General features: G+C 40.6%; 1 pseudogene; it reads left to right on the forward strand.

Moving 5' to 3' along the window:
- Positions 1-31013: 31013 nt before the first annotated feature.
- LOC107800170 (peroxidase 3-like) lies at positions 31014-96977 on the forward strand (annotated as a pseudogene).
- The last annotated feature ends 47202 nt before the right edge of the window (positions 96978-144179 follow it).

Below are 144179 nucleotides of genomic sequence, written 5' to 3' on the forward strand. Positions count from 1 at the left end.
AGGTGCTGCAATAGATGAAAAACCCTCCACGAACCGACGATAATAACTTGCTAAACCCAGAAAACTCCTGATCTCAGTTGCCGAAGTGGGACGATGCCAATTCTGAACTACCTCAATCTTTTTGAGATCAACTTTAATACCCTCTCCCGATACAATTTGCCCCAAAAATGCTACAGACTCTAGCCAGAACTCACATTTGGAGAACTTAGAATATAGCTTTTGTTCCTGCAATGTCTGAAGCACTACTCTCATATGCTGCTCATGCTCCTCATTACTGCGCGAGTAGATCAAAATGTCATCAATGAAGACAATGACAAATGAATCAATATATGACCTGAATACCCTGTTCATCAGATCCATAAACACTGCCCGGGGGGGAGGGGGGTTAGTTAAACCGAAGGACATCACCAAAAACTCATAATGACCATATCTAGTCCGGAAAATAGTCTTCGGAACATCCGAATCCCGAATCTTCAACTGATGGTACCCTGACCTCAAGTCGATCTTAGAGAACACCCTAGCACCCTGCAACTGGTCAAATAGATCATCAATACGCGGCAATGGGTACTTGTTCTTAATAGTGACTTTGTTCAATTGGCGATAATCAATACACATCCACATTGTTCCATCCTTCTTCTTCACAAATAATACCGGTGCACCCCAAGGCGATACACTCGGTCTGACGAACCCTTTGACTAGTAACTCCTCAAGCTGTTCTTTTAATTCTTTCAAATCTTTTGGAGCCGTGCGATACGGTGGGATAGATGTATGCTGGGTATCTAGAGCCAAGTCAATACAGAATCAATATCACGATCAGGTGGCATACCTGGAAGATATGGAGGAAATACATCGGAGAACTCCCGAATCAATAGCCGGAGTCTCTGCAGTAGTATCACGAACATAGGCCAGATAAGCTAAACAACCCTTCTCAACCATGTGTTAAGCCTTCATAAAAGAAATAACTCGATTAAATGAACTAACAGACGAACCCTTCCACTCCAGCCTAGGCAATGCTGGAATAGCCAAGGTAACAGTCTTGCATAATAATCTAGAATAGCATGATATGGAGATAACCAGTCCATGCACAGAATAATTTCAAAGTCAGTCATCTCAAGCATAGAATATCTGCTCTAGTTTCATAACCACAGAATGTAATAATACAGGACAGGTAGATCCGGTTCATAATAACAGAATCGCTTACAGGAGTGGACACATAAACAGGAGTACTCAAGGACTCACGAGAAACACCCATGAATGGAGCAAATAGAGATGACACATATGAATATATAGATTCTAGATCAAATAAAACTGAGGCATCTTTGTCTCAAACCGAAATAATTCCTGTAATAAGTGTATGTGCATCTAGTAGATTATACAAAACTCCAAATACTGTCTACCAATGTGTGTGCCAAGACCCGGTGTTATAAGTGTATGTGCATCTAGTAGATTATACAAAACTCCAAATACTGTCTGAAATAAAAATAGACAGAATGAAAATACAAGGAGAGGCACTGGTAGCTACAGAATGACTCAGCAAGGCAGCTCACCACTACACCTCTGGATAACATGGATGTACGATGATAGGTCCTCCACTAGTACCTACCTCAGATCTTGCACAAAAAGTGCAGCAAGTGTAGCATGAGTACGTAAACAACGTGTACCCAGTAAGTATCAAGCCTAATCTCGAAACGGTAGAGACGAGATGACCGACTTTGACACTCACTAAGAGTCAATAATAATAAATAAAATAAAAATAGCAATATCTAGATCAACATGATTTATAGAATTTACAATGATTGTCTTTAACCAGCAAAAATAATTAAATTCCTTCAAATGCAACAATTCTCAATATATTAATTAAATTCCTTTAATTCCAATAAATTTCCAATTTATCAATTAGCCTCATTTACAGGAATAACAATAATTTTCTCAATAAGCAGAGATAGTTAATTCTTTAAATTCCAAAGATTTCTAATTTATCAATTAGCTTCACAAGCTGCAATAAACTATTAAAGTATCGTGTAATTATTATTATTAGGCACGATTTTTGCCGAGGTCGTACGCCCCGATCCAGAGTATCGTGTACACTGCCGAGGGACGTGCGGCGCGATCCATAGATGCATCTATCCTGCCGAGGCATTCGGCCCGCTTCACGAGAAAGGAGGACATTTTCTTATGTACCTCCGGAAGAAGAGTATATTTATTATAAGAGGAATTAATAATTTCTTTTAACAATTAATTAATTTAAATAAAAAATTAAGCACGAGTCTACCCATACCAAAATTACTAAATTTCAAAAACAATTCGGCCTCAAATCCTCAAATCTATCCAATAGGGTTTTCAAACTTTTCCAACTTAATTCACCAATTAAATGATAAAAACAGTGATGGATTTGGGTAATTTAACCAATATTGAGTTAAGAACACTTACCCTATTGTTTTCTCTGAAAATCTCCCAAAATTCGCCTCAATCCGAGTTCCAAATTGATAAAAATGGAACTTAAACTCTCTGCCGAGTGGTTCACTGCCCAGAAAATAACCCTATGCGAGAGAAAACTATCACACGCGATCGCGAAGTTCTAACCTATAGGCCCACACGATCACAAACAAATTCACGCGATCACGAAGCACAAACACGTGTACTTCCCTGCTGCTCCACTTACTCTACGCGAACGCGACCTCCTCCACGCGGTCGCGAATACCAAATTCCCACACCTACGCGATCGCAGCCCTACTCATGCGACCACGAAGAATAAAAATATCACTACCTCAAACAAGCCTACGCGATCGCAGACTATCTCACGCGATCGCGTAGAACAAAGTCGCCTCTGTCCAATTTACACTACGCGATCGTAGACCAACTTACGCGATCGCGTATAAGGAAATCAGAAGAAAATTCCAGCAGCTATCAGCAATCTCCCAAAAGCCAAAAATGATCCGTTAGCCGTCCGAAACCCACCCAAACCCCTCGGGACCTCAACCAAATACACCAACAAGTCCCAAAACATCATACAAACTTAGTCGAACACTCAAATAACACCAAACAACGCTAAAACCACAAATCATCCTCCAATTCAAGCTTAATGAAACTTAAGATTTCCAACTTCTACATTGGGTTCCGAAACCTATCAAATCAAGTTCGATTGACCTCAATATTTGCACACAAGTCATAAATGACATAACAGAGCTATGAAATTTTTTGAAAATGGATTTTGACCCCGATATCAAAAAGTCAACTCCCTGGTCAAACTTCCAAACTTAAATTCTTATTTTAGCCATTTCAAGCCTAATTTAACTACGGACTTCCAAATAAAATTCTGAACACGCTCCTAAGTCCAAAATCACCATACGGAGCTATTGGAACCGTCAAATCACGATTCGGGGGTTATTTTCTCAAAATGTTGACCGAAGTCAAATTTAGCTCTTTAAGGCCAACTTAAGGAACCAAGTGTTCCGATTTCAACCCGAACACTTTCAAGTCCCGAACCAACTATCCCCGCAAGTCATAAATCATTAAAAGTACATACGGGGAGTTTTATTTTAGGGAACGGGGTTCTAAAAGTTAAAATGACCGGTTGGGTCATTACAACTGACTTCCAGAAGGTACCCCACCAGAACCGCCCGAACCTCTAGGCCTCTTGGACTCCCTCTCACCGCACTCCTGGCTACAGACCAAATCTATCTGCCAAGCAATGTCAACTACCTCATCAAAAGTGGCACCAGATACACTCTTTTTAGTCATAAAGAACCGCAGCTAATACGTGAGGCCATCAGTGAACCTCCTAATCCTCTCCCTATTAGTGGGGACCAACCAAATTGCGTGACAAGCCAACTCAGAAAACTTCATCTTTTACTGGGTCACAGATATGCCATCGTGCCGAAGCTACTCAAACTGTCTGCGCACTTCCTCCATGCGAGACTACGTCACAAACTTCTCCAAAAAGAGAACAGAGATTGCCTGCCATATAAGTGGTGCTGCACCGATTGACCTGCGCTTCTCATAAGCCTCCCACCATCTGAAGGCACCCCCAGAAAATTGGAATGTAGTTAACGAGACCCCAATGGTCCTCAGAATACCCGCTGCCCGAAACATCCACTGGAGCAGCTGTAGCCGGCTAGGCTGGTAGTGCCTCCCAAATCTCTCAATTTTCCTCTGCTCATCATCTGCCATAACGGGGACTACCGGGGCCTGAGCAGATGTAGCCGGCTAGGCTGGTAGTGCCCCCGGTATCTAAAGTCCCTGCACTACCTGCTCTAGAGTATGGCAACAGGGGTATGAGTACCTCCCCCGGCCTGAGAAGTGGCAGGTGCGGCCTGAGCCGAAACCACCTGAGTAAGGCCAGTGCAAACTGTCAATATCTGGGCCAAAGCCTTCTGAAGGCCTAGAATCACAATGGGCACAACTGGTGCCTAAGCTGGTCCTGTCAGCTCAGCTATCTCTGGAATCTGCTCCTGAGCTGGAGCAACTGGTGGTGCTTCTCCAACTACTGTATGAGTTACGCCTCTACCTCTACCTCGGCCCTGGCCTCTACTACACCCCCGGCCTCTCGCGGCCCTAATTGGTGGTTGACCGTCCGATCTGGTAGTACGTGTTCTCGCCATCTGTGATAGAATAAAATAGAAAAAGTTTAGTTTCCGAAATCAACAATTTCGTACGACAGAATACAAGAAAGTGAAATGTTTCCTAAGGGTTTGGTAACCTCTCGAAGATAAGTACACACGTCTCTGTACCGATTCGCAAGACTCTACTAAACCTGCTCATGACTCGTGAGACCTATGTAACCTAGGCTCTGATACCAACTTGTCACGATCCAAAATCTCACCTATCGTGATGGCGCCTATCTCAATACTAGGCAAGACAACAATCTCAATAAACCACCATATCTTCTAAATTTGAAAATATAAAATTTAAATTCAGCGGAAGAAATTTCACAAATACATATATAAACACTCCCAAAACCCGGTGTCACTGAGTACATGATCATCTAATATGAATACAAAGTCTGACTGATAAAATACTGTCTAAAAGTATAGAACAATACAATAACTGAAGGAAAGAGAGTCAAGGTTAGCGGACACCAGACAACTACCTTGATAGTCTCCAACTGATAACACTCTGAAATCAAACAGTCGCCGTGTCCGAAAGCACCTGGATCTGCACACGAGGTGCAGAGTGTAGTATGAGTACAACCAACTCAATAAGTGACAAGACTAACCTCTTGGCTGAAAGTAGTGACGAGCTCCGCAGGTACAATCCAGTATATATAAATAATGGTACAGAGATGTAGGCATGCTTTCAAGTTCAACAGTTAAACTCAGTACAAGCAAAATAGATCAATACTGTATGATATGAGGAATATGACATCTCAGTGGAAAGACCTCATATACTACTGGTCACTAATCATTCGGTCACTCGGTACTGTTTATAGCCAATCCAGCCCAGGGATATTCCATCCCGTATATATATATATATATATATATATATATATATATATATATATATATATATACACACACACATTGACTGACAGTCAGTCACTTAGTACCGTATAAGGCCAATCTAGCCCTGGGGTAATTTATCCCCATATGTAAATGATACAGACAAGATCCATGTCCAGGGAAATTCATCATAATATAAATAAGTAAGGCAAGTCCATGCCCTGGGAAGTCCATCCCGGATATATAGTCATCTACGCTCAATGGAGGTGTGTACAGACTCCGGAGGGGCTCCTTCAGCTCAAGCGTGACATAAAGCCGATATGGCCTACTGCAGGCGGGCAGTCCCGATCCGTATAATAATAAAGCCTATAAGGCCTGCTGCAGGCGGGTAACCCCGTTCCATATAGTAATAATATATATAAAACCAATATGGCCTGCTGCAGGCGGGCAACCCCGATCCTATAAATATACTCACAATGGATGAACATGACTGAGTATGAAATATATATTTTTAAAATAATTGAATTCAACAGCAACACGACCCTGTGGGTCCCAAAATATCGGCACGTAGCCCAATCATGATCTTTAATAAATGTCCTAGCTCAATTTTCCTAACACATGGAAAATGTTCGGATAATAACATGATTCTTTAATTTTACAACTTCACAGAATTTATTCAAGTCACAATTTCTATGGTGCACGTCCACACGCTCGTCAACTATCGTGTGCGTCATCTCCAAACAATTTATATAACACCAAATTCGGGGATTCATACCCCCAGAACTAAGTTTAGAAGTGTTACTTACCTCAAACCGTGTAATTCTTTACTCCCTATACCCTTGCCTCGCGAATCGGCCTCCAAACGCCTCGAATCTAGTCACATTTAATTCGATTCAATTATTGGAATTAATTCCATATGAAAATACTAATTTTCCAACAAAATCCGAATTTTAACTCAAAAATTGCCCGTGAGGCCCACGTCTCGGAACCCGACAAAAGTTACAAAATATGAACACCCATTCAACCACGAGTCCAACCATACAAATTTTACCAAATTCTGACGTCAACTCGGCCTTTAAATCTTCAATTTAAACCAAGAAGGTTTTCTAAATTTTCCAACTTAATTCACCAATTAAATGTTAAAAACAACCATGGATTCGGGTAATTTAACCAATAATGATTTAAGAACACTTACCCCGTTGTTTTCCTTGAAAATCTCTCGAAAATTGCCTCTTCCCGAGCTCCAATGTGTCAAAATGGAAAATAGGACGAAGTCCCATTTTCAGAACTTAAAGTTTCTGTCCAGGCGTTTCTTCTTCGCGAACGCGACAGCTCCCTCGCGTTCGCGAAGCACATTTTTGTGCTGCCCAAATTTCTTCTTCGCGAACACGAAGGCAGCCTCGTGAACACAATGTTTTAATTAGCTTGGCCATCGCGAACGTGAGCTACCCTTCGCAAATGAGAAGCTTTAATGTTCCACTGCCACCAAATCTTCTTCGCGAACGCGTCACCCTTCTCGAGTTCGCGATGCACATCCTGCCAACCCTTCGCGAATGCGTCTTCCTCTTCGCGAACGCGAAGAGAAATTATTTCCATACCCTCAGTTCCTCTTCACGAACGTGAGACTCCTCTCACGAACACGATGAAGGAAACCAGTTACAGGCATCAAAAAATTCCAGCAGCTGTTTAAGTCAAAATTTTGATCCGTTAACCATCTGAAACTCACCCGAGGCCCCCGGGACCTCAACCAAATACACCAAAAAGTCCTAAAATATCATACAAACTTAGTCAAAACCTTAAATAACATCAAACAACGCTAAAATCACAAATCACACCCTATTTCAAGCTTAACGAAAACTAACGAATTCCAACTTCTACATTTGATGCCGAAACCTATCAATTCAATTCCGATTGATCTCAAATTTTGCACAAAAGTCATAAATTACATAACGAAGCTATGAAAAGTTTTAGAACTGGATTGCGACTCCGATATCAAAAAGTCAACTCCCCGGTCAAACACCAAACTTAAATTTCTATTTTAGCTATTTCAAGTCTAATTTAGTTACGGGCTTCCAAATAATTTTCATGACTCGCTCCTAAGTCCAAAATCACCATATATAGCTATTGGAATCATCAAAACTATATTCCGGTATCATTTAAACATAAGTCGACATCCGGTCACTATTTTAACTTAAGATTTAAACCTTGGAACTAAGTGTTCCAATTCATTCCAAAATCTCACCGGACCAGAACTAATTTCCCCGGAAAGTCACATAACCACTTTAAAGCATAAATTTAGCGGTAAATAGGGGAACAAGGTTTTAATACTCAAAACGACTGGCCGGGTCGTTACAAGTATTTTGTTGATGAGATATATAAGCAATTGGGTACAAATTCAATTACAAGTGCAATGGAGATAAGATATACAGTGAAGGATGTCTATATAGCAATTCCAATAGACAATGATATGAGTGTGCGCTTGTATATGGAGATGAAAAAGAAAAACTTGGATATCACTGAATATCCATTATCCATAACGTTGAAAACTGTGTGTTCAAGTGCTGAATGCTCATATTCAAGTTCATACTTGGGTGGTAACTTACTCGCAACAACTTCATCTAGTTTAAAATGCCAGAACGTAGAAGAAGTACACATAACTAATATTGTTGAGATGATGGATAATCATGGAAAAGAAGACAAAATTGAGATAATGAAGGGAAATTGTATGATAGACAATCCACAACATGAAGAAATTGCAGAAGGTCAGTTGTATTGGGACAAAGATACACTCATTAGTGTAATAAAGTACTACGCAATACGAGAAAAATGTCAATTTATAGTGGATAGATCATCTACAACAAGGTATGATTTCTACGAATGAGATTTCACTTCTTTGTAATTTTGTGTATACTGCTTGTATAAAAAATGTATAATTATTGTATAATGAGATTGCATATGTATACTGCTTGTTTAGTTGAGACACCAGTGTAAAAATCTGAAGAAGTGCATGTGATGACCCAAAAGGTCATCTTATATTTTAGAACTCGATTCTGTGCTCTTAAGCCTTAAAAATCTCAATTTCACCCTCCTCGATTTGCATGTGCAGTCCGCGCGTGTTTTCGAAAAACATTTATGTTGAAAATTGATGAAAATAAGAATTTTTTCCTTAAAAGTTAATTTTAGTTGACTTCGGTCAATATTTTTGGTAAACGGGCCCGGATCCGTATTTTGACAGGCCCGAATCTGTATTTTAATGGTCCGGATGGGTCTGTATCGAATTATGGGACCTGGAGATATGCCCGAAATTGAATTCGGAGGTCCCTAGCTCGAGTTATGAATTTTTGATGAAAATTAAAAGTCTGAAAATTATTTGTTTTTAAGAATTGATTGATGTATGGCATTGTTAGTACCGGGTCCGTATTTTGGTTACGGAGCCCGGTACATGTTCATTATAATATTTAAGACTTGTATGTGAAATTTGGTGAGAAACAAAGTTGATTTGACTTGATTCGGACGTCCAGTTGAGAAGTTAGAAATTTTAAAGTGTTCTTGAGAATTTCATTTGATTTGGTGCTAAATTCGTAGTTCTAGGTGTTATTTTGGCGATTTGATCGTGCGAGCAAGTTCGTATGATATTTTTAGACTTGTGTGCATGTTTGGTTTGGAGCCCCGAGGGCTCGGGTGAGTTTCGGATAGGCCACGGGATGTTTTGGACTTGGGAAAAATCTGGTATTTTTGCTGTATCTGGTGTCTGCTATGTTGTGCTTCGCGATCGCGTAGTCACTCTCGCGATCGCGAAGGGAAAACTGGGTTGGGGGAGGATTTACTCTACACGAATGTGAGACTATGGTCGCGAACGCGGAGCATTGGGGGGAGTTGCTCTATGCGAACGCGACCTGTCGAACGCGAATGCGTAGCTTTAGCTAGGCTGGGCAGGGGACCTGGGAAAGCTCTATGCGAACGCAAGCCCTTTCACGCAAACGCGAAGGTAAGGGGGGCTAACCTTTGTGAATGCGTAGAGCCATCCGCAATCGCATAAGTCCTTAGGAGGCTGCTCTTCGCGAACGCGACAATGTTCACGTGATCGCGATGAACACTGTCACCCAACACTTACCAGAATCCAAACACGATATTTAGTCAAAAAAAATTATTTTCTCAAAAACCAAACAGTGAGAGGCGATTTTCAAGAGTCATTTTCTTCCCCAAAGTGTGGGTAAGTGATTCTAAACCATTTTCTTTCAATTACCAATTACATTTCATGAATTATCAACCTAAAATCTAGAGTTTTCATGGTAGAATTTGGGGTTTTGGTAGAAACTAGGGATTTCGGAAATTTGAGGATTTAGACCTCAATTTGAGGTCGGATTCCAAAACCAATTATATATCCGGGCTCGGGGGTGAATGGGTAAATAGATTTTGGTCTGAACCTCGGGTTTTGACCAAGCGGGCCCGGGGTCGAATTTTGACTTTTTGGAGGAAAATTTGGGAAATTTATTTTATGCAATGTAATTGATTCCTTTAGCAATATTTGATATTATTGAGTCATTTTTGAATAGATACGAGTGGTTTGGAGGTGAGTTCTAGAGGAAAAGCTGTGATTGAGAATTAAGTGGCCTTCGGAGCAAGGTAAGTGTTGTGTCTAACCCTGACTTGAGGGAATTAGGAATCTTAGACTATTTGCTATGTGAAATTCATGTGAGCGACGTATATGTGTGGTGACGAGTACTTATGCACCGCCAATTTACCTATTTTCCATGTTTCTTCCATTTTTCTTATATTGTCTCTTTCCTATGCCTAATTGCTACGTGTTTATACTAGTGTTGTTAAATTGATCGTTCTTATCATGTTTATGGATTTTCTAGTGATAATTGAGAATTTATTTTAAAGTTGAGATTGATGTTGTCGAACCAAATGTTGAAGTAAGGCTTGTACTTGTTATTCTATCTCCCTGTTGTTATTTATGCATTTTATTATGGTAAGGGAGAGTGTTAATGCACGAAGGGTGATGCCGTGCCATATTGTGAGTGTTAATGCATGACGGGTGATGCCGTGCCATATTGTGAGTGTTAATGCACGAAGGGTAATGCCATGCCATATTGTGAGTGTTAATGCACGAAGGGTGATGCCGTGCCATATTGTGAGTGTTAATGCACGAAGGGTGATGCCGTGCCGTTTCTATTGATTTTATGGTGAGATTGAGAGTAAAAGCACAAAGGGTGATGCCGTGCATTTTTTCTTTACTGTATTCGTGTTCCTGTTGATTCATAGTATGTTGGTTGTTCCAGTTATCATTCTGCTGTAGTTCTTTATCTCGTATTTCCCCCAGCATGTTTCCCCCTCCTGATATCTCCTGTCTAATTCTTCATTACTATTATTTGTATGTACCTTATTAAACTATACAGGTTGATTTGTAGGTGCCTTGCCTTAGCCTCGTCTCTACTTCGTCGAGGTTAGGCTCGACACTTACCAGTACATGGGGTCGGTTGTACTGATACTGCACTCTGCACTTCCTGTGCAGATTTTGGTACCGGCTCGGGTTCATAGAGATTTTACTATTGGACCGCTATCCGGAGACTCAAGGTAGATATGTCGGCGTTCACAGACCTTGAAGTCCCCGTCTATCTTTCTGTTCTACTGCTTCTTTCATTCAGACAGTTGTATTTCTTTCAGACTATTACTTGTAGTAAATTCTAGAATGCTCGTGAATTGTGACTCAAGATCCGGGTGGCAGTAATTGATACAGTCTTTATATTGTTCCGCACTTATTATATTTCATCTTGGCTAATTATTGTTATTTACCAAATAGAAATAAGGATTTGGTTTAATAATTCTCTAACGTTGGCTTGCCTAGCAAGTGAAATGTTAGGCGCCATCACGGTCCCGACGATGGAAATTTCGGGTCGTGACAAGTTGGTATCAGAGTACTAGGTTGCCTAGGTCTCACGATTCACGAGCAAGCTTAGTAGAGTCTGGAGGATCGGTACGGAGATGTCTGTGCTTATCTTCCAGAGGCTATAAAGTTTAGGAATAAATTTCACTTCTATTATCCTCTATCGTGCGATGTTGTTTTCTCAATACTTATTGTACTCTTCTACTCTTGTTCTCTCGCAGATAGCGAGAACATGTACCACTTCCTCAGCTGAGCAGTAGCCAGAGCCTCCAGTGGAAGCTCCTACGTGAGGTAAAGGTCAAACCCAAGGTAGGGGCAGGGCTCAGCCTAGAGCCCGAGCAGCAGCCCCAGCAGTGGAGCCTCAAATAGATCTCGGCGAGGAAGTTCCAGCCCAAACTGTTCCTATCGGACCAGCTCAGGTTCCGGAGGGGTTCATTGCCACCCCAGTACTTCAGGACGCTTTGGTCCGTTTGGTGGGCCTTATGGAGAGTGTGGACTAGACTGGCACATTTCCCATGGCACTAGCAGTCTCTCAGGCTGGAGGAGGAGCCCAGACTCCCACTACTCCCGCTCCGGAGCAGATAGTTCCCCAGTATTAGGCTCTAGCAGCTCAGCCAGTCGGAGTAGTTCAGCCGGTTGTTACGGCACAGGTCGGAGATGGGTCAGTTATGTCTTCTGAGGCTTTGTGGAGATTAGACAGGTTTACAAATGTCACGCCCCAAACTAGGGGAGGCACGACTGGAACTCGATACTGTATTCGATCGAGTTAGCCACTAAACATACTAGCTAACTAGACTAGGGGCCCAACAGATCGGGCAGCACAACATCTGAAATACTAAGCCTGGACCGTAAGGTTATGACATGAATAACAATAAGCCATATAAACATAGGTAGACAAGCCAAAATAATAAAATACTAGCTGGCCGACGAGGCCGCGACTGAAGACATACATGCCTACACACCTATATATACATGCCAAGCCTATGGGCTGGAGACTGAAAGCAGCAAAAAAAGAAACCCAGAATATTGTGTCCACAATAGCCTCTAAGAGTGTCATAAGCACTGTCGGGATAAGGCCCCAACTATACCCAAACTGTACAACAAAAGTAACCATCCTATGAAAGCTCCAGGAAGAGGTGGAGCTTACCAACTCACAGCTGAACCCTGAAATCCTAGCGGAGGGGTCGATCAGAGTCCCTACCTGGACCTGCACGCACGAAACAAAAATGCAGTGTCCCCAGGCAACGGGACATCAGTACGAATAAAAATGTACTGGTATGTAAGGCAGAAAGTAGAATCATACATAGCTGATGTAAAAAGGTAATAAAGATACCACCTGACACTGAAACTCTGATAGCCTCCATGGCCGACATCCGACCTCATAGTAATAAAATATGCATGGTATGCTCGTGTAATCGTATGTCGTGAATACATATATATTGATGTAAATGCATGACATACCCAACCAAATGCTAGCAATGGCGGTCTCTCCCGGTAGCTAACCGGTATCATATTGCCAACCTGTGGCCATCTGTACAATATATATAGTCTTTCGGGCAAATAGGCCCCTTACCTCCGATTATAGCTCGAAGTCCATGCATAATATGTCATGTATGATATGAACTTTGAATGCACATAATAGGCCATAACAAGAACTTAGCCAACCTTGGCTCATTGGTACTCTTATTCTCATAATCTCATAATCACCTTCGTATCGCATACAAATGTCTCGTGGAACCTCATATCTTTTTTAATAAGTTTGAAAACTTAACTCGACTTTTAGAAAGATAACTTAACTCTGAATATGTTCATAAAAAGCTTAAGGTGCTTCACTTAGTCCTTATACCTGATTTCTTGATAATTAGTAAAAGAAAGTATTTCAAAAAAAATCAAATGTTTTAGTAGTTTAAACATAAAAATTATATTTGAAAATTTTGAAATCAACGTGTCATTTAGAGATTTTAAAATACACTTTAACAAGGAAGAAGGACTGATCGCAAATACTAAATGCCTTTATTTTTAAGTCACACAACCCAAAGACGAATAAGAATTCATATATATGGACATATATTTAAGAAAGTTGACAAAATGACATATATAGATGTCGAATACCCTTTTTAACCGAACGAGTGGAATATCAACCTAATAGCATCATGAAAATACTTCAGCTACGATACCAATGCCTTTCACAGAAGGTCTTTCTAGCAACAGAATAGTAAAATATCACATTTGGCGTCTTAGGAATTTCCCTAAATTCGTGCTAAAAGGAAGGACGAAGCTTAGCCTTAACATACCTCTCCAACGAACATCCGAATGCTTGTAGTTCCTTCACGAAAGTTGTTCCTTACATCCTAAGCTTCGAAACCACTATATATATGCAGCTTATACGCACCTATAAACAGTTCATAAATGAGTTTAAATCGGCAGATTTGCCATATGACCCTAACTTGACGAAACGCCCGTAGAACTTTGTAAAAACGATCATAAAAGAGTCCCAAGATGATTACCTTGGCAAACCAAGTATAAATCCTGAAGAACCAGAAAGAACAACAATTTCCTATCTTCCAAAAATAGCTCCAAACACAGCTAATAGAAGGGGAAAACGATTGCAAAGCGTAGAGATTGCGCTTCTAGGCACGGGGGCAAACTTTAACGATAGAAATCGTTAAAAACGCACCTTAATCACTCAAGAACACCATGAAACCCTCTCTTAAGCTTTCTCACTGTTTTGGGATGAAGATGAAATGTTTTGGGGTCTTAAAAGTCGGATTTTCCGACTTATACCACTTGTTTGACCCGACCCGGTTTGCGACCCGATTTCAGCCCGGATAGTCCGCGGTAAAACAGTCATAACGTTTTTCCCCAATGTCGGTTTGATGTGAGATTTCTTTGGTTGCAAACTAGGCTCGTAGACCTTCGATTTGGTAGGTTGTGGGTCCCATAACTCTTTATATATTGGGAGAAATGATCTGATATATTTGACCCAAAGTTTAGAAAATTTATTAGAGAAATTTACGATAACTTTTGCCGACCTTTATTTCGCAACTTGCTTGACTCCAAAACTTAACATGTGACCAGTGTGATATTATAATACCTCATAATACATTATTCTTAGCATATTATACACTCTTAGTCTTATCCCACAGGTGCAAGTTAACTTAAACCTTCCCGAACGCGCGGGGTGCTACCCGAGCCATTTCTTTAACCATGAACCTTTGTTTAAGGGATTACTTTGACTTAAAGCTTTAGTTTAGTTCCTTGATATTACCACACATTTTCAGTCTTATTCTCCCAATGTGCTATACCCAATCATATATACCTAATATAACCACGCCACGTTACGTATATTACGTAAGAGAAGAGAGAAACACCTGGGGTCTCACAACCCCTACCTGGCATAACCAACGTCACCGTCTTGGGGATCCCCAGGAGTATCTTGATAGCTGTCACGAGGTTCTGCAGAACATGGGTATAGTGGAGACCAATGGGGTCAATTTTGCTACATTCCAGATAACTGGTTCCACCAAAAAATGGTGGAGAGATTATTTGTTGGCCAGACCAGCTGGGTCGCCTGCTCTTACTTGGGACCAGTTCTCTCAGCTCTTCATAGAGAAGTTTTTGCCTATCAAATTAAGAGAGGAGCGTCGCCGTCAGTTTGAGCGTCTCCAGTAGGGCAGTATGACTGTTACTGAGTATGAGACTCATTTTGTGGATTTGGCCCGTCATGCTATTCTTCTGCTTCCCACTGAGAGAGAGAGAGAGAGAGAGGGTGAGGAGGTTTATTTATGGACTTGCTCAACCTATTAGATTGCAGATGGATAAGGAGATAAGGAGTGAGATTTCTTTTCAGGTGGCTGCTAATGTCGCGAAACGAGTCGAGGTGGTTCTTGCTTAGGGAGGTTAGGGGTCTGACAAGAGACCTCGTTATTTCGGTGAGTTCAGCGGTGCCTCATCTAGAGGCAAGGGTACTTTTGGTAGAGGCCATCCTCTCAGGCCGTTTCATTCAGCACTCCAGGCATCCCACGGTGCCTCAGGTGGTCGTGGCCCTCAGATACATTATTCCGACCAGCTAGCCTACAGTGCACCACCAGCTCCTATTAGTGCACCTCCACTCCAGAGTTATTAAGGTGGTTATTCAGGTCGACATGGTCAGTTTTAGGGTCAGCAGTCAAAACAACCGAGGTTATGTTATACTTGTGGTGATCCGAGGCACATTGCTAGATTTTGCCCTCGGGCAACCAGCAACTCACAACATCAGAGTTCTCGTGCCATGGATCTGGCACCAGTTGCTGCACCACCTGCTCAGCCAGCCAGAGGAAGGGGTCAGGTAGCCAGAGGTAGAGGCCAGACTGTTAGAGGTAGAGGTCAGGCCGTTAGAGGTGGAGACCAGCCAGCTAGAGGCCGTCCAAGGGACGTAGTTCAGGGTGGTGGGGCCTAGCCCCGATGTTATGCTTTCCCAACCAGGCCTGAGGCTGAGTCATCTGACGCTGTTATCACAGGTACTGTGTCAGTTTGTAGTAGAGATGCTTCAGTTCTATTTGATCCGGGATCTACTTACTCCTATGTGTCATCCTATTTTACTTCATATTTGGTTGTGCCCCGTGATTCTTTGAGTGCTCCTGTGTATGTGTCTACACTAGTGGGAGATGCTATTATTGTAGATCGTGTTTATCGTTCATGTGTGGTCACCATTGGGAGTCTTGAGACTCGTGTTGGTCTTCTACTGATCTATATGGTTGATTTTGATGTCATACTAGGTATGGATTGGCTGTCACCTTATCATGCTATATTAGATTGTCACGCCAAGACGGTGACCTTAGCCTTGTAGGGGTTTCCTCGATTAGAGTGGAGAGGGACTCTTGGTCATTCTACCAGCAGGGTTATCTCTTATGTGAAGGCTCGGCATATGATCGAGAAGGGGTGTCTAGCTTATTTGGCTTATGTCCGTGATTGTAGTGCAGAGGTTCCTTCTATGTATTCAGTGCCAGTTGTTCGTGAGTTTTCAGAGGTGTTTCTTGCAGACCTGCCGGGGATGCCACCGGACAGGGACATTGATTTCTGCATTGATTTGGCTCCGGGCACTCAGCCCATTTCCATTCTGCCATACCGCATGACCCCGCCAGAGTTGAAAGAATTAAAGGAACAGTTGCAAGATTTGCTTGATAAGGGCTTCATTAGACCTAGTGTCTCGCCCTGGGGTGCACCTGTGTTGTTTGTGAAGAAGAAAGATAGATCGATGAGGATGTGTATATATTATCGGCAGTTGAACAAAGTCACCATCAAGAACAAGTATCCATTGCCGAGGATTGATGATTTATTTGATCAGCTTTAGGGTGCCAAGGTGTTTTCAAAGATTGATTTGAGATCTGGCTACCATTAGTTGAGGATTAAGGCATCTGATGTCCCTAAGACAACTTTTCGGACTTGGTATGGGCATTACGAGTTTCTAGTTATGTCATTTGGGCTGACAAATGCCCCAACAACATTCATGGATTTGATGAACCGAGTGTTCAAGACCTACTTGGATTCCTTTGTGATTGTGTTTATTGATGATATCTTGGTCTACTCTCATAGCCGAGAGGAGCATGAGAAGCACCTTCGGATCGTTCTTCAGACTCTAAGAGACAGCCATTTATATGCTAAGTTCTCAAAATGCGAGTTTTGGTTAAGTTCAGTTGTTTTCTTGGGTCACGTTGTATCAACAGAGGGTATTGAGGTGGATCCTAGGAAGATTGAGGCAATTCAGAACTGGCCTAGACCCACATCAGCTACAGAGATCTGTAGTTTCTTGGGTTTGGCAGGCTACTACCGTCGATTTATAGAGGGGTTTTCATCCATATCAACCCTGTTGACCAGGTTGAACCAGAAGGGTGTCCCGTTCAGGTGGTCGGACGAGTGTGAGGTGAGCTTCCAGAAGCTCAAGACAGCTTTGAGTTTGGCACCGGTATTGGTGTTACCCACAGGTTCAGGATCTTATATAGTATATTGTGATGCATCTCGTATTGGTCTGGGTGTGGTATTGATGTAGGGTGGCAAGGTTATTGCATATGCTTCGCGGCAGCTGAAGGTTCACGAGAAGAATTACCCTGTTCATGATCTAGAGCTGGCAACCATTGTTCACGCATTGAAGATTTGGAGGCACTATCTTTAAGGCGTGCCATGTGAGGTATTCACGGATCATCGGAGATTGCAGTATTTGTTCAAGCAGAAGAAACTCAATTTGAGGCAGAGGAGGTGGTTGGAGCTATTGAAAGACTATGATATCACCATATTGTATCATCCCGGGAAGGCCAATGTGGTGGACGATGCTTTGAGTAGAAAGTCAGCTAGTATGTGTAGCCTTGCTTATATTCCAGTTGGTGAGAGACCGCTTGCATTGTATGTTCAGTCCCTTGCCAATCAGTTTGTGAGGTTGGATGTTTCTGAGCCCAGCCGTGTTCTAGCTTGTACAGTTGCTCGGTCTTCTTTGTTTGAGCGTATCAGAGATCGACATTATGACGATCCTCATTTTCTTGTCCTTAGAGACACAGTGCGGCACGGTGGTGCCAAGCAGGTTACTGTTGGAGATGACAGAGTTTTGAGGATGCATGGTCGTATTTGTGTGCTTAATGTGGATGGACTTCGTGAGTTATTCTTGAGGAGGCCCACAGTTCCCAGTATTCTATTCATCCGGGCGCTGCCAAGATGTATCAGGACTTGCGGCAACATTATTGGTCGAGGAGGATGAAGAAAGACATAGTTGCATATGTAGCTCGGTGTCTAAATTGTCAGCAAGTAAAGTACAAGCATCAGAGACCTGGTGGTTTGCTTCAGAAGATAGAGATTCCTGAGTGGAAGTGGGAGCGTATCACTATGGATTTTGTTGTTGGACTCCCACGTACTCAGAGGAAGTTCGATGCAGTTTGGGTTATTGTGGACATGCTGACTAAGCCAGCGCACTTCATTCCTGTGGCAGTTACCTATTCTTCGGAACAGTTGGCAGAGATTTACATTCGTGAGATCGTCCCTCTTCATGGTGTGCCAGTGTCTGTCATTTCTAATCGAGGTACGCGGTTCACCTCGCACTTCTGGAGGGCAGTACAACGTGAGTTGGGTACGCTGGTTGAGTTGAGCACAACATTTCATCCTCAGTCGGATGGGCAGTCCGAGCACACTATTCAGATCTTGGAGGATATGCTCTGCGCATGTGTTATAGACTTCGGAGGATCGTGGGATCAGTTCTTGCCCCTTGCAGAGTTCGCTTACAATAACAGCTACCAGTCGAGCATTCAGATGGCTCCCTATGAGGCATTATATGGTAGGCGGTGCCGATCGCCAGTTGGGTGGTTCGAGTTGAGGGAGGCTCGGTTGTTGGGTACAGACTTAATACAGGATGCCTTGGATAAGGTCAAGGTTATTCAGAATCGACTTCGCACAGCTCAGTCTAGCAGAAGAGTTATGCCGACCGCAGAGTTTGTGATGTTGCATTTATGGTCGGGGAGAGAGTGCTGCTTTGGGTATCACCATGAAGGGTGTGACAAGGTTTGGAAAGAAGGGCAAGTTGAGTCCTAGGTATATCCGACCTTTTGAGATTCTATAGAGGGTAGGAGAGGTGGCTTACAGGCTTTCGTTGCCACCCAGTTTAGCAGCTGTTCATCCGGTATTCCATGTGTCCATGCTTCGAAAGTATCACGGCGATCCATCCCATGTGTTAGATTTCAGCTCTCTCCAGTTGGACAAGGATTTGACTTACGAGGAGGAGCCGGTGGCTATTCTAGCCCGGCAAGTTCGCCAGTTGAGATCAAAGAGTTACCCTTCAGTTTGAGTGCAGGGGAGAGGTCAGCCTATTGAGGCAGCTACTTAGGAGTTCGAGTCCGATATGCGAAGTAGATATCCCCACCTTTTCACCAGCCTAGGTACTTTTCTATGTCCGTTTGAGGACGAACGATCATTTTAGAGGTGGAGAATGTGATGACCCAAAATGTCATCTTATGTTTTAGAACTCGATTCTGCGCTCTTAAGCCTTAAAATCTCATTTTTACCCTCCTCGATTTGCGTGCACAGTCCGGCGTATTTCCGAAAAACTATTATGTTAAAAATTGCTGAAAATAAGAATTTTTGCCTTAAAAGTTGATTTTAGTTGACTTCGGTCTATTTTTTGGTAAACGGGCCCGGATCCATGTTTTTGACGGTCTCGGTGGGTCCTTATCAAATTATGGGACCTGGGCGCATGCCCAGAATCGAATTCGGAGGTCCCTAGCGCGAGTTATGCATTTTTGATGAAAATTAAAAGTCTGAAAATTATTTGTTTTTAAGAATTGATTGATGTTTGGCATTGTTAGTACCGGGTCCGTATTTTGGTTCCGCTGCCCGATACAGGTTCATTATAATATTTAAGACTTTTCTGTGAAATTTGGTGAGAAACGGAGTTGTTTTGACGTGATTCGGACGTCCAGCTGAGAAGTTAGAAATTTTAAAGTGTTCTTGAGAATTTCATTTGATTTGGTGCTAAATTCGTAGTTCTAGGTGTTATTTTGGCGATTTGATCGTGCGAGCAAGTTCGTATGATGTTTTTAGACTTGTGTGCATGTTTGGTTTGGAGCCCCGAGGGCTCGGGTGAGTTTCGGATAGGCCACGGGATGTTTTGGACTTGGGAAAAATCTGGTATTTTTGCTGTATCTGGTGTCTGCTTTGTTGTGCTTCGCGATCGCGAAGGGGAAACTCGGTTGGGGGAGGATTTACTCTACTCGAACGCGAGACTATGGTCGCGAACGCGGAGCATTGGGGGGAGTTGCTCTATGTGAACATGACCTGTCAAATGCGAACGCGTAGCTTTAGCTAGGCTGGGCAGGGGACCTGGGAAAGCTCTATGCGAACGCGAGCCCTTTCACGCGAACGCGAAGGTAAGGCGTATATATGATTTGTTACCTTGTTATACCTTGTTATACCTTGTTAAACTGTTAAACTGTTAAACTGTATATACCTTGTTAAACTGTACATGTTGATTTGTAGGTGCCTTGCCTTATCCTCGTCTCTACTTCATTGAGGTTAGGCTCGACACTTACCAGTACATGGGGTCGGTTGTACTGATACTGCACTCTGCACTTCTTGTGCAGATTTTGGTACCGGCTCGGGTTGATCGAGATTTTGCTATTGGATCGCTATCCCGAGACTCAAGGTAGATCTGTCGGCGTTCACAGACCTTGAAGTCCCCGTCTATCTTTCTGTTCTACTGCTTCTTTCATGCAGACAGTTGTATTTCTTTCAGACTATTACTTGTAATAAATTCTAGAATACTTGTGAATTGTGACTCCAGATCCAGGTGGTAGTAATTGATACAGTCTTTATATTATTCCGCACTTATTATATTTCATCTTGGCTAATTATTATTATTTACCGAACGGAAATAAAAATTTGTTTTAATAATTCTCTAACGTTGGCTTGCCTAGCAAGTAAAATATTAGGCTCCATCATGGTCCCGACTGTGAAAATTTCAGGTCGTGACAGTGCATTATCATAACACTATATTTTAAATAGGTATTGTCTTAAATGCGTGGATGAAAGTTGCAAATGAAGTCTTGGATCTTCAAGTCTACACAAATCAAATGTCTTCAAGGTTAGAGGGTTCCATGATGTTCACACTTGCCCAGAGACGAGTAGACTGTTTTCACAATGTCATGCTACTTCGTCAGCCATTGCAAAAAATGATTTGCAACAAATATGTCAATCCAAAAATAATATATACTCCGGCAGACATCATGAGCGACATGAAACAACAATGTAAGATTAATATGATTTACGTAAAAGCTTATAGAGCAAAAGAATAGGCACTTGAACTGCTAAGAGGGATACCACGCGAATCTTATAGTAAACTGCCGGGTCACTTGTATATGATAAATATGACAAAATCCTAGTTTTGTCACAATGTTACATAAATCAGAGGATGGGCGCTTCATGTATGTTTTTGTCGCACTAAATGCATCAATCATAGGATGGAAATACTGCTACCCTATTATAGTGGTTGACGGGACATTCCTTAAATCATCACACAGGGGGACAATGTTAACAGCTAGCGCACAAGATGCGGCAGGTGAATATGTCACAGTCTCATATAATAATTATATATGGTATAGATAGTTGTTATCCGTGTATAACAAAAGTAACATGTGGATGCTTTCTTATTTGCTTAACCAGGTAAAATATTTCCACTAGCCTATGCTGTTGTCGATTCTGAAAATGATTCTTCCTGGGAATGTTTTTTTGAAATGTTTAGACAAGCTTTTGGGGAAAGGGAAAGGATGTGCATCGTATCCGATCGTCATGCAAGCATATTGAGGGATGCTTCGATTGTGTATCTAGAGGTATTTCACTATGTATGCATCTTCCATCTTTGGAATAACATAAAGAAGCAGTTCAAGAAGAACCATGACCGACCGAGGGAAGTGTTTTTTGCAATGGCCAGAGCATACAAAATTGAAGATTTTAATCGCCTCATGCAAGATATGGACAACATTGATAAGAGGGTAAGTGGTTACATGTTCCTAATTGGTTATGAAAAGTGGTCCCTAGCGCATTTCACTGTTAATAGATCTATGGCGAGGACTTCAAATATTGCCGAGTCACTCAATGCAAGAAACAGAGAGGCAAGAGAGCTACCGATCATGAGTTTGCTAGATTACATGATGAATTTGGTTATGGAATGGAATAATACAAATAGAATGACTGCAATGAGTACATTTACTGGCCTATGAAAAAAATATAACGAAGTACTGAAGGAAAATAGCAGTTTGTCGCAGAAGATGACGGTAAATATTCTTTTATCATGTCTTACTTCATACGCCTGAATTACATACTTTGACAAAAAAGCATTAATACTTGTCATATCCCTGTTTTACCAATGATATCTATTTAAATTTAGGTGAGTCCTTCAACCGATTATGTATATGTAGTAATGGATGCTGAACAAAGGCGAAACATAGTCTGCATGCAAAAAAGGGAATGCTCGTGCACACGATTTCAAGTGGATGAGATTCCTTGTCCACATGCTATGGCAGTATTGGACTGCACACACATAGAAGCACCCAAATATTGTTCTTCCTATTACACCAAGGAATACTTTAAGAAGACATATGAAGTGCCAGTTAATCCACTTCCAGATGCAAATACATGGGACCTTCCAACATAGGTGTTAGATAATTTGGTCCTACCACCGATAGTGAAGGAAAAATCAGGAAGACCGACGAAGTCGCGACGCAAGGGACTTTATGAATATCTGTATACTAAAATAGTTACCCGTGGACTGTGTGGAAAATAAGGACACAATAGAAGAACATACAGGAATGATCGAGTCAACTAGTAGATAATTGTTTTCCTTGTGAATGTTACAGTTAGAATATTGGAAAAATAATGAGATTTGCAATCAGATTCTCTATGATGTATGAAAAAAGATACTACTTTTTGTCGTAATGAAAGTATTGGTAGAAGTTTTATTCCAAATACTATTATGGATGTCACTATATAGATGTCAATATACAAAATAGATATAAATATATAAAATATATACAAAAAAGATTGTCAATATACAAAACATATACAAATAGACGGTCACTATACAATTTATATACAATAGACTGTCACTATACAAAAAACATACAAAATAAACCGTCGCTGTACAAAAAATATACAAAATAGATGTCACTATATAAAATATATACAAAAAACTATCACTATACAAAATAGAATTTGTATATTTATACAAAAAAAAGACCGTCACTATTGTATATATAATTTACATACAGACTGTGACTATACAAAAAAATATACAAAATAGATGTCACTATACAAAATATATACAAAAAAAATTATTACTATACAAAAATTATACAAAATAGATGTCACTATACAAAATATATACAAAAAGTGTTACTATACAAAAATTATACAAAATAGACTATCGCTATACAGTTTATATACAATTTAGCTGCCCCCAAAACTTCATTCACAAAACTTCCTATAACAACATAGAAACACGAGCTAAATTTGCAAAACCTATTGAAACAGATTAAAACTATATAAATTACAAAACGAAAACTGTAGAAAAGTCAAAACTACACAAAATCTGAAACTTTCAAAATTTCACTATTAACTGAAAACAAATAAGTCGCAATTAAAAGTAATATTCAACATTAGTATTTCAAACATATTGTTCAAAATTATCCCAAATAAAAAGCATAAAATGTGATATAGGTATGCAACTGTATCCAATCATAAGACAATATTATTACCAAACAACTTCATCTTAAAACTACATGTCAATTTTCCGCTAAACTATCCCAAACTACTTCATCTTGCCCTTCAACTTGCTCTTTTCTTGATATCCTTCAAAGTCTCGTCATCACCAACGACATGCGTCTTGCCCTTTTTCTTGTTATCCTCCAAAGCCTTGTCATCACCAACGACATGCGACTTGCCCTTTTTCTTGTTATCCTTTTTTTGTGAGATCCTTCAATCTACCAGTAGACTCGTCATCACTAACTGCATGTGCTCTTTGTTTCTTCACTCCATAATCCCACAGCAATATGCCATATCGGTTCCGTATCCCATCAATATCAATAACTTTAGGAATACTGCTGCCTTGAATGATGTACTTAGCAAATGCAGCAACATAAATACCATAGTCACTACATACAAAGGTCGCACATAAACGTTGAATACGCTAGTATAATATCAAAATAAGAATTTATGTACAAAAATGAATAAGAATCAGAAATATTCAATAATAATTTACCTGTTATCTTGCATTGGAAACCCATCAACGACATGAATCTCAAAAGGATCAATAGCAGGAATTCCCATATTATTCTCCTTTGTGTCCCAAAAACCAATACAATGAAGGAAATATGGGAGAAACACTGAATATGACTCAATTGATCTCTGAACTGCACTATTTTGCTGCGCGCCACTCATGGAATCATATACATAAATGCGCAGATCTTTGAGTGACAGTCTCGCCAATATCCAATGCCACTTATCAAACAGATTTATAGGGAAAAGGATTTCATCAACAGTACATCAAGGAACATTACATCTTAAAAAAATACCCAATTATATACTCAGCAATTGGATCTGTTTCAGTAATCAATTTCATGTCTCTATTTTTCTCCAAAAACTCCTTGTACAAATTCAAAATCAAGCAGTTAAACCAACAGTCGGTAGTTGTGAATCTTACTGGAAAAATAACACCGTACTTTCCTTTTTTCTCAAATAGTAAAAAATAACATCAATATGCTGAAATATGAAGAATAAATACACATAGTCAGAAAATTACATTATGAGAAAACTAAAATGTATATTTTGTGTATAAACCAATTATACATTTTACATAAGATACTGCAAATATACATAAAAGATACTCTTCCAAGTTGATACTATATTTTATATTGCCATTATTATTCTAATCCTTTCTTCTGCCTACTATACAAGGGTTACCGAGTCCCATTTCTCATTTTATTACATATAGAATCTATATATAATTACAACATGGATAAAAGAAAAGAAACGACATTTATGCTAACAAATTAACATCAATATGCTGAAAATATGAAGAACCATTATAGTGTTGACTTACTGAATCACATATGGGTAGGCTTAGATATGCAAATGTGAAGAACCATTTTTTCTCTCCAATATCATCAACTCCAAATTCAAAGATTTTATTTAGCTTATTGCTAATCTATGAATAAACACCGTCCCTGATGAATCACGATAAAAAGATATAGTTCATAATACGAAACACGAAAAATAAACAAGGAAAAGAAATAAGAAAAAGAAAAAACTGAAACATAAAACTTACGGTGCATTAGTCCTTAAGCCTCTATTGATGAAAGTGTTCCATTTACACAATATTCTGAAATCAATAGGATTGTCAACATTTTCTTGAAAAGGATACTTTATAGTGAAGATGGACTTATTTGGCTTATTTGTCAAGATGGGCTTCTTTGACTTAGTTGGCTTATTTTGAGCAACTTGGATGGTGCCACCAGAGTCAAATGTGTTCCTGAATGGTGACTTCATGACCCCTACTGGTTTCCTTTATTCAGGGATCATTTCAGGTGTGTCATGATCAACAACAACTATACGATCTTCCTGCATAGTAGCAATATTTTTCTCCACTTCTAAACAATCACCATGTACAATATTTTGATCGAAATACTTTTGGGTGATTGTAGTTATTTGAGCCTCAGTATCATTAGACCAGCCGTTGTCCTCGCCAACTTCTTCACAACTATTTTTACCAACAACTTGTACAGAATTCTCCACCAAACCCCCCATATTAGCAGTATTTTTTTTAACTTCTGCAATATTAACTACACTATCACCATCTACATCATTTTTGTTTTTGTCATAAAACTTCTGGGTGATTGCAGTGATTTCAGGCTCGACATCCTCAATCCAGGCTTCATCATCACCAACTCCTTCACTACTTTTACCAGCTTCTATAGAATCCTTCACCACACCCTCCATAACATCAACAGTTTGCTCTAGACTTACCTCAGTGCCAGCATTTTTATTTACAACTTCCTTACTACCAATATTTTTCTCCATAACTTCCTCACTACCAAACTTATTCTCTACAACTTCCTTATCGCCAAAATAATCATTATGAATATCACCAGTATCATGGTGTCCATTGATAAGTGGGGATTTTAACTATATATTAGCACCTTTTAGCTTTTGTTTTAGTCTAAAAGCGTTGAATTGTATTTCCAAAACTGATAAAATGTGCAAAATTACAGGAATGTTGGAGGTTGGACTCCCGAGATGAAGTCTGACTCAAAAAGGAGTAATATAAACACAAAGCAATAAAAGGCGCAGAAGCTCACAAAGTGCGGACCGCAGAATTCCATCTACGACCGCAAACAATGAAGAACACCCCAGCAGGCTTCCTAGCAAATTATGGACCGCACAGGAATTGTGTGGCCGCAAATGACGAGCTCGAGATCAACTTCAGAGGGTCGCAAAATTTGCAAAGTCCAAGTCCCTTAAAATTGCGGACCGCATAAGAATTGTGCGGCCGCAGAAGTAAAGATGCAGACTGCAGAAGACCAGATTGCATCCGCAGAAGTAAAGATGCAGACCGCAAAAGACCAAATTGCGGCCGCAGTGATAAATATGCGGACCGCAGAAACATTGCCTCGCGGCCGCAATTGAGAATTATGAGGCCGCAGATTCCCAGCTCCTGCAAGATGAAGTATTCTGCGGACCGCACATGGAATTGTGTGGCCGCAGAACCTCCCAAAGGGTATTTTTGTCCTAAATTTCTACCCTTGTATAAATAGACGAGTTTCACAAAATTAGTCTAACTTTTAACATCAACAAGTCCTTTAGCCGTTTTTCGTTTCTTCTTTTTGAAGTTTTCTATATTTTGGAGTATTTTACTATAAATTTTATCATTTTAACTTTACAATATGAGTTTAATTAGTTTTTCTTCTTTAATTTCTTCAATTTCAAGCATGAGTAGCTAGATTTTTACTAGGGTTGTGACCCAACCTTAGTGTGTAAACCTTATGAGTATCTAATTTAGTGCTTGTTTATGATTGAGTATTTATTATTTAGCCTTGTTCATGCTTTAGTTTGTGGAATTAATGGTTGTAAATATTAGTTTATGCCTAATTGACTTAGTCTCTACTTGAGAAAGAGAGACTTAGTCTAGGAAAACTTGGCTAACAAGAAATTAGGTCAATCGAGAGATTGGTTAACCCAATTAAACAGTTCAACCTAGAGATAGTAATAACCTGACTTGAGCTTTTATCAATTATTTTGTGTGATACCCATTTAGACTTGAGAAAGCCATATTGGGCAAAACTACCCCTTGACCGAGAGGTACTGAGTGGGTAATTGAGAGTTGATAGCTATAATACACCCCCGATCAACAAAACAAGCACTAAGGTTTATATCCCATTAGGCGAACACCTAGGCGATGGTCATAGCCCTAGGCTTTTTACAAACTTGAAAAACAACAAAAATAATTATCCTAGTCTTATTTCTTAATTTTGCAATCTTAGTTTTAAAATAGCAATAAAAACAAAACCAATTTGTGGAAGTGTAAATTAAGATAGTTCAAAGTCACGCATTAAAATATATACTCCTAACTCCCAAATAGCTCCATGTGAATTCGATCCCGAATCTTCGTTGGGTTACTATAATTGCAATCGACCGATTCATACCTTGTTTTGAGGTATGTATTGTGCGTAATAGGTCAGCCATGACTATCATGATGGTCGCCATCTTTCCTATCACCCTGTTCAGGAAAGATATATAAAAAGTTGTAAAAATTATAATAACAGGTAAAAATAACAAATAAGTATAGTCATAAGAATACCTTTGAAGCATCGCGTTCACCTAGAGCTTTAAAAACTTTTTCAAATGAGGAAATCATTAACTGCTCCAAAGATGAAACCGTGTTATTTACCTATAAAAGAAAAAGTGAAACCGAATATCAATTAAGATGTCAGAACTGCTCAAAGCCAAAATAGAACTGTACCTTGTTGATTTCACTTCTCAGAAGTTTCAGCTCATTCTCACTTGAACTCAAGTTACTAGGTTGTGGATCCGGATTCTCATTGTTTATAGGTTGTGATTCCAGCTTATTTTTGGGGTGCTTCTTAGCATTGTTTTTAGGTCGAGTGTTGAAATCATCAACATCATCTCTTGGATTAACTTCAGCCACGACTCCAGATTCGATATACATCTCAATTTTATCTTCATACACCGGGACAAAATCATGCAATTCAAGCCTTGTTTTTTCAACATTTGTTGGGGCAATGTTACCAAAAACCAACTACAAATCAAAAAAAAATTAGCAATCATGAAATTTTAAAATAACAAAAGACAACCAATATATTACTTGTAGAAACTACACATCATACAGTTAATTGATATTTTGTATATTAAAGGTATAAAATGTGTATAAGAAATGTATAATTTATGTATCAGAAATGCTTAATTTATGTATCAGAAGTAAATTCATGTGTATTGCTACAAAATATTGTAAATTAAACAAAAATATTTTTTACCTGCTCCCGACTTAAAAGAAAAAAATTCTTTCCTCAACCTCTTGAAGGTCACCTTCTTCTTTACGGTCCAGTTTAGTATGCGTGGCATAAGATCTCCAATCCTGTAAGCAAGGTTTTTGCGAGTATAGGGGCAACATTCATAAAACCAACACTGAAATGCCAAAGACAAACCACCATATCGGCACATCTCTCTTCTATTACGAACCTTATCTTTCATTGACTCCAACGTAGTATTGAAAACCACTTTTTCCCAAGGGAAAATCTCAAAATCACCAGATTCAACCAACATAAAATCATTCTTTGTTATGAAATCATCATTCGTAATAGAAAATAGAAAACTGTGAATGAAATATAATACTGCAATCTTTAATGCGTCCTCATCAGATTTTCACATCTTTTTAAGAAACAGTCAGTTAACAATTTCTTAGACACTTTCGACATGCTTGGAAAGTACAATTCCATCAACCGACTCGACTGGACAGATTTATAATCCCTATTGGGATCACCATTACACTTTAAACCCGTGATAATACAAAACTCTGCAAGTCGAAAGCGCAATTTGGTGTCATTCACTTTAATCCATAACTCATCATCTTTAGGTGACACCACTTCTGTAAGCAATAGTGAATGGATAAATTGGTTCTGTATAAAAAAATTCGGCCAACTCCACAAAATAACCAAAACATATTTTTCTAAACATCTCAATATGCTGATCATCCAAAGTATCTTTCAAATATTTCACTATACTGCAGTTTGTATGCACACTGATACGAGTATTATAATGATCACCCAAGGGAACATAGTAATCCCAAAACTGCAGATAATACAAAAATATAAATATATATAAGCTTAATAACAACCACAAATATGCACTTTAAACATTACGTATACACTATGTGGATAGATGATTGTCTCTTTACGTATACATAGCTTAATATACTATGATTGTCTCTTTTCGTCTTCTTAAGCCGAGGGTCTTTCAAAAATAGCCTCTCTACTCCCTCGGGGTAGGGGTAAGGTCTGCGTACACACTACCCTCCCCACACCCCACTAGTGAAATTTCACTAGGTCGTTGTTGTTATTTATGTGGATAGATGATACACTTTATATACAAATTGCACATTACTTATTGACTTGATACAAATAATATACAATATAAAAAAGAATGATACATTTTATATACAAATCTGGAACATAACTGCTATATTGGATAAATTTTCTACATACTAAAATAAACTAAGCGCACATAAGTCAGAGTTATATCATTAGAACATCATTCCTACTGAAACTAAGATTATATTTCACTAATTTACCAGCTAATTTCATAGAATTTGGAGAGCAAGAGTAAAAATGGAGAAGCTGTGTTTTTTAGAAGAAACCGGTGTTTCGAGAGGACCGAGTGCAATAGGAAAAAAAATGTGAGTTAAAAGACGTGGGTGGGTCAGTGTATTATGGATTATTTATGGGCTATTAGATGTAATATGTTTAGGCCGGAGGAACATTTCGGGTCCATGGAAGAAATCATGGACTATTAAAATTTTGAGGGGCTATAGAGGGTAGTTTTCTCTTATTTATTTGTTTCTTCCGTTAGATTCTGTAACTATTAGTGTCAATTGTAGTGAACTCTAAAATCTTATCAATAAAAACTTATCAACACTAGATATTTGTACCAATCTAATAAATACATAACGTATTTCTTCACAAAATAATTATCACTAAATCATGTACTAGTTAACTAATACAAAAGGTCACCTTAAATTATCACCTAATCATGGGAGATTAATATAATTTGATATATCACAAAGAAAGTACATTAATATGAGGTTGGTGGTTTCTGGTGAAGTTGTTAGCTTTAATACTGACGGGCTCCAACTTTTTGTACAAAAATCCAAACTTTTTCTATATTTTGACTTCGAACTAATATTACAAATTTTAATCCCCACATTGGGCTACTAATACCAAATACTATCTTATATTATCTCTTAGTACATAGAAAAAACAATTAGCAAGCCACTTTTCCCTCTATTAATTTAACGAGAGCCAGAGGCGAAGCTAGAATTTAAACGTTAAAGGTTCTAGATTTTAGAACAACGACTTCACGTGCTAATAACTGAGTTCTAAATTTAATATTTAATCATATTTAATGAATTTCTTAACACAAATACGTTGTTTCAGCAAAAGTTAATGGGTTCGGTCGAACCCTTATTCGGGTTTCTTGCTCCGCCCATGACAAGGATATGAATAGGTATCAACTTGTATAAATGTCAACTATTATAGCAGGTGTTACTACCTATTATCATAAGAACTTGGAACTCCCATGCACCATTATGAAGGTGGCTGTATCTTCAGGAGCAGGTACTAATAACCATGATTATTATCAGTGTTTTTGAAAAAGAAGATTAGTTTAAGTGTCTAATATATATGTGAGAGGTTGGTAAGTAAATTTGAATCTAACTAAATGAAAGAGACAGTCTATAACGAATCTATTTTTTATGTACTACTAAAAAAGATGGAAAATGACAAACTAACGCAAGTTAGCTAAAAAAATGTGCCTATAAATTCTGTCTGATCCAATTGGATTAGATGTGTGTGTAGCAAGTCGAACAAAGGAGGAGACCTCTTTCAGTTCAAAGTTGCAAAAAACTTGTAAGCAAAATGGCTAACTTTGGCTATTTGGGTAATTTTCTACTGTTCTGTATTCTACTAGGAATAGTGACTTCTAGCCATGCTCAGTTACAGCTCAACTTTTATGCAAAGAGCTGTCCAAAAGCAGAGAAGATAATTCAAGATTATGTCCAAAAGCACATCCCAAATGCTCCATCTCTTGCAGCTGCCTTGCTCATACTGCAGTTCCACGATTGTTTTGTCAGGGTAAGTTTTTCACATATATGCAAGCTCTATATTTACTCAATAGTTACTGCCATTCTTGACGGCAGCCCAGTGGACTAAGCTCCCATTATATGCGGGGTCCGGGTAAGGGTCGGACCACAAGGTTCTATTGTACGCAGCCTTACCCTATATTTCTGCAACACGGCTCGAACCCATGACCTCCTGATCACGTGACAACAACTTTACCAGTTGCGCCTAGGTTACCCTTCACTGCCATAAGTGTAATTATTTTTTTTTAATCTTCATTTGGGATTTTACAGGGTTGTGATGCATCTGTGCTTCTGAATTTCACTTCGAGCACGAAAAACCAAACTGAAAAGGTGGCTATTCCTAATCAAACACTGAGAGGCTTCTCATTCATTGATGACGTGAAGAAAGCAGTTGAAGCTGAATGCCTGGAGTAGTCTCTTGTGCAGATATTGTTGCCTTAGTTTCTAGAGACTCCGTCGTGGTCACGGTAAGTACAAAACTTGAACCTACTTTTTAATTGGTTCCAACTTGTCGGACCATATTTGCTTATGTCGCATCTTTCTCAGACCAATAAATAGAGCTGAAGTTATACTTCAATCCACTAATAAAAATCCGAAGTAACTAGTTCTAGTAAGTATGCAAGGGCTAAATTAGATGACATATGTTCTTAATCTCATCGCCTCCCTTTATATCTTTGCTTGACAGGGAGGTCGTTTCTGGAATGTTCCAACTGGTAGAAGAGATGGAAGAATATCAAACGCGTCCGAAGCTTTGGCAAACATCCCTCCTCCAACTAGTAACTTTTCCAGTCTAAAGACATCTTTTGCTAGCAAAGATCTTGACCTAAAAGATTTGGTCCTATTGTCTGGTAAGTTTAAATTAGGACATATTTCTACTTCTTCTATATTAAGTTTTTCCATATATTTAATAAGTCTTTCTTAACAAGAATCATTATTACTATGAACAATTTGTTATTAAGTGCACATATTATTGGAGTTTCTCATTGCTCGTCATTTTCAACACGTTTATACAATTTTACCGGCGTTTTGGGCACACAAGATCCATCTCTAGACAACGAATATGCAGCTAATCTTAAGGCGAATGTAACGACCCGACCGGTTGTTTTGAGGTCTAGCGTGTCGTTCGTCGGTTGGAGGCCATGAGCAGTTTCACTTCAGGTATTATGACTTGTGCGTATGGTCGGAATTGAATTCGGGAAGTTCGGAGTTGGATCGGAAAGATAATTCTCATTTCGAAAGCTTTAAGTTGGAAGAATTAACTAAGATTGGATTGTAGAGTAAACGGCCTCAGAATCGAGATTTGAAGGTTCCAGCAGGTTCGTATGATGATTTCGGACCAGGGCGTATGTTCGGATCAGGTTTTGGATGCCCCGGGAGCGTTTCCGCACCTATTGCGGAAGTTAGCATTTTGAAAGAATTTTATTAATTTGAGTTGAAGTGCATTTCAATGTTATCAATAGGGCTGCTTATCGGGCGGATTGGGCGGTTATATACTCTTAACGGTTTGGCTTATCGGTTATCGACTTTTAAATGTATTAATCCGCTAGCCACCCGATAAGATATTGGGCGGATTAGTATCGGTTTTGCACTTATCGGGCGGTTATCGGACGGTTTATCGGATTGTTTGTTGACCGCTATGACTCAAAATAAAATTCCTAAGAAGAGAGCTAAATAGAAAAAATAGAGAGATGTGTATTCCAACGTATTTTCCAGTAGAATCATCTCTGGGGATGAGCCTATTAACAACTTATAACTATCATAAGAAATAGAAGAGAACACTGGGTATAATACATGATAATCAAAATTATCTAATAGTAACTAAATGGAATAGTAAATTATAACTAAATGTCTAATAGTAAATTAGTAATAGAGAATAGAGATAGAGTACTGGAAGTGGAAGAATGGTTTTTGATTATTTAATATATATATATATATATATTCTTAACGGGTTAACGGATTATCCGTTAAGAAAATTGAATGGATAAAAATAAATAATTTTATATATATATATATACACACACACACACACACACACACACACTTAACGGGTTAACAGATTATCCGTTAAGAAAATTGAATAATCCGCCCCCAAACCGATAAGCCGTTAATAAAAAAATTTCAATCCGTTCCCCGTCCGTTAAACCGTTGAACCGATACCAATAAGCCATTAAGCTTCAATTTCGGTTCGATTTTCGATTTCGGTTCGATTTTGAACACCCCTAGTTATCAATGTCCGTTTGGGATTCCAAGTCTGGGGATAGCTCCGTATGGTGATTCTGGTATTGGGAGCGCGACCGGAAGTGAATTTGGAGGTCCGTAGGTCATTTTGGGGTCATTTGGCGAAAGTTGAAAATTTGGATAATTTTGAGAAGTTTGACCGGAAGTGGACTTTTTGATATCGGGGTCAAAATCTGATTTCGAAAGTTGAGTAGGTCCGTAATGTCAATTGTGACTTGTGTGCAAATTTTGAGGTCAATCAGACGTGATTTGATAGGTTTCAACATCGATTGTAGAAGTTGAAGTCTCAAAGTTTATTGAGTTTGAATTGGAGGGTGATTCGAAGTTTCGATGTTGTTGGACGTGAATTAAAGGCTCGACTAAGTTCGTAATGTATTTTGGGATGTGCTGGTATGATTGGTGGAGGTACCGAGGGCCTCGGGTGGAATTTGGATGGTTAACGGATTGAAATTTGACTTGAGGGATTTGCTGAAGTTGCTGTCATGATTGTTGCTGGTTTCCTTATACGCGTTCGCGAGTGGAAGTCCGCGATCGAGTAGAGTTGTTTGGGGGCGACTGTGAAATGTGCTATGCGGTCGCGATGATAGACCTGCCATCGCGGTGCGGTGAGTAGTTGTGCTACGCGAACGCGGCTGTGGTAATGCATTCGCGAAGAAGGAATGTGAAATGGCCTGATGCTATGCATTTGCTCATCGCGATCGCATGAGGAGGAGTGCGATCGCGAAGTGTTGGGTTACAGAACGTCGCATTCGCATGGGCTTGTGTGCGGTCGTGTAGAGGAAAATGCAGAGGCAATGTGCTTAGCCTTCGTGATCGCGATCGCGAAGGCACTCTCGCGATCGCGAAGAAGGGCGGACCTGGGCTGGGCAGAATGTATTAAAAGCGGGGTTTGAGTTCATTTCACCCATTTTTCACACAGCTTGGGCGATTTTTGGAGTTTTTGAAGAGGGGATTTCATCATCAAGCATGAGGTAAGTGATTTCTACTAGTTGTGAATTACATACAAGGTTTGATTTGGGCATGAAAATTTGTAGAAATTTGGGGTTTTGAAGAAAAACCTAAAATTTGTATTTTTGGATTTTTTTACCACGAAATTAGATACGGAATTTGGAATAAATGATATAATCAAGTTCGTGGGGTTATGGGTGAAGTTTATTTACGAAAACTTTCGGAATCCGGGCACATGGGCCAGAGAGTGGTTTTTATCGAACGAAGTTGGGAATTATTGTAAATAGGATTATAATGAGTATTTGAGTATATATTTAAGGAATTTCTCAATTTGTGACTAGTTTCGGAGCGTTGGGCGTCGGTTTGAGTTGTCGGAAGGCCTTGGGAGCCGGTTATGGAACTACAGAGCGAGATAAGTCTCCTTTCTAACCTTGTAAGAGGGAATTAACCCCATAGGTGAATTAAATTATTGTGTGCTTCTATTTGTGGGGGCTACTTACGCACGAGTTGACGAGAGTCCGTACGTGCTACTAGCTATGCCTACGTCCGTGTAGTTTTAGGCTCACATCATGCCTTGTTGATATTGTTATTGATTTATATTTATTGTTTGCCTTGAGAGGGAGCGAGATTTAGTCTGCTTATTAAATGTTTTGAAAGGAGTTGAAATTGAAAAACTTAAGATTTAAAAGGTTTCATTTGAACTTCGTAATTTCGAAAAGAATTGAGGAATAATATAATAGCTGAAGAAATCAATGTATAACCGCATCGCATGTATGTTTCGCGAGCGGGATAATTTCCTTAAAAAGCTACAAGCTGAATTTCCCTTATTTTGAAAAGAATCAAGAAAGATATATGATTTTAATGTTAAATTTATATTTGACCGCGTCGTAAGTATGATCCACGAGCGGGGTGATCCCTAAATTTATGTTTGACCGCGTCGCACGTATGATTCGCGAGCGGGGTATTTCCTACTACTCTCATGGGAGCGGGCCGTTCGCCTCGGCAGATTAAATAGATGCATCTATGGTTCGCGCCATTCGACCCTCTGGCAGTGCACAATTTAAATATTTGTTGGATCGGGTTGTACGACCTCGGCATGATTTGCACATGGTTGTATTGCTTGCCTTGAAATTTATAAATAATGATATTGCCTCCCTGGTGTGAGATAAATTGATAAATGATGAAATGTGAATTTGGAAACCTCTTATTAACAAAGGAATTGTTTACTTGATTCATGATTTCCTTGAGTTTACTGCCGTTTTTAATAAATCCATGACTAATTATATTATTGATGGCCACAGTAAGTGTTGAAGTCGACCCCTCGTCACTACTTACTGGGTACGCATTGATTTACGTACTGATACTACACTTGTTGCACGTTTTGTGCAGGTACATTTATGACTAGTGGCCTTGTAGGCGCAGAGGCACGGTTATTACGGGGATTTAGGTGAGCTGCATCTTATGTACGACCCGCAGCCAGCAGAGTCCCCTTCAGGGTATTGTATTTTCTTTCCTGTCCAAAATTTGTATTCCGGACAGTTATTGTATTTTATTTTAAATTCCTAAAAAATGCTCATGCACTTGTGACACCGGGTTCTAGGATGATTATAGGATGTTCAGTATTGAAATTGGAAAATATTGCTATTTATTCTGTAAATTCATCTTTTACTCGATAAATTGAAGTAAATTTACGATTTCAAAAATATTAAAATGAGAATTTAACTAAATATTTAGTGTTGGCTTGCCTGACAGTGGTATCCGGTGCCATCACGACCTTTAACGGATTTTGGGTCGTGACAACATGGTATCAGAGCCCTAGGTTCACTTAGGTCTCATGAGTCATGAGCGAGTCTAGTAGAGTCTTGCGGATCGGTACGGAGATGTCTGTACTTATCTTTGAGAGGCTACAGGGCTGTTTGGAGCACTTCCCTTCCTGATTCTCATCATGCGATTTGATTCCTTTGAGGCTTATGCCTTCGTTTCTTTCCTATTCAATCTTATGCAACGTGAAGCGCTTGCTATCGATCGAGAATTGAGGAATTGTAATGGCACTACAGATGTGGTGCGAGATGTTTCTCCCTGCGTATTTGATTGGGCTATTGTCGTCGCCTTGTGGAAGGATATTTCGTCATTTCAGCTCAGTAACTGTACTTCTGAGAGCTTTGAGGCTATGCACAAGTTGCTATGATGCTCATGAGTTGTTATCGCATAGTATTGATGTGATGGTAGGATACTTGCCTATGTCTCGGGGCAGTGAATGACTTGAAAAGAGGTTTACTCAGTGCATGGTTAAGAGATTCGGTATTTTTACTTCCGACGGAAGAAAGGCAATCGAACTAAGAATGTTCAGACTTGGGTTGATGGAGTAGCGGGACTCGATATTTTCGAGCGTGGTGGAATCTTCGTCTGTGATGTGACGTCATCGTCCTTGATTGGTTATAATGTGTTAAGTTCGCTGGTCTTATGGTTTTCTTCAATTCACCTTGGGGCAGAGTATTATAAATGGTGTCGTGAAAGAGGCTGTCAGAGGTCGCAGTGTGCAGTGGTTTAGGATTAAATCGGCATTCCTGGTATTGATGGCTCGAGAAAGATGATTTCGGAAAGGTTTAAAGTTGGTAGCGATCTATCGGTTCAAGTGCTATAGAGGTAGATTTTGATTTAAGGAAACAACTGGGCAGCGAAGGATGAGGAAGGACATGTGGGAGGTGCCTTGCGGTGGATAAACTTATAGAAGGCCAAGTGTGAGAAACAGGAGTCGGGTAGTTACTTAAAGAAGTGAGTTTGACCAAAGTGGGAGAGTGGCAGAGTAGCTTCTGTGATAGGATAGCTACACGCCTTGAGGAAAGTTTAGAGTGACTTGGGAATTATGGTGGACGGTGATTGCGTCTACGGACTTAATTTGAAATATAGGACATTATGCGGCATGAGATTGGATACAACAGAAAGGAGTAGCTTGATATGAAGAAGGATACAACATGACTTTGGATTGGAATGTATTGTCGCACCTTTAGTTGACATTCATGAGGAGTAAATGGACTAGTGCAGCTGGTGAATGAGCTCGAACTCAGGATGATCTACTGATTTCGTAGTAATTATACCCAGTGCAGTGGCGTTGGAATATGTCGGCATGTAATTTCCACATGTGGGTTATCTCCTATGAGCAGGTTAGCGGTCACGTGGTGTTGATGGAGCTTATGCGAAGAATTCTACTGGCTACCCGGTAAGAGATTGAATATGTAAATGTGGCTAGTGGTTCGGAGTGTTCATTAAGCGTTAATGGAAGGATTTCAAGGAATTTGGCGAGTCGATTGTGTTAGATCATGTCGATGAAGGAAGAATCTTGGTGGGTTCCAGGTTCAGTCAATAGTAGCATCAAGCTAAGTGGGAGAGTCCCACCGCCTACAGTTAGATTACATGGTCATCTATTTGTAATATTTTTAGTTATCGGCATATTGATGGGTTATTACGACTAAGGAAAGAGAACATTAGTGGTAAGTTGAGCAAACAATTTGATGAATGTATGCTATAGTTGGCCTTATCGATTTATGCTCAAGCTTTGGGAAGACTTAAGATTTATGCTTCGTGTAGAGGCGAGTTATAAGGAAGATGATTCGGCCAGGTGCTTCTTTGAGAGGGTGCTCATGTGCTAGCAGAGCTTTGGAGTTGATTATATTCGGGACCAAGTCAGAGTGGGTGACTCTCAATAACGGTCCTAGTGGATTCAAAAGTTAAGGTGTGGTGCCTAAGGATTTCGAGTCCATAATATGGTTGAATATCGAGCTTTTGCAGCAGATTATGATAAAAGAGCTTGGAGTGTTCCGTGTTATCTTTGGTCCATGGGGTATCATGAGAGGAAGGGGAGCATGTAACTTTGGATTTATAGAAGAATCATCAGAATGGGTATATCAGTTGAAGACGCGATTATGCGCACAAGGAGGGTATGAAATGGATCGTGGGTTTTGAGACAATGTAGTCTCGTAAAATGGGGGCACTCGGGATGAGTGCCGATTGAATTCGTTATATTGATAAAAGAGTTTTTGTTATTTCTAAGAAAGATCCAGAGTAAATTAGGAGAAGTCGGGTTTGGTTAGCAATGGTTGAATTGGCATGATGATGGCAATGATCAACTCCTTCAGCGTGTTGAGTTGCGCATGTGATTTGTGGCAGTACGTGCGAGGTTTGACGGTCATCGTAATTGATTTTATTTGGGGGCATTCGAGCATTATGGCATGTTATGTGTAGACGGATCCCGGAAGGATTATGGTGGTTTAAACCACTACTCGAGGTTTGTATTTTCTGTGGTCATGGGAATTTGGCTGCGTGTTGCAATGGTTCTCTTGAAATGAGCTAAGTAAAATGTTTCTATATGATGAAGTGTTTACCCTATTAGTGGATCCAGAGTTATGATGAAACCTTTGTGCTCTTGCGCATTGGCATGATTAAGTGCAGTGATTAGCATGGGATTTGGAAGTTGAGGATCAAGGTTACGGCTCAGTGTTGGCAAGAATGTCACACGCTCGGATGAGCGAGGAAGGAGCCAGATGGTTGGAACCAGCTGGTATTGTCTTTAGCGTCACATGAGATCGGTGTCTTGTGTAAGGGGCTTGAGTTCTGATTTGCGGATTTTTGACAGTGGGATTATGGAAGTTTGTTTCGAATTTGACAGCCGTTCTTGTATGTTAAAGGGGGGCGGGGGGCTATTATGGACCCTTGAAAGGTTATTAGCCTAGTACAATGCGGTCAGAATCGGCTTGAGGTTTGTGGATGGATTTAAATGTGAATATGGGCTCTATGTCAGGCCGAATGTGTTAATCTCGGCATAGCGCTCCTTATGGAGGAGTATTCGGGTGTTGGATGTTATTTCGTCGTCGGCTATTTCATGTAATACTGTATTGTGCCGTGTGAGTTGTGAAACAGCTTGATGATTACATATGAGTTGAGGTTCCGCATAGCGATGGGGTTATGTGAGCAGGATGGCTCTCGAGAGTTAGATCATATATCGCACCTTAGTTATGCTTGAGTTTTGTAGCGTATGGCGCTATCTGTCTCCCCAGGGATGGTATTATGCACTTGGCGTGTTTGTGGCCGTTATTCGGGTATTTCGCAGGTATGAGCATTTTAGCTCGGTAACTAATTCCTTATAGGTTATTATGTGTGAATCAGGTGGCATGCCGCCACGGGTATGTTGTTTGGATCGGGTTGCACGCCGCAACAGTGTGATGTTGAGTTTATTCCCCTATGTCTATTTTCGTATGTTTTGCTTTCCATTTTCTGAGGAAGGTTCGTAACTCCTTTTCGGTTGTTTAGTTAGTTACGTGGGTTGAGTAGTTCTTTCCAGAGTTCGTTTTCCTTATGTATCACATTCAAGTTTGTAGTTTGTCGGCACATTGTGGCATCATATGAGATTTTTGACAGAGTCTGAGGTGGCTTATTGCCTGGGAAGCTTATGTTGGGAGAGACGGGATTATTGGACCAGGGGTTAGTGTGATCAGATCGGTATGAGACATAGTTAAAGAGTAAATATCGGTATTCAGTCCAGAATGAGGTAATGGTTCTTGTCAAGGGGAGAAACTCAATGAATGATTGACTCGGCAGTTGGTTGTAAATTTCTACGCATCTTTTCCGCAGTGGCAGCATTACAAGAGTTGGAGCAGGACATGTGTGTGGCATGAGGTGTGTTGTGGACATCAGGTTCGTGGAATTTCGGCTATTATTATCAGAGGATGTTATTATGGTCATGTGAATTATGCAGTGCATGGTATGAATTCAGCAAAGGTATGCAGTCATGATTTGGTACATCGTGTGATGATTGATACGGTGATCGTATGTTGGAAACAGGCCTAGCAGAAGATTCTGGATGTTGGAATTTGGCTCTAAGGCTAGTTTGACTAAACAAAAGGGGAATCTATAGATTTACTCGAGCCAGTGTGCTTAACTGAGTTGTGGTAGCACGATTAGGTGCACGAGGTGCTAATAAGTGATTTCGGACAACTCCAACGCAGTTCTTAGCACGTTCGAGGACGAACGTATGTTTAAGTGGGAGAGAATGTAACGACCCGACCGGTTGTTTTGAGCTCTAGCACATTGTTCGGAGGTTGGAGGCCATGAGCAGCTTCACTTCAGGTATTATGACTTGTTCGTATGGTTGTAATTGAATTTTGGAAAGTTCGGAGTTGGATCGAAAAGAAAATTCTCATTTCGAAAACTTTAAGTTGGAAGAATTGACTAAGATTGGATTTTAGAGTAAACGGCCTAGGAATCTGGATTTGAAGGTTCTAGAAGGTTTGTATGATGATTTCGTACCTGGGCGTATGTTCGAATCGGGTTTTGGATGCCCCAGGAGCGTTTCGGCACCTATTGCGGAAGTTAGCATTTTGGAAGAATTTTATTAATTTGAGTTGAAGTTCATTTCAATGTTATCAACCTCTGTTTGGGATTCCGAGTTTGGTGATAGCTCTGTATGGTGATTCCGGTATTGGGAGCGCGACCGGAAGTGGATTTGGAGGTCCGTAGGTCGTTTTGGGGTCATTTGGCAAAAGTTGGAAATTTGGATAATTTTGAGAAGTTTGACCGGAAGTAGACTTTTTGAATACGGAGTCGGAATCCAATTCTGGAAGTTGGAGTAGGTTCGTAATGTCAAATGTGACTTGTGTGCAAAATTTGAGGTCAATCGGACGTGATTTGATAGGTTTCGGCTCAATTGTAGAAGTTGATGTTTCAAAGTTCATTGAGTTTGAATTGGAGGGTGATTCGAAGTTTCGATAATGTTGGACGTGAATTAAAGGCTCAACTAAGTTCGTAATGTGTTTTGGGTCGTGTTGGTATGATTGGTGGAGGTCCCGAGGGCCTCGGGTGGAATTTGGATGGTTAACGGATTGAAATTTGAGTTGAGGGATTTGCTGAAATTGTTGTTATGACTGTTGCTGGTTTCCTTATACTCGATCGCGAGTGGAAGTCCGCGATTGCGTAGAGTTGTTTTGGGGCAACTATGAAATGTGCTATGCGGTCGCGATGATGGACCTGTGATCGCGGTGCGGTGGGTAGTTGCGCTATGCGAACGCGGCTGTGGTAATGCGTTCGCGAAGAAAGAATGTGGAATGGCCTGATGCTACGCGTTTGCTCATCGCGATCGCGTGAGGAGGAGTGCGATTGAGAAGTGTTGGGTTACCGAACGTCGTGTTTGCGTGGGCTAGTGTGCGGTTGCGTAGAGAAAAATGCGGAGGCAGTGTGCTTAGCCTTCGCGATCGCGAAGAAGGGCGGACCTGGGCTGAGTAGAATGTTTTAAAAGCGGGGTTTGAGTTCATTTCACCCATTTTTCACACTGCTTGGGCGATTTTTGGAGCTTTTGAAGAGGGGATTTCATCATCAAGCATGAGGCAAGTGATTTCTACTAGTTGTGAGTTACATACAAGGTTTATACTTGGATTTAGGCATGAAAATTTGTAGAAATTTGGGGTTTTGAAGAAAAACCTAGAAATTTGTATTTTTGGATTTTTTTACCACGAAATTGGACACGAAATTTGGAATAAATGATATAATCGAGTTCGTGGGGTTATGAGTGAAGTTTATCTTCGAAAACTTTTGGAATCCGGGCACGTGGGCCCGAGGGTGGTTTTTATCAACTTTTCGAACGGAGTTGGAAATTGTTGTAAATAAGATTATAATGAGTATTTGAGTATATATTTATGGATTTTCTCAATTTTTGACTAGTTTCGGAGCATTGGGCGTCGGTTTGAGTTGTCGGAAGGCCTTGGGAGCCGGTTATGGAACTACGGAGCGAGGTAAGTCTCCTTTCTAACCTTGTAAGAGGGAATTAACCCCATAGGTAAACTAAATTATTGTGTGCTTCTATTTGTGAGGGCTACGTATGCACGGGGTGACGAGAGTCCGTACGTAGCTACTAGCTGTGCCTATGTCCGGTAGTTTTAGGCTCACATCATGCCCTGTTGATATTGTTATTGATTTATGTTTATTGTTTGCCTTGAGATGGAGCGAGATTGAGTCTGCTTATTAAATGTTTTGAAAGGAGTTAAAATTGAAGAACTTAAGATTTAAAAGGTTTCATTTGAACTTCGTAATTTCAAAAAGAATTGAGGAATAATATAATAGCTGAAGAAATCTATGTGTAACCGCGTCGCATGTATGTTTCGCGAGCGGGGTAATTTCCTTAAAAAGCTACAAGCTAAATTTCCCTTATTTTGAAAAGAATCAAGAAAGAGATATGATTTTAATGTTAAATTTATATTTGACAGCATCGCAAGTATGATCCGCGAGCGGGGTGATCCCTAAATTTATGTTTGACCGCATCGCACGTATGATTCGCGAGTGGGGTATTTCCTACTACTCTCATGGGAGCGGGCCGTTCGCCTCGGCAGATTAAATAGATGCATCTATGGTTCGTGCCATTCGACCCTCTGGCAGTGCACATTTTAAATATTTGTTGGATCGGGCCGTACGGCCTCGACATGATTTGCGCATGCTTGTATTGCTTGCCTTGAAATTTATAAATAATGCTATTGCCTCCCTGGTCTGAGATAAATTGATAAATGATGAAATATGAATTTGGAAACGTCTTATTAACAAAGGAATTGTTTACTTGATTCATGATTTTCTTGAGTTTACTGCCCTTTTTAATAAATCCACGACTAATTATATTATTGATGGTGTCACGACCCGGAATTCCAACAGGCGGGACCGTGATGGCGCCTAACATTTCACTTGCTAGGCAAGCCAACGTTAGAGAATCATTAAACCAAATCCTTTTTTCCATTCAGCAACTAACAATACTTAACTAAGATGAAATATAATAAATGCGGAATAATATAAAAACTGTATTAATTACTACCACCCAGATCTGGAGTCACAATTCACAAGCATTCTAGAATTCACTACAAGTAATAGTCTAAAAGAAATACAACTGTTTGAGTGAAAGAAACAATAAAACAGAAGGATAGGCGGGGACTTCAAGGTCTGTGAATGCCGACAGATCTACCTTGAGTCTCCGGATAGCGGGTCCAACAGCTAAAATCTCGATTAACCCGAGCTCGTAAGAAAATCTGCACAGAAAGTGCAGAGTGCAGTATCAGTACAACTGACCCCATGTACTGGTAAGTGTCGAGTCTAACCTCGACGAAGTAGTGACGAGGCTAAGGCAAGGCACCTACAATTCAACCTGTACAATTTAACAGTGTATATACAAATAACAGTAATGGAGAGCTAGACAGGAAATATCGGGAGGGAGAAACATACTGGGGGAAATACGAGATAAAGAACTACAGCAGAAGGATAAATGGAACAATTGAAACTCACCCGAGCCCTTGGGGCTCCAAACCAAACACGCACACAAGTCTAAAAATATCATACGGACTTGCTCGCATGATCAAATTGCCAAAATAACACCTAGAACTATGCATTTAGCCCCAAATCCAATGAAATTCTCAAGAACACTTTAAAATTCCTATCTTCTCAACTGGACGTCCGAATCATGTCAAATCAACTCTGTTTCTCACCAAATTGCACAAACAAGTCTTAAATATTATAATGAACCTGTACAGGGCTCCGGAACCAAAATACGGACCCGGTACTAACAATGCCAAACATCAATCAATTCTTAAAAATAAATAATTTTCAGACTTTTAATTTTCATAAAAAATTCATAACTTGAGCTAGGGACCTCCGAATTCGATTCCGGGCATACGCCCAGGTCCCATAATTCGATACGGACCCACCGAGACCGTCAAAACATAGATCCGGGCCTGTTTACCAAAAATGTTGACCGAATTCAACTAAAATCAACTTTTAAGGCAAAAATTCTTATTTTCATCAGTTTTCAACATAAAAGCTTTCCGGAAACATTCCCGAACTGTGCACGCAAATCAAGGAGGGTAAAAATTAGATTTTTAAGGCTTAAGAGCGCAGAATCAAGTTCTAAAACATGAGATGACCTTTTGGGTCATTACATTCTCCACCTCTAAAACAACCGTTCGTCCTCGAACGGTCATAGAAAAGTACCTAGGCTGGTGAAAAGGTAGGGATAGCTACTCCGCATATCGGACTCGGACTCCCAAGTGGCTGCCTCAACAGGCTGACCTCCCCACTGTACTCGAACTTGCCGGGCTAGAATAGTCACCGACTCCTCCTCGTAAGTCAAATCCTTATCCAACTGGATAGAGCTAAAATCTAACACATGGGAGGGATCACCGTGATACTTCTGAAGCATGGACACATGGAATACCGGATGAACAACTACTAAACTAGGTGGCAATGCAAGCGTGTAAGCCACCTCTTCTACCCTCTCTAGAATCTCATAAGGTCTGATATACTTAGGGCTCAACTTGCCCTTCTTTCTGAACCTCATTACAACCTTCATGGGTGATAACCGAAGCAACACTCTCTCTCCGACCATGAATACAACATCATGAACTCTGTGGTCGGCATAACTCTTCTACCTGGACTAAGCTGTGTGAAGTAGATCCTGAATAATCTTGACCTTATCCAAGGCATCCTATACTAAGTCTGTGCCCAACAACCGAGCCCGTCTTGCTCAAACCACCCAACTGGCGACCGACACTGCCTACCATATAGTGCCTCATAGGGAGCCATCTGAATGCTCGACTAGTAGCTGTTGTTGTAGGCAAACTCTATAAGGGACAAGAACTGATCCCATGATCCTCCGAAGTCTATAACACATGCACGGAGCATATCCTCCAAGATCTGAATAGTGCACTCGGACTGCCCATCCATCTGAGGATGAAACGATGTGCTCAACTCAACTCGCGTGCCCAACTCACACTGTACTACTCTCCAAAAGTGCGAGGTGAACTGCGTACCTCGATCAAAAATGATAGACACGGGCACACCGTGAAGACGGACGATCTCGCGGATGTAAATATCTGCCAACCGCTCCGAAGAATAGGTAACTGCCATAGGAATGAAATGCGCTGACTTAGTCAGCCTGTCCACAATGACCCAAACTGCGTCGAACTTCCTCTGAGTCCGTGGGAGTCCAACAACAAAATCCATAGTGATACGCTCCCACTTCCACTCAGGAATCTCTATCTTTTGAAGCAAACCACTAGGTCTCTGATGCTCATACTTTACTTGCTGGCAATTTAGGCACTGAGCTATATATGCAACTATGTCTTTCTCCATCCTCCTCCACCAATAATGCTACCGCAAGTCCTGATACATCCTGGTGGCGCCCGTATGAATAGAATACCGGGAACTGTGGGCCTCCTCAAGAATCAACTCATGAAGTCCATCCACATTAGGCACACAAATACGGCCCTGCATCCTCAAAACTCCGTCATCTCCAACAGTAACCTGCTTGGCACCACCGTGCCGCACTGTGTCTCTAAGGACAAGTAAATGAGGATCGTCATCCTGCCGATCTCTGATGTGCTCAAACAAAGAAGGCCGAGCAACTGTACAAGCTACAACACGGCTGGGCTCAGAAATATCCAACCTCACGAACTGGTTGGCCAGGGCCTGAACATCCAATGCAAGCAGTCTCTCACCAACTGGACTATAAGCAAGGCTACCCATACTAGCTAACTTTCTACTCAAAGCATCGGCCATCACATTGGCCTTCCCGGGATGATATAATATGGTGATATCATAGTGTTTCAATAGCTCCACCCACCTTATCTGCCTCAAATTGAGTTCCTTCTGCTTGAACAAATACTGCAAGCTCCGATGATCCGTGAACACCTCACATGGCATGCCGTAAAGATAGTGCCTCCAAATCTTCAGCGCGTGAATAATGGCTGCTAGCTCTAGATCATGAACATGGTAATTCTTCTCGTGAACCTTTAGTTGCCACGAAGCATATGCAATAACCTTGCCACCCTGCATCAATACCGCACTCAGACCAATACGAGATGCGTCACAATATACTGTGTATCCTGAGCCTGTGGGAAATTAGCCCAAATGACATCACTAGAAACTCATAATGCCCATACCGAGTCCGAAAAGCTGTCTTAGGGAAATTGGATGCCCTAATCCTCAGCTGATGGTAGCCAGATCTCAAATCAATCTTCGAAAACACCTTGGCACCCTGAAGCTGATCAAATAAATCATCTTTCCTCGGCAATGGATACTTGTTCTTGATGGTGACTTTGTTCCACTGCCGATAATCTATACACATCCTCATCGATCCATCTTTCTTCTTCACAAACAACACAGGTGCACCCCAGGGCGAGACACTAGGTCTAATGAAGCCCTTATAAAGCAAATCTTGTAAATGTTCTTTCAATTCTTTCAACTCTTGCGGGGCCATGCGATATGGCGTAATGGAAATGGGCTGAGTGCCCAGAGCCAAATCAATGCAGAAATCAATACCCCTGTCGGGCGGCATCCCCGGCAGGTCTGCAGGAAATACCTGTAGAAACTCATGAATAACCGGCACTGAATCCATGGAAGGAACCTCCGTACTAGAATCACGGATATAAGCCAAATAAGCTAGATACCCCTTCTACCCCAGAATCGAGGGCCACGGTCGAAGGCATGATCGAGCCCAGGGTCGAGGGTCACGGTCGAAGGCCGGGTCGAAGACATAATAGAGGGCCAGGATCGAGAACCAGGATCGAGGGGCAGGACCGAGGGGCAGGACCGAGGACCTCGATCGAAGGCCAAGGTCGAGGTAGAACCGAGGATGTCTGGGCAGAATTATAAAAACAGGGACTTCGTCCCATTTGCCATTTTTGACAAATTGGAGCTTGAGGAGAGGCGATTTTTGATATATTTTCAAGGAAAAACTTGAGGTAAGTCCCTTGTGATCATTTCTACTCCATAATATTGAATTATCATAGAATAATCCAACTAGATTACATGATTTTGAGGTGTAAATCGGAGATTGGAACTTAGAAATTTGGAAATTAGATTTGTAGATTTAAGGGTCGAGTTGAGGTCGAATTTTGGTAAAATTGGTATGGGTAGACTCGTGGTTGAATGGGCTTTCGGATTTTGTAACTTTTGTCGGGTTCTGAGACGTGGGCCCCACGGGCAATTTTTGAGCTAATTTTCGGATTGTTATGGAAAAATCATTATTATCTTGTGGAATTAATTCCAATGAATTTTATTGACTGAAACGAATTATTTGTGACTAGATTCGAGTCATTCGGAGGCCGATTTGCGAGGCAAAGGTATAGCAGAGTAAAAAGTTTCACGTTTTGAGGTAAGTAACGATTGTAAATCTAGTCCTGAGGGTATGAAACCCCGGATTTTGTATCATTCTACTATTTTTAGTGATGCACATGCTAGGTGACGAGCGTGTGGGCGTGCACTGTTGGGGATTTGTGACTTGGTCCGCCCCGTAGCAACTGTAAAGTTACATACTTTGTTGAAACCATTGATTCTTATATGTTTTAGAAAGATTTTTTGTAAATTGGGCTGAATGCCATATTTGGGCCTTGCGCCAATGCTGTTTGGACCCTTAGGGGCTGTTTCTTACCATCCTTTCACTGTTTTCGATTGAAAAATCTATACTTAGTCATGTTTATATTTGTTTACCGCATAACTCAGTTTTATGACTCTATTTTGATGCATATAATTGTTTTGGGCCGAATGACCTGTTTTACTGAAATGCCCAAGGGCCTGATTTGTGAGGATGAGTGTGGATCGGGGCTGCCCGCCTGCAACATACTTTATGACTGAGTGAAGCCGAGGGCCTGATTTGTGAGGATGAGTGTGGATCGGGGCTGCCCGCCTGCAGCATACTTTATTATTATCGTACGTGAGTTGTCCGTGCAGATTATAGCGCTTGGGCTGAAGGAGCCCCTCCGGAGTCTGTACACACCCCCAGTGAGCGCAGGTACGTATTGAGTGCGATTGCCAAGTGCTGAGTGACTGGGAGGCAAGATTGATTGTGAGGTATGTCTGAGTGGCACGAGTGACTGTGAGGTTTGCCCGAGGGGCTGTATATGAGTGATGTTTGGCCCGAGGGGCTGTTTATGATTTCATCATTTTTGCTCACCTTTGCATTGAGCCTTTGTTTGAAAAACTGTTGGAAAAATGTCTTTAAATGATTTTTACTGGAACTGGGTTTAAACGAAACGTTTGATTCAAATCATGATTTTTTTTAGAGCATGTGGTATTTTACCGAGATTTCCGATGTGAACGTTATATGCTTTATTGCTCGTCACTACTGCTCAGTCTTTATTTATTGTTGTTACTTACTGAGTTGGCGTACTCACGTTACTCCCTGCACTTTGTGTTCAGATCCACGTGTAGCTGGACACGGTAGTGGTTATTGAGTGTTCTGGTTGCAGATTTTCTTGGAAATAGCAAGGTAGCTGTTTGGCGATCGCAGCCCCTGCTCTTCTCCCTCTTATCTTCCTCTAGTTGTATTTAGTTATTTTTTGGGCTACGTTAGCCTTGATATTGTTAGATAGATTGTAGTATATGCTCATGACTAGTGACACCCCGATGTCGGGCTTTTCTTTTCCGCACTTCTATTTTTCTTTGATTTGAACTCTTTAAATGGAGGTTTTATGTTAAATAACCTTGAAATTATATTTGAAATGAAAATATCATTTTGTTTTGGAAATTAGTCGGCTTGCCTAGTTCTACGATAGACGCCATCACGACAGGGGTTAGTTTTGGGTCGTGACAGATTGGTATCAGAGACTAGGTTACATAGGTCTCACGAGTCATGAGTGGGTTTAGTAGAGTCTTGCGAATCGGTACAGAGACGTCTGTACTTATCTTCAGGAGGCTGCAGAACCTTTAGGAAACTCCACATTCTTGAATTCTTGTTGTTCGAATCTGTTGATTCTAGTAACTAAACATCTGTTGTTTCATTCTCTCACAGATGGTGAGGACTCGTGCTACTGGTTAGGAGGGCCAGCTACCAGTACCACCAGCCAGGGCCGCGAGAGGCCAAGGCCGCAGTAGAGGCCGTGGTAGGGGCAGAGGTGCAGCCCGTATAGCAGTTGGGGCAGTACCTACAGATCCACCGGTTGTCCCAGATCAGGACCAAGTTCCAGTTGTTGATGCACCAGTTCAAGCACCACCTGTGCCTATTGTGATTCCAGGACTTCAGGAGGCCCTAGCTCAGATTCTGACAGCGTGTACTGGCCTTGCTCAGGCGGTCTCTATTTCGACGATCGCAACCACTTCTCAGGCCAGGGGAGGCACTCAGACTCCCGTCGCTCGCACACCCGAGCAGGTTATTCAGGGACTTCAGATACCAGAGTCACCACCAGCCCATCCGGTTGCTGTTGCTCAGGATTATGTGGTTCCTGCTATGCCTGAGGATGATCAGCGTAGGTTAGAGAGGTTTGGGAGACTTCAGCCACCACCTTTCAGTGGCATAGAGAGAGAGGATGCTCAGGACTTTTTGGACAGGTGTCAGAGGATACTCCGTACTGCTAGTATTTTGGAGACTTTTGGGGTCTCATTCACTACCTTTCAGTTTTCTGGGGCTGCACTCAGATGGTGGGAGACTTACGAGAGGCGTAGGCCTGTTGGCGCAACACCCCTTACTTGGTAGCAGTTCCTCGTGGTCTTTTTGGAGAAGTTCGTGCCTCGATCCCGCAGAGAGGAGCTGCGTAGACAGTTTGAGTAGCTCCGCCAGGGTGATATGTCTATGATGCAGTATTAGATGCGGTTCTCCGAGTTGGCCCGTCATGCTATCTGGTTGGTTCCCACGGACAGAGAGAGGATCATGAGGTTTATTGATGGCCTCACTTATCAGCTACAGTTGCTCATGACCAGGGAGCGGGTTTTGGGTGCTACCTTTGATGAGGTTGTCGACATTACGTGGCAGATTGAGATGGTTCGCAGTCAGGAGAGGGTTGAGCGAGAGGCCAAGAGGCTTCGTGGTCAGGGTGGATTTCAACGGTGCTCCTTTTGGGGGTCAGTTCCAGCACGGTAGAGGTCGTTATTTCAGATAGGCTCAGTCAGCTCGGCCATTTCATCGGGGTGCATCATCTGGCCATGGTTCTCACAGTTCTCATTAGGGCCACTCATCACTTAGTGCCCTTCCAGTTTAGAGTTCGTCATGTGCTCCACCTGTTCAGGGCTCTTCTATGCCAGGTTCTTCTACCAGTCATCCCGGTGCTAGGGGTTCCCTTCAGTTTCCACCGCCAGCACCAGGGAGTTATTTTGAGTGTGGGGAGCTTGGGCATATGTGGAGGCAGTGTCCTTGTCGTCATGGAGGTCTATCTCAGCAAAGGAGTCAGCCTCCGACTACAGCACCAGCTACCTCACCATCCGCCCAGTCAGCTCGGGGTGGAGGTCAGTCAGCTAGGGGTCGCCCTAGAGGGGGAGGCAGATCAGGGGGTGGTCAGGCCCGTCTCTATGCTCTCCCTGCCAGACCAGATGCTATTGCTTCAGATGCTGTGATTACAGGTATTGTCTTAGTTTTCCACAGAGATGCCTCAGTATTATTTGACCCTAGTTCCACGTATTCATATGTTTTCTCGTATTTCACCCATTTTTTGGATATGCCCCGTGAGTCCTTAGTCATGTGAATTATGCAGTGCATGGTGTGAATTCAGCAAAGGTATGCAGTCATATTTTGGTATATCGTGTGGTGATTGATACGGTGATTGTATGTTGGAAACAGGCCTAGCAGAAGATTCTGGATGTTGGAATTTGGCTCTAAGGCTAGTTTGACTAAACAAAAGGGGAATCTACAGATTTACTCGAGCCAGTGTGCTTAACTGAGTTGTGGTAGCACGATTAGGTGCACGAGGTGCTAATATGTGATTTCGGACAACTCCAGCGCAATTCTTAGCACGTTCGAGGATGAACGTATGTTTAAGTGGGAGAGAACGACCCGACCGGTCGTTTTGAGCTCTAGCACATCGTTCGGTGGTTGGAGGCCATGAGCAGCTTCACTTCAGGTATTATGACTTGTTCGTATGGTCGTAATTGAATTTCGGAAAGTTTGAAGTTGGATCGAAAAGAAAATTCTCATTTTGAAAACTTTAAGTTGGAAGAATTAACTAAGATTGGATTTTAGAGTAAACAGCCTCGTAATTGGGATTTGAAGGTTCTAGCAGGTTCGTATGATGATTTCGTACCTGGGAGTATGTTCGAATCGGGTTTTGGATGCCCCAGGAGCGTTTCGGCACCTATTGCGGAAGTTAGCATTTTGGAAGAATTTCATTAATTTGAGTTGAAGTGCATTTCAATGTTATCAACGTCCGTTTGGGATTCCGAGTTTGGTGATAGCTCTGTATGGTGATTCCGGTATTGGGAGCACGACCGGAAGTGGATTTGGAGGTCCGTAGGTCATTTTGGGGTCATTTGGCAAAAGTTGGAAATTTGGATAATTTTGAGAAGTTTGACCGGAAGTAAACTTTTTGATATCGGGGTCGAAATCCGATTCTGGAAGTTGGAGTAGGTCCTTAATGTCTAATGTAACTTGTGTGCAAAATTTGAGGTCAATCGGACGTGATTTGATAGGTTTTGGCTCGATTGTAGAAGTAGAAGTTTCAAAGTTCATTGAGTTTGAATTGGAGGGTGATTCGAAGTTTCGATATTGTTGGACGTGAATTAAAGGCTCAACTAAGTTCGTAATGTGTTTTGGGTCATGTTGGTATGATTGGTGGAGGTCCTGAGGGCCTCGGGTGGAATTTGGATGGTTAACGGATTGAAATTTGACTTGAGGGATCTGTTGAAATTGTTGTTTTGACTGTTGTTGATTTCCTTATACTCGATCGCGAGTGGAAGTCCGCGATCGCGTAGAGTTGTTTGGGGGCAACTGTGAAATGTGCTATGTGGTCGCGATGATGGACCTACAATTGCGGTGCGGTGGGTAGTTGTGCTACGCGAACGCGGATGTGGTAATGCGTTCGCGAACAAAGAATGTGGAATGGCCTGATGCTACGCGTTTGCTCATCGCGATCGCGTGAGGAGGAGTGCGATTGAGAAGTGTTGGGTTACAAAACGTCGCGTTCGCATGGGCTAGTGTGTGGTCACGTAGAGGAAAATGCGGAGGCAGTGTGCTTAGCCTTTGCGATCGCGAAGGCACTCCCGCGATCGCGAAGAAGGGCGGACCTGGGCTGAGCAGAATGTTTTAAAAGCGGGGTTTGAGTTCATTTCACCCATTTTTCACATGGCTTGGGCAATTTTTGGAGCTTTTCAAGAGCGGATTTCATCATCAAGCATGAGGCAAGTGATTTCTACTAGTTGTGAGTATTATACAAGGTTTATACTTGGATTTAGGCTTGAAAATTTGTAGAAATTTGGGGTTTTGAAGAAAAACCTAGAAATTTGTATTTTTGGATTTTTTTAACCACGAAATTGGATACGGAATTTGGAATAAATGATATAATCAAGTTCGTGGGGGTTATGGGTGAAGTTTATCTTCAAAAAATTTCGGAATCCGGGCAGGTGGGCCCGAGGGTGGTTTTTATCGACCTTTCGAACGGAGTTGGGAATTGTTGTAAATAGGATTATAATGAGTATTTGAGTATATATTTATGGATTTTCTCAATTTTTGACTAGTTTCGGAGCATTGAGCGTCGGTTTGAGTTGTCGAAAGGCCTTGGGAGCCGGTTATGGAACTACGGAGCGAGGTAAGTCTCCTTTCTAACCTTGTAAGAGGGAATTAACCCCATATGTAAACTAAATTATTGTGTGCTTCTATTTGTGGGGGCTACGTATGCACGGGGTGACGAGAGTCCGTACGTAGCTACTAGCTATGCCTACGTCCGGTAGTTTTAGGCTCACATCATGCCTTGTTGATATTGTTATTGATTTATGTTTATTGTTTGCCTTGAGAGGGAGCGAGATTGAGTCTGCTTATTAAATGTTTTGAAAGGAGTTAAAATTGAAGAACATAAGATTTAAAAGGTTTCATTTGAACTTCGTAATTTCAAAAAGAATTGAGGAATAATATAATAGCTGAAGAAATCTATGTGTAACCGCGTCGCATGTATGTTTCGCGAGCGGGGTAATTTTCTTAAAAAGCTACAAGCTAAATTTCCCTTATTTTGAAACGAATCAAGAAAGAGATATGATTTTAATGTTAAATTTATATTTGACAGCGTCGCAAGTATGATCCGTGAGCGGGGTGATCCCTAAATTTATGTTTGACCGCATCGCACGTATGATTCGCGAGTGGGGTATTTCCTACTACTCTCATGGGAGCGGGCCGTTCGCCTCGGCAGATTAAATAGATGCATCTATGGTTCGTGCCATTCGACCCTCTGGCAGTGCACATTTTAAATATTTGTTGGATCGGGCCGTACGGCCTCGACATGATTTGCGCATGCTTGTATTGCTTGCCTTGAAATTTATAAATAATGCTATTGCCTCCCTGGTCTGAGATAAATTGATAAATGATGAAATATGAATTTGGAAACGTCTTATTAACAAAGGAATTGTTTACTTGATTCATGATTTTCTTGAGTTTACTGCCCTTTTTAATAAATCCACGACTAATTATATTATTGATGGTGTCACGACTCGAAATTCCCACCAGCGGTACCGTGATGACGCCTAACATTTCACTTGCTAGGCAAGCCAACGTTAGAGAATCATTAAACCAAATCCTTATTTCCATTCAGCAACTAACAATACTTAACTAAGATGAAATATAATAAATGCGGAATAATATAAAAACTGTATTAATTACTAACACCCAGATCTGGAGTCACAATTCACGAGCATTCTAGAATTCACTACAAGCAATAGTCTGAAAGAAATACAACTGTTTGAGTGAAAGAAACAATAAAACAGAAGGATAGGCGGGGACTTCAAGGTTTGTGAACGCCGACAGATCTACCTTGAGTCTCCGGATAGAGGGTCCAACAGCTGAAATCTCGATTAAGCCGAGCCCGTAAGAAAATCTGCACAGAAAGTGCAGAGTGCAGTATCAGTACAACCGACCCCATGTACTGGTAAGTGTCGAGCCTAACCTCGACGAAGTAGTGACGAGGCTAAGGCAAGGCACCTACAATTCAACCTGTACAATTTAACAGTGTATATACAAATAACAGTAATGAAGAGCTAGACAAGAAATATCGGGAGGGGGAAACATGCTGGAGGAAATACGAGATAAAGAACTACAGCAGAAAGATAACTGGAACAACCGATGTACTATGAATTAACAGAAACAATGAATACAGTAAAGGAAAAATGCACGTCATCACCCATCGTGCCTTTACTCTCAATCTCACCATAAAATCAATAGAAACGGCACGTCATCACCCTTTGTGCATTAACTCTCATATCATGGCACGGCATCATCCTTCGTGCTTTTAGACTCACAATATGGCACGGCATCACCCTTCGTGCATTAACACTCGCAATATGGCACGGCATCACCCTTCGTGCTTTTACACTCATAATATGGCACGACATCATCCTTCATGCATTAACACTCACAACATGGCATGGCATCACCCTTCGTGCTTTTACACTCACAATATGGCACGGCATCACCCTTCGTGCATTAACACTCTCCCTTACCATAATGCAATGCATAAATAACAACAGGGAGACAAAATAACAAGTACAAGCCTTACTTCACATTTGGTTCCACAATATAAATCTCAACTTTGAAATAATTACTCAATTATCACCAGAGAATCCGTAAACATGATAAGAATGATCAATTTAACAACACTAGTCTAAACATGTAACAATTAGGCATAGGAAAGAGACAATATAAGAAAAATGGGAGAAACAGGGAAAACAGGTAAATTGGCGGCGCATAAGTACTCGTCATCTCACATATACGCCACTCACATAAATTTCACATAACAAATAGTCTGGGGTTCCTAATTCCCTCAAGTCAAAGTTAGACACAACACTTACCTCGCTCCGAAGGCCACTTAATACTCAATCACAACTTTTCCTTTAGAATTTACCTCCAAACCACTCGTATCTATTCAAAAAGTGACTTAATAATATCAAATATTTCTAAAGGAATCAATTATATTGCATAAATTTAGATTTCCTAAATTTTCCTCCAAAAAGTCAAAAATTGACCCCGTGCCCGCTTGGTCAAAACCCGAGGTTCAGACCAAAATCCATTTACCCATTCACCCCCGAGCCCGGATATATAATTGGTTTTGGAATCCGACCTCAAATTGAGGTCTAAATCCCCAAATTTCGGAAATCCCAAGTTTCTACCCTAACTCCTAATTCTGCCATGAAAACTCTAGATTTTTGGTTGAAAATTCATAAAATGTAATGGGTAATTGAAAGAAAATGGTTTAGAATCACTTACCAACACTTTGGGGAAGAAGATAACTCTTGAAAATCGCCTCTAGTCCGTTTAGGTTTTGAGAAAATGAAATAAATGGCCAATTCCCGTTTTGATTCTGTTTTAAGTGCTGGGCGACAGTGTTCATCGCGATCGCGTGAACACTGTCGCGTTCGCGAAGGGCATCCTCCTAAGGACTTACGCGATCGCGGGAGGCTTTACGCGTTCACGAAGGTTTAGCCCGCCTTACCTTCATGTTCATGAGACAGGGCTCGCGTTCGCATAGAGCTTCCCAGGTCCCCTGCCCAGCCTAGCTAAAGCTACGCGTTCGCGTTCGACGGGTCGCGTTCGCATAGAGAAACTCCCTCCAATGCTCCACGTTCGCGACCATGGTCTCGCGTTCGCGTAGAGTAAAATCCTCCCCAGCCCAGGTTCCCCTTCACGATCCCAAGAATGACTACGCGATCACGAAGCACGACATATCAGATACCAGGTACAGCAGAAACACCAGATTTCCTTAAGTCTAAAACATCACGTGGCCTATCCGAAACTCACCCGAGCCCTTGGGGCTCCAAACTAAACACGCACACAAGTCTAAATATATCATACAGACTTGCTCGCACGATCAAATTGCCAAAATAACACCTAGAACTATGCATCAAGGTGAGATTATACTAGGTTATTGTTGTTGTTGTTATCTTATTCAGACCTTTATTTATATTATTCTAGAAGCTCGTGCACTTGTGACACCAAATTCTGGGATGGTATTTAGACACCGTTACTTTTATGGATTATTCACTACATTTCAGACTTTACTTCCGCATTTATTTCTTTATTATTAATAAATTTAAAAATTATTTTAAAATGGATAATATTATTCTAACGTTGACTTGCCTAGCAAGTGAAATGTTAGGCGCCATCACGGTCCGAAGGTGGGAATTTCAGGTCGTGATATACGCGTTGATTTACGTACTCATACTACACTTGCTGCACGTTTTGTGTAGGTACATATATGACTAGTGGCCTTGTGGGCACAGAGGCGCGGTTATTACGGGGAGTTAGGTGAGCTGCATCTTATGTACGACCCGCAGCCAGCAGAGTCTCCTTCAGAGTATTGTATTTTCTTTCCTATTCAAAATTTGTATTCCGGACAGTTATTGTATTTTATTTTAAATTCCTAAAAAATGCTCATGCACTTGTGACACCGGGTTCTGGGATGATTATAGGATGTTTAGTATTGAATTTGAAAAACATTGTTATTTATTCTGTAAATTCATCTTTTACTAGATAAATTGAAGTAAATTTACGATTTCAAAAAATATTAAAATGAGAATTTTACTAACTATTTAGTGTTGGCTTGCCTGATAGTGATGTCCGGCGCTAGACAGCGACTATGCAGCTAATCTTAAGGCGAAGAAATGCAAATCAATCAATGACAATACCACAATTGTTGAAATGGATCCTGGCAGTTCAAGCACCTTTGATCTTAGCTACTTTAAGCTTTTACTAAAGAGAAAAGGGCTATTCTAATCTGATGCAGCCTTGACAACAAGTGCGACAACAAAGTCATACATCAACAAGTTACACTACTAGAAAACTATCAAAATTCGTCCAAAGAATACCGATCGAAATCGGTCGAAAATTAAGTAAATTGGTCGCAAAAGTCAAAGAAAATATTTCTGACAAGGAAAATAGTGGTCCCACAACAAATACATAACAATTCCGACCGATTTTGGTTGGAAATTGGTCAAATATTGACCAAGACCTGGTCATACTTGCAACCGCTCTACAAAAATAATTTTTTAAAAAATGTTTCAAATATACCGACCGATTTCGGTCGGTAAATTTGAAATTATGCTTTCCCGCCCAAGGCAATTGATTTTTAATATAACAAAAAGTATATATATATATATATATATATATATATATATATATATATATATATATATATATATATATATATAGCTTATATAGCTTATATACCAATTACTTAACCAATGTACGATATATTTAATTCCGGTTAGTTAATATTTTTTTATATAAAACAATTAATGTGATATTTTAGGATTATAAATGAAATTTTAGAAAAAATAACTAAGCATATTTTTACATTAAAATGTAATCATAAATTTATTCACTTGAAATAATTTTTATTGATTTATGGAATCCTTATTTAATGCACTCTTTTTTTTCATAAAAAAGAAAGAAACAATCAAATAATAAAATGGACAGATTAGTAAATAAATATTCCATGGGAAGAGAAGTAGTGGTTTTTTCCATGGGAAAATAAGCTTTTATTAAATTTTTCCGACCGAGTTCGGTCGGAAATACAATTTTAAAATAATTAAAATATAAATTTAATGAAATTACCGACCGAAGTCGGTCGGTTTTTGTCAACCTTTATATATATATATATATATATATATATATATATATATTGTAACGACCCGGCCGATCGTTTTGAGTATTACAACACATTTTTCCCATTTACTGCTCAAATTGTACTTTACAATTGTTGTGTGAATTGCCGGGGTAATTGTTTCCGGTCCGGTGAGGTTTTGGAATGAATTGGAACACTTAGTTTCAAGGTTTAGAGCTTAAGTTAAAATAGTGACCGGATGTCGATTTATATGTAAACGACCCCGCAATGGAGTTTTGATGATTCCAATAGCTCCGTATGGTGATTTTGGACGTAGTTGCGTGACCGAAAAATTATTTGGAGGTCCGCAGTGGAATTAGGCTTGAAATGCCCGAAAGTTAAATTTTTGGAAAGTTTGATCGGGGGGTTAACTTTTTGATATCGGGGTCAGAATCCGATTCTGGAAATTGAAATAGGTCCGTAATATGAAATGTGACTTGTGTGCAAAATTTGAAGTCAGTACGGATTGATTTGATGTGTTTCGGCACAAGATATAGAATTTGAATGTTCAAAGTTCGTTGATTTTGAATTGAAGTGTAATTCGTCGTTTCTATGTCATTAGGTGTGATTTGAGGCCTCGAGTAGGTCTGTATTATGTTATGTGACTTGTTGGTATATTTGGTTGAGGTACCGGGGGCCTCGGGTGAGTTTCAGATGGTTAACAGATTAAATTTGGACTTAAGGAAATGCTGGAACTGCTGCATACTGGTGTGATTGCACTTGCGAAGCTTTTGATCGCAGGTGCGAAGCCACATGTGAGCGAAATCAGTCGCAGAAGTGGCCAAGAGTGGACTGGGTAGTGCTCTCAGGTGCGAGAAATTTGCCTGCATCCGCGAGGCCGCATGTGCGAAGGGTAATGCGCATCTGCGAGCCCGCAGATGCGAGAAGGGCGCCGCAGATGCAAGGTTTTGGAAAGTTGTCTTTGTCTGCAGGCGCTCAATTTGTTCTGCAAAAGCGGATGCGCAGGTGCGAGCCCAGGCACCGCACGTGCGGAAATGCCTGGGCAGTGTTAAAATGTGGGTTTCCGAGATTTTTCTCATTTTGGACATTTTGGAGCTCGGTTTGGGCGATTTTGGAGAGGAATTTTCCACACAACTTGGGGTAACTGTTCTCGACTCCCTTGTGGTTATATTTCATTAATTAATCTTCATTTTTGGTGTAAGATTATTGAATCTTCAAGAGAAATAGAAGCAAATTTCTACGATGTCACAAAACGAATTTTTCGAGTTTTGAATACTGATTCGGTGTCGGATTTGAGTGAAATTAGTATGGTTGAACTTGTAATTGGATGGGTTGTCGTATTTCGTGAGTTTTCATTGGATTCCGAGACGTGATCCCCACGGGTTATTTTTGGGGCGTAATTTCGGATTTTTGTGGAAAATATTAGTATTTTGATATGGAATTAATTCCTAAAATTTTTGTGGGCTGAATCAAATTAATTGTGACTAGTTTCGAGTCGTTTGGAAGTTGATACACGCAGAATGGAATTTCTGGTGCATTGCTGTCACGACCCAAACTAACCCCTGTCGTGATGGTGCCTATCGTGGAACTAGGCAAGCCAACTCATTCCAAAACAAACCGATATTTTCATTTCAAGGATAATTTCAAGGCTATTTAGCGTAAAAACCTTTGTAAAGGATTTCAAATCAAAAACAAAAATGCAGAAAAGAAAATCCCGACATCGGGGTGTCACTAGTCATGAGCATCTACTACCATTTGTCTGACAATATCAAGACTAACATAGTCTGGAAAATAGCTAAATACAACTAAAGGAAGATAAGAGGGAGAAGAGCAGGGGCTGCGGTCGCCAAGCAGCTACCTTGCTATCCCCGCGAAAATCTGTAACCAGAATAATCAACAACCGCTACCATGTTCAGCTACACCTGGATCTGCACACAAAGTGCAGGGAGTAACGTGAGTACGCCAACTCAGTAAGTAACATTAATAAATAAAGACTGAGCAGTAGTGACGAGCAATAGAGCATAAAAAGTTCATTTCATGAAATCTCAATAGAATAACACATGCTTTTAAAATCAGGATTTGAATCAAAACATCTCGTTTAAACCCAGTTCCAGTGAAATCATTTAAAGATATTTTAACAGTTTTAAAACAAAGGCTAAATACAAAGGTGAGAAAAATGATGAAATCATAAACAGCCCCTCGGGCAAACCATCACTTATATACAGCCCCTCGGCAAACCTCACAGTCACTCATGCCTCTCGGGCATACCTCGCAGTCACTCCTGCCACTCGGGCATTCTTCACAATCACTCATGCCACTCGGGCATACCTCACAATCACTCATGCCTCCCAGTCACTTAGCACTCGGCACTCGTGCTCAGTAGGTACCTGCGCTCACTGGGGGTGTATACAGACTCCGGAGCCTATATCAAGCCAAATTATGGCATAAATCACTCAGTCCCTTGGCCTATATCGAACATGCTGCGGCGTACAGCCTGATCCCATAAATATACTCACAAATCAGGCATCGACCTCACTCAGTCATAAACCTCTCGAGCCACTGGGGCATTTCAGTAAAAACTGGGCATTCAACCCAAAACAACATTTATATGCATCAAAATAGAGTAATAAAACTGAGTTATGCAGTAAACAAGTATAACCATGACTGAGTATAGATTTTCAATCGAAAACAGTGAGAGGATAGTAAGAAAAGGCCGCTAAGGGTCCAAACAGCACTGGCACAAGGCCCAAACATGGCATTCAGCCCAATTTACAGAAACTCTTTCTGAAACATATAAGTATCATATAATTTCAACAAAATATGCAACTTTACAGTTGCTACAGGACGGACCAAGTCACAATCCCCAACAGTGCACGCCCACCGTCATCTAGCATGTGCTTCACCTCAAAATAGTAGAATGATACGAAATCTTGGTGTTCATACCTCCACGACTAGATTTACAATTGTTACTTACCTCAAACCGGTCAAATCTCTACCCCGCAATGCTCTTGCCTTTGGACTCGGCCTCCAAATGCTCCAAATCTATTCATAATCAGTACAATACCATCAATATATGCTAATGGAATGAATTCCACAAGAAAAATTAACAAATTAGCCCAAAATCCGAAATTGGCTCAACCCCGGACCCCTGGCCCACGTCTCAAAATCCAACAAAAATTTACAAAACTAGAAAGCTCGTCCACTCACGAGTCCATACATACAAAATTTATTAAAATCCGACAACAAAATCCCCTTCAAAACCTCAAAATTCCATCTTAGAAACTCTTCCACTTTTCCCCAATATTTTACTCCAAATAATAATTTAGATGATAAAAATCAAGATATAATCACGGAATTTAACCAAAATCAAGTGAGAAACACTTACCCCAATAAACTCCCTGAAAATCCCTTCAAAGCTCACCTAAATCCGTGGTCTCTAGATCAAAATGTGAAAAATGAGTCCAAACCCTCGATTTTGGAATTTAACACTACTGCCCAGATTTTCCTTAATCGCGATCGCGAAAATGTCCTTGCGATCACGAAGAATAACTTCGCCCCCTCAGAAATTTACTCTACGCGAACGCGTAACACCTCACACGAACGTGATGCACTAACTACTTAAACCTACATGATCGCATCCTACCTCACGCGATCGCGTAGAGCAATCACCTCACCTCTTCACCAGCTCAATACCTCTACGCGAACGCGACACTAGCCACGCGTTCGCGAAGCACAACTTTACACACTCACGCGATCACGTCCAAAACACTGCGATCACAGAGAACAACTCGCCTCTGTCCCAAATAAGCCTACGCGATCGCGGACCTGACCACGCGATCGCATATAAGGAAACTAGAGAGTTCATACCAGCAGATCAGCCATTTTGCAAAGTCCAAAACCAATCCGTTAACCACCCTAAACTCACCCGAGGCCCCCGGGACCTCAACCAAACATACCAACCAATCCTAAAATACCATACGAACTTAGTCGAACCTTTGAATCACTCAAAATAACAACAAAATACCAAATTGCCCTCGGATTCAAGCCTAAGAACTTCTAAATTTCCAAATTCGGCAACTGATGTTGAAACCAACCAAACCACGTCCGAATGACCTCAAATTTTGCACACACGTCACAAATGACTCTACAAAACCTACTCCAACTTTCGGAATTCCATTCCGACCCCGATATCAAATTTTCCACTACCGACCAAAATCGCCAAATTTCCAACTTTCGCAAATTCAAGCCTAATTCCATTCCAGACCTCCAAATCACATTCCGGACGCGCTCCTAAGTCCAAAATCACCTAACGAAGCTAATTGAACTATCAGAATTAAGTTCTGAGATCGTTTACACATAAGTCAATATCTGATTGACCTTTCCAACTTAAGCTTCTAATAAATAGACTAAGTATCCCAATTCACCCGATATATCATAATATAGCTGAAGAACACAAAAAGGAGCAGAAATAGGGGGAAACAGGGCTATAACTCCCAAAAACAACCGGATGGGTCATTACATCCTCCCCCTCTTAAACAATCATTCGTCCTCGAGCGGGTCTAGAAACATACCTGGAGTCTTGAATAGGCGTGGATATCTGCTCCGCATCTCCCGCTCGGTCTCCCAGGTGGCTTCCTCCATAGGCTGACCTCTCCACTGCACCTTCATTGAAGCTATATCCTTTGACCTCAACCTTTGAACCTGCCGATCCAAAATAGCCACCGGCTCCATATCATAAGTCATATCACCCTCCAACTAAACCGTGCTGAAGTCCAAAACATGGGACGCATCTCCAATATAGTTCCGGAGCATGGAAACATGAAACACTGGGTGCACACTCGACAAGCTGGGTGGAAAAGCAAGCTTATAAGCCACCTCCCCAATCCTCTGAAGCACCCCAAAAGGCCCAATGAACCGGGGGCTCAACTTGCCCCTCTTCCCAAACCTCATAACACCCTTCATGGGTGATACCTTCAGCAAGACCTTCTCCCCATCCATGAAAGATACATCACGGACCTTTCTGTCCGCATAGCTCTTCTTCCTAGACTGCGTCGTGCGAAGCCGCTCCTGAATCAATTTCACCTTATCTAATGCATCCTGGACCAAGTCTGTACCCAAGAACCTAGCCTCACCCGGCTCAAACCATCCAACCGGAGATCTACACCTCCTCCCATATAAAGCCTCGTACGGAGCCATCTGAATACTCGACTGATAACTGTTGTTATATGCAAACTCCGCGAGTGGAAAAAACTGGTCCCATGAACCCCCAAAGTCAATGACATAAGCGTGCAACATGTCCTCTAATATCTGAATAGTGCGCTCGGACTGCCCATCCATCTGAGGGTGAAAAGTTGTGCTCAACTCAACCTGAGTACCCAACTCTTGCTGCACGACCCTCCAAAATTGCGAAGTGAACTGATTACCCCTATCTGAAATGATGGAAACTGGGACACCATGCAGGCGAACAATCTCTCTGATGTAAATCTCATCCAACCGCTCTGAAGTGTAAGTAGTACTAACTGGAATGAAGTGCGCGGACTTGGTCAGCCGATCCACAATAACCCAAATAGCATCGAACTTCCTCGAAGTCTATGGGAGCCCAACTACAAAGTCCATGGTGATCCGCTCCCACTTCCACTACGGAATGTCTAATCTCTGAAGCAAGTCACCCGGTCTTTGATTCTCATACTTAACCTGCTGACAGTTGAGACACCAAGCTACAAACCCAACTATATCCTTCTTCATCCGCCTCCACCAATAGTGCTGTCTCAAATCTTGGTATATCTTTGCGGCACCCGGATGGATGGAATACCGCGAGCTGTGGGCCTTCCCGAGAATCAACTCCCGAAGCCCATCTACATTAGGCACACATATCCGGCCCTGCATCCTCAATACGCCGTCATCACCAATAATCACATCCCTAGCATCACCTCTCCGAACCCTGTCCTGAAGAATGAGCAAGTGGGGGTCATCATACTGACGCTCCCTGATACGGTCATAAAGAGAAGACTTGGAGACCACACAAGCCAATATCCGACTAGGCTCCGAAATATCCAATCTGACAAGCTGGTCCGCTAAGGCCTAAACATCCAATGCCAAAGGTCTCTCTACTGCTGGAAGATATGCTAAACTCCCCAAACTCTCTGCCCGACGACTCAAAGCATCGGCCACCACATTGGCCTTCCCCGGATAGTACAGAATAGTGATATCATAGTCCTTAAGAAGCTCCAACCATCTCCGCTGACGCAAATTAAGATCCTTCTGCTTGAACAGATGCTGCAGACTCCAGTGATCAGTATAGATCTCACAATTAACCCCATACAAATAATGACGCCAAATCTTCAAGGCATGAACAATGGCTGCTAACTTAAGATCACGGACATGATAGTTCTTCTCATGGGTCTTCAACTGGTGCGAGGCATAGGCAATCACCCTACCCTCATACATCAAAACACAACCAATGCCTATACTCGAGGCATCACAATACACAGTGTAAGAACCTGAAGCTGATGGCAGAACTAACACTGGAGCTATGGTCAAAGCAGTCTTGAGCTTCTGAAAGCTCTCCTCACATTCATCCAACCACCTGAATGGAGCACCCTTTTGGGTCAATCTGGTCAAGGGCGAAGCAATAGATGAAAATCCATCCACAAATTGACGGTAGTAACCTGCCAAACCAAGAAAACTCCTAATCTCTGTGGCTGAGGACGGTCTGGGCCAACTCTGCATCGCCTCTATCTTCTTCGGGTCCACCTGAATACCCTCATCGGACACCACGTGTCCTAAGAATGCTACTGAACTGAGCCAAAACTCACATTTGGAGAACTTTGCATAAAGCTTCTCCTCCCTCAATCTCTGTAATACAATCCTCAAATGCTGAGCATGCTCCTCCTGGCTACAAGAGTACACCAGGATGTTATCAATGAATACAACAACGAATGAGTCCAAATAGGGCTGGAATACACTGTTCATCAAATGCATGAACGTTATTGGGGCATTGGTCAGCCCAAAAGACATCATTAAGAACTCATAATGGCCATATCGGGTCCTGAAAGCTGTCTTAAGAATATATGAATCCCGAATCTTCAGCTGGTGATAACCGGACCTCAAATCAATCTTGGAGAACACCCTCGCTCCCTGATGCTGGTCGAATAAATCATCAATACGAGGCAAAGGATACTTGTTCTTGACTATGACCTTGTTCAACTGCCTGTAATCAATACACATTCTCATGGAACCATCCTTTTTCTTTACAAATAGAACCGGTACACCCCAAGGTGACACATTAGGCTAAATAAACCCCTTATCAAGGAGTTCCTGAAGTTGTTCTTTCAATTCCTTCAATTCTGTCGGTGCCATACAATATGGTGGAATAGAAATGGGCTGAGTGCCCTAGCACCAAATCAATACCTAAGTCAATATCCCTGTCAGGCGGCATGCCCGGCAGGTCTGCAGGAAACACATCCCGAAAACACGTACCACCGAAACAGAATCAATGACAGGAGTCTCTGCACTAACATTCCTCACAAAAGCCAAATAAGATAGGCAACCCTTCTCAACCATATGCTGAGCCTTCAAATTTGAAATCACCCTACTTGGTACATAATCTACAGAACCGCTCTACTCAACCCTCAAAAATCTCGGCATAGCCAACGTCACCGTCTTAGCGTGACTATCTAGAACAACATGACATGGAGATAACCAATACATACCCAATACCACATCAAAGTCAACCATACTGAGCAGTAAAAGGTCTACTTGGGTCTCAGACCCCCAATAGTCACCACACATGACCGATATACGTGGTCCACAATAATAGTATCGCCCACAAGAGTAGACACATGAATGGATGAAACTAAATACCCATGAGGCAAATCCAGAAAATGGGCAAAATACGAGGAAAAATATGATTACGTGGAACCAGGGTCAAATAATACTAAGGCATCTCTGTAAAAAACGGAGACAATACCTGTAATCACAACATCTGAAGCAATAGCATCTGGTCTGGCAAGGAGGGCATAGAAACGGGCCTGGCCACCCCCTGATCTGCCTCCCTCTCTAGGGCGACCCCTAGCTGACTGACCTCCACCCCGAGCTGACTGGGCAGGTGGTGAAGTAACTGGTGATGAAGTCGAAGGCTGACTCCTCTACTGAGATAGACCTCCATGACGATGAGGACACTGCCTCCATATATGCCCAAACTTCCCACACTCAAAACAACTCCCTGGTGCTGGTGGCGGGAACTGAAAGGAGCCCTGAGCACCGAGATAACCAGTAGAAGAACCTGGCATAGGGGAGCCCTGAACCGGTGGAGCACGGGACAAACTCTGAGCTGTAAGGGCACTAAGTGATGAGTGGCCCTGATGAGAAATATGAGAACCATGGCCAGATAATGCACCACGGTGAAATGGCCGAGCTGACTGAGCCTGTCTGAAATGACGACCTCTACCGTGCTGAAACTGACCCCCAAAAGGAGCAGCGCTGAATCCACCCTGACCACCAGGCCTCTTGGCCTCCCTCTCAACCCTCTCCTGACCGCGAACCATCTCAATCTGTCAAGCAATGTCGACAACCTCATCAAAGGTAGCACCAAACACACTCTCTCTGGTCATAAGCAACTGTAGCTGAAAAGTGAGACCATCAATAAACCTCATGATCCTCTCCCTGTCCGTGGGAACCAACCAGATCGCATGACGGGCCAACTTGGAGAACCACATCTCATACTGCATCACAGACATATCACCCTGGTGAAGCCGCTCAAACTGTCTACGCAGCTCCTCACTGTGGGAACGAGGCACGAACTTCTCCAAAAAGAACACGTAGAACTGCTGCCAAGTAAGGGGTGCTGCGCTAACAAGCCTATGCCTCTCGTAAGTCTCCCACCATCTGAGTTCAGCCCCGGAGAACTGAAAAGTAGTGAATGAGACCCCACAGGTCTCCAAAATACCAGAAATACGGAGTATCCTCTGACACCTATCCAAGAAGTCCTGAGCATCCTCTCTCTCTCTCTCTCTGTGCCACTGAAAGGTGGTGGCTGGAGTCTCCCAAACCTCTCCAACCTACGCTGATCATCGAGTCGGAGTGCCTCCCCTGGCCTGAGAAGTGGCTTCGGCCGTCGAGATAGAGACCACCTGAGCAAGGCCGGTACACACTATCAAAATCTGAGCTACGGCCTCCTGAAGGCCTGGAATCACAATAGGCGCAGGTGGTGCCTGAGATGGAGCATCAATAACTGGAACCTGGTCCTGATCTGGGAAACTGGTGGATCTGTAGGTACTGCCCCAGCTGCTGTACGGGCTGCTCCTCTGCCCCTACCACGGCCTCTACCACGGCCTCGGCCTCTCGCGGCCCTGGCTGGTGGTACTGGTGGATGGCCCTTCTGACCGGTAGCACGAGTCCTCACCATCTGTGAGAATGAAACAACAGATGTTTAGTTACTAGAATCAACAAACTCGCACGACAAGAATTCAAGAATGTGGAGTTTCCTAAAGGTTCTGCAGCCTCTCGAAGATAAGTACAAACGTCTCTGTGCCGATCCGCAAGACCCTACTAAACCTGCTCATGACTCGTGAGACCTATGTAACCTAGGCTCTGATACTAATATGTCACGACCCAAACTAACCCATGTCGTGATGGCGCCTATCGTGGAACTAGGCAAGCCGACTCATTCCAAAACAAACCGATATTTTCATTTCAAGGATAATTTCAAGGCTATTTAGCATAAAAACCTTCGTAAAAGAGTTCAAATCAAAAATAAAAATGCGGAAAAGAAAAGCCCGACATCGGGGTGTCACTAGTCATGAGTATCTACTACCATTTGTATGACAATATCAAGACTAACATAGTCTGGAAAATAGCTAAATACAACTAAAGGAAGATAAGAGGGAGAGGAGCAGGGGTTGCGGTCACCAAGCAGCTACCTTGCTATCCTCGAGAAAATCTGCAACCAGAGTAATCAACAACCGCTACCATGTCTAGCTACACCTGGATCTGCACACAAAGTGCGGGGAGTAACGTGAGTATGCCAACTCAGTAAGTAACAACAATAAATAAAGACTGAGCAGTAGTGACGAGCAATAGAGCATAAAAAGTTCATATCATGAAATCTCAATAGAATACCACATGCTTTTAAAATCAGGATTTGAATCAAAACATCTCGTTTAAACCTAGTTCCAGTGAAATCATTTAAAGATATTTTTCAACAGTTTTCAAACAGAGGCTAAATGCAAAGGTGATAAAAATGATGAAATCATAAACAACCCTTCAGGCAAAACATCACTCATATACAGCCCCTCGGGCAAACCTCACAGTCACTCATGCCACTCGGGTATACCTCACAATCACTCATGCCACTCGGGCATACCACACAATCACTCATGCCTCCCAGTCACTCAGTACTCGCACTCAGTAGGTACCTGCGCTCACTAGGGGTGTGTACAGACTTCGGAGGGGCTCCTTCAGTCCAAGTGCTATATCAAGCCAAATCATGGCAAAAATCACTTAGGCCCTCAGCCTATATCGAACATGCTGCGGCGTGTAGCCCGATCCCATAAATATCCTCACTAATCAGGCCCTCGGCTTCAGTCAGTCATAAACCTCTCAAGCCACTCGGGCATTTCAGTAAAAACAGGGCATTCAACCCAACACAACATTTATATGCATCAAAATAGAGTAATAAAACTGAGTTATCCAGTAAACAAGTATAACCATGACTGAGTATAGATTTTCAATCGAAACTAGTGAGAGGATAGTAAGAAAAGGCCCCTAAGGGTCCAAATAGCACTGGCACAAGGCCCAAACATGGCATTCAGCCCAATTTACAGAAACTCTTGCTAAAACATATAAGTATCATATAATTTCAACAAAATATGCAACTTTACAGTTGCTACGAGACGGACCAAGTTACAATCCTCAATAGTGCACGCCCACCGTCACCTAGCATGTGCGTCACCTCAAAATAGTTGAATGATAAAAAATCCAGGTTTTCATACCCCCAGGACTAGATTTACAACCGTTACTTACCTCAAACCGGTCAAATCTCTACCCCGCAATGCTCTTGCCTCTTGCCTCGACCTCCAAATGCTCCAAATCTATTCACAATCAGTACAATACCATCAATATATGCTAATGGAATGAATTCCACAAGAAAAACTATCAAATTAGCCCAAAACCAGAAATTGGCTCAAGCCCGGCCCGCAGGCCCACATCTCAAAATCCGACGAAACTTACAAAACTAGGAAGCTCGTCCACTCACGAGTCCATACATACAAAATTTATTAAAATCCGACAACAAAATCCCTTTCAAAACTTCAAAATTCCATCTTAGAAACTCTTCCACTTTTCCCCAATATTTCACCCCAAATCACAATTTAGATGATAAAAATCAAGATATAATCACGGAATTTAACCAAAATCAAGTGAGAAACACTTACCCCAATCAACTCCCTGAAAATCCCTTCAAAACTCGCCTAAATCCGTGGTCTCTAGCTCAAAATATGAAAAATGAATCCAAACCCTCAATTTTGGAATTTAACACTGCTGCCCAGATTTTCCTTAATCGCGATCGCGGAAAAGTCCTCGCGATCGCGAAGAACAACTTTGCCCCCTCAGAAATTTACTCTACGGGAACGCGTAACACCTCAGGCGAATGTGATGCACTAACTGCTCAAACCTATGCGATCGCATCCTACCTCGCGCGATCGCATAGAGCAATCACCTCACCTCTTCACCAGCTCGATACCTCTACGCGAATGCGGCACTGGCCACGCGTTCGTGAAGCACAACTTCACACACTCACGCGATCGCGTCCCAAACTCTGTGATCGCAGTGAGCAACTCGCCTCTGCCCCAAATAAGCCTACACGATTGCGGAACTGACCATACGATCGCGTATAAGGAAACCAGAAAGTTCATACCAGTAGATCAGCCATTCTGCAAGGTCCAAAAATGATCCGTTAACCACCCGAAACTCACCCGAGGCCCCCGGGACCTCAACCAAACATACCAACCAATCCTAAAATACCATACAAACTTAGTCGAACCTTTGAATCACTCAAAACAACATCAAAACACCAAATTTCCCTCGGATTCAAGCCTAAGAACTTCTAAATTTCCAAATTCGGCAACCGATGCCGAAACTAACCAAACCACGTCCGAATGACCTCAAATTTTGCACACACATCACAAATGACTCTACGAACCTACTCCAACTTCTGGAATTCCATTCCGACCCCGATATCAAATTTTCCACTGCCAACAAAAATCGCCAAATTTCCAACTTTCGCCAATTCAAGCCTAATTCCACTCCGGACCTCCAAATCACATTCCGGACGCGCTCCTAAGTCCAAAATCACCTAACGAAGCTAATGAAACCATCAGAATTAAGTTTTGAGATCGTTTACACATAAGTCAATATTTAGTTGACCTTTCCAACTTAAGCTTCTAATAAAGAGACTAAGTGTCCCAATTCACCCGATATATCATAATACAGCTGAAGAACACAAAAAGAAGCAGAAATTGGGGAAACGGGGCTATAACTCCCGAAACGACCGGTCGGGTCGTTACAATTGCTTAGCTTGCTCGACATTAGATTTGACTTGTTCGAGGTAAGTAACTCTTCTAATCTTGGAGCTGAGGGTATGAACCCTGAATATATGTATTATGTGAATTGTTGGGAGGTGACCCACATGCTAGGTGACGGGCGTGTGGGCGTGCACTATAGAAATTGTGACATAATTATTTCTGTGGAATTTTTTAGTTAAATAATCTTGGCATTTTCCATGCGGTTTTATGTGTTAAAGAAATTAAGCTGAAAAGCATATTAAAAATTATGTTGAGGCTATGTGCCAGTATTATTGGGACCCACAGAGGTCATATTACTGTAAATTATTTGTTTAAAATTGAAAATTCATACTCAGTCATATTCATGTCATTACATATCATATCTCAGTCTCTGTTGTTATTTATTGATACATCATATCATTTTTTTGGGCTATTTTTATGACATTGTGAGCCCATGAGAAAGAGAATGGAGAAACTAATGACTGAGTGAGGCCGAGGGCCTGATTGTGAGGAATATTATGTGGATCGGGGCAGCCCGCCTGCAGCAGGCCTTATAGGCTTTATTATAGCACGTGAGTTGTCCGTGCAGACGTGAGTTATCCGTGCGGATCCAGATATTATTATAGCACGTGAGTTGTCCGTGCAGCATGTGAGTTGTCTGTGCAGATCCAGATATTATACTATAGCACGTGAGTTATCTGTGCATCACGTGAGTTGTCCGTGCAGATTATAGCGCTTGGGCTGTAGGATCCTCTCATGAGTTTGAACACCTCCAGTGAGCGCAGGTACCTACTGAGTGCGAGTGCTGAGCGATTGGGAGGACTGAGTGACTGGGAGGACTGAGTGAAATGATACTCTGAGAGTATGCATATGATTTTATCACTGAGTTGCATCGCATTGACATGCACACATGACATACATGCATAGAGATGTATTTTCCTCATGATGTACAGTATCACATCATTCATGATTTCTCACACATGTTGACAGATGGGCATAGTGATGCATTTGTTTTACACGGGTTATCTGGAAAGAAAATGAAACATCTCATTCATTATTGAAAGGATTTTGGGAAAATTATTGCTTTCAAACTTATTCATATTTTTGGAAAATTTTGGTAAACGATTTGGATTTTTCACTGATGTACTTGAAAGGAAGAACTATTATTAGAAATCATGATTTAGCAGAGTAATTTATTTCTGAGTTACTTCTTATATTATTGGCCTTACGTTGTTATGGACTGTGGTGAACTATTGGTTTTGGACACGACCTTGGTAAAAGCTCGTCACTGCTTTCAACCTAAGGTTAGGTTTGTTACTTACTCAGTACATGGGGTTGGTTGTACTGATACTACACTTCTGCACATTGCGTGCAGATGTTGGCTGTTGTTGCTGTCGTGCTCGATGGTTGCCATATTTGAAGATGTACCTGTGTTCCTGTTGTAGCTGACTCTTGTTCATGGTAGCCTTAGATTTATAAAAGCTCAGCTATGTACTATTCAAACAGACTATGTATTTATTTCATCTCCGCTTTGTAAACTCTATTCTTAGAAGCTCATAATTTGTACTACCAGTTCTTGGGGAATGTATAAGGTTAAAATCTTTATTTACTTAAATTACTTTAATAATTGCTATTGGAATTGGATAATTGAAAGTTGGCTTACCTAGCGGGTTGGGTTAGGTGCCATCACAACTAGTTGGATTTTGGGTCGTGACATATATATATATATATATATATATATATATATATATATATATATATGTATGTGTGTGTGTGTGTGTGTGTGTAGATTACTTTTATATGGACACTGTATCCTATCTATGTATGTATATATACATATATGTAAAGAATAATTAATTGATACTATACTATATACACACACACACACACACACACACACATATATATATATATATATATATATATATATATATATATAGCTTATATATTATACACTTAGTATATATACTATACTATACTATATATACTATACTATATATATATCTTTTATAGCTTATATAAGATGTTGTAATGACCCGACTTGTCGTTTTAAAAATTAACGCCTCGTTCAGTGACTTAAGGTCTCGATCAGCTTCGTAATATGTATTATGACCCGCAAGTGTGGTCGAGTTTGATTTTCGGAAGATTCGAAATTTAATTAAAAGAACAATTCTCATTTTTGAAACTTAAATGAAAAGAGTTGACCGGAGATTTGACTTATGCGTAAACGACCTCGAATTCGAATTCTAATGATTTCAATAGCTCCGTATGGTGATTTTGGACTTAGGAGCGTGTCCGAAAAATTATTTGGAAGTCCATAGTGGAATTAGGATTGAAATGGCGAAAATAGGAAGTTTAAGTTGGAAGTTTGACCAGGGAGTTGACTTTTTGATTTGATAGGTTTAGGCGTCGAATCTAGAAGTTGAAATTTCTTAGTTTCATTAAGCTTGAATTGGGGTATGATTCGTGGTTTTAGCATTGTTTGATGTGATTTGAGGTTTCGACTAAGTCCGCAATATGTTTAGAGACTTGTTGGTATGCTCGGACGGGGTACCGAGTGGCTCGGGTGAGTTTCGGGGTGGTTTCAGACCATTTTTAGCCATTTTTAGTTGCTGGTTTTTGGCCACAGAGGTATGCATCATGATCGCGGACAAACAGTCGTGATCGCGAAGAGCAATTTTACTTTTTCGACACTGTGAATCGCGATCGCGGAAGACTTTTTGCGATCACGTAGAGGAAACTCCTACCGCATTGACCCAACTTTGGAAGCTCATATCTCACAATCTATAAGGAATTTGGAGATAATCTAAACGTAAAAGTTGTAGATCTTTGTGTCTAGGTTTCAAAAAGGTAAACTATTTGTATTTGGATGTGTGTACAAAAAGTTATGGTGAATACACTACAGGCTATCCGAGAAGAGTTTGGAAATCTCTGTTGCATAGGGTTGAATTTGGAAGCTTATATCTCGAAATCTATAAAGAATTCGGAGATGAGCAATGATGAAATTTATATCCTTTGGAGTCTAGTTTTCAGAAAGTTAAACCATTCATCATTTGGAGTTTTGTACAAAAAGTTATGACTATTATACTAGAGGCTGTCTAGAAGCGTTGGGGAGTTTGTTCTTCGCGATCGCGATTGGTTTTCTGCGATCGCGAAGAGCAATTTTGAGGCTGAAAATTTTTGTGTTTCGCGATCGCGAAGAGTAAATACCTGGGCAGTAGCTATATTTTGAGGTTTAAGCCATTTTTAATATATTTGGAGCTATGGAGCTCGAATTGAAGCGATATTTGAGGTGATTTTCACCATATGGATTGGGGTAAGTGTTCTATATCCTAAAGTATTTATATTTTATGAATCTATGATTATATTCATTGTTTAATTCGGATTTTAATCGAAGAAATCAAGATTTTTGTAAAATCTTCCAAAAAAAAATTTAAGATTTAAAGGTCGAATTGTTATTGGAATTCAATAAAATTGGTATGGTTGAACTCGTAACGGAATGGATGTTCAGATTTCATGAAAATTGTGTCGGGTTCCGAGGGGCAGGCCCCGCATTGACTTTTGTTGGCTTTTTGGAATAAATTTTTAAGTCGACGTATTATTATTCAGAATTATTTCCGATGAATTTTAATAAAGTTATACAATTAATTTGGATAGATTTGAGTAATCCGGAGGTCAATTCAGGCAAGAAGGCGATTTTGTAATATCGGCATAACTTCAAAAAGATAAGTGTCTTGCTTAGCCTCGAGTGGGGAAAATACCCCTTGGGCATTGAGTATTATGTGCAAATTGTGTAATTGAAAACCATGTACGCGAGGTGACGAGTACGTACTTGGTTTATATGTGCAAATTTCGTTGATTAAAATCCTTAGACACCCTTAGGTATTAAATTGGAAATTATTGACACTTATTAAATCTTCTATTTGTCATGCCTAGATCCTTGTTTGTTGAAATTATTTTATACGATGATTTGGTGTGATTGCCACCTTGATTTTATGTGAAATATTATTTTGTTGAGCTGTTCACTTCCGGATATTTTTGTTAACATTTTGTGCACATTATGGTCGAGCCATGGGCTCCTTATTGTGGAAAATAATATATTGTTGATTTCTGTGGCAAGTTGTAATATTTGGGTACTTGATGTGCAATTTGTGATATGTTGTAAGATTTGAGCACTTGATGTGCAATTTGTGATATGTTGTAAGATCTGAGCACTTGATGTACAATTTGTGAAATGTTGTAATATTTGGGCACTTGAGGTGCAAGTTGTATTATGCTGTGATATTTGGGCACTTGAGGTGCGATTTGTGAAATATTGTGATATTGATACGCATGTGGTGAGATAAGGGTGGCTTGAAACGCGTGGCTAGTAGGAGAACTACTAGAAGTCATGCAGTGTGATAAGGATGGCTAAAATGCGGGATGTTGTTTCGAGAAAAATGATTTCTTTAAAATTAAATGTGAAGGCTCCCGTGGTGATATAAGAAAATGAGATATTATGAATTTATTTATGATTTGGGACTACGAGGCGGTACCCCGGGAGTGCCCTGTTGATATTTCTTTATTTATGTTCTTGCTTTGGGTGATTTTGTTTCATTTAATATGTAAATTCTTGTCTTCTTCCGTGATGTACTAGTTGACTTTATTATTATTTGTTTATTGCTCCTAGTTGTATTATGTTGGCTTTGGCTTTTTAGCACGAGACTCTGAAGAAGTATATTTTTGGTTTTTCTTATGGATTTTCGATGATTGAGTTGATTTAAATAAAAGGAATTATTATTATGTTTTAAATTAAATAGTTTTACAACCAAGCCAGTAGTTTATCTGATGCTTTAATTTAAGTAAAATGTTATTTTCTTCACCCAAATGATTTCAAAAAAACATAAATTCAATTATGTGTTGATTTCTTACTTGATTTAAAAATTCTAAACTCACTTTAGTGAAAATAAATTGATCACGTGGATCTTATATACATTGAGGATATTGACATGTGAATTATCCGTGCAGTTGTGATATGAAATGAGGGCACGAGGTGCCGGGAAAATATGATGATTTAATTATGGGCACGAAGTGCCGTGGAGATATGAAAAATGGGCTGAGACCCGTGTTTATGAAAAATATGAAAATGGACTGAGACCTGTATTTTTATGATTATGAAATGAGGTGTCACATAGTGACTTTTTGTAACGATCCGACCGGTCGTTTTGAGTATTTACTCTCCTTTCAACTATTTGAAGTCTTGAATAGCTTCATCTGATGTATTATGACGTGTGTGAATTTGTTGGTGTTGATTTTCAGGTGTTTCGAGATTAGTTCGGAAGAATGAATTTCATGTTGGAAGCTTAACTAAGAAGGGTTAATCGGAGCTTGACTTATATGTAAACGACCCCGAAATAGAATTTTGATGATTCCAATAGCTCCGTATGGTGATTTTGGACTTAGGAGCGTGTCCGGAAAATTATTTAGAGGTCGGTAGAAGAATTAGGCTTGAAATGGCGAAAGTTGAATTTTTGGGAAGTTTGACCGGGGAGTTGACTTTTTGATATCGGAGTTAGAATTTAGTTCTGAAAATTTTCATAGTTTCGTTATGTTATTTATGACTTGTGTACAAAATTTGAGGTCAATCGGAATTGATTTGATACATTTCGGCACAAAATATAGAAGTTGTAAGATTTGAAAACTCATAATTCGATTCGATGCGCTATTCGTAATTTTGGCATTGTTTGGCATGGTTTGAAGCCTCAACTAAGTTCGTATTGTATTTTGGGATATGTTGGTATATTTGGTTAAGGTCCCGAGGGCCTCAGGTGGATTTCAGAATGTTAACGAAATGGATTTTGGACAAAAAGAGCTGCTGGAATGTTTCTGCTGCAGAAGCTGTTTTTGGACAGCAACTGGTGCAATCGCGGAGCTGAATTTGGAAGCTTATATCTCGAAATCTATAAGGAATCAGAAAATTATCAAAACATGAAAGTTGTAGCCCTTTATTCTAGTTTCCAGAAAGTTAAACCATTCATCATCTGAACATTTGTACAGAAAGTTATGATGGACTTGCCAAAGCTGGTACTGCAGATTTTGGCTACAGCAGTGTGCATCGCCAGAAATTTCTGCTCCACAAGGCTGATTTTGGGAGCTTATATCTCGCAATCTATAAGGAGTTGGGCGATGAGAAAAATATGAAAGTTGTAGCCCTTTGTATCTAGTTTGCAGAAATATAAACTATTTGGCAGTTGGAGTTGAGTAAAGAAGTTATTGTTGATACACTACAAGTTATTGGGGAAGAGTTTGATGTTTTCAACATAAGCATGTAATGATCTAAAGGTCCATATTTATTTCTAGATATCGAAATTCGATTTCGAGACTTCCGGGATTTTGATAATGAATTATAGGAGTGATCTAAAAAGTTTGGTCTAATTTCATCAAGTCGCGATTGGGGTTTTAGCGCGAAACATGAGTTAATTGTTTAACAAGCGAAATTGGTATTGCATTGAGCAAATGAGCTCTGAGTTGAGTTTTGATTGAACGAGTAGGTTCGTATTATTATTTGTGACTCATAGGAACAAGAATCGTCGAATTCTGAGTTCGTATGATGGAGTTAGAGCATTTTTAGTGAAAATAAAACTGCTGGTGTAAACAGTTCTGGTGCGCACCTTTAGCGACAAGATTTGACACTTTTAGCGACGGGATTGGACTTTTAGCGACTAGAATAGTGTTTTTTAGGCAGAAACTTAAGGACCAAAAATGGTCATTTCCTTCATTTCGTTTTGAATTTTTCGAGTACGGTTCTTGGGCGATTTTGAGGATTTTTTCAAGACTTCAACTTGGGTAAGTGTCCTATATCCAAAAGTTATTATATTTCATAAATCCATGGTTATATTCATCATTTATTTCGGATTTAAATGGAAGAAATTAAAATTTTCGCAAAACCTTTCAAGAACGAAAATTTTAGATTTGGAGATCGAGTTGTTATCGGAATTTGATAAAATTGTTATGGGTGGACTCGTAATTGAATGGGTTGTCGGATTTTGTGAGTTTCATCAGATTCCGAGACGTGGGCTCCACGGGCGATTTTTGAGTTAAATTTCAGATTTTGATGGGAAATTTGCATTTTCTTATAGAATTAATTCCAATAAATTTTATTGACTGAATCTAATTATTTGTGGCTAGATTCGAGGCCTTTGGAGACTAATTCACGAGGCAAATGCTTATCTGAATAAGAATTTCACTGCTTAAGGTAAGTAACAGTTTTAAATCTGGCCTTGAGGGTATGAAACACCAGATTATTATATTATATGAGTATTTTGGAGATGACGCACATGCTAAGTGACAGGCGTGTGTGCGTGCACCGTGGAAATTGGGATTTGGTCCATTCTGTGAAACTTGAAAGTTGAATAAGCTTGTTGTTAGCTATGTGCCCTTTTTGTGCTATAGAAATTTGACAGGGAATCATGCTTAGGCTATGTGTTGGTGCTGTAAAGACCACAGAGGTCGTGTACATGTTGAATTATCTGCTAAATTGTTGTTTTGTACCCAGTCACAGTTTACTTGTTTATTTTATCTCAGTCTCTATTGTTCATTATTGATGCATCATATTATTGTTGTTTAGGCTGATTATCATGACTATTGAGAGCCCGAGAGACTGGAGAGAGTTATGACTGAGTGAGGCTGAGGTCCTGATTGTGAGATATTATACTATAGCATGTGAGTTGTTCGTGCACCACGTGAGTTGTCCGTGCAGATCCAGATATTATACTATAGCACGTGAGTTATCCGTGCAGCACGTGAGTTGTCCGTGCGGATCCAAATATTATACTATAGCACGTGAGTTGTCTGTGCAACACGTGAGTTGTCCGTGCGGATCCAGATATTGATACTATAACACGTGATGTATCCGTACATCATGTGAGTTATCCGTGCGGATTATAGCGCTTGGGCTGTAGGAGCCCCTCCGGAGTCTGTACACCCCCAGTGAGCATAGGTACCTATTGAGTGTGAGTACTGAGGGCTGAGAGCCGAGTGATTGAGCTGTTGTGATAAATTGAGTGACTGTCGCCCTGAGAGACTGTACTTGCTTTTCATTTGTTGTTGCACTTAGTTTCTATCTGTCATTTGTTGTGAAATCTGTGAAAATTTTTATATCCGGATTACATGAACTTGAACTGTATAAAAATGATTTGACTTAAAATGCCAAATTTGAAAGCATGTCTATTCTTTGCTAGAATTACTGAAAATGAACTATAAATGTGTATCTCATCACTATCTTCAGTTCCTTATTTATTATTGTCACTTGCTGAGTTGGTTGTACTCATACTACACCCTGCACTACGCATGCAGATCCAGGTATTTCCGGACATATCGGGTGTTGATTCTTTCGCACAGTTAATTTTTCGGAGATTTAGAGGTAGCTGTCGTATTTTGCAGACCTTGCCTTTCCTTCCCTATCTCATTGTTCACTGTATTTGGTCTCAGATTTTTATAGACCGTATTTTCCAGACTTGTATTCATATTAGATGCTCATGTACTTAGTGACACCGGGTTTTGGGGTATTTATATTTGTACTTGTGAGATTTTCTTCCGCTGAAATTAATCATTATGTTTTCGTATTTAAAAATATGTGGTTTATTGAGATTGTCGGCTTGCCTAGTATTGAGATAGGCTCCATCACGACGGGCTAGGTTTTGGGTCGTGACAAGTTGGTATCAAAGCTCTAGGTTACATAGGTCTCACGAGTCATGAGCAGATTTAGTAGAGTCTTGCAGATCGGTACGGAGACGTCTGTACTTATCTTCGAGAGGCTGCCAAAACCTTAGGAAAAATTCACTTTCTTGTATTCTATCGTGCGAAATTGATTCAGCTTGAAACATAACTCTTTGAATTCCTTCCACGCATTCGTGTGCGCATATGAGCGCTTGGTATCAGCTGTGTATCGCTGGCTTGTGATTCCATGAACGAGGTTTGAGATGAGTATTTTATGTTTTGTTGATGGGCCAGTCTGGAGGACTTGAGGCCAGGGTTAGACCGTAGCTTAAGTTCGGTAGCTTCAGTTGTAACGTGTATATTTGGACTCATATGTCCAGTAATGTCCCTACGAGTGGAATTTGTGGCTCGATGAGTGGTGGAAGTGACTATATGATGAGTATGATGTGAATATTGCATATGTCAGGTGGGTTGAATGAGACAGATAAAGTTTACTTGTGACTCAAGAGTCTGCTATTGGGTACTTGATACCTGTTTTGATGTGACGTACAGTCTTGAGTTGTGATTGCGTTGAGGGATCTGTCATATTGTTTAATTGTGGAGCGAAGTAGATTTTCATGTCCTGTTGATGAGTTCAAACTCAGAAATATTAAGTGATTTCGTGGTAATTGTGGGTGCAAAAGGGTATAGCAAGATGCCAATTTGAGGCTAAGCAGGTGGGTTATCTCCTGCGGAGTAATCTACGTAGGTGTGCTCCTTATAATGTTGAGTGGAGAGTTTCTTTTCTACATGCGGGGCGTATGTGCTGAGATTTGAATTTGAATCTGGTTGAGAAAGTTGACTTGATTGTCGCGAGAATAAATGTTAACTTAGCGGATGATTGAGGTATTTTATGGTGGGTGTTGCATAAGCTTGAGAAGAATTTTCGTTGAACTGACTGCAGTATTATGACAGTAATAAAGTATGGGTATTATGAGTTATCGAGTGTTTTGTTCTATGAATTTGAGCCAAGTGGGGGAGTCTGCTATTGACAATTCAATTTCATGGATATATGTGAAATTTTAGTTTTGGTCTGAGGCATACTTGTGGTTTAGTTATGACTTACAGAGGTGGAGATCGAGGATGACTCGGGTAAGTAAATTCTTGGATACGAGTTACATTGCACTTTATGAAAATATGAAAATAATGGAATGATTAAATTGTTAATTTGAAGGATGTAGTGCACACGAAGTATGAATTTGATTGGTCGTGTTAAGGCAAGGTTACTTATTTGAGTGTTGATTGTGCTAAAGGAGCACATGTCTTTTGGCCCGTTTGGGGCAGAGTAAATTAGATTTGAGCAGAGTGGATGACTCTCGAGAGGGTTCTAATGGATTCAAAATGTATATGTGGAAATTGAAATTTTTTTGAATTTGTATATCACTAGAATCAGTTACTTACATTGGATGGTATCTGGACATGCGGTAATTCTGTTTGACAATGTATTCTACATTTCAGTATAAGAAAGGAAAGAGGAACAATTTTAAATTTGCATAAGGTATTTTCAGAGTGAGTGTTTCGATTGGGGTATTTATGGAGGTGCTTAAGAAGAATACAGTGGCTTATGGGCCTTAGGGCGATGTGGTTTTATGTTAGGATGTCTTGTAGTGAGCTTTGGGTAAGGATAAAAGTGTTCTGACAAGGAGAAATGTCAACTTAAGGGCGATTCAGAAGAAACTCGGAGAAAATAGGACAAACGGGTAACATGCTGGATCAGTATGGTAATGGTATGATCGGTTCTTTTGGTTCTTATGATGAGGTGGGGCTTTACGGGTGTTTTGTGGCAATACTCTTGGATTTGGAAACCTGTGTGGCTTGGTGGAGTTAGAGGAATTCAGTTCTGATAGCTTGGTTATGTGCAAATGGATTTTAAAGTGTTCATGATGGTTTCTACCATGGTTTGAACCAGATATTTTCTACCGGTGTATGGAACGTATTGTGTATTGTGATTTTCTCCTGGAAAGAAGCAAGAGAGAGGTTTCTAACTAATAGGGTATGTAATTTGCTGGTGACTTAGAGTTTATAATGAGATTCTTGTGCCTTTCACATGACAGATGTGGTGTGGTGTGCGGGATTTAGATTTACATGCACAAGGTGGCAGTTCATTCTTGAAAGGGAGATCACGAATTTTGGACAGAATGGTCACTTTCAGATATTTAGATGAATGTTATAACTGCTCGATGATCCCTGAGAAGGGTGCACATTTCAAAAGGTGCATTGTGTTTTGACTTACGAATGTTCATCGGTATTGCGGCACTCACCTGGTTGATAGACTGCTGATATTCAAATTATTGCTATGTGGCACGGAAGAATTATGAAAGTATTCCTCGTGGGATGATCGTGAATGGAAGATGTGTTAGTCATTCTAGCGCTGGAGTTGGGATCGATTATGGTGATTCATGTGTTCAATTAATTTGGAGACTGGGACTTCTCAGAAGTATATTGTTTCGGGTTGCGGCATGTTTGAGGTGAGTATTTTATTTTAACTCAGTGGAGGTACTAGTTGCATTACTTATTTGTGATAACTGCGTGCCACGAGTGCGTACATATGGGAGGTTTGAGAATTCATACTCGGAAGAAGGCTTAGGCAAATATATGCCTAGAGTTGACTATTAAGCATAAAGTTATAACGTTTCTTGTATTCGTACCTTTTTCAAGAACTATCTGGACTACACTTGAGATTACAAAGAGGCTAATTCCCTCAATAAATTGGGTAGTTACTATTTCTGCGTTAAATTGCCGATTTGAAGTGTGATAGCAGACTTTGCACATGCTTACACTATGGCGTGTTATTTATACCCGTCCAGAAGCATGAGAATCTTATTTCATTATTATATACAAGTGTACTTGTTTTATTACTCCTGTATGATATACTGGGATTGGAGGCATGTGACCATGCCAGGCGATTCATATTATTGGCACGTGAGTTGTCCGTGCCATGTGTGAGAATTTTATTTCTATAATAATTTATCTCATTCATTAATTTCCTTCCTCTACAATTATGCACATGCGCCTACGGTTATCCTCTTCACGAAATTTGAGGACTTGGTTGTAACAACGCGGTTGTGGTGGTGTTTATTGAACTTGCAATACGGTTCTCTTCCTTGAGACATCTCCCATATTTGGGTACACGGATTGCGCAATTGTGGCTTGACTTATATTGATGTGGCGTGTCTGTGGGATAGTTGTGTTTAATAATATAAGGTTATTGGACCTAGAATGGGTACTGTCAGGTTTGATTATGGTATATTCGGGAGGATAATATTGAAAGTCTGCTTAGAAGGTGATTATGGTTCTGGTCGGGGCGACAAAGCTCTGTGGCTAGTTGATTTGATGAGTGGTTATGAGTTTTGATTGTTTCTTTCATTATTGGTAGTGTACGAAGGTTTTGGAATGAGGTTCTGTGGAATGCGGGGTTTTATACTAGTACTTGGTTGGTTTTGAGTAGTTACTGTGATCGGGAAAGGTGTTGCGAGTATGCGAATTGTGTAGTATGTTATGTGATTATATCTGGGATTATGGTTATGGCTTGATACAACTTGTTCAGACTTATACGGTGTAGATGTGAGATTTAGATCTTGGAAAGAATTCTGGGCGTTAGAAATTGGGCTCCAAGTTTTAGGCTAAGGTTAAATTAATGATTTTCAGTCGTGTTATGTTGTCAGGCCTATATAAAATAGGGTGATGTGGGATCACCCCTAGGTATGTGTATGGTAAGGAGGAACAGTGATTTAAAGGCTTAGGAACAACTCTTGGCATGTTCGAGGACGAACGTATGTTTAAGTGGAGAGATTATAACTTCCCGACCGGTCGTTTTAAGCATTTACTCTCCTTTCAACTATTTGAAGTCTTGAATAGCTTCATATGATGTATTATGACGTGTGTGAATTTGTTGGTGTTGATTTTCAGGTGTTTCGAGATTAGTTCGGAAGAATGAATTTCATGTTGGAAGCTTAACTGAGAAGGGTTAACCGGAGCTTGACTTATGTGTAAACAACCCCGGAATAGAATTTTGATGATTCCAATAGCTCCGTATGGTTATTTTGGACTTAGGAGAGTGTTCGAAAAATTATTTGGAGGTCGGTAGAGGAATTAGGCTTGAAATGGCGAAAGTTAAATTTTTGAAAAGTTTGACCGGGGAGTTGACTTTTTGATATCGGAGTCGGAATTCAGTTCTGAAAATTTTCATAGATCCTTTATGTCATTTATGACGTGTGTGCAAAATTTGAGGTCAATCGGAATTGATTTGTACGTTTCGGCACAAAATATAGATGTTGGAAGATTTGAAAACTCATAATTCGATTCGATGCGCGATTCGTAATTTTGGCGTTGTTTGGCATGGTTTGAAGCCTCAACTAAGTTCGTATTGTGTTTTGGGATATGTTGGTATATTTGATTAAGGTCCCGAGGGCCTCGGGTGGATTTCGAAAGGTTAACGGAATGGATTTCAGACAAAAGGAGCTGCTGTAATGTTTCTGCTGCAGAAGTTGTTTTTGGACAGCAACTGGTGCAATCGCATAGTTGACTTTGGAAGCTTATATATCGAAATCTATAAGGAATCAGAAAATTATCAAAACATAAAAGTTTTAGCCCTTTGATTCTAGTTTCTAGAAAGTTAAACCATTCATGATCTGGACATTTGTACAAAAAGTTATTATTGACTGACCGAAGCCGGTACTGTAGATTTTGGCTACACCATTGTGCATCGCTAGAAATTTCTGCTGCACAAGGCTGATTTTGGGAGCTTATATCTCACAATCTATAAGGAGTTGGGCGATGAGAAAAAAAGTTGTAGCTCTTTGTATCTAATTTGCAGAAAGATAAATTGTTTGGCAGTTGGATTTGAGTACAAGAAGTTATGGTTGATACACTACAGGCTGTCGGGGAAGAGTTTGATGTTTTCAGCACAAGCATGTAATAATCCAAAGGTCCATTTTTAGTTCTAGATATTGAAATTTGATTTCGAGACTTCCGGGATTTTGATAATGAATTATAGGAGTGATCTGAAAAGTTTGGTCTAATTTCATCAAGTCGCGATTGGGATTTTAGCGCGAAACATGAGTTAATTATTTAACGAGCGAAATTGGTATTGCATTGAGCAAATGAGCTCTGAATTGAGTTTTGATTGAACGAGTAGGTTCGTATTATTATTTGTGACTCATAGGAACAAGAATTGTCGAATTCTGAGTTCGTATGATGGAGTTAGAGCATTTTTAGAGAAAATAAAATTACTGGTATAAACAGTTCTGGTGCGCACCTTTAGCGACAAGATTTGACACTTTTAGCGACAGGATTGGACTTTTAGCGACCAGAATAGTGTTTTTTAGGCAGAAACTTAAGGACCAAAAATGGTCATTTCCTTCATTTCGTTTTAGATTTTTCGAGCACGGTTCTTGGGCGATTTTGAGGATTGTTTCAAGACTTCAACTTGGGTAAGTGTCCTATATCCAAAAGTTATTATATTTCATAAATCCATGGTTATATTTATCATTTATTTCGGATTTAAATGGAAGAAATCAAGATTTTTGCAAAACATTTCAAGAACAAAAATTTTAGATTTGGAGGTTGAGTTGTAATCGAAATTTGATAAAATTGGTATGGGTGGACTCGTAATTGAATGGTTTGTCGGATTTTGTGAGTTTCGTCAAATTCCGAGTTGTGTGCCCCACAGGGCGATTTTTGAGTTAAATTTCGGATTTTTATGAAAAATTTGCGTTTTCTTATGGAATTAATTCGAATAAATTTTATTGACTGAATCGAAATATTTGTGGCTAGATTCGAGGCCTTTGGAGGACAATTCACGAGGCAAAGGCTTAGCTGAATAAGAATATCACGGTTTGAGGTAAGTAACAGTTTTAAATCTGGTCCTGAGTGTATGAAACCCCGGATTATTGTATTATGTGAGTATTTTGCAGGTGATGCACATGCTAGGTGACGGACGTGTGGGCGTGCACCATGGAAATTGGGACTTGGTCCATTCCGTGAAACTGGAAAGTTGAACAAGCTTGTTGTTAGCTATGTGCCCTTTCTGTGCTATAGAAATTTGACAGTGAATCATGCTTAGGCTATGTGTTGGTGCTGTAAAGACCACAGAGGTCGTGTACATGTTGAATTATCTGCTAAATTATTATTTTGTACGCAGTCACAGTTTACTTATTTATTTTATCTCAGTCTCTATTGTTCATTATTGATGCATCATATTATTGTTGTTTGGGCTGACTATCATAACTATTGAGAGCCCGAGAGACTGGAGAGAATTATGACAGAGTGAGGTCGAGGGCCTGATTGTGAGATATTATACTATAGCATGTGAGTTGTCCGTGCAGCACGTGAGTTACCCGTGCGGATCTAGATATTATACTATAGCACGTGAGTTGTCCGTGCAGCACGTGAGTTATCCGTGTGGATCCAGATATTACACTATAGCATGTGAGTTGTCAGTGCAGCACGTGAGCTGTCCGTGCGGATCCAGATATTGATACTATAGCACGTGAGTTGTCCGTGCGGATTATAGCCGAGTCTGTACACCCCCAGTGAGCGCAGGTACCTATTGAGTGTGAGTACTGAGGGCTGAGAGCCGAGTGATTGAGCTGCTGTGATAAATTGAGTGATTGTTGCCCTGAGAGGCTGTACTTGCTTTTCATTTGTTGTTGCACTTTGTTGCTATCTGTCATTGTTGTGAAATCTATTAAACATATTTATATCAGGATTACATGAACTTGAACTGTATAAATATTCATTTGACTTAAAATGCCGGATTTGAAAGCATGTCTATTCTTTGCTAGAATAATTGAAAATGAACTATAACTGTGTAGCTCGTCACTATCTTCAGTTCCTTATTTATTATTGTTACTTGATGGGTTGGTTGTACTCATACTACACCCTGCACTTCGTGTGCAGATCCAGGTGTTCCCGGACATACCGGGTGTTGATTCTTTCGCACAGTTGGTTTTTCGGAGATTCAGAGGTAGTTGCCGTGTTTCGCAGACCTTGCCTCTCCTTCCCTATCTCCTTGTTTACTATATTTGGTCTCATATTATTATAGACCGTATTTTCCAGACTTGTATTCATATTAGATACTCATGTACTTAGTGACACCGGGTTTTGGGGGTATTTATATTTGTACTTGTGAGATTTTCTTCCGCTGAAATTAATCATTATGTTTTCGTATTTAAAAGATATGTGGTTTATTGAGATTATCGGCTTGCCTAGTATTGAGATATGCGCTATCACGACGGGCTAGGTTTTGGGTTGTGACACCTTTTAATTGAAGAATTATATTCAAAATATTTATTTAGAAGGATTTTTATTTAGAAAGTATTATATGAAAGAATTATATTTGAATGATATTTATTTGAGGAAAATTATATTTGAAAGAGAGTTATTTGGTAGAAATATATGTGAAGGACATTTATTTGAAGAATTTAATTTAATTGGGTGTACTTGTATTTATTATTTGTTGAGCGATATTAAATGGTGTTTTGTTGTCTTGCTGTGCATATCACTGGTTGTTTTATGATGTCCTTATTGTTATCTGTTTCCTACTATCTTGTATATTATATTGCACAGGCTATTAGACTAGTGAGTGTCTTGACTGTACCTCGTCTCTACTCCACTGAGGTTAGTCTTGATACTTACTGGGTACCGACCGTGGTGTACTCATACTACACTTCTGCATATTTTTGTGCAGATCCAGGTATTGAAGATATCGGACTTGAGCAGATTTAAAGCGGGACCGTAAGGATTCAAGGTAGAGTTGCTTGGTAGCCGCAGTCCCTTGGAGTCTTTTCATTTCATTGTACTGTTAATTTTTAATCAAACAATATTGTATATTCGGTCCTTGTGATCATTCCATGTATTCAGTTAGAGTTCGTGACTCAGTACTACCACTCTTGGGAGGTTGTATATTCATATTTATTCCGCTGTTAGTTTTGATTACTTATTTAATTCAAAAAAAAAAAATAGCTTCAAAATTTAATAGAAATCGGCTTACCTAGTCTTAGAGACTAGGTTCTATCACGACGCCTGTGGTGGGATTTTGGGTCGTATATAAGATGTATATATAGCTTATCGAATATAGCTTTTATATATATATATATATATATATATATATATATATATATATATATATATATATATATATAGATGTACATACTATACTATATGTACATCTTATATAGCTTATATACTATACACTTAGTGTGCGTGTGTGCGTGTGTGTGCGTGTGTGTGTGTGTATATATATATATATATATATATATATATATTGAATATAGCTTATAGCTTATATACCAATTACTTAACCAATGTACGATATATTTAATTCTGGTTAGTTAATATATTTTTTTTTATAAAATAATTAATGTGTTATTTCAGGATTATAAATGAAATTTTAGAAAAGATAACTAAGCATATTTTTACATTAAAATGTCATCATAATTTTATTCACTTGAAATAAATTTTATTGATTTATGGAATCCTTATTTAATGCACTCTTTTTTTCATAAAAAAGAAAGAAACAAACAAATAATAAAATGGATATATTAGTAAATAAATATTCCATGGGAAGAGAAGTAGTGGGGTTTTCCACGGGAAAATAATTTTTTATTAAAAGTTTTCAAAAATTCCGACCGATTTCGGTCGGAAAATTTAAAATTATGCTATTGTCCCACATCGGCTGAAAGATGTGAGCTTTTCCATCTTATAAGTTGAGCTTTGATGCCATAGAGTCCAACAACTGTGGACTAACAAAAAATAAGCAAATATAGGAAGGGTTGTAGTTAGTGCTTAGTAATAAGATTTAATATTCTATATTTGCAATTAGAATTCAATAAAATAATAATGATAATAATATATAATAGTACTAATTAGTAATATAGTAATAAGATATATACTAGTACTAATTAGTAATATAGTAATAAGATATAATATTGTGGTGCTATGATATCTCGAGTTGGGGAGTATACATGCGATACAAAAAAATATATATCTGGAAGATTTCTAAAATTATTATATATTTAAAATTCCGACCGATTTGGGTCGGTATTTGAAAAATAAAAAAAGGTTAATTAATACCGACCGATTTCGGTCGGTATATGTAGTTTGGTTGTCCGTCAACGCATTGAAATAACCGACCGTTTTCAGTCGGAAAATTTTGACTGATTACGGTCGCAACACCTTAGCGACCATCATTTTTTCGACTAATTAAAAGCAGTCGGAAATCAGTCGCTTTTTCTCAAATTCTGACGAATTTCGGTCGGTTTTCCTGGACGAAATTATCCAGTTTTTTTAGTAGTGCTAGTACAAGGATCACTCAAACAGTTCAACGCTAAATTCGCTAAGGCTACGGAGAAAATGGGCAGTATTGAAGTCAAGACTAGCTCTACTGGTGAAATTAGGAAGCAATGTGTAATGACCCGACCGGTCGTTTTGAGCTCCAGTGCGTCGTTCGGCGGTTTGAGGCCATGTGAAGCTTCACTTCAGGTATTATGACTTGTACGCGTGGTCGGGATTGAATTTCGGGAAGTTCGGAGTTGAATTGGAAAGAAAATTCCCATTTCGAAAGCTTTAAGTTGGAAGAATTGACTAAGATTGGATTTTAGAGTAACGGCCTCGGAATCGGGATTTGAAGGTTCCAACAGATTCGTAGATGATTTCGGACTTGGGTGTATGTTCGGATCGGGTTTTGGATACCCCGGGAGCGTTTCGACACCTATTGTGGAAGTTAGCGTTTTGGAAGAATTCCATAATTTTGGGTTGAAGTACATTTCAATGTTATCGATGTCCGTTTAGAATTTCGAGTCTGAGAATAGCTCTGTATGGTGATTCCGGTATTGGAAGCGCGTCCGGAAGTGGATTTAGAGGTCCGTAGGTCATTTTGGGGTCATTTGGCGAAAGTTAGTAATTTGAAGGTTTTTGAGAAGTTTGACCGGGAGTGGACTTTTTGATATCGGGGTCAGATTCTGATTCCGGAAGTTGGAGTAGATCCGTGATGTCGAATGTGTCTTGTGTGCAAAATTTGAAGTCAATCGGATGCAGTTTGATAGGTTTCAACATCGAATGTAAAAGTTTGAAATTCTACAGTTCATTAAGCTTGGAATGGGGTGCGATTCATGAATTTGACATTGTTTGATGTGATTTGAAGGCTCGAGTAAGTTCGTAACGTGCTTTGGGACATGTTGGTATATTTGGTTGAGGTCCCGAGGGCCTCGGGTGTATTCCAGAAGGTTAACAGATCGATTTTTGGACTTTAAACTTTCTGAAGCTTAATGCTTCTGGTGTAATCGCACCTGCGTGACTTTGGCCGCAAGTGCGAGATCGCGGGTGCGGCAAATTGCTCGCAGAAGCGAGAAGGGACTGGAGCTGGGGGAGCCACAGAAGCGGACTGGAGAAGCGCACCTGCGTGTGCGCAGGCACGAGGCAGCTATCGCTGGTGCGTAAATTGCACAGATGCGCATAGTAGGTCGCACCTGCGATGCTCGCAGAAGCGAAGAAACTTTCGCAGGTGCGAGGTCTTGGCTGTGCAGTGAGGACCGCAGGAGCTGAATTTGGACCGCACCTGCGGAGCCGCAGGAGCGGCTATTGGACCGCAGGTGCGAAGGATGGGGCTGGGTAGTGTGTTCTTTAAAACGAGGGCTTGGCTCATTTTCACCTCATTTCCTCCATGAGAGCCGGTCTTGGAGCGAGTTTGGAGCTCATTCTTCGTCATCAATGTCAAGGTAAGTGATTTTCACTTATTATAAACTAAATACATAAGTTTATATGGATTTGGAACATGGGAATTAGTAGAAATTGGGGCTTTGGTAGAAAAACCTAGAATCTTGTTTATTTGGATTTTGACCACGAATTTGGGCATGGAATTGGAAATAAATCATACATTTGAGTTCGTGAGGTTATGGGTAATGGTTATCTTCAAAAAAATTTGGAATCCGGGCACGTGGACCTGATGGTTGCTTTATCAATTTTTTTGAGCGGAGTTAGAAATTGTTATAAATCGATTAATTATGAGTATTAGAGCATATTTTGATTGGGTTGCAACTTATTTGACTAGTTTTGGAGCGTTGGGCATCGATTTGAGTTGATTGAATGGCTTGAGAGCCGGTTATAAAACTTCGGAGCGAGGTAAGTCTCCTTTCTAACCTTGTAAGAGGAAATTTACCCCATAGGTGAAATAAATCAATATGTGCTCCTATTTGTGGGGGCTACATATGCATGAGGTGACGAGAGTCCATGCGTAGCTACTATTATGCTTATGTCCGGGTAGTCTAGGACCGAAATTGTGTTATATTTGCGATGCTTGCATCTTACTTGTTAATTTAACCGTTTAAAACATATTGGAACTTGATAAAGGAATTTCAAAAGGTTAAACTTCACCTACTTGGGTTTCGGACGGGTCACTTGACCGTTAATGAGAATTGATATTTCTTTGAACATCAAACCTAAATAAATCCTTAATTTGGTGGTTTGAATGTGTCTATCTTTTGTGGAACGGGCCGAACGCCTCGGCAGATTAAATAGATGCATCTACGGTTCGCGCCATTCGACCCTTTGGCAGTGCATAGTTTAAATATTTGTTGGATCGGGCCGTACGATCTCAGCATGATTTGCGCATGCTTGTATTGGTTGCCATGAAATTTATAAATAATGATATTGCCTCCGCGGCCTGAGTTAAGTTGTCTAATAATGGGAGATAAATTTGGAGATTTCTTAATTATAAAAGAACTGCTTACTTACTTCAAAATATTGAGCGTGCAACCGTTCATATAATCCATACTTAATTATATAATTGATATCCTATTTATAGCCCATAGTAAGTGTCGAAGTCGACCCCTCGCCACTACTTCTTCGGGGTTAGGCGGGATACGTACTGGGTACGTGTTGATTTACGTACTCATACTACACTTGCTGCACATTTTTGTGCAGGTACATATATGTCTAGAGGCCTTGTGGGTGCAGAGGTGCGGTTATTGCGGGGACTTAGGTGAGCTGCACTCTCTACTACGATCCGCAGCCAGCAGAGTCTCCTTCTGAGTATTGTATTTTCTTTGCCGTCAAAATTTGTATTTCGGACAGTTATTGTATTTTATTTTAAATTCCTATAAAATGCTCATGTACTTGTGACACCGGGTTCTGGGATGATTATGGGATGTTCAGTATTGAAATTGGAAAACATTGTTATTTATTCTGTAAATTCATCTTTTACTAGAAAAATTGAAGTAAATTTACGATTTCAAAAATATTAAAATGAGAATTTAATTAACTATTTAGTATTGGCTTGCCTGACAGCGGTGTCCGGCGCCATCATGATCTTTAACAGATTTTGGGTCGTGACACAATGTGCATTTGTGAATAGTTAAGTGTAGTCTTTGTGTTTGTTCCCAATTTCCAATATTGTTGTGTTTGTATTTGTGTGTAACCTTGGTGAGATTAGGAAGCATTGCGTGTATCATGTTTTCTGATGTACTTTTCCCATTTATTCTTGTATATTGGTGGTTTTCTTGAAATAAAACTAAGATTCCAAGAGCCGCTTTTTATAGAAGTTAGAAATTGGGATAAATATATCTTTCATAGGCTTGAAAGGGTCAGTTCATTTTTAGCTCCCGAGTAAAGTCATCCATCTTCTCATTGATCATGCTGAATAATTTCCAGGAATGGGGGATACAAATAGAATTAGCTACATTCTCATCTTCCATTACTTTCCCTTGGCATGTTTACAATTTATGTAGTCATTAATCTATACACTTCTTGTTATTAATCTATATTTCTAAAATATATTTTGAAACAATAAATTTTCTGTAACAAAAATAGAAACATGAAATAGAGTAGTAAAGCAGAAATGTAAATGATCAGAAACAGAATCTGAAAATATATTTCGGAATAAAATCGAGCCCACTGAATGCATAGTGTGTCCTTAAGGAAATTATTCCACTCAAGTACCCGAGGTATTGGAATATTATCCTCCCAGTACAGAATGATTTAACTCACCATAGTATCGGTACCAAAAACGCCGGTGAATAGCGAACCACTTAATGGCTGAAAATCACACTGGAATTTATTTGTGCGGAAGAAAGAGAAGAAGTTCAGAAATTTCGTAAGGAAAAATTGTGCGATCAAGGCATATTTATAGCCATTTTCTGGCACTATTTTTGAAAAGTTTGCAAAACGTTCAAAATATTCTGGGAAAAGAATTTAAAAAATAATTCGGGAAAGAAATGGACCGGGTCACATTGCGCGCAGGTCCTGGTAATTAAGCCGAGCGAACGACGACAGCGGCAGGAGGCTTACCTTCTTTCCAACCCATTTAACACCAAGGGAAGCGCTTTCTCAATATACGCACATTCCCTTTTCTTTCCACCATCATTGAGAAACAATTGCTCTTTCCAAAGTATAAGGGAGCTCACTTTCCCTTTACATTTCTTCCCTCCATTTTTCATTTACCAACCTTCAATCCCAACACTTCTTGCTTGGTGATTTGGACTATCAGCTATGGTATTTTTGCTTGTCAATGTTATCATTTATTAATTTATTCACTTCTTGATTGGTGATACGGGCTAATCAGCTAAGGCAGGTTTTATCTATTGCAATTAACCACTTGGTAAAGAAATTATTGTACCTCTTTTCTTAGTCTTATTAGTATGAGAAGGTGAATTTTTTTATTTTGTGCCTCACACAACTGACACTAGTTGTATGAGGCCTCATTTTGGTCTCACAATTTTGTGGTCTCAGAATTTTGTGGACCCAGATGTGTAAGATGTGAGTCCACAAATGTGTGAGATAAAAAGAAGTTTCAAACAACTAATGTCAGTTGTGTGAGGCACACCGTAAAAACACTCTGAGAAGGTTGATATACTAGCCAAATTTGAAGTTACCTACTGATTAAACAATGTCAAACTTATTTGTTGACGGTATACAACTACATGCAGGGGTGGCAAAGGGGAGGGTTGGGTCGGATATGAGCGGGTCGAAGGCGAGTAACGTAAAAAATAGATAAATTATCCGTCCCGACCCATGTTTAATTCGAATAAAAAATGAATTAACTGCGGATAATATGTATATTAATATTATCCATAACTTCTTTAATATGATCACTTTTGGGAGAATTTATAGTCTCCCAAACTTGAGAAACCCCCAATTTGAGGTTTTACAAATGTAAAAGTTAAAGGGGTGATTTGCAGACGTACCCTATATTTGTGCCATCTTTTAACTTGTACCCTATTTTTAAAAGTTATTGATTTGGTAGCCAGCTGACAAAAAATCTATAATAATATGACAATTACACCTCTGACAAAAGATATAAAACCTGCATCACGCATTAATCGCGTGATCTGCTACCTCATTCGTGAAAAAAGCTCTCCTCCTCTCCTCTCAGCAGCTTTATCAAAAAATCATAAGCTTGTCTAGATTCATCTTCAGAATCATACTTGCATGAAGTTGTTTCACCTTGAAGCTAAAACTTCATGCTAATGTAGCATGAAGTTGTTTCATGTTGAAGTTAAAACTCCATGCTAATATAGCATGAAGTTATTTCACATTGAAGCTAAAACTTCATGCTAATGCATGCTGAAGTTATTTATCCCGCAGTCTACAGTTTTGTTATGATTTTTATCCGAAACTTCAGTCTAAACATGCTGAAGTTATTTAGTTCATTTGCTAAAATATCAGACTAAACATGCTTAAGTTTTTTAGTTCATTTGCTTAAACTTCAGACTAAACATGCTTAAGTTATTTAGTTCATTTGCTAAAACTTCAGACTAAACATGCTTAAGTTTTTTAGTTCATTTGCTAAAATTTCAGACTAAACATGCTTAAGTTCTTTAGTTCATTTGCTAAAACTTCAGACTAAACATGCTTAAGATTTTTAGTTCATTTGCTAAAATTTCAGACTAAACATGCTTAAGTTATTTAGTTCATTTGCTAAAATTTCAGACTAAACATGCTTAAGTTTTTTAGTTTATTCGCTAAAACTTTAGACTAAACATGCTTAAGTTTTTAGTTCATTTGCTAAAACTTCAGACTAAACATGCTTAAGTTTTTAGTTCATTTGCTAAAACTTCAGACTAAACATGCTTAAGTTTTTGTCTTGCAGTATGTAATTTTCTAATGACTTTTTGCTAATGCATGCTGAAGTTATTTAGTTCATTTGCCAAAATTTCGTACCAAAACATGCTTGAAGTTTTATCATGCAGTCTACAGTTTTGTCATGAGTTTTATCCGAAACTTCAGTCTAAAAAAGCTAAAGGTTTATAGTTCATTTGCTAAAACTTCACACTAAATATGCGTAAGTTTTTGTCTTGCAGTATGTAATTTTCTAATTAGTTTTTTTAATGCATGCTAAAGTTATTTAGTTCATTTGCTAAAACTTTATACCAAAACATGCTGAAATTTTGCCTTGCAGTCTACAGTTTTGTCAATAGTCTTTTATTAAAGAAGGACAAAATCGTCCTTTTAAAATGCTTTTAACAAAAAAATGGGTATGGATGCAAATGGAAAAACAAAACGGGTAAGTTAAAAAGGGCGACCAAATAGGGCGCCCAATGCAATTTTTACAAGTTAAACACATTATTTATCCGTTGGTTATCCATTTAGAAAATAGATAATATGGTTCTTATCCATATTTGACCAGTTTTTAAAAAGTTCATTATCCAACATATTTTTTAATTAGTGGATAACTATTTTTTTTAACCATTTTTCCATAGAGGTGGCAAAATGGTTAAAAGAAAATAGTTATCCACCCATATTATCCATTAAAAAATGGGTTGAATCAGGGGAGGACCCACGTAGGGTCAAGAGGGTTCAAATGAACCCGCTTCATCGAAAAATAATACTGTATATATAAGTATATTTTATATTTCTAAGAAAAAATTACTTTGACCCCTCTTAAAACATTGATGACGAATAGCCTGTTGGCAAAGTGGGTTCAAATTTTTCCGAAGGTCTTGAGTTCGAAACCTGTCAGAATTATTTTGTTTTAATACGTATTTCCTATTTAAATACGACGTCGTTTATGTCTAAAATACAGTGACCCAACCCATTCCCAAACTAACAGCCCCAATTCCGAAACCCTTCTCTATTTCTCTGCATATTTCATAAAAAATGCTTGTTGTCTCTCTCTCTCTCTCCCTTCCCTTTTCTCTCTCTCTCTACTGAATCTTTTAGTTCAATTTCAAGGTCATATTGCTTCCTTCCATAGCTGTCTCCTGCCATTAGCCTCTCACTCTCTGACCATCAACTATCACCTTCAGGTTTCTCTCCGATTTCTAATTTTTTTTCTTGTACATATAAATTAGGTCTATCTTATCAATTATCATTAAGTGATTTAGGGATGACTAATTGACTATAACACATTGGATTCAGATTAATTTTATTTTCTAAGTGTATGAGTGTATTATTTATATGTGTTTGGCTAACTGCATTATATAGGTGTTCCTTTCAATTAACTCAATTATTCCATGATATAAATAATCTGCTTTAAAATACTTGCCCATCACTAAAATTTACATTGCTGATTTTTTTATTTGTTCTCTTTGTTGCTTCAAGAAAAATTATGATGAAAATAATAACTCTTGTAAAGACATTTTGAACTTTCAAAGTTGTGGTCCAAAGCTATTTAATGATGATTAAAATCTCATCTAACTATTTTATAATATAATGATATGTAAAATAAAAGAAAATTAAATTATTGGTGAAGAATGAATAAATGTTAGTTTAAATTTAAGTTTAATTAAATTATTCTTCTAATTCGAATTCTAATTTGGTAATCCAGTTTATGTTACAATGAAGAGATTTTATCCTCCGGTATCTTCCAAGTTGCCACAATCAAGTTCATCCTCTCTAATTGTTACTCCCGTGGAAGAAAATTTGAACCAATTAGTAGAACAACCTCAATCCTCTAAAAAATAAAGACAAGGAATAGATCTCGATTCTTTAAAGACTGATCCAAAGGAGAGATTACCCATTAGAGACTTTCATCCAAATGAGCATGATGAGATTAGAAGAGAATACCTCCGAAGAGGTCCTTGCCAACCCTGATATCATAAGTTTCCTCAAAGAGATTTTTCGGGCTTAAAGCGTCGTTTCAATCCTAAATGGTTTAAAGGATATCATAATTGGTTGGAGTATAGTGTGATTGAAGATGCAGCTTACTGTTTGTATTGTTACTTATTTCAAGATGAAGGCATTCATCAAGGTGGAGGTGATGTATTTTCAAGTTTAGGATTTAAGAGCTAGCACAAAAAGAACAGATTAGATATGCATGGATCGAGCAGTATTCATAATCAGGCAAAAAGAAAATGTGAAGATCTATTAAAACAAAAACAGTCAATTCAAACTTCATTTGATAGGTAATCCACTCAAACCAAGCTCGAATACAAAATTCGCTTGAAGTCTTCAATTGAGGTGGTGAGACTCCTATTGAATCAAGGATTGGCATTCCGTGGACATCGTGAAGATGAATCATCATTAAACAAGGGTAACTTTCTTGATATTCTTTCTTGGTATGTAGAGAGGTGCGATAAAATTCGTGATCTTGTGTTGAAAAAGGCTCCAAAGAATGATCAGTTGACTTCTCATAAAATTCAGAAAGACATTATCATTGCATGTAAAATTGAAACAGTTAAAGCAATTATGGACGATCTAAATGGAGACTTTTTTGCATTGCTAGTTGATGAATCATGTGATGTATCACGCAAATAGCAATTAGCTATTATCATGCGATATGTTAATAGATGCGGATCTGTGGGGGAGCATTTTATTGGGATCGTTCATGTTCGTAATACTACTTCTTTGTGTTTAAAGAAAGCAATTTTTGATTACCTTGCTCAACATTCTTTGAGTTTATCTTATGTGTGTGGACAGTGCTATGATGGAGCAAGCAACATGCAAGGGGATTTACGTGGCCTCAAAACTTTGATTCAACAAGAAAGTAAATCTGCTTATTCCATTCATTGTTTTGCACACCAACTTCAATTGACTCTTGTTGCGGTATCCAAAAAGTGTCTTGAAGTGGGAGAACTTGTATTGTTGGTTTCTAATATATTGAATATAGTGGGAGGTTCTTTTAAACGTATGGATGATCTTCGAGAATCTCAAGCAGAAAAAGTTCAAGAGGCATTAGACATGGGTGAACTTGAAACTGGTAGGGGTTTGAATCAAGAACTTGGTCTTGCTAGAGCCGCAGATACTTGTTGGGATTCGCACTACAAATCTTTTAAGAACTTTATTTCTATGTTTGGCTCAATTATTGATGTTCTTGATACTATTGTTGTTGATGCCCGGACTTTAGAAGAAAGAGCTAAGGCAAAGGGATATCTTAGCAGTTGTCAAACATTTGAGGTTGCTTTCATGTTGCACCTAATGAGAGATGTTTTGGGGATCACAAATGAGCTTAATACATCCTTACAAAAAACGGAGCAAAATATTGAAAATGCTATTCTACTTGTTGAAGTGGCAAAGAGACGGTTGCAAAAGCTAAGAGAAGAAGAATGGGATTCACTTATTGATAAGGTATCTGCATTTTGTGTCAAGTATAATATTTTGATACCAAACTTTGATGACCTCTATGTTAACTCTGGAAGATCTCGACGTAAAGTTGCTGATTATACTATTTTACATCACTATCGTGTTGATATATTTTTTAAGATTATTGATTGGCAAGTTCAAGAACTCAATGCTCGTTTTAATGAGGTGACAACGAACTTGCTTGTTGGAGTAGCTTGTTTAAATCGAGTTGACTCATTTTCCAGTTTTGACATAAACAAGATATTGAGGATGGCTGAATTATATCCTGATGATTTTTCTGAGAATATAACGGTTACACTCAAGAATCAGCTTGAAACTTATATTGTTGATGTTCGTGATGTTGATAAAAAGTTCTCAAATCTACAAGGACTTGTTAATCTTTTTGAAACACTAGTTAAGACAAAGAAGCATTTGAATTATCCATTTGTGTTTCGCCTTGTGAAATTTGCTTTGCTTCTACCTGTTGCCACTGCTACCGTTGAAAGAACTTTTTCGGCGATGAAGTTGATCAAGAGTGAATTGCGAAACCAAATGAATGACGAATTCATGAGCAGTTGTTTGGTACCTTATGTAGAAAGAAAAATATTTAATACCATTTCTGATGAGACTATTATGAATACGTTTCAGGAAATGAAAACTCATAGAGGACAGTTGTAATAATATATTTTATTAATATATTTTTTTTGTTGACCTCTTTATATATTTGCTTCTTCGTATTTTAAACCCGCTTGATAAAAATCCTGGGTCCGCCACTGGGTTGGATAATGAACTTTTTCAAAACGGGTCAAATATGGATAAGAAGCATATTATCTACTTAAAAAATGGATAACCAAATGGATAATTAATGGGTTTAACTTTTATATTTAAGAGACTAGAAATTCTACCAAAGGTAATCATATTCAAGAAGCCATTGATAATATGGATATCCATATTATCCGTCGGGTAAACCTGTTTTTTATCCGTATTAAATATGGGTCGGGTCGGATAATTTATACGTTTTCGACACGCTCATATCCGACCCGCCCGTTTGACACCCCTATGAATAGGTATCAACTGGTATAAATGTTCTTAACACAAATATGTTATTACAGCAAAGCTTGGATTCAGTCGAACCTGCTTCTAACTCCGCCCCTGACTAGAATATGAATAGGTATCAACTTGTATATATGTCAAATATTGTAGCAGGTATTACTACCTATTATCATAAGAACTTGGAACTCCCATGCACCATTACGAAGGTAGTTGTATCTCCAGTAGCAGGTACTAATATCCATGATTATTATCAGAGTTTTTGCAAAAGAATATTAGTTTAAGTGTCTACTTACTGTCTAATATATATGAGAGGTTGGTTAGTATGATCATGACATTTGAATCTAACTATATGAAAGAGACATACAATAACAAATCAATTTTCTTATGTAATAAAAAAGATGGAAAATGACAAACTAACGCAAGTTAGCTAAAGCAATGTGCCTATAAATTCTCTGCAATCCGTTTGGATTAGATGTGTGTGTAGCAACTCGAACAAAGAAAGAGAGACATCTTTCAAATCAAAGTTGCAAAAAAACTTATAATTAAAATGGCTAAATTTGGCTATTTGGGTAATTTTCTAGTGTTATGTATTCTACTAGGAATAGTTGGTTCTTGCCATGCTTAGTTACAGCTCAACTTTTATGCAAAGAGCTGTCCAAAAGCAGAGAAGATAATTCAAGATTATGTCCAAAAGCACATCCCAAATACTCCATCTCTTGCAGCAGCCTTGCTCAGACTGCAATTTCACGATTGTTTTGTAAAGGTAAGTGTTTCACATTTATGCAGGCTTTATATTCACTCAATAGTTACTGCGATTCTTGAAGGGCAGCCAAGTGAACCAAGCTCCTGCTATGCGCGGGGTCCGGGGAAGGGCCGGACCACAACGATCTATTATACGCAACCTTACCCTGCATTCTGCAAGAGACTATTTTCACGGCTCGAACCCGTGACCTCTTGGTCACATGACAACAACTTTACCAGCTACGCCAAGGTTCCCCTTCACTACCATTCTTGAACTAGTGAAATTATTTTTTTTTATCTTCTTTTGGGATTTTACAGGGTTGTGATGGATCTATGCTCCTGAATTTCACTTCGAGCACAAAAAACCAGACTGAAAAAGTGGCTATCCCTATTCAAACACAGAGGCTTCTCATTCATTGATGATGTGAAGAAAATAGTTGAAGCTGAATGCCCTGGAGTTGTCTCTTGTGCAGATATTGTTGCATTAGTTTCTAGAGACTCTGTTGTGGTCACACTAAGTGTAATGATCCAACCGGTCATTTTGACTTTTAGAACCTCATTCCCTAAAATAAAACTTTCCGTATGTGCTTTTAATGATTTATGACTTGCGAGGATGGTTGGTTCGGGATTTGGAAGTGTTTGGGTTGAAATCGGAATATTTGGTTCCTCAAGTTGGCTTTAAAAGGCCAAGTTTTACTTCGGTCAAAACAACCCCGGAATAGAATTTTGACAATTCCAACAGCTCCGTATGGTGATTTTGGACTTAGGAGCGTGTTCGGAATTTTATTTGGAAGTCCGTAGTTAAATTAGGCTTGAAATGGCTAAAACAAGAATTTAAGTTTGGAAGTTTGACCAGGGAGTTGACTTTTTTATATCGAGGCCCAGGCTCAAGGGCCATGATCGAAGCCACGATCGAGGCCCAGTTCCGAAGGCTGCCTCGGCAGATTATAAAGGAGAAAACTTCGTCCCATTTGCTATTTTTGACGAACTTGAGCTTGAGCAGAAGCGATTTTTGACAGATTTTCAAGAAAAAATATTTGGGTAAGTGATTCTAACTCGGATTTGGTCAATATATACGGATATATCATTATTTTCACCATTTAATTAGTGTATGGAGATGGAAATTTGAGAAATTTTTAGAAATCTCATAGAAACTAATTTTTGAGATTTCGGTATCGATTCAGAGTCGGATTTGAGTAAAACTGGTATGGTTGGACTCGTAATTGAATGAGTTGTCGGATTTCGTAACTTTCGCCGGATTCCGAGATGTGGGACCCACAGACGATTTTTTAATTAATTTCGGAATTTTTATTGAAAATGTAGTATTTTCTTATGAAATTGATTCTATAATTTTTGGTGACTGTATCGAATTATTTTTGGTTAGATTCGAGCAAATCAAAGTTGGATAATCGAGGAAAAGGCCTACTAATGGATTAAATCGGAGCAAGACGAGGTAAGTTTCTTGTCCAATCTTGTGAGGGGGAAATTACCCCATAGGTAATTAAAGTAATAATTGATGTTAATTATGGGGGCTACGTACACACGAGGTGACGAGAGTCCGTACGTAGCTACTATTAATGCTAAAGTCCGGGTAATTTAGGACTCAAAGCATGAATTACTTGTGTAAATTATATTCCTTGTTTAATTAATATTACTTTATATATATATATATATATATATATATATATATATATATATATATATATATATATATATATATATATATATATATATATTGTGAATTGTTAGATAAAAATATTAAAGATGCATCTATTGTCACGACCCAAAATCTAACCATGGTCGTGATGGCGCCTATCGTGTTACAAGGCAAGCCCATTTCCCAAAATATTACTACTAAATCAATTATAAGAATTTAATAAAACAATACCAACATTTGAATTTCTCATAAACTAAATCAACTCTAAATATAATATAGAAAATACGGAAACGAGCCCCAAACATCGGGGTATCACTAAGTCATGAGCATCTAAAACTATGAACTAAGATATATAAGTTGTCTAACTGTCCAAAAGAAGAAATAGCAAGAGGAGTAACAAGGTCCTGCGGACGCTAACAGCTACCTTGCAGTCTTCAAAGATAGCCGGCCTGAACTCAACGATCACCGCGCTCTAACTCACCTGGATCTGCACATAAAGTGCCGGGTGTAGTATGAGTACAACCGACTCAGTAGTAACAGAAATAACTAAGGAACTGAGCAGTAGTGACGAGCTAAGTAAAACAGTCCAATTATTCATTTTTCACAATTTAAAAATAAATAGAAATAAACAGGTAAATTCCATAACTCAGTAAATGCCACAAGGAAGCTTAACAGATGAATGCAGCAACAACACAAATAAATACAACCTCACAGTAATGTCACTCCATCACTCATCACTCGCACTCGACACTCATACTCAGAACACTCAACACTCTACGCTCACTGGGGGTGTGTACAAACTCCGGAGGGGCTCCCAACGTCCAAGCGCTAAGCACGGACAACTCACGTGCCATCATATCAATACCTGGATCCGCACTGTCAACTCATGTGCTACGCGTACAACTCACGCTCTATGGCATCAATACCTGGACCCGCACGGTCAACTCACGTGCTACGCGGACAACTCACGCGCTATGGTATTAATATCCTCACAATCAGGCCCTCGGCCTCACTCAATCATGTACCTCACTAGCCTCACAATGCACCACCAACAAGGGGACACAACCCATATCAAGTATCACAACATATCAGCAAAATAATAGAGATTGAGGTAAATATGTACAATAATTTCTATGACTGAGTACAAATAATGTGAGCATGAATAAAGCCTAAGCATGATCTCTAACATGAAGGCAAACAAGTTCAACAACAAGTAACTACGTAAAAACAGATAATGGCCATGAGGCCTCACGGGACGGACCAAGTCTCAATCCCTCGAGGTATACACCCACACGCCCGTCACCTAGCATGGGTATCACCTCCAAGCAGTCATACGATCTCAAATTCTTCCGGTTTATACCCTCAAAGCCAGAGTTAAAACTGTTACTTACCTTAACAGCGTAAAATCCTACTCTGAGATGCCCTCGTCTATGGATTCGGTCTCCAAAAGCCCCAAATCTAACCATAATCAGATTAATACCATCAACATAGGCTAACAAATCGAATTCCAATATAAAAACTACAAAATATGCCAAAAATCTAAAATCGGCCAAAACCCGGCCCCCAGGACCATGTCTCGAAATCAATCAAAAATGGCAGAATAATAAACGTCGTCCTCTCCCGAGTCTAACCATATAAAATTCATCAAAATCGGACTCCGTTTGGTCCCTCAAATCCTCACTTAAACTCTCCAAAACTCAAACCCTAACTCCCTCAATTTCACTTTGAAATCATCAATAAAATCCCAAAAACGAAGATGGATTCATGAAATATAACCAAAACTGAGTAGAGAACACTTACCTCAATTCTTATGGTGAAAATTGCCCCCAAAATCGCCCAAATCCGAGCTCCCCAATTCAAAATATGACCGAATGAACAAACCCTCGTTTTATATATTTTTCTGCCAGTTATTCTGCCTCGTTTCTCATGCCAAATGATCCCGTAACTCGCTTTTTATGCCTCCAATGGATTCCTTGTGAAATTCTAGTCGAAGTTAGGCTTTTGAATCACTCAATTTGACCTTATAATGAAGGAGATATGTAGGTTTTAATATTCGCAAATAGTGCAGATTTTTAAATACACCGTCAGTGGTAATTTCGTAATTAATCTGAAAAATCTGGCAATCTAATTCTTAGTAAAATGACCATAAAATCCTCATACGATGTCCAAATTCGACGATTATTTTTGCTACGGGTCCGTAATTATGATATAGATCTAATGCTTTAATCAAAAAGGAAATCAGAGCTCATTATTTCAATATGATATCATTTATGCTTGAAGAAACAATGTCGAAACATAAGAAGGACGAGCGCAACACAATCCAAACCTATCCGAAACTCACCCGAGGCCCTCGGGACCTCAACCAGTAATTCCAAAAATTCATATATCACTACCCGAACTTAGTCGAACCTTCGGAACACCCAAAACAACATCAAAACACCAAATCAACCTCGGATTCAAGTCTAAGAACTTTTAAACTTTCAACTTTCGCCAATTCAAGCCTAATTCTACCACGGACCTCCAAATTATATTCCGGACACACTCCTAAGTCTAAAATCATCCAACGAAGCTAATCGAATCATAAAAATTCACATCCGAATTCGTTTACTCATAAGTCAACTTCCGGTTGACCTTTCTAACTTAACTTTCTAACTAAGAGACTAAGTGTTCATTTCACTCTAAAACTATTCCGGACCCAAACCTTCTAACTCGATACAACTCAACACCACTGAACAACACATAAAGAAGTAGGAATGGGAAAACAGGGCTATAGGTCTCGGAACAACTGGCCGGGTCGTTACACATATGCTTGATTTTCTATTTAAATTAATTAATTGTTAAGAGAAATTGTTCTTCCTCCCAAATTTATCTTATAATAAATATACTCATCTTCCGGAGGTACATAAGAAAATGTCCTCCTTTCTGGCGGAGCGGGCCGAACGCCTCGGCAGGATAAATGCATCTATGGATTGCACCGCACGTCCCTCGGCAGTGTACACGATACTCTGGATCGGGCCGTACGACCTTGGCAGAAGTCGTGCTTAATAATAATAATTACACGATACTTTGATAGTTTATTGGAGCTTGTGAAGCTAATTGATAAATTGAAAGTTTTTGGAATTTAATGAATTATATCCTTGCTTGTTAAGGAATTATTGTTATTCCTGTAAATAAGACTAATTGATAAATTGGAAATTTATTGGGAATTGAAAAAATTTAATTAATATATTGAGAATTTTTGAAATTGAAGGAATTTAATTATTTCTGCTGGTTAAACAAATTATTGTTATATTCTGTGAATCGTGCTGATTTAGATATTCTAGTTTTATTTCAATTATTATTATTGACCCATAGTGAGTGTCAAAGTCGGCCATCTCATCTCTACCACTTCGAGATTAGGCTTGATACTTACTGGGTACACATTGTTTACGTACTCATACTACCCTTGTTGCACTTTTTGTGTAGGACCTGAGGCAAGTACTAGTAGGGGACCTATCATCTTACACTCACGTTATCCAGAGGCATAGTAATGAGCTGCCTTTCTGAGCCATTCTGCAGCTACCAGTGTCTTTTCTTATATTTACATTCTGTCTATTTTATTTCAGACAGTATTTGAATTTTTGTATAATCTAATAGATGCTCAAACACTTGTGACACCAGGTCTTGGCGCACACATTGGTAGAATTTAGAATTGTATTATTATTTTTTTCTGGAATTTAAACTAATCAGTATCTTTTATATTCTCTTTAATATTGCTAGTACAAGAATAAAATTACTTAGAAAATTATTCTGAAAATAATTGATATATGTTTAATTTATTTGTTGGCTTGCCTAGCTGTAGTGTTGGGCGCCATCACGACCTATAGGTGAAATTGGGTCGTGACAACATGGTATCAGAGCACTAGGTTCACGTAGGTCTCACAAGTAATGAGCAGACCTAATAGAGTCTTGCGGATCGGTACGGAGACTATAGGGTGTTAGGAAACTACCTTTCTTCATATTCCATCGTGCAATTGATGTAGTACTAAATATCCTTCTCTTATTCTCTCACAGATGGTGAGAACGCGCTCTAATGAGGTTCCAGACCACGGAAGAGCTATTCCCCCAGTTGCTAGAGGCCGAGGTAGAGGCCGAGGGAGGGCTCCAGCCCGTGGTAGAGGGCGAGGACGTCATAGAACTGTTCCAGTTATGCCGCCAGTGGGTCCAGCAGAGAATCCCATTATTGAGGAACAGAGTGAGGTGCCTGTGGAAGAGCCAGCTCCGGTGATTTTCACATCTGCACCGGGATTCCAGGATGTTATGGGTCGTATGCTGCGGTTCATGGACAATATGACTCTGGCCGATTTATTTTCGGCCGACCCAGCCACATCCCAGGTGGGTGGGGGAGCACAGACCCCTACCGCGTAGGCTCAAGGGCAGGCAACTATTGTATATTAGACCCAGGGTGCACTACCCGTAGGTGGATCCCAGCTAGTGGCAGCAGCTACACCTGAGCCCAGGCCAGCTGCAGCCGCTGATCCTCAGAAACTATTGGACAGATGGACTAGACTACATCCTCCTATCTTTGGGGGTTAGCGACATGAGGATCCCCAGGATTTCATTGATCGGTGCAAGGATAGATTGTACAACATAAGGATATTTGAGTCTCATGGGGTAGACTTTGCTACTTTTCAGTTAGAGGGCAAAGCCCGTAGATGGTGGCAGTCTTATGTTCTTGGCAAACCAGCAGATTTTCCTCCCCTGACTTGGGACAGGTTCACCCATATCTTCCTAGACAGGTATATTCCACCCTCCCAGAGGGAAGAGTTGAGGTTTCAGTTTGAGCAACTCCAACAGGGTCAGATGTCAGTGACCGATTATGTGGCGATGTTTTCTGAGTTATCTCGCCATGCACTTATGATACTCCCTACTGAGGCGGGGAGAGTGCGGAGGTTTATTACGGGTTTATGTACTGGCATTTAGGCCACCATGGCTAGAGAGGTTGAGATGGGTACTTCTTATGAGCTAGTCGTGGAGATAGCCCGCAGGATTGAGGGTGCACATCAGCGGAGCCGAGAGCAGGTTATGAGAGATAAGTGGTTCAGGTATTCTGGAGAGTTCAAAGGTGCTCCAACTGGGGGCAGAGGTCAGTTCGTGAGAGGGAAGTCCAGCAGGCCCCCATATCCAGCACCACCGCCTTCTCGAGGTGCTCTAGTGCGACCTTATCTCAGTGCTATACCAGAGAGTTCTTATCGCCTGCCAGCTATTCAATGCCCTCCCAGTGGGTATTAAGGTCCCCAGGGCCAGACACTTAGTCAGCAGCCCATCACACCGAAGAGTTGTTACAAGTGTGGGGATCCCAGTCATATACGGAGATTTTGCCCTAGGCTTCGGGGTAAACTAGTGCAACAGGGTCAGCAGCCTATGATTACCGGACCAGTTGCTCCACCAGTTGTCCGACCACCAAGAGGTGGAGGACAGGTGGGTAGGGGTCGTCCTAGAGGTGGAGGTTAGCCAGGTGGAGGCCAGCCAGTTGGCGCTCCAACTCAGTTCTATGCTTTTCCATCCATACCAGATGTAGAGGCCTCAGATGCAGTGATTACATGTATTATTTCTGTTTGCAGCAAAGATGCCTCAGTATTATTTGATCCAGGATCTATATATTCATATGTGTCATCTCTATTTGCTCCATTCTTGGGTGTTTCTCGTGAGTCCTTAAGTACTCCTGTTTATGTGTCCACTCTTGTGGGCGATTCTATTATTGTGAACCGGATCTACCAGTCCTGTATTATTACATTCTGTGGTTATAAAACTAGAGCAGATCTCCTATTGCTTGAGATGACCGATTTTGAAATTATTCTGGGCATGGACTGGTTATCTCCATATCATGCTATTCTAGATTGTCATGCCAAGACTGTTACCTTGGCTATTCCAGCATTTCCTAAGCTGGAGTGGAAGGGTTCGTCTGTTAGTTCATTTAATCTAGTTATTTCTTTTATAAAGGCTCAACATATGATTGAGAAGGGTTGTTTAGCTTATCTAGCTTATGTTCGGGATACTACTGCAGAGACTCCTGCTATTGATTCAGTGCCTGTAGTCCGGGAGTTCTCCGATGTATTTCCTTCAGATCTTCCAGAGGTGCCACCTGATCGTGATATTGATTTCTGTATTGACTTGGCTCCAGATACCCAGCCTATATCTATCACACCGTATCGCATGGCTCCGAAAGAATTGAAAGAATAGCTTGAGGAGTTACTAGCCAAAGGGTTCATCAGACCGAGTGTATCGCCTTGGGGTGTACCAGTAATATTTGTGAAGAAGAAGGATGGAACAATGCGGATGTGTATTGATTATCTCCAAATGAACAAAATCACTATTAAGAACAAGTGCCCATTGCCGCGTATTAATTATCTATTTCATCAGTTGCAGGGTGCTAGGATGTTCTTAAGATCGACGTGAGGTCGGGGTACCATCAGTTGAAGATTCGGGATTCGGATGTTCCGAAGATTGCTTTTCGGACTAGATATGGTCATTATGAGTTTCTGGTGATGTTCTTCGGTTTAACTAACGCCCCGGCAGCGTTCATGGATTTGATGAACATGGTATTCATGCCATATATTGATTCGTTTGTCATTGTCTTCATTGATAACATCTTGTTCTACTCGCGCAATAAGGAGGAGCACGAGCAACATATGACAGTAGTACTTCAGATGTTGTGGGAACAGAAGCTATATGCTAAGTTCTCTAAATGTGATTTTTGGCTAGAGTCTGTAGCATTTTTGGGGCATATTGTATCCGGCGAGGGCATTAAGGTTGATCCCAAAAAGATTGAGGCAGTTCAGAATTGGCATCATCCCACTTCGGCTACTGAGATCAGAAGTTTTCTAGGTTTAGCAGGTTATTATCGTCGATTCGTGGAGGGTGTTTCATCTATTGTAGCACCTTTGACCTAATTAACCAAGAAGGGTGCTCCGTTACGATGGTCTGATGATTGTGAGGTGAGCTTTCAGAAGCTCAAGACAACATTGACTACAACAACAGTGTTAGTGTTGCCCTCCGGTTCGGGGATGTATACAATGTATTGTGACGATTCACGCGTTGGCTTGGGTTGTGTATTGATGCAGGAAGGGCGAGTTATTGCATAAGCTTCACGTCAGCTGAAGCCCCACAAGAAGAATTATCCAGTACATGATTTGGAGTTAGCTACGATTGTTCATGCTCTTAAGATTTGGAGGCATTATCTTTATGGCGTGTCTTGTGAAGTTTACACTGATCATCGTAGTTTCCAGCATTTGTTCAAGCAGAGGGACCTAAATCTGAGACAACGCAGATGGCTGGAATTACTAAAAGATTATGATATTACAATCCTATATCATCCGGGAAAAGCAAATGTGGTTGCAGACGCCTTGAGTAGAAAGCGGAGAGTATGGGTAGTTTGGCTTTCATTTCAACAGAGGAGAGGCCATTAGCTTTGGATATTCAGTCCTTGGCCAACAGATTTGTGCGACTGGATATTTCAGATCCCAGCTGAGTTCTTGCATGTGTTGTAGCTCAGTCTTCACTATTTGAGCAGATCAAGGCTTGCCAGTATGTTGATCCACACTTAATGGTTCTTCGAGAAATGGCACTACGGGGTGGTGCCAAGGAAGTTACTATTGGAGTGGATGGTGTTGTGCGACTCTAGGATCTTCTATGTGTTCCTAATGTGGATGGACTGAGGAAAAAGATCCTAGAGGAAGCACACAGTTCTCGCTATCCTATTCATCCAGGTGCTACGAAGATGTATCGTGACCTGAGGTAGCATTATTGGTGGCGACGAATGAAAAAGGATATAGTTGAGTATGTAGCCAGGTGTCTAAATTGCCAGCAAGTTAAATATGAGCACCAGAGGCCAGGTGGCCTACTTCAGTAGATGACTATACCAGAGTTGAAATGGGAACACATCACTATGGACTTTGTAGTTAGGTTGCCGCGAACCTTGCGGAAGTTTGATGCAGTTTGGGTCATTGTCGACAGGTTGACCAAGTCGGCACACTTTATTCCTGTTATGACTACGTATACTTCAGAAAGGTTGGTCTCCAGATATATATTCAGGAGATAGTTCGGTTGCATGACGTACCAATTTTCATCATATCAGATAGAGGCCATCAGTTTACTTCACATTTCTGGAGAGCAGTACAGAGTGAATTGGGGACCCGTGTAGAGCTCAGCACAGCCTTTCATCCGCAGACCGACGGGCAGTCAGAGCGGACAATTCAAATTTTGGAGGATATGTTCAGGGTATGTGTGATTGACTTTGGAGTTCAGTGGGATCGTTTCTTGCCCTTGGCCTAGTTTGCTTATAATAACAGTTACCAATCCAGTATCGAGATGGCTCCATTTGAGGCTTTGTATGATCGGCGATGTCGTTCGCCCATCGGATGGTTTGAGCCCGGTGAGTCTAAGTTATATGGTACTGATTTGGTGAAAGATGCCTTGGAAAAGGTAAAGTTGATTCAGGAGCGACTTCGTACAGCACAGTCCAGATAGAAGAGTTACACGGATGAGAAAGCGCGTGATTTATCATTTATGGTAGGTGAAAAAGTTCTCTTGAAAGTTTCGCCGATGAAGGGAATCATGAGATTTGGGAAAAGGGGGAAGTTGAGTCCAAGGTTTATAGGCCCATTTGAGGTATTGAGACGAGTTGGAGAGGTTGCTTATGAGCTTGCATTGCCTCCCAGCCTATCAGGAGTTCATCCGGTTTTCCATGTATCTATGCTCCGGAAGTATCATGCCGACCTATCACATGTGTTGGACTTCAACACAATTCAACTAGATAATAGTTTGGGCTATGAAGAAGAACCAGTTGCAATTATTGATAAACAAGTTCGCCAGTTGAGGTCCAAGAGAATTCCAGCAGTAAAAGTCCAGTGGAGGGGCCAACCAGTCGAGGAAGCGACTTGGGTGGCCGAGGAAAATATGCGGACCAGATATCCACACTTATTTAGCAGTTCATGTATAATTCTAAACTCGTTCGAAGACAAACGTTTGTTTAAGATGTGGAGAATGTAATCACCCAATCGGTAATTTTGACTTTTAGGACTCCATTCCCTAAAATAAAACTTCCCATATGTGTTTTTAATGATTTATGACTTGCGGGGATGGTTGGTTCGGAATTTGGAAGTGTTTGGGTTGAAATCGGAACACTTGGTTCCTTAAGTTGGCTTTAAAAGGCCAAGTTTGAATTCGGTCAACATTTTGAGAAAACAACCCCGGAATAGAATTTTGACGTTTCCAACAGCTCCGTTTGGTGATTTTGGACTTAGGAGCGTGTTTGAAATTTTATTTGGAAGTCCGTAGTTAAATTAGGCTTGAAATGGCTAAAACAAGAATTTAAGTTTGGAAGTTTGACCGGGGAGTTGACTTTTTGATATCGGGGTCGGAACCCAGTTCTGAAATTTTTCATAGCTCAGTTATGTCATTTATGACTTGTGTGCAAAATTTGAGTTCAATCGGACTTGATTTAATAGGTTTCGACATCGAATGTAGAAGTTGGAAAATTTAAGTTTCATTAAGCTTGAATTGGAGCATAATTCGTGGTTTTAGCGTCGTTTTATGTGATTTAAGGTTTCAAATAAGTTCGTATGATGTTTTAGGACTTGTTGGTATATTTGGTTGAGATCCCAAGGGCCTCGGATGAGTTTCGGATGGTTAACGGATCAAAAGTTGGACTTAAAAAGCTGTTGCAATTTTTCCTTCTGCTGGATAGTCTAGGCTATGATCGAGCCCAAGATCGAGCCCAGGGTCGACGGCCAGGGTCGAAGCCAAGGACGAGGCTCGGGATCGATGCCATAATCGAAGGCCTAGGCTCGATGCCATGATCGAGGCCATGATCGAAGGCCCGTGCTCGATGCCAAGATCGAGACCATGACCGAAGTCCAGGCTCGATGCCATGATCGGGGCCATGACCGAGTCCCAGGCTCGAGGGTCATGATCGAAGCCACGATCTAGGCCCAGGCTCGAGGTCCATGATCGAAGCCACAATCGAGGCCCAGGCTCGAGGGCCATGATCGAAACCACGATCGAGGGAAATTATCGAAGCCACAATCGAGGCCCAGTTCCGAAGTCTACCTGGGCAGATTATAAATGAGGGAACTTTGTCCCATTTACCATTTTTGACGAACTTGAGCTTGAGCAGAAGCGATATTTGGTATATTTTCAAGCAAAAACATTTGGGTAAGTGATTGTAACTCGGATGTGGTCAATATACACGAATATATCATTATTTTCACCATTTAATTAGTGTATGGAGATGGAAATTTGAGAAATTTTTAGAAATCTCATAGAGACGAATTTTTGCGATTTCGGTATCGATTCGGAGTCGGATTTGAGTGAAACTGGTATGGTTGGACTCATAATTGAATGGGTTGTCGGATTTCGTAACTTTTGCCGGATTCCGAGATGTGGGCCCCACAGACGAATTTTTAATTAATTTCGAAATTTTTATTGAAAATGTAGTATTTTCTTATGAAATTGATTCTATAATTTTTGGTGACTGTATCGAATTATTTTTGGTTATATTTGAGCCAATCAAAGTTGGATAATCGAGGAAAAGGCCTACTAGTGGATTAAATCGGAGCATGACGAGGTAAGTCTCTTGTCTAATCTTGTGAGTGGGAAATTATCCCATAGCTAATTAAAGTAATAATTGTTGCTAATTGTGGGAGCTACGTACGCACGAGGTGACGAGAGTCCGTGCGTAGCTACTATTAATGCTAAAGTCCGGCTAGTTTAGGACTCAGAGCATGAATTACTTGCGTAAATTATATTCTTTTTTTAATTAATATTATTTGATATATATATATATATATATATATATATATATATATATATATATATATTGTGAATTGTTAGATAAAAATATTAAAGGATGAAAATCTCATATGCTTGATTTTCTGTTTAAATTAATTAATTGTTAAGAAATTGTTCTTCCTCCCGAATTTATCTTATAATAAATATACTCACATTGTGGAGGTACATAAGAAAATGTCCTCCTTTCTTGTGGAGCGGGCCGAATGCCTCGGCAGGATAGATGTATCTATGGATCGCGCCGCACGTCCCTCGGCAGTGTACATGATACTCTGGATCGGGCCGTACGACCTCGGCAGAAATCGTGCTTAATAATAATAATTACACGATACTTTGATAGTTTATTGCAGCTTGTGAAGCTAATTGATAAATTGGAAATCTTTGGAATTTAATGAATTATTATCCCTGCTTGTTAAGGAATTATTGTTATTCCTGTATGTGAGACTAATTGATAAATTGAAAATTTATTGGGAATTGAAGGAATTTAATTAATATATTGAGAATTTTTTAAATTGAAGGAATTTAATTATTTCTGCTGGTTAAACAAATTATTGTTATATTCTGTCATCTCGTCTCTACCACTTCGAGATTAGGCTTGATACTTACTGGGCATACGTTGTTTACGTACTCATACTACCCTTGCTGCACTTTTTGTGCAAGACCAGAGGCAAGTACTAGTGGGGGATCTAGGGTCTTACACCCACGTCATCCAGAGGCATAGTAGTGAGCTGCCTTTCTGAGCCATTCTGCAGCTACCAGTGTCTCTTCTTATGTTTACATCCTGTCTATTTTATTTCAGAAAGTATTTTGAGTTTTGCATAATCTAATAGATGCTCATACACTTGTGATACCAGGTCTTGGCGCACACATTGGTAGAATTTGGAATTGTATTTTTTTTCTAGAATTTAAACTAATCGGTATCTTTTATATTCTCTTTAATATTGCTAGTACAAGAATAAAATTACTTAGAAAATTATTCTGAAAATAATTGATATATGTTTAATTTATTTGTTGGCTTGCGTAGTTGTAGTGTTGGGCGTCATCATTAGTTTCTAGAGACTCTGTTGTGGTCACAGTAAGTACAAAACTAGAACCAACTTGTTAATTGGTTCCAACTTGTCAGACCATATTTGCTTATGTCGTATCTTTCTCAGACCAATAAATAGAGCTGAAGTTATACTTCAATCCACTAATAAAAATCCGAAGTAACTAGTTCTAGTAAGTATGCAAGGGCTAAATTAGATGACATATGTTCTTAATCTCATCGCCTCCCTTTATATCTTTGCTTGACAGGGAGGTCCTTACTGGAATGTTCCAACTGGTAGAAGAGATGGAAGAATATCAAACGCGTCTGAAGCTTTGGCAAACATCCCTCCTCCAACTAGTAACTTTTCCAGTCTAAAGACATCTTTTGCTAGCAAAGGTCTTGACCTAAAAGATTTGGTCCTATTGTCTGGTAAGTTTAAATTTGGTCATATTTCTACTTCTTCTATATTAAGTTTTTCCATATATTTAATAAGTCTTTCTTAACAAAAATCATTATTACTATGAACAATTTGTTATTAGGTGCACATACTATTGGAGTTTCTCATTGCTCGTCATTTTCAACACGTTTATACAATTTTACCGGAGTTTTGGGCACACAAGATCCGTCTCTAGACAGCGAATATGCAGCTAATCTTAAGGCAAAGAAATGCAAATCAATCAATGACAATACCACGATCGTTGAAATGGATCCTGGAAGTTCAAGCACCTTTGATCTTAGCTACTTTAAGCTTTTGCTTAAGAGAAAAGGGTTATTCCAATCTGATGTAGCCTTGACAACAATGCAACAACAAAGTCATACATCGATCAGCTAGTACAAGGATCACTCAAACAGTTCAATGCTGAATTCGTTAAGGCCATGGAGAAAATGGGCAGTATTGAAGTCAAGACTGGCTCTGCTGGTGAAATTAGGAAGCAATGTGCATTTGTGAATAATTAAGAGCAGTCTTTGTCTTTGTTCCCAATTTCCAATATTCTTGTGTGTAACCCTGGTAAGATTAGGAAGCATTATGCGTATTATGTTTTCTGATGTACTTTTCCAATTTATTCTTGTATATTGATGGTTTTCTTGAAATAAAACTAAGATTCCAAGAGATGCTTTTTATAGAAGTTAGAAATTGGGATTAATATATCTTTCACAGGATTGAAAGGGTCAGTTCATTTTTAGCTCCCAAGTAAAGTCACCATCTTCTCATTGATCATGCTCAATAATTTCCGGGCATGGGGGATACAAACAGAATTAGCAACATTCTCATCTTCCATTACTTTCCCTTGGCATGTTTAAAATTTATGTAGTCATTAATCTATACACTTCTTGTTTGTATACGGTCAAAACCGAGCTTCCCTTCGTAAGACTAATCGAGATTGGAACATGATAGACCAAGGTTCAACCTCGTGTGATATCGAGCCATGAAGCGAAGTTAGATTTCCGGGCTCGTGACCTAGAGACCGATCAAGATCGAGATCGAGCAAAATAGAGACCGATTAAGATCGAGATCGGCTAAGATCGAGGAAAGCTTATCGAGCCAAAAAAATAGAAAGTCGTAATATTCGCAATTGGGCGAGAATCTCGGCGGAAATCCCGGCGCATATCAAGGAGAGGCCAATTAATTAATCTATCATGGGATTCCTTACTGTATTTAGAATTATATTGAGAGTAGGACTTCCCTACTATATAAAGAGAGTATGATCATTTGTAAAGGGACATCATTCATGCAATACAAAGTAATACAATGCCTTCTTTCAGCCTCATTATTTTGTTACTCTGTTCATATACTAGCAGAATCTTCACTTGGTTCAAGAGTGATCGAACATGAGGGCCAAGACTAATTGATTCATTTAGTTTGCGTTTATTTCTTTTACAGTTAATTTCAATACCAATATACATATTTTCTCAATTTGTGCCAAGTGATATCGCATATCCTTAGAGTTGCATATAAATTCAGTTGTTATCCGTTTTTCGGGCAAACAGTTTGGCGCCGAAGGTGAGGCTAAGGATAATAGTGGTTATTTGGTACAAATCTCTATAAAACACACAATTTTACACTTGCTCTTTGAAGTGTCTTTAATTTCAGGCTAAAGATGACGAACTCTTAATTACTGCCCCTACATATCGACATTGGATCTCGCCATCAAGGTGAGAATAACAACGTGACGCCCGGTAATGTGAGGCCACCCGCTGACCCCGTTGGGACTCGGGTCATGGATCCGATTGACGTTAATTCACATGTGGCCATCGACGCGAACCAGCATACTGGTCCCGAAAATAACGTCCATGGTAGAACTCGATCTGCAGCTCGAAATACCCAAAATATCAGAGAAGACGGGATCAGCCTATGAATGATCTTCGAAATGCTGCAAGCTCAACATGTGGTGATAGCTTAGTTGCAGAGCCAAACCCAGGCACCGAGCAGGGCTGAGCCCGGTCCACCCCAAGAATTCACCCACAGGACGGGGCCATCCATGGTAAGGTCAAATGAACAAGAATCGGGGACTAACCCCGAAATTATAAAAATACTCGAGGAACTGACAAAGCGGATAGAGTCAGAGGAAAAGAAGATCGAAGGAAACGACAAAAAGGTGGAAACTTATAACTCCAGGGTTGATCAAATCCCGGGGGCACCACCAATATTGAAAGGTTTGGATTCCAAAAAGTTCGTACAAAAGCCCTTCCCTCCGAGCGCGGCTCCCAAACCGATCCCTAAGAAGTTCCGCATGCCCGAGATTCCTAAGTATAATGGAACGACCGACCCCAACGAGCATGTCACATGTTACACGTGTGCGATTAAAGGGAATGATCTAGAAGACGACGAAATCGAATCTGTGCTACTAAAGAAATCCGAGGAAACCCTGTCAAAGGGAGGAATGATATGGTACCATAATTTACCACATAACTCTATCGATTCTTTTGCCATTCTTGCATATTCTCTTGTAAAAGCACATGCCGGGGCCATAAAGGTCGAGACTAGGAAGTCGGACCTTTTCAAGGTAAAGCAGAAAGATAACGAGATGCTCAGATAGTTTATGTCTCGGTTCCAAATGGAACGAATGCATCTACCATCGGTCGCCGATGATTGGGCCGTTCAAGCTTTCACTCAAGGACTAAATGAACAAAGCTCAGTGGCTTCACATCAGTTGAAGCACAACTTGATTGAGTACCCGGCTGTTACCTGGGCCGATGTACATAATCGATATCAATCGAAGATTAGAGTCGAAGATGACCAGTTAGGAGCTCCTTCCGGGTCCGATTATCCTATCAGGCCCGTTGACAGAACCGAAAGGGATATTGATCGAGAACCAAGGTTGAACAGGGATCGATACCAGCCGTATAATGAAGATCGTAGGGGCAACGGACCGGGGCACAACCCTATACGAGATGAAAGGAGAAATGATCGAGGCCAGAGCTCTCGAAGGCTCATGAGCAAGAATAGTTTCGACAGGCATACCGAACCTAAAGAAGCACCACGATTGTCGGAATATAACTTCAATGTTGATGCATCCGCCATCGTATCGGCTGTCGGATGCATCAAAGATACTAAATGGCCTCGACCTCTACAGACCGATCCAGCCCAGAGAAATCCCAACTGTCATGACCCCAAATTCCCTCCGTAGGAGGCCGTGATGGCACCTAGTCTCTAAGACTAGGTAAGCCTATCAATGCGGAATAATTATAAATATCTGAAATAAATGAACTACAATTTACTTAATTACAACTCCCAAAACCCGGTAGAAATAAGTCACAAGCTTCTAAGAATTTATTCTCTATGTCTCTATACATCAGAGTCTAAAGCAAATAAGGAAGACAACATAGTAAGATAGAAAGGGACTCCGGAGTCTGCGGATGCTGGCAGATATACCTCGAAGTCTCCGTACACATGTAGCTTACTGATGTCTGGGTTGGTAAGATGTACCTGGATCTGCACAAAAGATGTGCAGAAGCATAGTATGAGTACACCACAGTGGTACCCAGTATGTTCCAAGCCTAACCTCGGTAGAGTAGTGACGAGGTCAGGTCAGGCCCTACTGAAAAATAAATAATGGCATGGTAAAATGTTTAACAATATAATAAGATAAAATAATAACGGAAATGAATCAAGTAATATGTCACCATTTAATTACACCAAATAATGGCAATTAATACCTCATGGAAACAAAACAGAATTTCTTTTCAACTTCAAGAAAATCACAACAATAATCAAAGGCAACTGCGACCATAGATCAATATCAACAAGGGCACTCCCGAGGTACCGCCTCGTAGTCCCAAATCATAAATAAATTCACAATATCTCATTTTCTTATATCACCGTGGGAGCCTTCACAATTTATTTCAAAGAAAATATTTTTCCCGAAATAGCATCCCGCGTTTTAGCCATCCTTATCACACCGCATGACTTCTAGCAGTTTCCCCTACTAGCTACGCGTATCAAGCCATCCTTATCTCACCGTATGCATTTCAACACCCAAACCTTATACCACCGCATGCGTATCAATATCATAATATATCACAATTTGCACCTCAAGTGCCCAAATATTTCAATTTGCCAAAATAAACCAACAACAATATTGTTTCATAAATAAGAGCTCACGGCTCCATAACAATGAGTACGAAAATCTCACAAAAATATTCGGGAATAAATAACTCAAAAAAAAAGAATATTTCAAAATTTTAATACGTTGCTTCAATACCAATTTTAAAATTTCAAATAATTCATATTAATAATATTTAATTTAAAAAAAATCAACCTTCCAATAATGCACAGAATAAAAGAAACCAAGTTTCAACTAAACAGGTAAAACAATTAGCAGGAAAAGGTCAAGCAAATTTAAAATATAAACATTTAAATCAATGATGAAAAATATAACAAGGTAAAATTATTTAATTAATATGAAATAGCGATCTACACAATTTAAAGACATAATCTTTCACATTAATCCCGTGTACACACTCATCACCTCGTGTACACGACTTTCAACACATTTTAATATTTCACATTAATACCAATCCTAGGGAAAATATTTCCCACACAAGGTTAGACAAGTCACTTACCTCGACTTGCTCCAATTTAACCAAGTAGTATGCCTTTTCCTCAATTTTCCGACTCCGATCGACTCGTATCTAGTCATAATTAATTCGATACGGTCAATAAAATTTATAGAATCAATTCCATAAGAAAATACTATATTTTTCAATAAAACCCGAAATTAGTTCAAAAATTGCCCGTGGAGCCCATGTCTCGGAATCCAACGAAACTTACGAAATCCGACAATCCACTCAATTACGAGTCCAACCATACCAGTTTCAATCAAATCGACTCTGAATTGACACCGAAATCTCAAAAATTCATTTTTATGATATTTCTAAAATTTTCCCAAAATTTCCATCTCAATACACTAATTAAATGGTAAAAACAGTGATATATTCGTGTATATTGACCAAATCCGAGTTAGAATAACTTACCGCAAATATTTTTCCTTGAAAATCTGTCAAATATCGCTTATACTCAAGCTCAAGTTCGTCAAAAATGGCAAATGGGACGAAATCTCCAGTTTTATAAACTGCCGAGGCAGCCATCAATCCTGGGTATCGATCATGGCTTCGATCTTTATGGCCCTCAATCCCGGCCTCGGTCATAGCCCTCAATCCTGGGCCTTCGATCCTGGGCCTCGATCCTGGCCCTCGAGCCTTGCCTTTGATCATGGCCCTCGAGCCTGGGCCGTCGATCACTGCCTTCAAGCTTGCCTTTTATTATGGTCCTCGAGCCTGGGCCTTCGATCACTCGCGTTAGAGCTTGCCTTCGATCATGGCCCTCGAGCCTTGGCTCGATTTCTGGGCTCGATTTCTGGGCAGAAGAACATTTGCAACAGCTTTTGCAGCAGTTGTTTAAGTTCCATTTTAGATCCGTTAACCATCCGAAACTCACCCGAGGCCCTCGGGACCTCAACCAAATACATCGACAAGTCCTAAAATATCATACAAACCTATTTGAAACCTCAAATCATATCAAACAATGCTAAAATCATAAATCACACCCCAATCAAGCTTAATGAAACTTAAGAATTTCCATCTTCTACATTCGATGTCGAAACTTATCAAATCAAGTCTGATTGACCACAAATTTTGCATGCAAGTCATAAATGACATAACGGAGCTATGAAAAGTTTCAGAACTGGATTCCGATCCCGATATCAAAAAGTCAACTCCCCGGTCAAACTCCCAAACTTAAATTCCTATTGTAGCCATTTCAAGCCTAATTTAACTGCGGACTTCCAAATAAAATTCCGAACACTCTCCTAAGTCCAAAATCACCATACGGAGCTGTTGGAATCATCAAAATTCTATTCTGGGGTCGTTTTCTCAAAATGTTCACCGAAATCAAACTTAGCATTTTAAGGCCAACTTAAGGAACCAAGTGTTCCGATTTCAACCCGAACACTTCCAAATCCCGAATCAACCATCCCCGCAAGTCATAAATTTATAAAAGCACATATGGGGAGTTTTATTTAGGGGAACGGGGTTCTAAAAGTGAAAATGACCGGTTGGGTCATTATATTTTCCACCTCTTAAACAAACATTCGTCCTCGAACGGGTTTAGAATTATACCTGGAGTGGTGAAAAGTTGAGGATAACAGCTGCGCATATCATGCTCTGTCTCCCAAGTCGCTTCCTCGACCGGATGACCCCTCCACTGAACCTTCACGGAAGCAATGTTCTTTGACCTCAGCTTTCGAACCTGCCTATCTAAAATAGCCACTGGTTCCTCAACATAAGATAGATCCTTGTCCAACTGAACCAAACTGAAGTATAACACATGAGACGGATCGCCATGATATTTCCGAAGCATAGAAACATGGAATACCGGATGAACTGCAGAGAGACTAGGTGGTAGTACAAGTCTGTAAGCCACCTCTCCAACTCTATCAAGAATCTCAAAAGGCCCAATATACCTAGGGCTCAACTTTCCCTTCTTCCCGAACCTAATCACACCCTTCATAGGCGAAATCATGAATGCAACATCACGAACCTTCCGATCCGCATAGCTCTTTTGTCTAGATTGGGCTGTATGAAATCGATTCTAAATCAATTTAACCTTTTCCAAGGCATCCTGAACCAAGTCTGTACGCAATAGCCTAGCTTCGCCCGGTTCGAACCAACCCACTGGAGACCGGCACCGCCTACCATACAAGGCCTCATACGGAGCCATCTGAATGCTCGACTGATAACTGTTGTTGTAAGAAAACTCCGTAAGTGGTAAGAACTGGTCCCAAGCACCCCCAAAATCTATCACACACGCACAAAGCATATCCTCCAGTATCTGAATAGTGCGTTTGGACTGCCCGTCCGTCTGAGGGTGAAATGATGTACTCAACTCTACCCGAGTACCCAACTCACGTTGTACTGCCCTCCAGAACCATGATGTAAAATGCATACCCCGGTCAGAGATGATAGATACCGGTACTCTGTGAAGTCTGAAAATCTTGCGAATATAGATTCGAGCCAACTGCTTGAAAGAGTAGGTAGTCATCACAGGAACGAAATGAGCTAACTTGGTCAACCTATGCACAATCACCCAAAATGCATCGAACTTCCTCTGAGTCCGTGGGAGCCCAACAATGAAATCCATAGTGATCCGCTCCCATTTCCATTCTGGAATCTCTAACTTCTGAAGCAATCCACCTGGTCGTTGATGCTCATATTTCACCTGTTGACAATTTAGACACCGAGCTACATACTCCACTATGTCTTTCTTCATCCGCCTCCACCAATAGTGCTGTCTCAAGTCCTGATACATCTTTGCAGCACCTGGATGAATGGAGTACCGTGAACTGTGACCCTCCGGGAGAATCAACTCACGCAAACCATCTACATTAGGCACACATATCCTACCCTGAATCCGTAATACATCGTCATCTCCCATAGTGACTTCCTTGGCATCACCGTGCTGAACTGTATCCTTAAGGAACAGCAGATGGGGGTTATCGTACTGACGCTCTCTGATACGATCATAAAGAGAAGATTGAGAAACCACACAAGCCAAAACTTGGCTCGGCTCGGAAATATCCAACCTGACAAACTGGTTGGCCAAGGCCTGAACATCCAAGGCTAAAGGTCTCTCTGATACCGGTAAATATGCTAAGCTACCCAAACTCTCCGCCTTACGACTCAAGGCATCGGCCACTCCATTGGCCTTCCCGGGATGATAAAGAATGGCGATATCATAATCCTTAAGCACCTCCGGTGATCGGTGTAGACCTCACAATGGACACCGTATAAATAATACCGCCAAATCTTCAAGGCATGAACAATAGCTGCTAACTCAAGGTCGTGGACTAGATAATTCTTCTCATGTACCTTTAACTGTCTGGACGTGTAGGCAATCACCCTACCGTCTTGCATCAACACTGCGCCAGACCAATACGCGACGCATCAGAATACACAGTGTAAGACCCTAAACCTATAGGTAATACCAATACTGAGGCTGTAGTCGAAGTTGTCTTGAGCTTTTGGAAGCTCTCCTCACATTCCTCGGTCTACCTGAACGGAGCACCCTTCTGGATCAATTTGGTCATAAATACAGCAATAGAAGAGAAACTCTCTACAAATCGGCGATAATACCCTGTCAAACCAAGGAAACTCTGGATCTCCGTAGCTGAGGACGGTCTGGACCAACTCTGCACTGCTTCAATCTTCTTCAGATCTACCTTGATCCCCTCGCACAAAACTATATGGCCCCAAAATCCCACTGAATCAAGCCAGAATTCACACTTTGAAAATTTTGCATATAACTTCGTTTCTCTCAAAGTATGAAGCACAGTCCTCAAGTGTTGTTCATGATCTTCTCGACTCCGAGAATACACCAGAATGTCGTCAATAAACATAATGATGAAAGAATCAAGATAGGGGGCTGAAATACACTATTCATTAAGTGCATAAATGCTGTTGGGACGCTCAAGATATCTGGCTCCCGAATCTTCAACTGATGATAGCCTGAACGTAAGTCGATATTAGAGAACACTCTGGCACCCTGAAGCTGATCAGATAGGTCATCAATACGTGGCAATGGATACCTGTTCTTCACTGTAATCTTGTTCAGCTGGCGGTAATTAATACACATCCGCATAGAACCATCCTTCTTCTTTACAAATAAGAAAGGAGCACCCCAAGGAGATACACTGGGCCAAATTAAGCCCTTATCAAGCAACTCATGTAACTGTTCTTTTAATTCTTTCAACTCTACTGGGGCCATACGATATGGTGGAATAGAAATGGGCTGAGTGCCCGGTAACAAATCAATGCCAAAGTCAATATCCCTATCGGGTGGCATACCCGGAAGATCCGCTGGAAATACATCACGAAAATCCCTTACTATAGGAACTGACTCCATGGTAGGAGTATCAACACTAACATCTCTCACATAGGCCAGATACGTATCACACCCCTTCTCAACCATTTGTTGAGCTTTAAGAAATGAAACAACCATGCTAGGAACATGATTCGAGGTACCTCTCCACTCTATCCGCGGTAGACCTGGCATAGCCAATGTCACCATTTTGGCATAACAATCAAGAATAGCGCGATAGGGCGACAACCAGTCCATGCCTAAAATAATATCAAAATCCGCCATACAGAGCAATAATAAATCAGCTCTGGTCTCAAAACCACTAATAACAATTAAACACGATCGATACACACAGTCCACAATAATAGATTCACCCACGGGTGTAGATACATAAACATAAGAACTCAAGGAATCACGTGATACGCCCAAATACGGGGCAAAAGAAGATGACACATAAGAATAAGTGGAGCCCAGATCAAATAAGACTGATGCATCTCTATGACAGACTGGAATAATACATGTGATAACAAAATCGGATGCAACGGCATCTGTCCTACCAGGAAGGGCATAGTATCTGACCTGGCCTCCCCTTCTAGGGCGACCTCTACCCGTCCGACCTCCACCTCTAGCTGGCTATGCAGGTGGAGTGGCAACTGGTGAAGTAATCATGGCCTGAGAAGCCCGAGGGCCTTGTGGAATAGGTGGGGCCTGAGAAATCTGTGGAGGTGCAACCCTCCTAAATCTGGGGCAATCTCTCATAATATGACGAGTGTCACCACACTCAAAACAAGCCCTCAGAGGTTGTGGCTGCTGGGACTGGCTCAGGCATGATCGACTAGACTGCTCGCTGAAAGCACCTCGTACAGGAGGTACAGTAGACACTGGCGGTGCATAATATGGAACTTGAGGTCTGGGAGTAGCCCGAATACCACTGGAAGCTGGAAGTGCTGAATGAATAGGATGGCTCACATAACCTCTACCATGACGGGCTGCAACTGGGGCACGAGAATTATTATATGTGCCAGAATCTCGGGGTCTCTTAGCTTCCCTCTCCCGATTCCGCATACCTTCTAATCTCCTAGCAATTGACACCGCCTATTGGTATGTGATGTCCATCTCTAGCTCTCGGGCCATACTGAATCTGATACTAGGGTGAAGACCCTCAATAAATCTGCGAACCCGCTCTCGAACAGTAGCAACTAAGGCTGGTGCATGCCTAGCCAAATCACTGAATCGGACCGTATATTATGACACGGTCATAGAACCCTGGCGCAGCTGCTCAAACTCTGCGCGCCATGCATCTATAAGACTCTGAGGAACATACTCCCTTAAGAACATATTAGAAAATTGAGTCCAAGTGAGTGAAGCTGCCTCAGCCGGATTGTCCAACTCATATGCCCGCCATCACTGGTAGGCTGCTCCTCTAAACTGGAATACCATGAAAGAAACCCTACTGGAATCCACAATACCCATAGTATGAAGGATACGGTGATATTCCTCCAGAAAACCCTGAGCATCCTCTGAAGCTAAACCGCTAAAAGTGGGAGGGTGGTACTTCTTGTACCTCTCGAGCCTGAGCTGCTCCCCCTATGAAACTGTTGTCCTAATCTCAGGTCGAACTGGGACAACTGGCTGCACTGGTATAACCTCTGGGGTTTGGTCAACTTGGGACTGTGGCTCTGGAATACGGGTGGAGGGAGTGTGTGCTCCTCCCCCGGCCTGAGATGTGGCAGGAGCAAGTGGAATTACCCCTGCCTGAGCTAAAGTGCCAAACATGCTCAAAAACTGGGCAAGAGACTCCTAAAGTGCATGAGTAGTAACAGGCGTCTCAGGTGCCTGATCTCCAACTGGAGCTACTGGTGGCTCTGGTGCAGGTGCTCTGGCTGCACCACATGGTCTTCCTTGGCCTCTGGCTCAGCCTCTGCCCCGACCCCAGCCTCGTGTGGCTCCAACAGGGGGCGCGGTTGTCTGATCATCGGACCCAGTTGTGCGTGTCCTCACCATCTGTGAAAGAATAGAAAGATAATGGTTTAGAACTTTGAAGTCAACAATTGCGCACGATAAGGAATCAAAGAAGTGAATATTTTTTCCTAACAGTTCCATAGCCTCCTGAAGATAAATACAGACGTCTCCGTACCGATCCGCAAGACTCTATTAAACCTGCTTGTGACATCATTACAACTATGAACCTAGAGCTCTGATACCAACTTGTCACGACCCCAAATTCCCTCCGTAGGAGGCTGTGAAGACACCTAGTCTCTAAGACTAGGTAAGCCTATCAATGCGGAATAATAATAAATATCTAAAATAAATGAATTACAATTCAAACAATTATAACTCCCAAAACTCGGTAGAAATAAGTCACAAGCTTCTAAGAATTTATTCTCTATGTCTCTATACATCAGAGTCTAAAGCAAATAAGGAAGACAACATAGTATGATAGAATGGGACTCCGGAGTCTGCAGACGCTGGCAGATATACCTTGAAGTCTCCTCGTACAGCTAGTTTACTGGTGCCTGGTCTAATAAGATGTACCTGGATCTGCACAAAAGATGTGCAGAAGCGTAGTATGAGTACACCACAGCAGTACCCAGTAAGTGCCAAGCCTAACCTCGGTAGAGTAGTGACGAGGTCAGGTCAGGCCCTACTAGAAAATAAATAATGGTATGGTAAAATATTTAAAAATATACTAAGATAAAATAATAACGGAAAAGAATCAAGTAATATGTCACCATTTAATTACACCAAATAATGGCAATTAATACCTCGTGGACACAAAACATAATTTCTTTTCAACTTCAAGAAAATCAAAACAATAGTCAAAGGCAATTGTGGCCATAAATCAATATCAACAAGGGCACTCCCGAGGTACCGCATCGTAGTCCCAAATCATAAATAAATTCACAATATCTCATTTCCTTATATCACCGCGGAAGCCTTCACAATTTATTTTAAAGAAAATATTTTTCCCGAAATAGCATCCCGCGTTTTAGCCATCCTTATCACACCGCATGACTTCTAGTAGTTTTCCCTACTAGCCACGCGTATCAAGCCACCCTTATCGCACCGCATGCGTTTCAACACCCACACAATAAATCAACAACAATATTTTTTCATAATAAAGAGATCACGGCTCATGCCAAAATAATTCAACAATAATATTTTTCCACAATAAAGAGCTCACGGCTCCATCACAATGAGTACGAAAATCTCACAAAAATATTCGAGAATAAATAACTCAACAAAATAATATTTTAAAATTTTAATACGTTGCTTCAATACCAAATTTAAAATGTCAAATAATTCATATTAATAATATTTAATTTAAAGAAAATCAACCTTCCAATAATGCACAAAATAAAAGAAATCAAGTTTTAACTAAACAGGTAAAATAATTAGCAGAAAAAGGTCAAGCAAATTTAAAATATAAATATTTAAATCAATGATGAAGAATATAACAAGGTAAAATTATTTAATTAATATGAAACAGCGATATACATAATTTAAAGACATAATCTTTCACATTTAGCCCGTGTACACACTCGTCACCTCGTGTACATGACTTTCAACACATTTCAATTTTTCACATTAATACCAATCCTAGGAAAACTTTCCCTCACACAAGGTTAGACAAGTTACTTATCTCGACTTGCACCAATTTAACCAAGTAGTATGACTTTTCCTCGATTTTTCGATTCCGATCGACTCGTATCTAGTCATAATTAATTCGATACAGTCAAAAAAATTTATAGAATCAATTCCATAAGAAAATACTATATTTTTCAATAAAATCCGAAATTAGTTCAAAAATTGCCCGTGGGGTCCACATCTCGAAATCCGGTGAAACTTACAAAATCCGACAACCCATTCAATTACGAGTCCAACCATGCCAGTTTCACTCAAATCCGACTCCGAATCGACATCGAAATCGCAAAAATTTGTTTTTATGAGATTTCTAAAAAAATTCTAAATTTCAATTTCAATACACTAATTAAATAGTGAAAACAATGATATATTCGTGTATATTGACCAAATCCGAGTTAGAATCACCTACCCAAATATGTTTCCTTGAAAATCTGTCAAAAATCGCTTCTGCTCAAGCTCAAGTTCGTCAAAAATGGCAAATGCGACGAAATCTCCAGTTTTATAAACTGTCGAGGCAGCCATCGATCTTGGGTATCTATCATGGCTTCGATCTTTATGGCCCTCGATCCTGGCCTCGGTCATAGCCCTCGATCCTGGGCCTCGATCAACCCTCGATCCTGGCCCTCGAGCCTTGCCTTCGATCATGGCCCTCGAGTTGGGCCTTCGATCACTGGCCTTCGAGCTTGCCTTCGATCATGGCCCTCGAGCCTTGGCTATATTTCTGGGTAGAAGAACATTTGCAGCAGCTGTTTAAGTCCCATTTTAGATCCGTTAACCATCTGAAACTCACCGGAGGCCCTCGGTACCTCAACCAAATACACCGACAAGTCCTACAATATCATACGAACCTATTTGAAACCTGAAATCACATCAAACAATGCTAAAATCACAAATCATACCCCAATTAAGCTTAATGTAACTTAAGAATTTCCAACTTCTACATTCGATGTCGAAACCTATCAAATCAAGTCCGATTGACTTCAAATTTTGTATGCAAGTCATAAATGACATAACAGAGCTATAAAAATTTTCGGAACTGGATTCCGACCCCGATATCAAAAAGTCAACTCCCCGGTCAAACTCCCAAACTTAAATTCCTATTGTAGCCATTTCAAGTCTAATTTAACTATGTACTTCCAAATAAAATTCCGAACACGCTCCTAAGTCCAAAATTACCATACGGAGCTGTTGGAATCATCAAAATTCTATTCTGGGGTCATTTCCTCAAAATGTTGAACGGAGTCAAACTTAGCATTTTAAGGCCAACTTAAGGAACCAAGTGTTCCGATTTCAACCCGAACACTTCCAAATACCGAACCAACCATCCCCCCAAGTCATAAATCTATAAAAGCACATACGGGGAGTTTATTTAGGGGAACGGGGTTCTAAAAGTCAAAATGACCAGTTGGGTCATTACACCAACCAAATGTACAAGTTTCATGGCACCCATGGCCACAGAACAGAAAATTGTAGACATCTGAGAGAAGAAGTAGCCCGGTTATTCAACGACGGGCACCTTCGGGAGTTTCTAAGTGATCGAGCCAAGAATCATTTCAAAAACAGAGAATCCAATAGACGAAATGAACAAGAAGAACCGCAACACATTATTCACATGATTATCGGAGGGGTCGATGTTCCCCAAGGGTCGGTATTAAAATGAGCCAAGATGTCGATCACAAGGGAGAAGAGAACTCGTGATTACATACTAGATGGAACCTTGTCCTTTAACAACAAGGATGCAGAAGGGATCATGCAGCCCTATAACGATGCTCTGGTAATATCTGTACTCATGAATAAGACTCAAGTTAAACATGTGTTAATTGATCCAGGTAGCTCGGCCAATATCATTCGATTGAGGGTCGTAGAAAAACTAGGCCTACAGGACCATGTTGTGCCCGCGACCCTAGTGCTAAATGGATTCAACATGGCATGTGAAACTACTAAGGGCGAGATAACCTTGTCAGTAAACGTGGTCGGGACCATCCAAGAGACAAAGTTCCATGTGATCGATGGCGACATGAGGTATAACGCCCTGTTCGGGAGACCATGGATCCACAACATGAGAGCAGTGCCCTCGACCCTTCACCAGGTTATAAAATTCCCAACACCAGAGGAAATCAAAACAGTCTACGGGGAGCAACCCACCGCAAAGGAAATGTTTGTCGTTGATGAAGTAATTTCGATATCGACACTCTCATCGACGAAGGGGTCAATTTTGAAGGAAAAATAGGAGGCCAATTAGCAATCACAAACGTCGACCTCGACCCATCCGGAGAAACAGGGGACTGACAAAGATGATGATTATGGAGTCCCTCGATCCTTCATAGTCCCCGATGACTCCGACACTACCAAATCAATGGTCGAAGAGCTGGAGCAAATCATACTAATCAAACATTTTCCCGAACAAAAAGTATACCTGGGCAAGGGGTTAAATCCCGAGCTCAGGAAAACACTTATTCAATTTCTTATAGCTAACATGGATTGTTTTGCTTGGTCCCATCTCGACATGACAGGAATCCCACTTGAAATCACCACCCATAAACTAAGCTTGAACTCGAAATTCCATCCGGTGAAGCAAAAAAAAAGACCCCAGTCCGAGGTCAAGCACACCTTCATAAAAAACGAGGTAACTAAGTTCCTTAAAATAGGGTTCATCCGAGAAGTAAAATACCCCGAATGGTTAGCAAATATAGTGGTAGTTCCTAAAAAAGGAAACAAACTTAGAATGTGTGTAGATTACAAAGATCTAAATAAAACATGCCCCAAAGATTCTTTTCCTTTGCCTAATATCGATTGCATGATCGATGCCACGGCCGACCACGAGATCCTCAATTTTCTCGATGCCTATTCCGGGTACAACCAAATACAAATGAACCCAGATGATCAGGAAAAGACCTCGTTCATCACCAAATACGGAACCTACTGCTATAATGTAATGCCATTTGAGTTAAAAAATACTGGTGCCACGTACCAACGCCTAGTAAACCGGATGATTGAAGAACAAATAGTGAAATCTATGGAAGTTTACATTGATGATATGTTAGTTAAGTCCCTGCGAGCAGAGGATCATTTGAAGCATTTACAGGAGACCTTCAGTATCTTGAGAAAATATAACATGAAGCTGAACCCAGAAAAATGCGCGTTCGGGATCAGTTCAGCCAAATTTCTCAGATTCATGGTTTCCAACCGAGGAATCAAGATCAACCCCGTTAAGATTAAAGCTATCGAGGACATCACGGTAGTTGACAATGTAAAGGCCGTGCAGAGGTTAACCGGGCGCATAGCCGCCCTGGGGCGATTTATCTCGAGGTCCTACGATAAAAGCCATCGATTTTTCTCGTTACTAAAAAAGAAAAATGACTTCACATGGACACTAGAGTGCCAGCATGCCTTGGAAGAACTTAAACGTTACTTATCGAGTCCGCCACTACTTCACACGCCGAGGGCGGACGAACGGTTTTACTTATATTTGGCGGTATCGGAGATAGTGGTAAGTGGAGTCCTAGTCCGGGAAGAACAAGGTACGCAATTTCCAATTTATTACGTTAGCCGAACCTTAGGTGAAGCCGAAACTAGGTATCCCCACATAGAAAAGTTGGCGCTCGCTTTGATAAGCACCTCTAGAAAACTAAAATCATACTTCCAATATCATCCCATATGTGTTGTAACAACTTATCCACTTCAAAATATTTTGCATAAACCCGAACTTTCGGGACGATTGGCCAAATGGGCCGTAGAAATCAGCGGGTATGATATTAAATATCGACCCCGAACAGCCATTAAGTCTCAAATTTTGGCAGACTTTGTGGCTGACTCCACACCGGCCCTAGTACCTGAGGTCGAAAGAGAACTGTTAACTAACTCGGGTATGTCCTCGGGAATTTGGACCCTCTTCACGGACGGTGATTCGAATGCAAAAGGGTCCAGACTCGACATCGTACTGAAACCACCCACGGGCAACATGGTTGGACAATCTATTAGAACTGTAAAATTGACTAACAACGAGGCCGAATATGAGACCATGATTACAGGTTTCGAACTAGCCAAATGCGACTCCCTCCTCGTGGTGAATTAGGTTAATGGAACCTTCGAAGTTAGAGAAGAATGAATGCAATGATACCTAGATAAGTTACAAGTAACTTGGCACCGATTTAAGGAGTGGACTTTGCAACATGTGCCTCGAGATCAGAATAGTGAGGCTGATGCCCTTGCAAACTTAGGGTCATCGGTCGAGAACAACGAACTCAATTTGGGGGCCGTCGTACAACTAATGAGGACAGTAATCAAAGAAGGCCACGCCGAGATAAACTCCATACGCTTGACCTGGGATTGGAGAAATACTTTCATAGAGAATTTGAAAATCTTAAAGCTTCCCTCAGATCCAAAAGAATCGAGGGCCATGCGTACGAAGGAACACAATTCACCTTGTCCGAAGACGGAACCTTATTCAGAAAAATGTTTGATGGTCCACTAGCTATATGTTTGGGACCGGGAGACACCGAGTATGTTCTGAGGGAAGTTCACGAGGGCACTTGCGGAAATCACACCGGTGCCGAATTATTGGTTCAAAAGGTAATCAGAGCTGGCTATTACTGGATCGGCATGGAAAAAGATGCGAAGGAGTTTGTTCGAAAATGTGTCAAATGCCAAAGGCATGCACCAATGATTCATCAACCCGGGGAACTGCCCCATTCGGTATTGTCACCATGGCCATTCATGAAGTGAGGAATGGACATCATTGTCCCTCTTCCACGGGCACCAGGTAAAGCTCAATTAATTTTATTTATGACTGATTATTTTTCTAAGTGGGTTGAAGCATAGGCCTTCGAGAAATTTAGGGAGAAAGAAGTCATCGACTTCATTTGGGATCACATCGTATGTCGATTCGGGATGCCATCAGAAATTGTATGTGATAATGGAAAACAGTTCATCGGCAGCAAAGTAACCAAATTTCTCAAGGATCACAAGATCAAAAGTATCCTATCAACACCTTACCATCCCAGCAGGAACGGGCAAGCCGAATCAACCAACAAAAGCATCATCCAAAATCTTAAGAAGAGGCTAACCGACGTTAAAGGAAAGTGGAAAGAAATTCTACTCAAAGTTCTCTGGGTATACCGCACAACCTCGAAGTTCAATACCAGGGCTACCCTATTCTCATTAGTTTATGGCACCGAAGCTCTAATATCGATCAAAGTCGGAGAGCCTAGCATCAGGTTCCGATATGCAACAAAGGATTCAAATGATGAGGCCATGAATACGAGCCTAGAACTATTATATGAAAGGCGTGAAACAACCCTCATCCGACTGGCCTCCCAAAAGTAACGGATCGATAGATACTACAATCAAAGAGCCAATATTCGATATTTTAACATCGGGAAATTAGTGCTAAGAAAAGTCACCCTCAACACTCGAAATCCCAATGAAGGGAAATTGAGTCCGAATTAGGAAGGACCATACCAAATTCTCGAGGTCACTGGAAAAGGGTCCTACAAGCGCGGAACAATGAATGGGGAATATCGCTCTACGCTTTGAGCCGGCTAACTTTTTGAAGCCCACTGATTCCTTTTGAAGACCTTCTTCCCTCTACCCTGATGAAAAGAGTTCCAGTGAGTAACTACCGAGCAATTAGAACATATCTCAGCTAAAACGGTACTACTGCTAAGGTACGCCCCTTTTCCATTCCTTTTTTATTTCAGATTAACACTTGCAGGTGGTCGACAAGAAACGACTATGAATTTTTCAGTAAACGACATGAAGTCTTTAGGTCTGAAAGCACGTGTTGCACTCTTTCTCCCTTAGACCGATTTTGTCCCAAATGGGTTCTTTCAGCGAGGTTTTTGACGAGGCAACGATGAATCGTGCTAACTTAGGATCAAGTCCGATTACGAATCGACATCGAACATCAATTCAACAATATCCGAGGTTCCTTTGCAATCAACCTCGAATACTGGGGGGCTACCCTTGGATATGAATTTATCTTCAAATATAAACTCTAGCGAGGAAACTACTTCATAAAGGGAGGGTCTCAATAAATAGGATTTATTGTAAGGGTCAAACGGTCAAAACGAACCGTGCCCACGTAGATTGCTCGAGCCTTGTTTTGATCGAGAATAAAGAGAAGTACCTTCCTTACAAACATTTTATGCTTTAAAATGTTTTTTTTTTAAAAGAAAAAATTTCTCTCTTTACATCTCTTAAAGAGCTTCGTACTTCCGAAAATAACGAGCCCAAGGGCAATACTTAACCGGAATACGAATGATCGCTCCCTCACTCAGGGACTGTCGTCCGACTCAAACAGCCCAAGTCATCGGGCCTCGGGAGAAAAATATCTAATAGGCAACGCCCCGATTTCTAAAGGTCACGACCACCCCACTCGGGGACTATTATCTCGGGCAAGCCCAGATAAAATGGGAAAATAAGCCCAATGGGTAGCTCCCAAACTAAAAGGCTATGACTAATTTAATACGGCTCAGAGACGTACGAAATCCGTAACAAAAATATGCCTTCAAAAAAGAGAAATCTTTCACAATCAGTTCTGAAGGCTACCCTTGGCAAAGTCTCAAACTTAAGATATTTTCGGAGAAAAACTTTAGTAACATCGAACCCCAATAAAGCCTTAACCCGGAAAGGCAGTAAAAGGCAAGGTTTGTTCGAACCCTCGAACACAACCTTATGGTTTCATGCTAAGCATTTTAATATTTGTAAATACAAATAACAAAGCAAAGGAAAATTATGAGAGCCGAAAGGGAAAGAAATGTTTTATATTTATATACAATAGTTTTTTACAAAGATGAAATCGGCCTAACACAAAAATTTACAACGGCCTTAGAAAAGATGCAAAAGATAAATAAAAAGTCATAAGTGGCTTGGTCTTCATCGGAGGTTGCATCTCCATCCTCGGGATTTTCTCCATCTTCGGATTCACTTGAGCTCTCGGAGTCTTCCTCAGGGAAGGCCAGCCCCTAGGCCCTGGCTTCCTCTGCTTTCGCATTTTCGATCACAGCCATAATATCGAAACCCTGGGAATGAACTCCCTCGAGGGCTTCCCTTAGAGATTTCCATTTGGCGTGATCCACCATGCCATTGGCCTTGGCCTAGATGGCCTCGACGTCGACCCTAAACTGGGCCACTTTAGCATCAGCTTTTGTATTGGCCACAGTCACCTCAGAGCTGGCCGCGACCACCTTGATCTGGCCACTTCGAGTTCATTGGCCAAGCTTGCTTTATCAGAAACGGCCAAATCCAACTGAGACCGAAGCTCCTTGATCTTATCGACCTGCACAGAGGACTTCTTTTTTGCAACTTGGAGCTGGGTCTCGGCCGACTCTAATTTCACTTGGACGGTTTCCTTTTTCGAGGCTAGGATGTCCATGTTCTTTTTGAATTCTTCAGCCTCAACCTGTATTGCATCTACTTGCGTCTGGAGCCGTCCGATTTGTTTGGGCCTCTGTCGGACCTAAGAATCGGATCGTTAGTAGTTATCTCCAATTCATCTTTACTATCGTGAAGGACTCGGAATTCCTGCTCGCCCATCTCAGCATGCTCATCCCTAGCCGTCACTAAATCGGCCTGAAGCTTCTTACTAAGAAGCTTGTAAGTATCATTTTTCTTAGTGAGGTCCCAAACCTCAACCTTATGCTCCTCCCGGATTCGAAGGAAAGCCTCATGATGCAACACCGAAGGCTGAAAATAAGGAAGAAGATGTTAGAATTATCTACTACTCCAAAGTTTAAAAGAAATAATGAGAGACCCTCGAAGTTACCCGATTCAGAGCATGCTGGGCTAATCGGGTCCAAGCCTACACTACTATTGAGTAGCGAGGATGGTCGATGCAGTTTTAACCCAACTAGGTCGGGATCGAATCCACAGGGAGTTAATGTTTGGAATTAGGTTTATATCTAAGCTAGATGTAGGTTTTGAATCTAATTACACTTCCACAGGTTTGGGTTTGACTTCTACTTCTAACTTTACTCAAAAGATTGCAATAATTGAAACTAAGGACAATATTTTTGTTGTTGTTTTTCAAATGTTTAAAGAGACTAGGGTAGTGACTTCTACCTAGGTGGATATCTAACGGGTAGAAAAATTTAGGGCAAGCTTGATTAGTGGGATTGTAATATAGCTATCACAGCCGGGTACTCACTCTATACCTCTCGGTTGTTTGAGTGATTTTGTCCAATTTGGCTTTCTCAAGTCCAAATGGGTATTCATGCAAATCAAGTGATATTAGCTCAAGTTGGGTATTACTATCTCTAGGTTTAACCCTTTAATTGGGGCTATCAATTTCTTGAGTTCACCCCAATTCCTTGTTAGCCTAGTTTTCCTAGACTTAGTCCCTCTTTCTCAAGTAGAGACTAAGTCATAAAGGCATGAATCAATATTTGCAACCATTAATTCTTGAGTTTATGCAAGAACTAGGCTAAATATCACTAACCCATTCACATTAAATCCCTAAAATCAAATACCCATTAAATACCCACACTAGGGTTGGGTCACAACCCTAGATATGGGTTTAGCTACTGATGGAAATAACAGAAATTAAAGATGAAATGAAGATAAAATCCATAATATTAATTTATGAAATGAAAATCTAATGTTAAGAAGTGAATCTAGTGCAAAATTTCTGAAAACAGAAAAGTCAGTCGTCTCAGGTGCTCACACAAAACATAACATACCCTAAAAATGAAAAAAAGTTCTATTTATACTAAGCTGAAAATATCTGACAAAAATACCCCTGCGGAGGTTGTGCGGCCGCGTAATTCTGAGTGCGGCCGCACTCTTGCTTTCGCGGCCGCATAATTCTAATGTGGTCCGCGTTATTCTTTTTTGGATCTGGGTTGAGCTGAACTTTCGCAGACCGCATAATTCTAAGTGCGGCCGCGCTCCAGATTATGCGGCTGCATAAAAGTGATGTGGTCCGCACTTGCTTGAGTTTGGCTTGAAATCAACCCTCAGATTCTTAATCTTGCGGACCGCATAATTTCAATCGCGGCCGCACAATTCTGGTGCGGTCCGCACTTCTCTCTTTTGCTCAAGTTGTCAGCTCTCTGAATCTCAGTCATTGCGGTCCGCGTAATTTCACTTGCGGCCGCACAGGAACTTTCACGGTCGCACATTTTTGGTGCGGTCCGCGCTCATCATTTAGCCCAAAATCACACTCTCTGAATCTCCCTCTTGCGGACTGCATAATTATGATCGCGGCCTCATCATGGCTTTCGCGGCCGCATAATATTTGTGCGGTCCGCACTTCAGACCTCTTTGCCCAGCCTTGGTTTTTGTTCAACTTTTGACTCCTTTGTGAGTTGATTTTGATTCCTTTGGCTCATTTTGAACAATTCCTGCAAGCAAGCATATTTTATTAGTTTCCGGGAATACCTTCAAGTATTTTTGGCCTAAAACACAAGTAAAAGAGAGCAAATAATAGGTTAAAATCCCTACTTATCACTCCCCCAAGCTTAAGCTTTTGCTTGTCCTCAAGCAAATACGGTAATTCCCACCTCTACTAGAAAAAAGGATATTTTAGATGGCCTAAGGTGAATCAATCATGCATCAATTGGGACTAACAATTACCCTCAATACAAATGAATAATCAACAACACCATGTTTGACCTTTTGAGTACATAGTTCTAATGTGACACTAGAGCATCAAGAGTTGACTTAATTCACCAAGAAAGCTCGCTCTATCATGTAGGTCATTGTGGAATCCAAACTCCTCCTCCTCTACTCTCCATGTGCAAATCTCACTTTAGAATGTAACACTCAAAACAAGGATTGTGAAGAAGTGCGCTCATCTCTCTCAAAAGAATGCCACAAGTCCGACTCTAAGTACCATAAGCTTGCCCCTTATGTAAATCACCACTAATGTAGGCTCACTCTAACATGAAATCATATAGGGCTTTTACGGGAATGTAATGAAGGCTTTTGTATCAAGGTAGGACTTATCGGCATATGATGATTTCATCTTTCCTTAAGCACTCTGTTTCCTCTTTTCGGCTCATACTTTCTTGACTCTTTGAGTCATTGTCTTCTTCCTTAGGGGAACTAGAGAGACGTAATGTCACTCTTTCTTGCTCATGACAATCATTTTTCTCCTTTTCTAATCACTCCATGCCTTTCATCATTGCTTTCTTTGAATCCCTTCAACTTTCTACTTTATTCACTTTCTTTTTGACATATTTCTTTTTGGCCTTTCTTCCCTTTCTTTGCTTTACCTTTTCTTCATTTCTTTTTTGTTCTTTGTACCTTTTATCACATTCACATTTCTCATCTCCCCCAAACTTATGCTTTTGCCAATTGTATCAAGAATGCAAAGGAAAGATCGGGTGCTAAGAGAGGGTCATTATAAAATGGATAAAGGCTTGTAACATGGCTATTGAATGAAAAAGGGCTTCGGCTCAAAGAGATTTACTAGGGATATCACATTGGTAGGCTACGGAAGCTTTCAAGTTTCAAATTGGATCAAGGAGAGCCTACAATCATTTCTCAAGTTGAGCTACACTTAGAATTTCGCCTAGACAAACATCCAGGGCAAGTTCTAGAATTATTGGCGCGGAACTTGGACTTGCAATTCAATACCTCACCTCTCAAGCAGCTGGATTGTTAAAGAGAACAGAGTCGAGGGCCCACAACAACCCTAGCTAAGTTTGAAAATCACAAATGGCTCAAAGAAACCACTCGATGATTGTTTTAGTCAACACAAGAATTTAAAGGTCACAACTAGACCTATTCTTTGCCAATCAACTTGTTTCTAACCATAAGTTCGAAGGTAAATGTGCTAATACCATGTGAAGCCTGCTTGAGACACTTTTATTCATTACTACTATATATAAAAAAAATAAAGAAAACGGACTCAATCCCTTAAGAAGGTTGTCACGCCATCCATCGTTGGAAAGAGCCACCCGGTTCACACAACATCCACCTTTGAAAAGAACCATGGCATTAAGAAAACCAAAGGCTTATTGTTCACACAAAACATAAAAAGAAGCTAACAACTTAAAAAGAAGCTACTAAAGTAAATAAGAAGCTATGCTACTAAGGAATTACAACGAAAGAAGTTATGAAGTAAACTACAGAAAGTAGACTGAATATGTACAAAATGAAGTAAAGCGAATATATACATAATGGAAATGAATATATACATCGAATGGTAAGAATATATACATACCAAAAGTGAAAATAAAGATAAAGAAAAATATTATAATGGTTATTACATACCAAATGTCATCAAATCAAAGTGGACCACCCCCCAAATGAAAAATAGCATTGTCCTCAATGCTCATAACAAATAAGAACATGGAAAAGGTGTAGAGAGTAGAGAAAACTCCCTATGTGGTCTCTGTTTGCATCGGGTCCTCAACATGGACGGGGTCCTCATCATGCATGGGCTCATCAGCACCCTCCATATCCTCTAACTAGATCTTCACATCCTCTGACTGGGGGACTACGGGGTTGCTGAGCATCTGAATCAGCTTCTCAGCAGTGTGTGAAGTGGCAACTGGCTCCTCAAACTGGCCGGCTGCTGCCTCTGATGCCTCGGGCACTGCTACATGTGCTGCTGGGACTGTCTCCACCATGAGCAGGTCCAGTGGAATATCACCAGCAGAAGCAATCTTCTTAACCTCTTTGCTCAACTTCTCCACCGACTCCTTAGATGCATGAGTCTTCCACATCTTCTTCACCTGCTTCCCTAAATCCTTGATAATCCTCCCATGTGTATCAAGAGTCTCCCTGATCTTCTTCTGGTCGTCCAGAATCTTCTTCTGGTTGTCCAAAATCTTCTTCAAAGAGTCCTCCAGTGATGGAGGTACCTGAAGCTCTGATGGGGCTGAAGACTGTGCTGCCACTGCCCTGGATATGGCAGTCAGCTTTGTGGTAGCTGCCTGCACCAGTTATTGAGACTGGATAGTGTCTGTGAAACCCGAAGTGCAGTTTGAGGGTAGGTAGAAGATGTGGCACTAACAGTGGCACTAAGAGGGATGGTCCGGAGGAAATAGGAGGCATGGCAGCTACTCCGGTAGAAGTACCGGCTGCTGTGGAGGGCTCGGCAACTGACCCGGTGGCCACTACCCCTGGCTCTTTAGACTGGCCAGTGGAGGTAGTGGCTTTACCCCTAAATTTAGGGTTGTCCGCTCCCTGGAGGTGGTACCATGAGAAAGGCTTTTTAGCCTTCACCTCCACATCAAAATGTCTCGGCTCTACCCCTTGGTCTTGGAAATACTCTGTGAGGAAGTTGGGGTAGGGATACGATCTTTCTTCTTTCTGGACAGCATTGGAGATATTGTAGGATATCAAGTTTCCTACATTAATAGGATAGCCTGCCATGATGGAAGCTACCAATACTGCCTAGGGAGTGGAAGGACATTCTCATACTGGCACGGGTAAAGACGGTTGCACACGAATGTTTGCCACCCTTTTGCTTCAAAGTTAAGGGTGGCTCTGACAATTTGAACTCCTGCTGTGAGCCATGCTGGTGTTGTCCCCGGAATAGCAAGTATCTCAGCTAGCCATGGTCGAACTGCATCACCCAAGGCTAGTTTCTCCAAGTATTGCACTGCCTCGACCTCCTCAAACCCTACATATTTGTTCAGTGTGTGTCCATCAAACCGGATTTTCAAGTTCCGGACCTTCGTCACCTTTGTACCCTTTTTGATGTGGGAAACATTGACATAACTTTCCATGACAAGGTATTCATTTGCATCTTGCAACCGGCCGGTGAACCATTTCCATCATTTTCTCTCCGTAAATTGCTTTAGGATATTCAGATTGTGCTGGCTTAGGTCTTTGTTTATGAATTGTCACTCAAGAGTGAGCGACCTTTGGGGCCACCATTCCCAAAATTTTGCATACGCCTTCTCACTTACAAATCTATCAGCACATACCTCCGGCTTCTATGATCTAGCCAGGCCTCCCACAATTATGTCACCCCCTCTCCCGTCATCCGGAACCTCATCATCATCATCTAAATTGATTGGGGTAGCTGTTGTGGCAGGTGTTGTAGCTGGTGGGGAAGATGGTTTAGATGCTTGACTACCTCCCTCTGAGCCATCAGAAGAACTAGAGGAAGAGGTAGGTTCATTGATTAAACGGAGTCTATCGGGGAATTGTTGTGATTGTGCCCCCGGTTGTGGTTGTACAGAATCCCCCTCAGAAGTTTCCCGGGATGGGATGTATTCACCGGTGTCTGAGGAGTCTGGAGGTGGTCTACTGAGAGTAGTCTTTTTGCCCAAGGCTTTCTGGACTGATAGTGTCATGTTAGGTTTTCCTCTACCCCGGCCTCGGGAGGATTTTGCCCTCCCTTTGGAAGTATCACCTCAACCACGAGGACGCACCATTGTCTGCAACACACAAGTAGTGAAAGTCAGTTAGAATTGGGGTTCAACATGTGTTATTGAATTACAGTTGAAAAGAAAGACACTACTTCTTAGAATAGGGCAGCGCGGACCGCACAAAAGTGAGTGCGGCCGCGGACTGCCCATCTTGGACCGCACAAAAATGAATGTGGCTGCATAATACCCATCGTGGACCGCACAAAATTGAGTACGGCCATGGAGATCCCAAGGTCAGACTACTGGTTCTCTGAAGTTACCTCAGTGTGGACCGCATACTTTTGAGTGTGGCCGCGAAAACCCATCGCGGACCGCACAAAAGTGAGTGCGGCCGCATAATCAATTTGTTGGATCTCTAAAGTTTAATTCTGCGGACCGCACAAAATTGAGTGCGGCCGCAAAAACCAACTGCGAACTGCACAAAATTGAGTGCGTCCGCACAAACATAGGAATGACAAGTGCCTTCAACCTAGGGTATCGCGAACCGCACAATTTTGTATGCGGCCACATACCCTAGCGCGGATTGCACAAAAATGTGTACGGCCGCGAAATTCAAATCAGAGTGGCACTGAAGTACGATTAATACTAGGGTTTTCACTAATTAGGCATGATTTGTGGCAATTAAACAATAAAAGCTACTAGCCCCAGCCCCCATTATGCATTCAAACACTACCCACATGCTTCTAAGCAAGAATCAAGCATCAATTTGATATTTTTGGCATGAATCTAACACTAGATAAAAAGAGAAATCAATTGAAATCAAAGAGAAAAGAAAAGAAAAATATATTAATTCATTGAAATCAACATACCAGTAATGAAATGCAGTAGGAAATCAACACTTGATGAATATGGGATGAGATTGAAAACAAGAAAGAGTGCACTGTGCTTTAGTCTAGCTTGAGAGGTCAGAGTGTGTAAAGTGTGAATAGTCTCAAAAGGTCCTATTTATACTCTGACCATGTTGGCCCACCGACTTACCTGAGTGCGGCCGCACAATTTTGGTGCGGTCTGCACTCTTTACCTTTTCTAACTCAACAACTGATTCAGTGACGCGGTCCGCATAAAAATGGCTGCGGCCGCACAATCTGTGTGGTCCGCAAAATTTTGATCGCGACCGCGAATCCTTAAGGGATTTTGTCAGGCCAAACTTCAAAGAGTTGGCATTTTTCATCTTTCAGTTGTGCGGCCGTGAAGGGCTTGTGCGGTCCGCATAATTCTGGCACGGTCCGCACAATTTCACCACTTGGCCAATTTTTGTCTTGTCAATTTTCTGCACTGCACACCCAATTCCTGCATACACTTCACAACCAATTAGTCCAAAACAATGCCTAATCTAACAAGAAAATCAAAAGAAAGAAAAACACATGGGTTGCCTCCCAAGAAGCGCCTGATTTAACGCCGTGACACGACGCATATTACCATCATTCATTTGAAATGGAGCAATGCCACAACGTGGCCATCATCAACCTTACCAAGGTAGTGCTTCACCTGGTGCCCTTTGACCCTAAATATCTCACCATTCTTATTTTTCAATTCAAGAGCACCAAAAGGAGTCACATGTACTACTTCAAAAGGACCACTCCACTTTGATTTAAGCTTTCCTGGAAACATCCGTAACCGAGAGTTGAATAAAAGAACAAGGTCCACCTTCTTTGAATTCTTTGTTCTAGATATACTTATCGTGTAGGTACTTCATCTTGTCCTTATACAAGGACGAACTGGAGTAAGCATGGAACCGGAACTCATCAAGTTCATTCAATTGCTCCACCCGAAGATTGGCAGTTACATCCCACTCAAGGTTCAATTTCTACAATGCCCACATAGCCTTATGCTCTAATTCCACCGGAAGGTGACATGCTTTCCCAAACACCAACCGATACGGAGACATACCAATTGGAGTCAGCTGTTCTATAGGCCCAAAGAGCATCGTTAATTTCCATGACCAATCAGTCTGATTTGCATTGACAGTCTTGGATAGAATACTCTTGATCTCCCTATTGAAGACTTCAACCTGTCCACTTGCCTGGGGGTGATAGGGGGTTGACTCCTTGTGAGTGACACCATACTTGGAAAGTAAAGTGTCAAAGGCTTTGTTGCAAAAATGTGAACCCCCATCACTAATGATGGCCCTTGGGGTGCCGAACCTTGTGAATATGCTTTTCTTCAAGAAAGCCACCATACTCCGTGCTTCATTGTTGGGCAAAGCCACAGCTTCAACCCATTTGGAAACGTAATCCACAGCAACAAGAATATAGGTGTTCCCACACGAGCTCACAAATGGACCCATAAAGTCGATGCCACACACATCGAAAATATCAATCTCGAGGATGGTGGTGAGAGGCATCTCATTTTTCTTGGAGATCCCACCGGCCCTTTGGCAATCATCACAACGCTTAACGAGCTCGCTTGCATCTTTGTACAAGGTAGGCCAATAGAATCCACAGCTTAGGACCTTTGTAGCAGTTCTCGCCCCACCATGGTGACCACCATAGGGAGAAGAATGGCAAGCTTCAAGAATACCCAATTTCTCTTCTTCTGGAACACATCTCCGGAAAACACCATCAGTGCAAATTTTGAAGAGATATGGCTCATCCCAATAGTAGTCCAGTCAGTCCCGTTTGAGATTCTTCCTTTGGTTTGAGGAGAACTCATTCGGAAAAATGCCACTCAAAAGATAGTTGGCTACATCAACAAACCATGGCATCCCAGTCATAGAAATGGAAATGAGTTGTTCGTCAGGAAATGAATCATTGATCTCAAGGCCATCCTATGGCCTCCCCTCCTCCTCCAATCGGGACAAGTGGTCCGCCACTTGATTCTTACTACCCTTTCGGTCTTGAATCTTTAGATCAAACTCTTGCAATAGAAGCACCCACCGCATCAGCCTTGCCTTAGAGTTTTTCTTGCTCATCAAATAATGAAGTGCCGCATGGTCGGTGTGAACAATCACCTTTGTACCCATTAGGTACGGGCGGAACTTCTCCATAGCAAAGACAATGGCTAGGAGTTCTTTCTCGATCACCGTATAGTTGGCTTGGGCCTCGTTCATGGTCTTTCTAGCATAGTAGACCGGATAAAAGATCTTATTAATTCATTGCCCCAATACTGCACCAACCGCCACATTGCTTGCATTACACATGAGCTCAAATGGTAAGCCTTAATTTGGCGCGGTGATAATAGGAGTGGTAGTCAACTTATACTTGAGTAGTTCAAATGCCTTCATACAATCTTCATTGAAAAGGAACTTGGCTTCTTTCTCCAAGAGTTTGCACAAGGGGTTTACCACCTTAGAAAAGTCCTTGATGAATCGGCGGTAAAACCCCGCATGACCTAGAAAGCTTCTCACTCCCTTTACGGAAGTAGGGGGAGTTTGGATATCACTTCAATTTTTGCTTTATCAACCTCAATACCATTCTTGGAAATCATGTGACCGGGGACAATGCCCTCCTTGACCATAAAGTCACACTTCTCCCAATTCAGCACCATGTTAGTTTCTTCACAACGTGCCAATACCTTATCCAAGTTATCCAAGCACTCTTCAAAAGAGTCCCCCACGACAAAGAAATCATCCATGAAAACCTCGAGAAAGTCCTCCACCATATCGGTGAAGATGGACATCATACACCGCTGAAAAGTTGTCGGTGCATTGCATAACCTGAATGGCATTCGCGAGAATGCAAAAGTACCATATGGACAAGTGAAGGTGGTCTTCTCTTGTTCTTCAGGTGCAATAAGAATCTGGTTATATCAGGAATATCCATCCAAGAAGCAATAATAAGCACGTCCGGCTAACCTATCCAACATTTGATCAAGAAATGGAAGCGGAAAATGGTCTTTCCGCGTAACTTTGTTGAGCTTTCTATAATCCATGCACACTCTCCACCCGGTAACAGTTCTTGTGGGGATCAATTCATTTTTATCATTTCGTATCACAGTCATGCCCCCTTTCTTTGGGACACATTGCACCGGCGAGGTCCACGAACTATCGAAAATGGGGTAAACCACCCCGGCATCCAACCACTTGATGATCTCTTTCTTTACTACCTCTTGTATGGCTTCATTCAATCGTCTTTGATGTTCCATGGAGGGTTTGACATCCTCCTCCAAAATGATTTTGTGCATGCAAAAGGCGGGGCGGGCTTATACCCCGAATATCCGCCAATATCTAACCTATTGCTTTCTTCCTCCTTTGAAGCACCGCGAGAGTGGCATCTACCTGCACGTTAGTTAAGCACGAGGAAAGAATAACAGGTAAAGTGGAACAAGGGCCTAGAGACTCATACCTGAGGTGTGAAGGGAAAGGATTTAACTCCAAGGTGGGAGGCTCCTCTATTGAGGGCTTTGTTGGTGAAGTCTTCCGGTTTTCGAGATCCAAGGAAAGTTTTCGGGGCTTATAAGTATATGATCCCATTCCTTGCAAAGCATTGACACATTCTACAAAGCATTCCTTAACATCCTCATCATAATTCAACAACACAATTTCCAAGGTATCTTCCACATTTATCACAACACTTGTATCATCAACAATTACTTCGGTCACAAGATCCACGAACGAACACACTTCGTTGCTATTTGGCTGCCTCATTGATTTACAAACATGGAACACCACTTTTTCATCGCCCACCCGGAAGGTGAGCTCTCCAGCTTCCACATCAACTAAGGCCTTCCCTGTAGAAAGGAAAGGTCTCCCCATAATGATTGGCACCTCGTAGTCAACCTCACAGTCAAGTATCACAAAATCTACGGGAAGGATGAACTTGTCGAC

This window comes from Nicotiana tabacum, chromosome 2 (genome assembly GCF_000715075.1).
Source record: "Nicotiana tabacum cultivar K326 chromosome 2, ASM71507v2, whole genome shotgun sequence".
In the NCBI taxonomy this organism is placed as follows: Eukaryota; Viridiplantae; Streptophyta; class Magnoliopsida; order Solanales; family Solanaceae; genus Nicotiana; species Nicotiana tabacum.